At 40.0% G+C, this 144,179-nt stretch overlaps 7 protein-coding genes across 33 annotated transcripts in view; all 7 read right to left on the minus strand.

Annotated features, from left to right (window-relative positions):
* Positions 1-5,082, minus strand: part of LOC103715756 (putative disease resistance protein RGA3) — a 15,751-nt gene extending 10,669 nt beyond the window's left edge. For 3 of the 8 annotated variants that reach the window (XM_039124115.1, XM_039124121.1, XM_039124118.1), the window contains exons 1-2: positions 1,557-5,081; positions 1,372-1,448 (exon numbers count right to left, since the gene is read on the minus strand). In XM_039124115.1, the coding sequence (XP_038980043.1) occupies positions 1,627-4,878 (3,252 nt within the window). In that variant the 5' untranslated portion in view covers positions 4,879-5,081 and the 3' untranslated portion in view covers positions 1,372-1,448; positions 1,557-1,626. Of the gene's footprint in view, positions 23-279; positions 998-1,104; positions 1,205-1,371; positions 1,449-1,556 lie in introns of those variants that run through there. The other 5 variants (XM_039124126.1, XM_039124123.1, XM_039124130.1 and 2 more) reach the window with 5 other exon arrangements.
* An 18,092-nt stretch (positions 5,083-23,174) lies between these two features.
* Positions 23,175-27,237, minus strand: LOC120110146 (probable disease resistance RPP8-like protein 2). 12 transcript variants are annotated; one of them, XR_005510898.1, is made up of 4 exons: positions 26,818-27,237; positions 23,859-25,777; positions 23,674-23,741; positions 23,175-23,492 (listed from the first exon to the last, which is right to left on the minus strand). XR_005510898.1 is itself a non-coding variant. In XM_039124167.1 (2 exons), the coding sequence occupies exons 1-2, from the start codon at positions 27,121-27,123 to the stop codon at positions 23,373-23,375; spliced, it is 438 nt and encodes a 145-aa protein (XP_038980095.1). In that variant the 5' UTR covers positions 27,124-27,212; the 3' UTR covers positions 23,177-23,372. The 12 variants fall into 12 exon arrangements, 5 of the variants coding, with proteins under 5 accessions (XP_038980095.1, XP_038980105.1, XP_038980096.1 ...); XR_005510899.1 differs by having other exon boundaries at positions 23,175-23,504; XR_005510897.1 differs by having other exon boundaries at positions 23,674-23,780.
* A 17,899-nt stretch (positions 27,238-45,136) lies between these two features.
* On the minus strand, positions 45,137-49,057 carry LOC103721030 (putative disease resistance protein RGA3). Its single transcript, XM_039124182.1, has 2 exons — positions 45,602-49,057; positions 45,137-45,493 (listed from the first exon to the last, which is right to left on the minus strand). Exon 1 carries the CDS (start codon positions 48,855-48,857, stop codon positions 45,675-45,677), a length of 3,183 nt encoding a protein of 1,060 aa, XP_038980110.1. The 5' UTR covers positions 48,858-49,057; the 3' UTR covers positions 45,137-45,493; positions 45,602-45,674.
* Positions 49,058-61,006: 11,949 nt separating this feature from the next.
* LOC103721029 (probable glycerol-3-phosphate acyltransferase 3) lies at positions 61,007-64,657 on the minus strand. The gene is made up of 2 exons (XM_008811055.4): positions 63,943-64,657; positions 61,007-62,244 (listed from the first exon to the last, which is right to left on the minus strand). The coding sequence occupies exons 1-2, from the start codon at positions 64,615-64,617 to the stop codon at positions 61,342-61,344; spliced, it is 1,578 nt and encodes a 525-aa protein (XP_008809277.1). The 5' UTR covers positions 64,618-64,657; the 3' UTR covers positions 61,007-61,341.
* Positions 64,658-68,960: 4,303 nt separating this feature from the next.
* Positions 68,961-80,858, minus strand: LOC103721023. Of its 6 annotated transcripts, XM_039124194.1 has the most exons (5): positions 80,635-80,858; positions 80,456-80,518; positions 77,561-78,462; positions 74,930-75,038; positions 68,961-69,334 (listed from the first exon to the last, which is right to left on the minus strand). In XM_039124194.1, the coding sequence occupies exons 3-5, from the start codon at positions 78,093-78,095 to the stop codon at positions 69,322-69,324; spliced, it is 657 nt and encodes a 218-aa protein (XP_038980122.1). In that variant the 5' UTR covers positions 78,096-78,462; positions 80,456-80,518; positions 80,635-80,858; the 3' UTR covers positions 68,961-69,321. The 6 variants fall into 6 exon arrangements, with proteins under 6 accessions (XP_038980122.1, XP_026665792.2, XP_038980117.1 ...); XM_026809991.2 differs by lacking the exon at positions 68,961-69,334 and having other exon boundaries at positions 74,670-75,038; XM_026809992.2 differs by lacking the exon at positions 68,961-69,334 and having other exon boundaries at positions 74,923-75,051.
* A 391-nt stretch (positions 80,859-81,249) lies between these two features.
* On the minus strand, positions 81,250-96,623 carry LOC103721022 (galactokinase). Its single transcript, XM_008811046.4, has 13 exons — positions 96,350-96,623; positions 96,061-96,245; positions 95,460-95,506; positions 92,340-92,434; positions 92,075-92,157; positions 90,900-90,968; positions 89,063-89,248; positions 87,239-87,373; positions 85,370-85,504; positions 83,892-83,962; positions 82,511-82,588; positions 82,210-82,351; positions 81,250-81,487 (listed from the first exon to the last, which is right to left on the minus strand). The coding sequence occupies exons 1-13, from the start codon at positions 96,507-96,509 to the stop codon at positions 81,377-81,379; spliced, it is 1,497 nt and encodes a 498-aa protein (XP_008809268.2). The 5' UTR covers positions 96,510-96,623; the 3' UTR covers positions 81,250-81,376.
* An 18,300-nt stretch (positions 96,624-114,923) lies between these two features.
* Positions 114,924-120,205, minus strand: LOC103721021 (protein FAR1-RELATED SEQUENCE 5-like). 4 transcript variants are annotated; one of them, XM_039124218.1, is made up of 2 exons: positions 120,053-120,205; positions 114,924-117,316 (listed from the first exon to the last, which is right to left on the minus strand). In XM_039124218.1, exon 2 carries the CDS (start codon positions 116,129-116,131, stop codon positions 114,998-115,000), a length of 1,134 nt encoding a protein of 377 aa, XP_038980146.1. In that variant the 5' UTR covers positions 116,132-117,316; positions 120,053-120,205; the 3' UTR covers positions 114,924-114,997. The 4 variants fall into 4 exon arrangements, with proteins under 4 accessions (XP_038980146.1, XP_038980132.1, XP_038980140.1 ...); XM_039124204.1 differs by having other exon boundaries at positions 114,924-117,341; positions 120,053-120,203; XM_039124212.1 differs by having other exon boundaries at positions 114,924-117,410; positions 120,053-120,203.
* Positions 120,206-144,179: the final 23,974 nt, after the last annotated feature.

A 144,179-nucleotide genomic window follows, 5' to 3' on the forward strand; every position in this document is an offset into this window, starting at 1 on the left:
TTGCGGTCATCGATCCTTTTCTCTGCACGAGAACAAGAAAGAGGTCTAGTCTTGATTCTCCTAATTAGGACCATCGAGAAATCTCAACTCATAACTGTCCATTAATGCAATGTTAGTATGTTGGGATTGGGAGGTAACAATAAACAAGACAATTAAAGCACAACGGAATCAAAAACTCTCCCACCTTATGTAAACCTGTTAGAAAATAAATAACTAGAGCCAAGGCATTCACAAATACCTAGCCGATCAAATTATTAGAAACACAAAAGCAACACCAAATTTTTACGTGGAAAACCTCCCCAATGTGGAGAGTAAAAACCACGGGACCGTAGTCCACCCAAAAACTTCCACTATCAACCAATAATGGGTATTACAATCTGTTCTCTCTAGCCAAACTAGAGGAATATATCAGCACATAATCTCAAAAACAATATTCTTGGCAAACATCAACAATAAGAGAGAAAGATTGAGAAGATCTCATATGAACAGCAGCCATATTTCTGCAAAATATGACTATACTAGAAGATTGAAAATGGCGATCACACCGTACAGACTGAAGAACCATGTGTTATGAGCCTGCATTCCAAATTTCAGCTCGATCGGACCATGGATCGCTTTCTGATCGTCGTTTGATCAAGATTGCGCGCTAAATATTAATTCCGCATCTTCTCCGCTGCCTCCCTCTATTTTTAACTCATGCAGGACAACTCATGTACCTTGCCTTCTCAACATAAAACATTGCCCTAATGCGCCTCACGTTTTGGGCCAAAAGTAGCCCATATTTATTGGGCTAAAAATAATTAACTTAGCCCACATTTGTTGGGCTAAGTCTCCTCCAACATAGGAGGGATAACCCAACATAGCAGCCAATGATTTTCGAGATTAGCACCATGGATGGGTAATTGCTTGTTCCAAGACTCTGCTAGAATGAAAGCTACGTACTGATGCAGTTGGAGAGAAGCCTCTAGAAACAAGGATTTCAGCTTATCCGCTGGACCTGGTAGATCATATAAAAGCAGAAGGGTGGGTGTAAAAACAAGCAACTTGATAGATTTTTTGCTTATCATACGGTATTCAAAGTGACACTAAGATGAGCAGTCATACAATTGCTAATTAATGTAAGGAATTGCTATGCATGTCATCCGGTCCCAGACTTTTCTTCTTTTCTTACTGCAGTCCTTGGGTCGAAGTCCTGCACAAAAAGCTGCAGATCATGCAATATACACATAAGGATTCCATGTATTCAATAAAAGAGGCAGCCAAGAAAAGAAAAGAAGAGAAAAACTGGCATCAGATATCGTCTCTTGAAAGGACATACGAAGAGGATTAGGTATCAAAAAAAAAAACGAGCGATCAGGTCAGGATATATACCTGAAAGGACGAGAATGATGCAGAATATCAAACAGTTGGCGAGTAGTATAACATCCATCCCTGGCTTGCTGAAGCAGCTGCAAAACATGAAGAATAAATTGACGGGCTTATTTGCCAATTATCTTCCATTCATAGCTACAGAAATAGGAAAGATAGGAGACACAGAGGTGGAAACCATTTCTGACCTTTTTCTTATACAGTTGGTTGTCGTTGGCCCATACTTGCAGATTGCTTCAAAATGAGATGGGTGTTGTGTCATCGAATCAAAGGCCAATCGGGTAGCCCTCGGCGACAGATTTTGTTGGAGAGAGTCAACTTGTGGAGGGAAGGGAAGCATGGTTGCTCTTCACCTTTACCTACTAACCACTCTGGGAGAGACTCTGCTTCTCGATCAGGGAGCTGTATGTGTTCGACGGCATCCACACCCTCCACAACCTTCAACTCCTCACAATCATAAACGTCTAGATGTTTGAGTCCAGAAAAGTTGGACGCTCTCTCCAAACTGGAGTTTTCAATCAAGATCAATTCTACAAGAGAGTGGAGGTTTTGTATTTCTTTTAGGCTGTGGGCACCAAAAATACGTAACTCCTTCAGTGCGGTGGCATGACAGAGGAGGCTCTCCGGAAGAGACCTCAACTTCGGACATCCATCAATTTCCAATGACCTGAGAGAAGGTAGCAATGATGTTGTCCGGTTGTCCTCCTCCTCCGACCGCCACCACCATTGTTCCCAATTAGGCATGTCTCTAAATACAAGTCGCTCTAGTTTGGCGAAGTAGGAGGAGAAGCAAAAGTAGTTTATTCTTCCATGCCGCCCTCCTGCACCGGCACTGCCTTCTGCCAGCAAGTAGAATTCAGGTCCGATGCTCGTGACTGCAGAAGCACCTGAAATCCGGAGGAAATCTAGTTGTGGTAGCATTCCAAAGAGTGGAAGTTGCTGGCATAGAGCACAATTCTTTAGCTCTAGCCTTCGCAGATTGCGGAGAAATGACGAGGGTGTAATCATCCAGCTAGGAAGCTCACGGCCGAAGTAGCCATCAATTAGAAGCATTTCAAGGCATGGTGGTGGGCGGAGCTCCTCGAAGACCTCCCCTATTCTCTTGATATCTTCCTCATCGTAAGCATTTGTATGAGACTGCTGCACATCAAAAGAGCTGCTCGGTAGTGTGCAATGCAAAAATAGAACTGTGAGATGGGACTTGTCTTCGAGTGCAGCAGCTATTGCTTCGGCCTTGTTCGATACGCTATCCAACTTGTGTATGCTCATTCGCCGGATTTGGGTAAGGGATTTCAACTCTTCCAAGGTGCAGAATCTCCCGTGTTGATGTCCCTTGTGCTCCTGCTCCCTGTCATCTCCTCCTACTCTAGATCTACGGCCCTCCCTACCATTCACCACAAATCCCCCAAGTGAGTGTAGTTTTTGCAGTCTCCCTATTCCCAAAGGCAGACCAACAAGTGGTGCACCTTTGACGTGTAGAAGCCTTAGATTGGTTAACCCCACGACACCATTAGGGAGGTTGTGCAAATATTTACAATCCTGGAGAATCAGGAATTGGAGATTTCTAAGATTTCCTATGCTCTCCGGTATCTCTCTTATTTTAGTATAAGAGAGTTCAAGACTTCTAAGGTGCACAAGATCTCCCAAGGAAGTTGGTAGATTGTTAATGTCCATTCCACTTAACCCGAGGACCCTTAAACTCCTCAGCTTTCTGAAGAGATCTTCTGGAAGATCACGAATAAGTGGGGTACGGAAGAATGACAGGTTCCTCAAGGATGTCTGTTCCATTATAAAATCTGGTATGGTTTCTAATTTTCCATCTATAATTGATAAACGACGTAATTTTATCGATGATGATGATGAGGAGGAGGAGGATGGGATCTTGTTTTCAAATGCTCGTGCATCTCCGACGAAGCACTCATCCCCTGCTATCTGCTGAGCTAGAGATCGCAGGAGATCATGTGTCCTGCAAGTCCCGCAAACTGATTGATTATACCGCATAGGATCTGGATATAGGAGATCATGCATCCTGCAAACACTTTGTTTATAAAATATAGGATCTGGCTGTAGGAGGTTCCTTTGCACCAACTCCTTCCAATATCCTTCCGCCACATCTTCCAAGGGCGTATTGTCTTCGGATGTTACAAAGCCCTCTGCAATACAATCGTTGACGAAAAGATATTGAGGAATTTGGTAGTCCTCGGGAAATAATGAAAGGCTAGTGAAGCACTGCTTGAGAGGAGGTGGTAAATGCAAATAGCTCAAGTACAAAGCACCCATCACCCCATCCGGAAGCTTAGTAAAAGACCATGCAGAGCTAGAAAGGACCAGTTCCCATTCTGATTGCCTTTTCGCCTTGGTTCGAAGCACCCCTCCAATCGTCCTAAGAGCAAGGGGAAGGCCATCACATTTCTCTACAATTTTCATCCCTATATCACTTAAGTTGTGCATATCTCCTTCCTTGTCTTCCTCAAAGACCACCTTACAAATTAATGACCAACCATCCTCTCGAGACAACTTCTCCACCATGTGACTGTATATTGCACCCATCTGTTTTGCAATGTTTATGTTTCTAGTTGTTATCAAAATTCTACTATCTGTCGAACCACTCTGCAAGGGATTTCTCAATAGCTGATCCCATACCTGCGCATCCCAAACATCATCTAAGACTACAAAGAATTTTTTTTTCCTAAGTAATTCGCTAAGCATAGGTTCAAGCACTTCCTTCTCTTCAGCATCTGTAGGATTACCTCCAGCTTGCTTTATGATAGATCTCAGCAAACTGGACTCTGAGAACTCTTGGGACACGCACAACCAAATCCGTGGCATTTGGTTGAAGTTGTCACGAAGCTTCTCGTCATTGTAAATTTTCTGAGCAAGCATAGTTTTGCCTATCCCACCCATGCCGACAATAGCAAAGATTGAGATTTTTTTCTTATTTGCTTTTGTCAACAGGTCCACCAACCTCGTTGTATCATCCTCAATTTTGTCTCCCACAAGATCATGTTCAACAAGTACAGGAGATGTCTTGGGGCTAATTCTACTCTTATAGCTATCATCACAAGGAGCAGGTGTAAGATGGAGGTCAGTTTTGTCCTTGGCAAGTTCATCAAGCCTAAGGTTGAGATCTCTAATTCTTTTGCTAATCTTACAACGGAATCCAACTTTGTACAAGCAAGCAATAGGAGGATAGCAACAACGTACCAGCTCAACACAACGAAATAAGGATGAGTTTGAGCTGAGAAGCTTCCCGCCCTCGATCCAGCATTCATCGATGATGTCGTCTGCATCGTACATAAGATCTCGCAGCTCGATCAGCCAACGGTTGATGCGTTGATTATCGAATCGTTTGTTCTCTGCATCACCCAGAACATCATGTATCCTCTCCAACCTCCTATGGAGCTTCTTGATTTCGTTGGGCAAACCCAATATCTTAACGGCCTCTCCGTTTGCATAGGTTAACAGCATCCAGCACAATTTTGAGACGAAGGCATCCGGGATCATGGCCATCTTTTGTTCTCCAAGTTACAGGACTATGTGAAAACAGAGAGAGGGGAATGCTAGGTTACTCCTTGAACTCTCCACAAAGACAACCATTTAATAAGTGTTACCGTGCTAGTGCCCCTCTACTTAACCGCGCATGGTGGCTCTATTTTCTTCGTTGGACCCAATCCTTCTCCTTTGATGTAAGAGCGTCATAAATAATAAGATAGACATGACTGCTATTTCCAATGGACCTTCTGGCTTCCCTGGGTTTTGTTTCGTATACGCTACCCGCAATAAAAGTGACATTTATTTGGCCCTTTTTTTTGTAGACTGTGATATATGGAAAAATTTCCATGGACCGAGACTTCAATTTCTGATCCACACGTCATATTATGCTATAATTTTCGATGCGTGAGACATATTTTGATTTTTAAAATTCCAGCAATATCCCGATATCAATTTTTTGCTACAGTTCCGCTCCAACAGATCACCCATACGAATCCCGTGGTCGTCCGCCGCCACGTCGGCTTCCCCTATTCCGCCTCTCTGCATTCTCTCCTCCGTAGAAATGGCCACCAACCTCTCCGAGGTCCCCCACTCCTCGTGCTGATATTATGCTTTTTACAGTCTTCATCTTAAGCCTTCATAATCTTTATGGTACTGTTTTAGGGCTCATGTAACCGTGTCACGTGCCAGACTTGGAAGCTGGATTTAGGATGTGACAATACCTCTATATTAATTTTTTTTTGCTACAGTCCTGCTTCAACAGTTCACCTATACAACTCTCGTACTCTACCATCGTCCGCCGCCACGTCCGCCTCCCCTCTCCCCCCTCTCTCCATTCTTTTCTTCGTATAGGCATGGCCACCAACCTCTCCAAGGTCCACCAGTCCTCGTGCCGATATTATGCTATAATTTTGAATCGCTGAGCCATATTTTGATTTTTAAAATCTCTAAGACATACCCTATATTGGTTCTTGTCCTTGATTTAAAACCATTATTGGGGGCTATTAGTTCCCATCCTCCGCAGCCGTAGTGCAGTCCCATCCTTGATTTAAACCTGAACCAATATGACATTTACATAAGATGTAAATCGAATGACATATGGTATGGGATAGATGATTACATTAGATGTAAATTCCAAGAGACCTAAAACCTTCCTAAATCAATCGAGAGTGAACGATACATTGAGCTAGCCATATTTGATTAATTGATCTAATTGGTGTCTAGGAAAGCTTAAAGGTGGTTACTTAATTAGGACCTTACTCTCTGAGTAAGGGGAGCCTCCTACCTGCTTACATGGCCAATTGATCGATTACCTTCTATGAAAAGCTCAAAGTTGGAATCATTAAGATCTGATTACCGAATATCAAGTCGATTGGTCTTCCACTGTAGTAGAGTTGCTAAGAACTTTCCGGCGTTGATTAGTCTCGGCTGGATACAGTGGGCTAGTTGCATCGGGAGATTGGACCTTTCTATTAACATGAGGATCCAATAACTGTTAGATGAGGACCCAATCACAGCTTTATTTTCATGGGATATACGGTGGGTCTGACTTAACCAAGGAATGGATCCAATAACTGTTAGGTGAGGTCCTTATAACTTGGAGACCAGGTTAGCTCAATTTGCTTACGAAGCATTGTACAAGAGTTGTACACTCATCGTCTATGTATCTCCAATAACTGTTAGGTGAGGTGACATATAGATTGGTGGGACCGCAGCACCCCACTCAAAATCCTAAGTCGCAGGTTTCCGTATCTTTACCAGGGGAGTATGAGAGATCCGAGAAATAGTAGGAGGATTTGATCCAATTTTATTTTAAAAGTTTCTAAAACAAATTAATGTCAAATACAAATTTCTAATTAGAATCTTTACTCTCTGCAGATGTTAATGGCTTCCAACCCGATAGTTCGAATTCTAGATAACAATAGGTTGACCGGACCAAACTACAAAGATTGGCTCCGTAACTTGAAGATCGTCTTGAGTTGCAAAAAGATAGCTTATGTTCTTGATCATGAACTCCCGGTGTTACCAGCCCGTGCAACCAATGAGCAGCGTGAGACGCATGCAAAATGGTTGGATGACGACAATAAGGTTAGGTGCTACATTTTGGCATCCATGTCCAACGAATTGCAATGCCAGCATGAGAGCATGAAGACTGCTAAGGACATAACTTGATCACCTACAAGAGTTGTATGGTGAGCAGAGTCGCGCAGCGAAGTTTGAAGTATCCAAGCGGCTCTTTAAAGCCAAGATGCGCGATGGGCAGTCCGTCCATGAACATGGTTTGACCATGATCAAGGATCTTGAGGAGCTTGAGAAGCTTGGCATGACCATGCACAAGGATTTGCAAACGGATTTGATCCTACAATTGTTACAATTTTCATATGGGCAGTTTATTGTAAACTACCATATAAATAAAATTAAATGCACCAAGCTTGAATTATTGAATATGTTGGTGACAACTGAGGGAGCCTTGAAAGGTTCAAGGGGCATAGTTCTCGCTGCTGAGCTAGCTTCTACTTTCAAGAGAAAGTCTACTGGGAAGAAGAAGAAGCCTGCGAAGAAGCAGAAGACCGAGAAAAGTCGAAGAAGGAAGTACCTAAGAAGAAGGCCGAACCGAAAGGAAAATTTTTCCATTGCAATGAAGACGGCCATTGGAAGAGGAACTATCCTATCTACATGGGAAACATAAAGAACAAGAAGGGTGACACGCCTTCTGAAGGTATGTCTAATATGCTCATTATTGAAACTAATCTAACGGTTTCTTCTATTTCCAGTTGGGTTATAGACTCTGGTTCTAGTGTTCACTTGTGAACTATCATGCAGGGTTTAAAGGAAAGTAGAAGGCTTACGGAAGGTGCGGTAACCCTACGGATTGGCAATGGAGCAAGAGTTGCTGCTGTAGGCACATTTTATTTGCATTTATCATCAGAATTTAGTTTGAAACTTAGAGATTGTTATTTTGTACCTAGTGCTAGCAGAAATCTGATTTCTGTATCTTGTCTAGCATAGGAACATTATGAATTCAATTTCAATAAAGACTACGTTTCCATTTCTTTGCGAAATAAACTGTTTGGACGTGGTTTTATGATTGACGGACTCTATCACTTACATATGGATGTATCTGTGAACGTATCTGAGCATACAATGAGCACCATAGGATCTAAAAGATCTAGAGATGAGATAAATCAAAAGTATTTGTGGCACCTCAGACTTGGTCATATAGGAGAAGATAGAATTAACAAATTGGAGAAACTAGGGCTTTTGAGTTCCTTGACTTCTGAGTCATATCCGATTTGTGAATCCTGCCTTTAAGAAAAAATGGCCAAATTACCCTTTGTAGGATACGGGGAGAGGTCCACTGAAATACTTGCCCTAGTACACACTGATGTGTGTGGCCCATTCGATGTGCAGGCTGGGGGTCAATTTTTCTACTTTATTACTTTTACCGATAATTTCTCACGATATGGTTATGTCTATCTTATGAGACATAAATCTGAAGCATTTGAAAGGTTCAAAGAATTCAGATTTAAAGTAGAAAAATAGACAGAAAAACTCATTAAGGTTCTTCGATCAGATCGAGGAGGAGAATACCTTAGTGGAGAGTTTCGCGATTATCTTAAACAAAATGGTATAGTTTCACAATGGACATCTCTTGGAACATCTCAACTCAACGGAGTGTCAGAAAGGAGGAATCGGATCCTATTGGATATGGTCAGGTCCATGATGAGCTTCACTGACTTATCCTTATTCTTGTGGGGAGATGCCCTACTTACAGCTATCTACATATTGAATAGAGTTCCCTCTAAGTCTGTTCCTACCACACCGTATGAGATATGGTATGGTAAGAAACCAAGTCTTGTGTTGACCCCCTAATGGATTTTGATGAATACAAAACACTAGAGTATAATTCCATTTATCTTAACAATTTAATTGAGGAATTCATGTGATTAATTGAGAATATTGTTAAGAAATGTCTAGGCAAGTTCCCATAATTTTTATGAATTTATTGAAGAATATTTTGAGTTAAAGAAAACAGATCAGGGACAGCCGAGACGTCTCCGGATAGTTTCAGAGACGTCTCTGGGACAAACAGGAAGAACCGGCACACTTGGAGACGTCCCCGACACCTGCCGAGTCGTCCCCGCGTTAGCGGAGTCGACTCTCTCAGTAGCGGAGTCGACTCTCTCAGTGGCGGCAGAAAGGCAGTTTTCAAGAGATATGCGCGAGACGTCCCCACAGTAAGCCGAGTCGTCCCCGCAAGTAAAAAGGAAACTTCCCGAGTCGTCCCCAAGATAGCGGAGACGGCTCTCTCAGGGTTTTCCAGATAATGGTTTTTTGGGTGATAAGGAAGCGGAGTCGACCCTGAGACAGCGGAGTCGTCCCCATGCATAAAGTGCAGACAACCCGAGACGTCCCCTGAAGGAGCGGAGTCGACTCTCTCAGGAAATACCAGAGGACATGTTCTTCGGAGATAAAGAAGCGGAGTCGTCCCCAGATCAGCGGAGTCGTCCCCATTCAAAAAGTGCAAACAAGCCGAGACGTCCCCTGAAAGTGCCGAGTCGACCCCAGACAACGGAAAAAGTAAAATCTTGTAGCCGAGACGTCTCCCGTTGAAGCGGAGACGTCCCCGGAGTGACTGGGACGCGACTGACAGCTTTTCAGGTTTGGTTTGAATTTCAAATCCTTCTTTCTTTGTCTCTAACGGCTATATTTGCTTTTTTGGGCTATAAAAGGGACCTCTTAAGTGCTTCTCAACAACTCTTCACCAACCCAAAGCTAGATCATTCAAGAGAGAAGTAAGAAAGAAAAGTTCAAGGGAGTGAGTGCATTCAAGTGAAGAAATCAAATGTTTTCAAGCTTCCCAAGTGATTTCAAGCTCAATCACTCTCGTGCGCTTGGGATTAAAAGCTCACACTCAATCCTACGCGCTCCACATCGGAAGAATCAATATCTCCCACGCTTCCAACGGCAAAAGGATTCTTCCGGGTTCTATTGTTCATAATTGTCATATTTGCTTTTTAGAGCTTTACTTTTCCTTTGTAAACTCTTTTATTGTGGTGCTTGTTCCAGTCAAGGGACTTGGAACAAGAGAAAGGCGTCCCAAGCCTAAGTGAAATTGGGGGTTTTAGGGTTTGTTGTGAGCCCGGTGTAAAACAACGAGTTGGGTAGTAAACTCGCAAAACTACCGTACTGTAATCGTGGATTATAGTGAAAATTCCCAAAGGTGATTTGGGGAGTGGATGTAGGAGCAGTGGAAGCTCCGAACCACTATAAAACATTGTGTTTGCGATTGACCTTTCTTATTCCTCCTTCTTTACTTTAGTGCATATATTCGTGTGTTTTATTTTTAATTAGTCAAAAGCTTTTAAAACACCCAATTCACCCCCCTCTTGGGTGACCATCTCTGGGCAACAAGTGGTATCAGAGCGGGTGCTCTGTGTATTTCTTGAAAGACCTAACCGTCTTAGCCAAAGATCTAGATGGCAACACCCTTTAACAATGTTCCTGCCGAGGGGCAAGCAACCAATAGACCTCCACTCTTCAATGGGACAAATTATACCTATTGGAAGACTAGAATGAGAATCTTCATTCAAGCACAAGACTATGCCTTGTGGAGGGTTATAGTCAAGGGACCACAAGAACCATCACACATGGTTAATGGCATTCGAGTTCCCAAACCTGAGGAGGATTGGGATGAGGATGATGATAGGATGGCTCAACTTAATTCTAGAGCCATGAACTCATTATTTTGTTCTCTAGATGTAAATGAGTTCAATAGAGTCTCCACATGTACTTCCGCTAAGGAAATATGGGATAGGCTTGAAGTTACCCACGAGGGTACAAATCAAGTCAAAGAGTCTAAAGTGAACATTCTAGTTCACAAGTATGAGTTGTTTAAGATGGAACCCAATGAAACCATCACATGCATGTTTACTCCCTTTACCGATATAATTAATGGTCTAAAGAGTTTGGGTAAATCTTATACTAACCCAGAACTTGTGAGTAAAATTCTCAGGTCTTTGCCGAAAGCATGGGAAGCAAAGGTCACGGCGATCATAGAAGCCAAAGACCTCAACACTTTGGGATTAGAACAACTACTGGGCTCATTGATGACGCATGAGCTCACAATGAAGCAACATGAAGAAGAGTTGCCGAAGAAAAGGACAATCGCACTCAAGGCTACCTCAAGTGTGTGTGAAGAAGAGAGTAGTGAGAGTGAAGAAGAAAGCCAAGATGAGGATTTGGGTTTGATAGTAAAGAAGTTTAAGAAATTCATGAGAAGAAAGAAACCTTTCCCAAGAAAGAAATTTGGAGGGAGAAATGATTGGGAAAAAGAAAAGGAAAAAGAAAGAGATCCAATCATATGCTATGATTGCAAGAGACCGGGACACGTTCGTTCCAAATGCCCTCAACAAAAGAAGTATTTTGGAAAGGAGAAGAAGAAGGCATTGAAGGCAACATGGGATGATAGTGACACATCATCCTCCGAGGAAGAGAAGGAAGAGACCGCCAATTTGTGCTTCATGGCGTTCGAAGACGACGAGGTATGTCAAAACCCAACTATAAATTTTACTTTAGAAGAATTATATGAAGCTTTTCAAGAACTTATGGGTGATTGTAGTATGTTAGGAGCAAAGAATAAAGAGTTAAAAGCCTCCAATCAAAAACTAAAGGAAGATTTTGAAAACCTATTAATTGAAAAGGAGAGCGTTAAAAATATTAACACTACTAACCTAGAAATCAAAAATTCAAAACTTAGCATTGAAAATGAAAAGGCAAAAACACTAATTAAGGAATTAAATCTAAAAGTAAAATCCCTACTTGATAATAATACCTCACTTGCACAAAATGTTGAATCCCTTAAAAAAGATAAGGAAGAACTAGTTAAAAAAAATTTGAATCTTAAGAATGAGGTACATAAGTACAAACCAATTGTTGAAAAATTCACACAAAGCTCTGAAAAATTAAATCTTATTCTTTCAAATCAAAGAACTGTTTTCAATAAAGCCGGATTAGGATATAAAACTAACACACAACAAAAATACCTAAAGAATTTCTTTGTAAAAGCAAAAAATGTAAAAACTGAAAAACCAACATGCTTTCTTTGTGGAAAGAATGGACATAAAGCCTACTCTTGTATTCAAAGAAAAATCCAAACTAACAAGAATACATTTGTAAAGGCTAAAAGCATAACTAAAGTATGGGTGCCTAAGGGAACCAACTACACTAACCACGAAGGACCCAAGAAAACTTGGGTACCTAAGAGCTTCACATGATCATTTTGCAGGTATGCCTTGCAGCCGGGAATAAAAAGAGAATGTGGTATCTTGATAGTGGTTGCTCAAGGCATATGACCGGTGACAAGAGTCTCTTCGTCACCTTGGAATCAAAAGAAGGAGGAGTAGTCACATTTGGAGATAATGCTATAGGCCGAATTATTGGTATGGGTAAAATCTCCATATCACCCTCCTCATTTATTGATAATGTATTGTTAGTTAATGGACTAAAACATAATTTATTAAGTATAAGTCAATTTTGTGACAAGGGCTTTAAAGTGTCATTTGAATCATCACTATGCATAATTAGTAGTCCAAATGATAATGAGATCATACTCACAGGACATAGGCATGGAAATGTTTACATGGTAGATCTTGATGATCTCACCATGAAGGATGGCCAATGTCTTGTAGCCATGAATCCCAAAGTCAATGAGACTAGTTGGTTATGGCATCGTAGGTTAGGGCATGCTAGCATGGACTTAATCTCCAAATTAATTACAAAAGATCTAGTCAAAGGACTACCAAAAATAGACTTTGAGAAGAATAAAATTTGCGCTGCATGTCAATTAGGGAAACAAACAAGAAGTTCCTTCAAGTCTAAGAACATAGTCTCAACATCAAAACCCTTAGAACTAATTCACATGGATTTGTTTGGACCCACTAGAACTGCTAGTCTAGGGGGTAAGAAATTTGGTCTTGTAATTGTTGATGATTTTTCACTTTTTACATGGGTTTCATTTCTTGCACACAAAGATGAGTCCTTTTCCGCTTTTATCAAGTTTCATAATAGGGTTTCAAATGAACTCAATCTTAAACTAAAAGCAATTAGGAGTGATCATGGTACCGAGTTTGAAAATCAGTATTTTGAAAAATTTTGTGAAGAAAATGGTATCAACACAACTTCTCGGCACCTAGGACACCCCAACAAAATGGGGTGGTAGAAAGGAAGAATCGCATACTAGCAGATATGGCTCGTACCATGTTGTGCGAATCGGATCTACCAAAGTATTTTTGGGCTGAAGCAATAAATACTTCATGTTATATCTTAAATCGTGCTTTAGTTAGATCCATCTTAAAGAAAACACCTTATGAGTTGATAAAAAGTAAGAAACCTAATATAAGTTATTTTCATGTTTTCGGTTGTCGATGCTTTATTTTGAACAATGGAAAGGACAATCTAAGTAAATTTAGTGCTAAATCAGATGAGGGGATCTTCTTAGGTTATTCCTCATCTAGTAGAGCATACAGGGTCTTCAACAAGAGAACTCTCGTTGTTGAAGAATCCATTCATGTTGTTTTTGATGAAACTAATGGAGATTCTTCTAGAAAAGAAGAAGATGGTGATGTAGGTATACTTGAAGACCAAATGAAGGAACTCTCCACTCAAGACAAACAACATGAGGATGATATCAAAGAAGATACAAATCAGCGAGATGAAGAAGATCAACCTCCTTCAAGAAATCAAGATCTTCCCAAAGAATGGAGGTATGCACATGGTCATCCAAAGGATCTAATCCTTGGTGATCCTTCACAAGGTATAAGAACTAGATCCTCTTTAAGAAACACTAGTAATTATCTTGCTTTCGTTTCACAAATAGAGCCTAAATCACTAGAAGAAGCTGAAAAAGATGATAATTGGATGAATGCTATGCAAGAGGAATTAAACCAATTCGAAAGAAATGAAGTTTGGACTCTAATGAAAAGACCCCCTAATGTTTCAATTATAGGCACCAAGTGGGTATATAGAAATAAACTAGATGAAGATGGAATAGTAATAAGAAACAAAGCTAGGCTAGTGGCCAAAGGATATAATCAGGAGGAAGGAATAGATTTTGATGAAACTTTTGCTCCTGTTGCTAGGTTAGAGGCTATTAGACTACTTTTGGTATATGCATGCTTCATGGATTTTAAACTCTATCAAATGGATGTAAAAAGTGCATTTTTAAATGGTTATATAATGGAGGAAGTTTATGTAGGACAACCTCCAGGTTTTGAAAATCACTTACATCCAGATTATGTGTATAAATTGCATAAAGCATTGTATGGCCTTAAGCAAGCCCCTAGGGCATGGTATGAAAGATTAAGTAATTTCCTAATTGAAAACAAATTTAAGAGAGGAAATGTAGACAAAATCCTCTTTATTAAAAGAAAAGGAAATGACCTATTGCTTGTACAAATTTATGTGGATGATATAATTTTTGGTGCTACTAATGACAGTCTTTGTCAAGAGTTTGCCAAGCTTATGCAGGGAGAATTTGAAATGAGCATGATGGGTGAGCTCAACTTCTTCCTTGGGCTACAAATAAAACAATCAGAGGAGGGCATCTTCATCAGTCAGTCCAAATACATCAAGGAAATGTTGGAAAAATTCAAGATGAAGGATGCAAAGGAAATCAGCACACCCATGAGCTCAAGTTGCAAGCTTGACAAAGATGAAAAAGGTAAAAGTATAGACTGCAAATTGTACAGAGGTATGATAGGCTCTCTACTTTACCTTACTGCTAGTAGACCAGATATATTATTCAGTGTTTGTATGTGTGCTAGATACCAAGCATGTCCTAAGGAATCACACTTGCAAGCTGTTAAGAGAATTTTTAGATATCTAGTAGGGACATCTAATGTAGGCTTATGGTATTCTAAACAATCTGACATAAATTTAATTGCTTATTCCGATGCTGATTTTGCTGGGTGCAAACTCGACAGAAAAAGCACAAGTGGCACATGTCAATTCTTGGGTGCCAATTTGGTTTTTTGGTTTAGCAAGAAACAAAATTCAGTTGCCTTGTCCAAAGCTGAGGCTGAGTACATTGCAGCTGGAAGCTGTTGTGCCCAAGTTCTTTGGATTAAGCAACAACTTGAAGATTTTGGTATAAAAATGGATAATATACCAATTAAATGTGATAATACAAGTGCAATTAATTTAACAAAAAATCCTGTCCAACACTCTAAGTCAAAGCATATAGAGATTAGGCATCACTTTATTAGGGATCATGTGCTGAAAAATGATGTGATGATTGAATATGTATGTACTGAAAATCAATTGGCTGATATCTTTACAAAGCCCCTTTGTAAAGAAAGATTCAACTTCTTAAGGAATGCTTTGAGCTTGTATGATCCTAGCAAATGAATTGAACTTGTATTGCATTGTTTTGCTGTACAAACTAGTAATCAACCTCAAGGTAAACATAAGTGAAAACATGAATTCATGTAAGCTAAATGACGAACTGTTTGACTTTCCGGAGGATGGTTACCCTCCCTTGGACTCTTCATGGAGATATTTTCAGAGCCTATTTCATAGGTATTCGAAATTTGGTCAAACATTCCTCATTTCAATATTAATAATTCAAAAATTATTATCAAATTATTATAGGATGTATCATTAAGGGGGAGGATCACAAACAAATTCACTCTAAGTTTATCAAAAGAGATCATGTTGATTAGGGTGATTAAACAAAAATTGGGAGAAGATAGAATTTAGTCTGAAATTTTTCAGTGCCGAAGACGTCTCTGGCAAATCGCAGAGACGTCCCCCCAGGGGAGACGTCTCGCCTTAGTCGCGGAGACGTCTCGGGGACCGAAGGAGGGCTTTTTAAATAGGTCGAAATCGCTCGAGCCGACTCGAGCTTTCTCCTTCATTCCCGACCAAAACGAAAAACTCTAGCCTCCATTTGCTCTCCACCTCAAATCCTAGCCTCCGTTTGCTCTCCATCACAAACCCTAGCATCCATGGCACCAAAGAAGGCTAGGACGACCCGTGGAAGGCGACCTAGGGCAGCGGCCGACGGTGAGGAACGGCGGGAAGAACCCTCCGCGCCGTCTCCTCCGGTTGCTCCGCCAACCACGACTATTTCCTGTGCAAATCGCACAGTCATGACCGGAAGGTACATAGATTTCTCATTTTTAAATCATGAGGGGTTCTCTATTGGAGAGAGACTCCGAGCCCAAGGGTGGGAGCACTTTTGTACCCTCAATACCTCGACCTACCCCGGCCTAGTTAGAGAACTTTTTAGCAATATGGCCTTAGGGGATATAGGGTACACTGCATATGTCCGAGGGACATTAGTAGAAGTCAATGAAGATGTCCTATCCACTGTCTTACAAATTTCTAAGGACGGTGAGGCTCCAACCTCACATCCCCAAAGGGAATCAGCCCTAAATCTACTTTTAGGAAGAGAGGACTGCGGCCCTCTTGATGTTGTCAATTCTCAGGACCTAAATGCAGAGATGAGACTTCTTTTAAGTATTGTCAACCGGGTCCTATTTCCCAAAACCGGTCGCTTCGATTTTGTTTCGGAGCGAGATTTAGTTATAATGCACCATATCCTACTAGGGATCCCTCTAAACCTCCCTAGACTCATGCTAAATTACATTGCCCTATGTCATAGGTATTCTAGGTTTAGTATACCCTATGGCATGATCTTTACCTTAATCTTTAAACACTTCAAGGTTTCCATTCCAACAAATGAACCTGCAAAGCCCTTGAGAAACACCGACTATTACAATGAGGGCACAATGAGAAGAATGGAATTTCATAAGATAGATGGATCGTGGGTCAAGGTACCAAAGAGAAAAACCCAAATCCTAGAGCCTGAGATCCCACATCATGAGTCTGACCATCACTCTCCTCCACCTAGCCACATGGATATCCCTGATATTCCCTCCAGCTCAGCTGGACCTTCCACATCCATGCCACCACCTCCTCCAGTTAGTAGGCCCTCCTTTCTGTCAGAGGATCAGATGCGCACCTTAGCATCTGCCATTTGCCAGCAGATGAGGGAGGAGATGAGATCCATGATCTCCACAGAGTTGGCCCCCATCAGAGCTTCACATGAAGGGATTCTACAAGAGATGAAGGATATTAGAAGTCAAATTGAAGCTACAACACAAGAAATAATGGGTGTGGGTGCCACCCAAACCATCAGATCAATAGAGCTCAAGGACAGCTTGAGGAGCATTTCCAAGAGTCTCAAAGAGCTGACAAAACCAGATGGCAACGTGGGCACCTTGGTTGCCCAACTCAGAGGGAGAATTGAAATGGCAACCATAGAGTTTGAAGCACTTGTGGCAGGTTTCCACAAGTCACAGGGAGATCAATTTAAGACCCTCATGGATTCCATCAATGCATTCATAGATGCAGCTTGTAAGGTTTATGAACAAAATACAGCTGGTAGGGCCCATGAGCAACGTCGCCGATGAGGGACATTTTGCAGGCTCTTCTTTTTGTAAATCCTAGGCTGTTTTGAAACACTTTTTGTATTAGAAATCAATACTTGTAATGATTTCTTCTTTTGACTATGTACTGACTTCGAAGATTTACAATGACATATGAATGACATACAATTTCTTTTGCAACCCTGTGTACATTTCCAACTCTGTATATGTAAATATGAATGTGCCTCTTGATGTGTCATAAGAATCTCATAACATACATTATGTATTCAAATTTGGCACAACTTATCAAAGCATATGAAACAGGGGGAGCACAACCTGAATATCAAAGGGGGAGTAAAATGAATGCTGAACTCTTTAATAAAGATAACTTGAATATCCTTGAGTGGTTAATTATATTATACTATGAATTGAGTTTTAAGCACCTAATGATAATTTGTCCCCTTCATTGTTGATGACAAAAAGGGGGAGTAGATATATAGAAAGAACCAATATGGATATTGAGATATAATTGAAAGGGGGAGTAGATATATAGAAAGAACCAATATGGATATTGAATATGGAATGCAAAATTTATAATCATACTCTAAAGTTGATTTAGAAAAGATAAAATTGAAGAATATTGACTTGATTCAAATTCAGCATCAATATTTCATTTTAACTTGATTCAAATTCAGTTGATATGCTAAAATTGCTTAAGAGCTATAAAGTTCAATCCCATGCAATTATGCACACTGTATCTAGCTCTAATCAAAACATTATACTTGTACATCTGATCAAATACTGTGTATATGTTTAAACTTCAAATTTTTGCATATACTCAGTGTTTTGTCATCATCAAAAAGGGGGAGATTGTTGACCCCCTAATGGATTTTGATGAATACAAAACACTAGAGTATAATTCCATTTATCTTAACAATTTAATTGAGGAATTCATGTGATTAATTGAGAATATTGTTAAGAAATGTCTAGGCAAGTTCCCATAATTTTTATGAATTTATTGAAGAATATTTTGAGTTAAAGAAAATAGATCAGGGACAGCCGAGATGTCTCCGGATAGTTTCAGAGACGTCTCTGGGACAAACAGGAAGAACCGGCACACTTGGAGACGTCCCCGACACCTGCCGAGTCGTCCCCGCGTTAGCGGAGTCGACTCTCTCAGTAGCGGAGTCGACTCTCTCAGTGGCGGCAGAAAGGCAGTTTTCAAGAGATATGCGCGAGACGTCCCCACAGTAAGCCGAGTCGTCCCCGCAAGTAAAAAGGAGACTTCCCGAGTCGTCCCCAAGATAGCGGAGACGGCTCTCTCAGGGTTTTCCAGAGAATGGTTTTTTGGGTGATAAGGAAGCGGAGTCGACCCGGAGACAGCGGAGTCGTCCCCATGCATAAAGTGCAGACAACCCGAGACGTCCCCTGAAGGAGCGGAGTCGACTCTCTCAGGAAATACCAGAGGACATGTTCTTCGGAGATAAAGAAGCGGAGTCGTCCCCAGATCAGCGGAGTCGTCCCCATTCAAAAAGTGCAAACAAGCCGAGACGTCCCCTGAAAGTGCCGAGTCGACCCCAGACAACGGAAAAAGTAAAATCTTGTAGCCGAGACGTCTCCCGTTGAAGCGGAGACGTCCCCGGAGTGACTGGGACGCGACAGACAGCTTTTCAGGTTTGGTTTGAATTTCAAATCCTTCTTTCTTTGTCTCTAACGGCTATATTTGCTTTTTTGGGCTATAAAAGGGACCTCTTAAGTGCTTCTCAACAACTCTTCACCAACCCAAAGCTAGATCATTCAAGAGAGAAGTAAGAAAGAAAAGTTCAAGGGAGTGAGTGCATTCAAGTGAAGAAATCAAGTGTTTTCAAGCTTCCCAAGTGATTTCAAGCTCAATCACTCTCGTGCGCTTGGGATTAAAAGCTCACACTCAATCCTACGCGCTCCACATCAGAAGAATCAATATCTCCCACGCTTCCAACGGCAAAAGGATTCTTCCGGGTTCTATTGTTCATAATTGTCATATTTGCTTTTTAGAGCTTTACTTTTCCTTTGTAAACTCTTTTATTGTGGTGCTTGTTCCAGTCAAGGGACTTGGAACAAGGGAAAGGCGTCCCAAGCCTAAGTGAAATTGGGGGTTTTAGGGTTTGTTGTGAGCCCGGTGTAAAATAACGAGTTGGGTAGTAAACTCGCAAAACTACCGTACTGTAATCGTGGATTATAGTGGAAATTTCCAAAGGTGATTTGGGGAGTGGATGTAGGAGCAGTGGAAGCTCCGAACCACTATAAAACATTGTGTTTGCGATTGACCTTTCTTATTCCTCCTTCTTTACTTTAGTGCATATATTCGTGTGTTTTATTTTTAATTAGTCAAAAGCTTTTAAAACACCCAATTCACCCCCCTCTTGGGTGACCATCTCTGGGCAACATCTTGGTTATCTCAAGATTTGGGGATGTCCGACCCAAGTCAAGCGATAACAGGCAGATAAGTTAGAGGCTAGGACAATTGGTGCTCGTTTTATCAGATATCCTAAAGAGTCGTTAGGATATAATTTTTACATCCGAGAGGATCACAAAGTATTTGTGAGCTGACATGCCATCTTCTTGGAAAAACAGTTTATCCTTGATAGAGGCAGTGGAAGAAAAATTGAGCTCGAAGAGAAAGTCTCTGAATGATAGTCATGAGAGGTCTTTGCAAAGAGCTAGCACTCCGGTATGACCCTATCTCGAATGATTAGATCCTCATGTGGATACCTGTAGAGGCCAGACACATGTGCGGCTTAACCAGGAACCTAAAAAGATCATCAAGCTGCGGTGTTCTACACCTGCAGAATTTTTGAAGATGAGATCTTCAAATTTATAACTTCTGATTTTTGTTTCAGTTTTATGAATCTTAATCAACCCTCCTCAGATCCTATTATTCCCTTCCTAATACGTTCAAAGATCTTCTGGATTTGGATCCAGAAAAATTTTTGAATTCTACAATCTACGGCGCGTTCATACGATGAACGACGTCCCGTTCGAATTCCGCTGCGAACGTTGCATCGAACAGGGCGTATCTTAGCACTTTCTTTGGATTTTTGGTTTCCTCCGCTTTCCCTGTTTTGAGATCTATCCTCTCTCTTTGTCGGAAGTGTCGCTGCTATCGCTTGACCGCCGGATCGAGCAGCCACGGCCGTGATCTCCCTCCCGCCGCCTCTGCCACCGCCGGTAAGCTCCCTCCGCTCTTCGATTTCAAGCTTAATCATGCTACATTCCTTCCTCTATTTAGCCCCCAAACCGAGACCACTCCGGTCTCTTTCTTGATGCCGGCCACTGCAGCAGCCGCCGGCCGCCCCTGCGATCGGCTGGCCATCGACTAGGGGATGGCCTCCGGCCACCCCGCTGACACCATTCCTCTCCCATTTTCCCTTCTTCCCCTGTCCGTGGGGGTTTAGGGAAGGAGGAGGCCCATCATGGGCCAAACTGGGCCTTGGGCCCTGTTCACCGTGGGCCCAACTTGGGCCCAGTTCAGCCTAGTTGGCCCTATTTCGGCAGTACCCTTTGTGGGCCCAGCTTGGGCCCAGTTTAGACCCGAAATCCGAAATCCAGTTCAAACCTGAAACCAAGTTCAGATCCGAAATCCGAAATCCGAAATTCGAAACCCGAACCCATTTGGTCAATAAATGGAATTTTGCAGTTAAGCCCCTGACGGTCTATTATTCTACAAAAGAGTCTTCCGTAATTTATGTTTGATCCCTATAAAAAAGTTAGATTGCATAAATGTCCATTTAGAGGCCAACTTTGGGGGCCCTATTGGGCCGGGTCTATGCGGGCCCATTGGGCCTTGCTCGATGTGGGCCTTATCGGGCCATGCCCATTATGGGCCAACTCTGGGTTCTGTTGGGCTGTGTCCAATAATATTATTTTTGGTTTTGCTTAGCTCTAAAATTAACAAAAAAAATTAAATAAATTTAAACAGGTGAACCTGATCTGCCTACCTGAAGCAGGAGTTAAGCGAGAAGAGGTAAGTAACTTAATACTTCAAGTGTGATCTCCAAATTATTTGATAAACTGATTAAGTTTTGACATATGTTTTGTATTCAGTAAAATGGGTCAGGCATGTTAAATTTTATTTGAAAATTCTGTTATATGATCTGAAATCCGTGAAATATGACTAGACAGTTTATGAAATCTATTTTTGTATATATGTATTCTCAGCATGGCTATGACCTATTCTATTCTGTTCTGACCCCGCCAATGGGGATTATACGTTGGATCTGTCGACTTGTAATCTGTGAGGAACCGATTTCGACACCGCACCACCGGTGATTAGAAAGTGGTTTTTGGACACCGTTGCCATCGGTGACTAACAATATTGGTTTTTGGCACTTTGTGCAACCCATGCCACTGGGTTACATGGCCGTAGCTTATAATGTTGGGATTATGATATCAGAGTTTTTGTAAAAATGATAATAAGTTTTGAAAAGAGAAAAATGATGTTATTTGTGATTTATTCCCAGTCATTGTTTTGTATTTGATCTGATATGCTTTGATCCCACTCTGAGGTATTTTGTTGCTTACTGGGCTAGTGTAGCTCATTATTTTATTTTCTCTGTTTTTCAGATCTAGAGACTTGATCGTACAGGATTGGAGAGTGCACTAGAATTTTCGATTATTCCTTCAGTTTTTAGCATCTTAGCTAAATTAGCTTGGACATTTGAATTATGTTGGCATATGCTATTTTGAAATTTTATAAGACTGCTTCGAATATTTTAATTATTTATGTCAATTTTAAGTATTTATATTCACTTCGATATGATCAGCTGTCTTGCACGCGTGTGCGGCCCGCTGTGCAGGCGTGCGGCGTCTGTCGCGTTCCGAGCTCGGGGCGTGACAGATTTGGTGGTATCAGAGCTCAGGTTAAGATCACTAGGGATTGTAACAGAAACATTTATAGCTTAAGTTTTAGGATCCTTAGGATTCGTCGGAAAGTTTGAGAGAATGGGTAGGAATTAGGCAATGAAACACAACTTTTTGTTTGCTTTTGATATTGGTAAATTTATGTTATTTTATCTGAATTTTATTTGACACACTTATTAAAAGCAGAATGCTAGCTAACTGTGCTCGTAGCTAAAGTGTGAATAAACTATTTTGAGAGAGTTTTCTTGATGGAGAAATTGTATTTCAGGTTATGATTAAATAAGATTTTGATAAAATTAAGTAAAGAAATATTAACCATGGAATATTATCATGCATTATAAATTATAGTTTCGAAGTTTAACTTGACATGGGGTACTGTGATGTTACTTCTAGTTTGAAGTTAATTGATTCGGTGGCATGTTAAGGTTCACATATAAAGTGTTGATTTAAGGTCTTTTGTTGTCCGATTCCTGTTTACCTAAAAATACGCTAAACAGATCGTTGTTAGAACCGACAAACAAAGTTCAATTTAATTATACTCTTACCTTTTCTACTCGAATAATAGTGGTTGTAAGAGGTCGATCCACAGGGAGGCGATTGGAGTTGCATAAAAATTAAAACGTTCACTCGGATTCAGAATTGATTTTTGAATAACAAAAGAAAAACATTACTTCGGGAATGTTGATAGATTCTCTAGTCTACCGGAGAATAATTTTTTAATTGAAATTAACTAGAAGACATGTACTTAGATTCAAAGAGCATTTATATATTTAACTAATCAAAGAAGAGCTTTGGCATAAATTAAAATGGATGAAACTAAGAGGATTGAAGCAAACATGAATTTCATAAAAGAAGATTTAATGTATTGCATAAAAGAAATTAAAATTTCAGCATAAATAAAATCTTAAAAGTAAGACTCTCCACCAAAATAAAATTCTCTAAAGTTAAAACTTAAAACATTATTCTCAATTAAAACTCAAACTCAAAACACATTGCTCCCAATTAAAATAAAACTAAACATGAAAAGAAAAAAAGAGAAAAAAAAACAAAACAAAGCACTGTGCTCTGTTTGAAAACAGAGCATGAACACTCCTCCTCTCCCGACCCGCTCGTCTTCTCCTTCCTCTGTTCTTTGGAACCGACCACCCAGCCGAGAGCTCCACTCCTCCTCCTTCTTTCTTATTAAGATTTTCTTAATGAAAATTTCTCATTAATGGAAGCCGAGAGCCCGAAGGAATTGCTCTGCATATCATCCGGTCTCAGACTTTTCTTCTTTCTTACTGCAGTCCCTGGGTTCAAGTCCTGCACAAAAAGCTGTAGATCATACAATATGCGCACAAGAATTTCTTGTATTCAATAAAAGAAGGCAGCGAAGAAAAAAAAAAGAAGAAAAAAAAACTGGTATCGGATATCGTCTCTTGAAAGGAAATGCGAAGAGGATTAGGCATCAGAAGAAAACGAGCGATCAGGTTGGGATATGTACCTGCAAGGACGAGAATGATGTAGAATATCAAATAGTTGCCGAGTAGTATAACTTCCATCCCTCGCTTGCTGAAGCAGCCGCAAAATATGAGGAATAAATTGATGGGCCTGTTTGCCAATTATCTTCCATTCATTGCTACAGAAAGAGGAAAGAAAGGAGACACAGGGGTGGAAACCATTTCTGACCTTTTTCTTGTACGGTTGACTGTCGTTGGCCTATACTTGCTGATTGCTTCAACATGAGATGGGTGTTGTTTCATCGGATTGAAGGCCAATCGGGCAGCCCTCGGCGGCAGATTTTGTTGGAGAGAGTCAACTTGTGGAGGGAAGGGAAGCATGGTTGGTCTTCGCCAGCACCTACTAACCACTCTGGGAGAGAGACTGCTTCTCGATCATCGAGCTGTATGTGCTCCACGGCATTCACACCCTCCACAACCTTCAATTCCTCACAATCATAAACGTCTAAGTGTTTGAGTCTAGGAAAGTTGGACGCTCTCTCCAAACTCGAGTTGCTATACAAGATCAATTCTGTAAGAGAGGGGAGGTTTTGTATTTCTCTCAGGCTGTGGGCCCTTCTAATTCGTAACTCCTTCAGTGCGGTGGCATGACAGAGGAGGCTCTCTGGAAGAGACCTCAACTTCGGACAATTATCAATATATAATTCCTTAAGAGAAAGTAGCAACGGTGTTGTCTGGTTGTCCTCCTCCTCCAACCGCCACCACCATTCTTCCCAATTAGTCATGTCTTCAAATCCAAGTTTCTCTAGTTTGGGAAAGTAGGAGGAGAAGCAAGAATCTGTTTGTCTTCCATTCCGCCCTCTTGCACCAGCACTACCATCCGCCAGCACCAAGAATTCAGGCCCGATGCTCGTGACTTCAGAAGCACCTTTAATCCATAGGCAATCTAGTTGGGGCAGCATTCCCAAGGATGGAAGTTGTTGGCATAGAGCAAAATCCCGCAGATCCAGCCTTCGTATGTTGCGGAGTGATGACGAGGAGGGTGTCATCATCCAGCTGGGAAACTCACGGCCGAAGTAGCCATTGATTTCAAGCTGTTGAAGGCATGGCGGTGGGTAGAGTTCCTCAAAGACCTCCCCTATTCTCTTGATATCTTCCTTGTCGTAATCATTTGCACGAGGCTGCTGCACATCAGATGATCTGCTCGGTACCGTGCAACACAATTCTAGGTCGATAAGATGGGGCTTGGCTTGAAGTGCAGCGACTTTTGCTTCAGCCTTGTCTGATACCCTCTCCAAGTTTACTATTGTCAAAATTCGGAGTTGAGAGAGGGATTTCAACTCCTCCAAGGTGCAGAATCTCCTGTGCTGATGTCCCTTGTGCTCTTGCTCCTGCTCCGTATCATCTTCTCCCACTCTAGATTTGCAGCCCTCACTACCACTCACCACAAATCCCAATAATTTACTTAGTTGTTTCAGTCTCCCTATTCCCATAGGGAGACCATCAAGTGGTGCACCCCTGACGTCTAGAATCCTTAGATTGATTAACCCCACGACACCATTAGGGAGGTTGTGCAAATATTTACAATTCGGGAGGAGCAGGAATTGGAGATTTCTAAGATTTCCTATGCTCTCTGGTATCTCTCTTATTCGAGTCGCATCGAGATCAAGACGTCTAAGGTGCACAAGATCTCCCAAGGAAGTTAGGAGATTGCAAATGGCAGTTTCACTTAAGTTCAGGACCCTTAAACTCCTCAGCTTTTTGAAGAGATCTTCTGGAAGATCCCGAATAAGTGGGGAATAAGAGAATGACAGGGTTTTCAAGGATGTCTGTTTCATTATAAAGTCTGGTATGGTTACTAATTTTTCATCTACAATCGATAAACGGCGTAATTTTATCGATGCTGGTGAGGAAGAGGAGGACATGATCTTGTTTTCAAATGCTCGTGCATCTCCGATGAAGCACTAATCCCCTGCTATATGCTGAGCTAGAGATCGCAGGAGGTCATGCATCCTGCAACCTGATTGATCATACCAATGAGGATCCGGCTGTAGGAGGTTCCTTTGTACCAACTCCTTCCAATATCCTTCTGCCACATCTTCCAAGGGCGTATTGTCTTCGGATGTTACAAAGCCCTCTGCAGTACAACTATTAAGAAAAAAAGCTTGAGGAATTAGGTAGTCCTCAGGAAATAATGAAAAGCAAGTGAAGCACTGCTTGAGAGGAGGTGGTAAATGCAGATAGCTCAAGTACAAAGCACCCATCGCCCCATCCGGAAGCTTAGTAAAAGACCATGCTGAGCTAGAAAGGATCTTTTCCCATTCTGATTGCCTTTTCGCTTTGGTTCGAAGAACCCCTCCAATTGCCCTAAGACCAAGGGGAAGGCCATCACATTTTTCTACGATTCTCATCCCGACATCCTTTAACACATCCCTTTCTCCTTCCTCGCCTTCTTCAAACACCATCTTGCAAATTAATGACCAACCATCCTCTCGAGACAACTTATCCACTATATGAGTTTGTATAGCACCCATCTGTTGAGCAATATTTATATTTCTAGTTGTTATCAAAATTCTACTATCTGCCAGACCACTCTGCAAAGGATTTCTCAATAGCTTATCCCATACTTGTGCATCCCAAACATCATCCAAGACTGCAAAGAATTTTTTGTTCCTAAGTGATTCGCTAAGCATGGGTTCAAGCACTTCCTTCTCTTTAGCATGTCCAGGATCACCACCAGCTTGTTGTACGATGGATCTCAGTAAATCGGACTCTGAGAACTCTTGGGACACGCACAACCAAATCCGTGGCATTTGGTTGAAGTTGTCCCGAAGCTTTTCATCATTATAAATTTTTTGAGCAAGAGTAGTTTTGCCTATCCCACCCGTGCCGACAATAGCAAAGACTGGAATTTTTTTCTTATATTCTTTTGTCAACAAGTCCACCAAACTCTTTGTATCATCCTCAATTTTCTCTCCCACAAGATCAGGCTCAACAAGTACAGGAGATGTTTTGGGGCTAATTCTACTCTTATAGTGGTCATCACGAGGAGCAGGTGTAAGATGGAGGTCGATTTTGTCCTTGGCAATTTCATCAAGCCTAAGGATGAGATCCCTAATTCTTTTGCCAATCTTATGACGGAATCCAACTTTGTGCAAGCAAGCAATGGGAGGGAAGCAACAACGTACCGACTCAGCATAACGAGATGAGGATGAGTTTGAGCTGAGAAGCTTCTCACCCTCGATCCGACATTCATCAATGATGTCATCTGCATCGTACATGAGATCTCGCAACTCGTTGAGCCAGCGGTTGATGCTTTGGTTGTCGAAGCGTCTATTCTCTGCATCAACAAGAACATCCTGCATCCTCTCCAGCTTCCTATGGAGCTTCTTGATTTCATCAGGCACACCCAAAATCTTGGCAGCCTCTTCCTTCGCATAGGTTAATAGCATCTCACACAATCTGGAGACGAAGGCATCCGCGATCATGGCCATCTTTTGATTCTCGAAGTGCAAGATGATGGGAGGATGGAGAGCCGGAACTGGTAGGGTACTCTTGCACTCTCGACAACGAGAACTATTTAAAGACTGCTAATACCCTTCCACTCGTCCGAAACACGACACGCAATATGGAAGAGCTATTTTCATTACTTTACTCCAAAATAAAGATACCATTCCTTGCCACCCCCAAAAAAAAAGCAAAGATGCCGTTCCTTGTTTTTTTTTTAAAAAAAAAGCAAAGATGCCTTTCCTTTCTTGAAAAAAAGAAGAAGCAAAGATGCCTTTCCTTCCTTGAAAAAAAGAAGAAGCAAAGATGCCATTCCTTGCTTTAAAAAAAAAAAAGAAGAAGCAAAGATGCCATTCCTTGCCGAAGAAATGCAAAGATGCCATTCTTTACTCCAAATTGCTTGACTGGGTTATCAAAAAAAATTTTTCTTAAAACTGCATGATTGGGCAATCAAAAATATTGATTCTTTCCAGGGAGGTTGGGATGATGCCTATAGTGTGCCTTGTAAGGTAAGTTAGGATAAAGTATGCCTTGCAAAGGAAGAAGGAGATCTCCGTATTAAAAATCTGCGAGAATTTAACCGGGCCCTCCTCTCTAAATGTGGTTGGAGATTACTCAAGAATGACCAAAGCCCATGGAGGCAACCCATTTCTGCTGCCTAATTCAAAAGAGGTGAAGCTTTCTCTTAGTGGGTCTCCCAAGAAGTGCTACTCTTTTCTTTGGAAGGATATTTCAAGCCGCCTTCTTCCTCTCTGTGATTCATGTGCAGCAGTAGAAACAAGAATACTAGAACAAAAAATAAAAATAAAAAAAAATAAATTGACGCCCTGTTTTGGTTCTCTTGTTCTTGCTATTTCTATTTTTATAAACAGAAACACAAAATACGTTGTAGAAAATATGCCATGTTCCTATTTTTTTTCTAGCAACTTTCATTATTTTTATAAATAGAAACATGGAACCCGTTGCCGTCGTCATCTCTGACATCCTTCAAACATGTTCCATCCTCCAGATCCTTAGCAAGCGCACCAACCACGAGGCTATCGACGATGCTTGAGCTCCTTGTCGGCTCCTCCTAGCTCTGCCTTGGGGCTTCTTTCACTGGAAAAAGAGAGCGAGCCAAACATATTTTCTGTTATCAAATTTTTTTAAAAAAAATGATAGATTTTTTGTTTTCAATATTTTTTTAAAAAAAAAGTGACAACGATGACAAATGTTCAGCCATAAAAATCCACCCACTTGCTCATTGAGACAATTGTCATCCCTATACTTATCAAACAGATAGGAGAGGGAGCAACCTCTTCCCTCTCTAAATATTCACCAATATTTCAAAAAAAAAATCCAAGGAAATAGTATCACTATCATGTTATTAGGAAACCGCGTTGTTTCAGATTTTAGGAGTGAGATTTTGAAATTTAAAATCACACGACTCTTAAGGACTTTCAAAAAGATACAAGTGGAAAAGTTGGCATTGGTTAGAAAGGAAAAATTTATCATTTTTTTTAACTAATCATGATTCTTCTTATCTAAAATCAATTGAAATTCCTCTCCATGTCATTCCTAATTTTTGGAGTTGGATTTTAAAATTTAAAATCACATGCTAATTAAGGACTTTTCAAATAGATATAAGGTAAAAAAATTGGCATTAGTTAAAAAGAAATGATTTACCATTTCTTAACTAATCAGGATTCTTCTTAACTGAAATCGATGAAAAATCCTCTCCTCCATTTCTCTCAAGCAATCTAAAGCTAGCGAGATGAAGAGATAGGCTTCCATGCTATCTCAAGGAACATTGGTAAGAAGAAGAGGGTAGAGATTCTCAATGAAATCGATATAAATAGGATCAAATCAAATCGAGATCTACTTTATTTCTCTTTATCTATAGAAAAGTTTGTTTATTAACAGTTTCTTTTATGTATTTTCTTGCCCATCAGACGATCTGATTCGTAAAATTGAAATCATTGCAAGCGTGTACGGTAAGAGTAATGGTTTTCGTGTGGCATGATTCTAGGTTTATTCTATCTACTTTTTAGCCTTTCTTTTTTTTCCCTAATGTTTTACAACTTTAGGTTTTGGAGAACAGAGATTTACTCGACAAATTTGAATTTTGAACTTTAGGATTTTGCTTGATTTTGTTTAAAGACTTTTCTGTTTTGGTTTTTATGTTGGGGATGAATGTTTGCTCATATTTGTTTCGAAGATTAAATTTTCCTCTCTTATCTTGCTTAAAATAATGATCTTGTGTGTTTGGAGTTCGGAGTTCTGCTAATATTTATTTTCAAGATTTGATTTTTTTTGGTTTTCTTGCACAAAGAAGAAAAATAATCATAATGGTTTGGGGGCGTGGGTGATGGTTGGTTGGCCAATTGAAGATGAACAAGGGTTACAAGACACCAAGTATAGGCACCTCACCTACTACTTGAGATAGGTAATAAAGTGATTCATTACCCAACTTTACCGTAAATAATTCCAGTACTCCACTCCGAGCAGTATGATCAAATGCCAGTTACATGAAACAACTTGGAACAGCAAAATCATGACTCAACATTCTGAAAACGAAAGGGAAAAAACGACACCATGAAACCTAAAAACTCATACAACCTTATTTTCCACATAAAACATTTTTCAGTAACACCACCAAAACAATCCGCTTCATCTACATGTTTTGTATCTGCACCTTCCTCCTCATCTTTGTTTCTTGCTGTCTGAAATCTTGAACCTGCAAACCTCAAATACGAAAATAAGTTAATATGGAGCTGCCTTGTGGGCAAAACCACAAAGAAATGAAATTGAATGCAAACCATCCTGTACATAGATAGTACTCCAAGATACAAGTCCAAGAAAATGTTGTCCTACAAATACATAAACATACAGTAGCAAAGCAACAAAATGAAGTCTAGAAATACAAAAACATAAGCAAACAACACAGGAAAAAACATCATTCAAGAATTGGAGTTGCTTGTTTGTGTGCACTGCAGACTTTAAGTATTCAACATGGTTGTTGGCTAGAAGTGCCACAACTTTTGCTTCAAACCTCTTTGATACCTTCTCCAACTTGTATGAGGTAAAATGCTTGAGCTGGGAGAGAGATTTCCACTCTTTTAGACTGCACAATCCACCTTGCCAAAGTCCCTTGTGCTCCTGCTCTGTCACCTCCTCCTTCTTTAGACATGTTACTTCGGCTATCATTCACTAGAAACCTAAGAAACTTATTTAGTTTGCTGCGACAGGCATGGAGAATAATGAAAAAAGGAGGAAAAAAGAGAAAAGAACAAGAGCATAGAGTCATATGGTTTAGCCTATTGACCTACTCGATAAAACAAGAGCATAGAGTATTTATGTCGTTCGGTCGATTGACCTATGTCCATAGAACAAAAGCATAGAGTATTTATGTGGTTTGGTCTATTGACCTACGTCCATAGACAGAGATGATGCAAAAGTTTCTCCGTAGAAAACTGGAGATTATAAAGTACAAGATTTTCTCACAAATCCTAGCTTCCAATACATCCAATCTCTAGAACATTTGATTGCTCTTTTCTTTTAGAGTTACAAGAGATATATATAATAGAGTAAGTCAATTTGGACTCAAACTGGTGTCCTATAATAATTCGGTTAGTTCAATCCGTGGGGGCTCTGCTCCTGTACCTCGACTAACTAATCGTACAGCCGAAACAAAACAAATATGGTTGTTAGGGAGTGCCTTTTTCCCTCCGTTGTACTTGCCTCGTTCGTTATGCTATGCTCTACATGCTTCGGTTGCTCCGTTTTGGAAAAAGTTTCCTTTCTTTCTTTCTTTCTAGAGTTTCTACTTGGATTGAAGTTTATGAAGTCAAATATATCAAAAAATTTCTCACCATCTCTTCCACATCTACCCCTTAGGGCACTAGTCTCTACAAACAACTGAAAATGGCTTAGTCAATATATTATCTAGATTCTTTATGGTGGCTATTTTCGAAACTGCAATAATACCATTGTTGATGATCTCCTGAATGTGACTGTCGATGATCTCTGCTGAGTAAATGGAGGAGAACAAAGTAAATGATGAGAGTTTATCCTTTATGGAGTTGATTGAAAGTGAGAAGCAAATGGAAGAAATCATGCAAGTAAATCTCTCCAATTGCATGAGAGGTGAAAACGACTTCATTGGAGAACATAATTAATATGATCTTTATATCTTCGATGAGTTCCACGAAAGGAACAAAGATAGCTCAGTCATAGGAGTGACAGAAGCAGAAGCAACCTTTGCTAATACCCTACTCAAGTTATTAGATGGACAACTCAAACGATTAAAGTAAAGGCTTACCCATTACGCAAGAAAGAGAAAAGTAAACATAAATTTACAAAGGAAGTTCTTTCATTGATAAAAGCCCGAAGGCTGAAGTACAAAATTAAAAATCAGTCTTACAACAAGTTTGGAGGCCGACCTCGCTTACAACAAAAAAAAGAGAGAACAAAAGGAAAGGACAAAAAAGATAACAAAATCTCAGGAGGCTGCGGCTTCATCGATGCCGGGTCGTCCACGACGATCACTTGGGGGGCTACGGCGGGACTCGGCTCGGAACCTTCCACGGCGGGCTCAGAAGAAGCTCCACCAGCAGTCTCGGGAACTCCCCCGGTGACCTCCCCAGCAGGAGCTACTTGAGCCAGTTGATCGGCCTCGGCGGTCTCGGTCTCGGCAACTTGCCCCCCGACCTCGGTCCCGGCAACTTCTCCCTCGACCTCGGTCTCGGCAGCCTCCTCCTTGTCCTCAAGCGCCGAGGGCAGGTCGAACTCGCTCTCCACGCAGAACCCTGTTGCCCAAGGTGACAACCCAAGAGAGGGGGTGAATTGGATTTTCTAAAAATTATGTTCCCTAATTTTTACTTTGAATAGAATGCAGCGGAATGATAAGATGTTATTTACTTAAACTCTTGGCAATTACAAGTAAAGCAGTGGAAAATTAAGCTAGAACAATTATACTATGGCTTTAGGGTGCAATTGATCTAAAATTAACTTATAGTTGTATGATCAATTTTAATCTATGTGTATGGTAAGAATGGAGTGGAAGCTAAGCAAATTCTAAACAATCACTTATAACTCTATAGAAAATAAAGCTAGAGATATTACACAATCAAGCATGAATGTAAGGCATGAAATACAAGAGATAAGGCATCACAAACACAAAGATGTATAGTGGTTCGGTGCACCCCAGTACCTACATCCACTCCCCAAGACCTCTTGAGAATTTCACTATAATCCCTCAGATTACAGTCGGTTGTTTTACAAGCTCACAACCCAACTTGTTGTTTTGCGAGATCATAATGAACTCGGTCGGTTTTCACAGGTTCACCGACTAGAACCAACCGATTGTTTTCACGAGCTCACAATCCAACCCAGTTGGTTTTTCCAAAGGCTCACCAACCACAACCTTACAATGATTGTTTTCCGGGTTCACAATCAACCCAGTTGGTTTTCCCAAAGGCTCACCAACCACAACCTTACAACGTTGGTTTTTCTTTTGGCTCACCAACAAACCTTAACCCCTTGATTCAATCCGTTGATTGAATCAAGTTACAAGATATTAGAACAAGAATTTAAAACAAATACAAGCTTCTTAAACAAGCAAATATAGCAATGTAAAAAAGTAGAGTAAAGAGAAGAAGCCCTCAAACAAATTTGTAGATGAAGGAACTCGGCTTCTTCTTTACTTGACCCTCTTCTGATTTGGCACGAGGTAGAAGATCACTAAGGCAGCACACAGTTGAAGAGGAAGCTTTGGGATTCACTTGAATGCTCTTCTTCTCTCTATTTTGCTTTGAATGGCCCTTTTGTGCTTTTGGAAGATTTTTCTTTGAGATCTCTTTCCTAAGTGTTCTCTCCCACTTCCATACCTTCTCCCCTTGCTCTCCCCTTGATTTTATAGCTTTAGAGGGAGTGGAAACAAAAATCTAGCCGTTAGAGACAAAAATAGAGCCGTTGGAGTTGAGAAAAAACTAGCCGTTATGCCTCCCAGCGTGCTGGAGTCGACTCGGCTAAAGTAGGAGTCGACTTGAGCACTGTAGCACTGAAAATCAACTCTCTGTTTTTTGTCTGTTTGTAGTCCTGGAGTCGACTTGCAGTCTCAGAGTCGACCTCGGAGTCGACTCGAGTACTGTAGCACTGAAAATCAACTCTCTGTTTTTTGTCTGTTTGCAGTCCTGGAGTCGACCTGCAGTCTCGGAGTCGACTCGAGCACTGTAGTACTGAAAATCAACTCTCTATTTTTTTGTTTGTTCTCAGTCGGAGTCGACTCGTAAAGTTCCGGAGTCGACTCGAGCACTGTTCCTTGAAACTCCAGAGTGCCAGAGTCGACTCTGAACTTCTAGGAGTCGACTCGAGGACTATTCTTTTGAATCTTTCTTTAAATTTGCTCCTCCAACTTAAATCCTTTGAACTTGAAACTTGGGCCAATAAATTGTAGCTTTCTTCCAACTTTTTTTGAGAGCTTTTGAGGCCTTTTTGTATTTTTCCAACTTGCTATGTTCCTTGCAAAACAAATTATCTTTCTTCTTGCAACACAAACATTAGTATTTATACTTCAAGGTTTTGTGATCATCAAAATCAATCTTTAAATCAATCTTTGGGTCATCAAACCCTGATTTTGGATGGATCCCCGAAAGATCGAGTTGGGGGCAGTATCGCACCATCTGCCTCCGAAAATTTTCGAAGCTCCGGAGGAACCCGTCCACGGTCTCCTCCTCTAGCATGTCGTGGAACTCTTCCGACTCTTTGAAGAGCTCCACGACATTCTCGGCTCGCTCAAGCGCCCTCTTTTCTCGGGCCTCGAGCTGCTCGATCTTCAGGCGGAGAACTCCGCCCTCATACTTATGGCCGGCGGCTTCAGAGCGAGCCTCAGCAAGACGCGCCTCGGAGGCGCGCAGCTCCGATCTCGCCAGAGTATGCACGGCCCTCTCCTCCTCGAGCTTGTCGACGATCGCTCACCGCCCGACCTCGGTGGCCTCCCTCCGTGTGATGGCTTCCGCCAACGCGGCCTCCGACTCCGCAAGCCTCTTCTCGGCTGACTCCAGTTGTCTTTGGAATCGCCGAGACTCGTTCTGGCATTCCGAGGCAATGAATACCAGAGTATCGATTTCGTGGACATGCTGCAGGAGAAATAACGATAAGTAAAAATGAAGAGAATACCGATAGCTAAAAAATAAAATGAGAAGGCAACTTACCCGAACAGTATTGCGGTATGTCTGATCGACAATCTCCTCGAGCCCGAGGGTTCTGAACTCGGCCCGGTCGGCCGGGAGCATCGCGCGGCGGAATACTGCACGCGCGACATCGACGTCCCGGAAGGCCGAGCTACCCTCGCGGATCGGGGACTCGGAGTTGGCCGACTCCCTTCCAGAATGTCCTCCGACCCCCGGAGAACTCGGCCCGCCCGAGCTCGTAGCAACGAGGCGGGATGCGCTCGGGACCTCGGGGCCCCTGCTCGGCTCGGGCCCCGAGCACCGCAGATGAATGATAGGCCGCCCCGCTCGTTGAGAGATGGGGGCGGGACATGCCGCCGAGTCCGACGCCCCCCCAAAACCCGAGCTCGTATGCTCGGCGGCTGTGGCCCTCTCCCGGGCAGACCCCGATGTTCCGGCCCCGGAGCCCCTCACCTCGGTAGGGCCGGAAGTAGCATCCGGCCTGGCCTTCTTTCGGGGCTCGGGAAGAGCCGCACTAGCCTCGGCTGCCCTCCTCTTTAGACGAGAGAAAAGAGATGTGTTGCTGGTCGGCATGTGAGTAATATCTGAAACAAAGAAAAGAAAAACTCCAAGCAAGGAAAGGAAGAAACAAGATAAGACGGAAAGCAAAGCAATACGACTGCTCTTACCCTCGGGGCGCGCCGAACTCAGGCCGACATTCACCAAGGCCTCCTCTCTTAGGAGGTCGGTCAGGCTGATGTCCTTCCCGAGGCCTCGCAGAGCATCAAAAACCCTCTGCTCGTCCGCCGTGAGCTCGGAGAGCCTGTTGAGGGCCTTCAGCCGGGGATGTCCCCACCTCGGGTCGAATCCCCACGACACCTCGGACGCAAGAAAGAAAAATCTCCCCTTCTACTCATGGATAGAGGAAGGGGCACCTCGGAAAAGTGACATACCGCCCCAAAAGGCGAAGTATAGCCACTCCCCGTCCGCCGGCTTTGTCTTCAATAAGAAACATCGGCGGAAGACGCTCACCAAAGTCGGGATCCCATGCGCAAGGCAAAGGAACAAAAACCCGACAATAGTCCTCCACGAGTTCGGAGCGAACTGTGCTGAGACGAGTTGGTACTCCACCAGCAAGTCGATCGCGAACTCATGGAGGGAGAACCGCAGGCCGGCCCAGAGTGTCTCGACATGCACTCCGATCCGACCTGGGGGAGGACGCGTCACCCTGTCCTCCGGCCCCGCAGTTTCGAGATGAAACCCGGGCCGGAAAAAGAACCGGGTGCGGACCAACTCCAGTTCCTCCCCCGACAAACTGGACCCGACCTCACTCGAACCAAAACCCATTTTGGAAGGAAGAAAAACAACAAAAGAAGAAGAAGAAGAAGAAGAAGAAGAAGAAGAGAGAAAACCCCCTTGCTAATGTGGGGAGGTGACCTACGAGGGGGATCGCCGAGAATCGCTCTGGGGCACCACCGGGGAGGCTCTGTTACGACTGAGAAAGAAGAACAGGAGAATAGAAATGGCGGAAAAGAGGGAAGCAGCCAAGCAAGACCTTTTTAGGGCCAGATTGAAGGGTTTATATAGACCCTTCCAACGGCCCAGATCGGCAGGGCTGGATTCCGCCTTCCGTCCAGATTGCACTACATGTCGGCCTCGAAAACCGAAGCAGCGCATTTATTCTGGGCTGGTGCCTCGAGTACAGAATCGAGGCGGCATCCCGTCGCATCTCGGAGCCCCATCATGAGCCCACTACACGAGGCGACCTCGAAGGATGAAAGGGCGTCGCCCCCTCTCCTCTCATTAAAAGCACCCCGAAGCGCGCGGAGCGTCGGTACAATTTAAATCTCCCTGGCCCCCACCACTGCAATAATAGCAACTACTTCCCACGTCCGAGCTCGCGAGCAGCCCGAACTCGGAAGTCGGGGGGTAGTGTTGGGAAAATACAAATCCCCCCCAAAGCACGTGAGCATATCGCCAGCACGTGATCGGAAGCACCCTACCACGGACGCCCGACCAGGCTCCCGACCTCGGACGCCCGACCGAGCGCCCGACCTCGGCGCTCGACCTCGAAACACCCAACCGGGTACCCGACCTGGGAGCTCTCGACCTCGGAAGCCCGACCTCACCATCCACCCGCCGCGGTCACATCTTTCTGCAGCTCGCCCAGAGACCATCCCCTGCCACCGCCGCCGACAATTAATGCGCATGGTCTCTGCAGGCCTCCGGCTTACTCAATAATTAATGCGCACGGTCTCTGCAGACCTCCGGTTTGCTCAACAACTAATGTGCATGGCTCCTGCTATCTACGGATTTCAAGCCCTCCACGGCAAATCTGCTCGGCTACGTCCGAATCAGCCGTGACAGCTCCTTGGCTCCGACCTGATCTCCTACGGCAAGGCAATAATTCACACGATCGTGCATTAATTCATATGACATGCTCAATCATATGGCAGCTCCGCCCCATCACATCACAGGTAATCCAGTACCCCTCTATAAAAGGAAAACCCTCCCACCTTAGAAGGGGCTGGAGGCGGAAGCTCTGGACACATATTCTCTCTCCTTTGATACACTTGCCCCCTCTGACTTAGGCATCGGAGGGCCGGCGCCGGAACCCCGGCCACCGGCTTTTCTGCAGGCCCTCCACGGAGGACGCTGCTCGCCGACGGATCGCCGCCCGCCAGTTCTCGCCGGAGCTCCTCCTTCTCAGTGGACCGGTCGCCCCCGGGTCCAGTTTCCAGCAACACTTCTAATGCGACTGAAAGAACCTTTTAGGCCACATCACCATGCAATCATGTTTATAACAAGAGGCTTTGAGTTGAGCTGGGTTCGTTGTACCTTGTGCTTCCTTTTGGGCCATACCTACATGCGATCATGATCATGAAAGGAGGCTTTTGGCTAAGCCAGGTTCATCGTCCTTTGAGGACAATATTGTCACGTACCTGCTTGAGGGGGCAAAATTCGTTCTCAGGATAGTGCTTCTATATGCTTCAATTCCTTGTATGTCTTTCTTATTTCCCTTCTAAATTATTTGCAAATATTAGCAACTAATTTTTCCAACAATTTAAGAAAGAATCTGGATTTGCTAGTTTTTGCATGTCTTATTTACTATAGTATTTACATATAATTTCTATAAGATCTGGAATAGCATCTCACTAGTAGTTTTCTATATTTTCACTGCTTCAAAATCTCTGCAGAAGTCTTGCACGAATTTTATGTTATTTTTTGGACATCTTTTTTGCCTTGCAAAATCTTGAAAAATACTAAAAATTGAAAAGGAAAAGGTTGGAAAATTTGGATTTTTAATGACTTTATCTAAATTGAATTAATGTAGAACTAGGTCAAGTTTTTAGTCAAATAGCCCTCAAATGAGGATAAACATAAGGCTAGCAAAACCAGTCTCTCTTGATTCAACCCAACATGCCCGACCTAAAACTTGAAATTTGACCCAGACCCAACTACCAAGAGCAAGTAGGTGGGATCAATGTTCAGAATTTGGGCTGAAAAAACCAACTCAGATCTCCACTATGGTTGTCATCCAGTCTCTCATATCAACATTTAAGATTTATTCATCAGTTCATGCATGTTCCCATTCGATTGATCATGTGTACGTGCACATAGACTTGACAACGATTTCTTTCTTTTTGCAATGCCAATCCTCCCAATTAATCTAGTTAATGATCTCATAGATCTGGTCCTCATGCACCTAGTTCTCATAACTGAATCCAACAAGATATTGTTCATTAACACCTCCCATCTTCTTGCACTTGCCCACATGCTTAATTTGAGCTTCAAATCTATCTTTATCTAATATCTATCATGCCAAATATGCTCGTCATTTATCTCATAGGATTTGAGCATATCGTGTCCACGCATTCATCCAAAGAATCTAAACTTTCATCTCTATACCTATTAAATAGAAAGGAGAGAAAATGTTGGAGCCCTCTCCAAAATTTAGGAAAAATTGAAAAAAAATCATAGAAAAAATCAGATAAAATGGATTAAAAAAATCCACATAATAGGAGTCCAAAAAAAAAAAAATGGATTAAAAAAAATCGATATAGGAAAAGTCCTCGTATTTTTTTCTTTTGGAAATAGGAGTCCTTCCTATTGGTAATAAAAAATTCCATATAAAGGAGTCCCAAAAAATTTTTCCCTTTTTTTACAAGTATATAAGTTGGACTTTTCCCTTTTTTATATAATTTAATGTAAAAATTAAGTCCCACTAATAATTCAATTTACTTTGAAAATATGTAGAAATTTTTTTTTGTTTTTACATGACTTCCAGAAATAATTAAGAAAGAGTTGATTTTTTCTGCAATTTTTCTTCTAATTTTTCTGAGTTTAGAGAGGGGTGAGCTTTCTCTCTCCTTTTTATTATATATATAAATAAATATCTTTTTATGGGATTCTAATAATTCATATGTTAGTCTGTCGTGATTTTACTCTTTCATATGTGATGTTGGATTTGTAGGATATAGTTTTTTTTTTTTTTTTTTTTTTTTTTTGATGAAAAAAAAGGGGAAGAGGGGGGAAGGGCAAGCCCACCCCGCGTAGCAGCCTCACACTGGGCCCCCACCCCGCCAGGAGCATGTTCGATGCGGGCAGAATGACCGTTTGGTATAGGCCCAGCTCACCAGACCCCAGCCATATTTTACTCATACCCTCCCCACCCGTGGCCCCGGCTCAGTTACCCCACTGGGCCCTGGCACGAGTACCCCGTGTGAGTACGTCACACCTGGCACCACCCAGGCTACCAGCCGACCAGTAGCACTTCCAGACCCCGTGTCCAGGCGCGGGGCATCCACTAGTGCATTCCGTCTTCATCCACTTTACTTAGATATTTGAATCCCATAAAAAAGGCCAGATGGCGAGTCATCTTGTCCATCCACAATCAATGCTATTTCTTCGACATGCAGAATTTACAGAGTTATGATGCTTGCTCGGTCATGGCAAATGCAAGAAGGCAAGTTTTATGATGTGGGGGATCTACCAAGGACACCCAAGGGATCCACAATTCTTCAAGTGTTGTAAATCTTCAACAAATATTGATGAGACACAAATAAGCACACCTCCTAGATGTACATGATATGAAGAAGAGGAGAAGAGAGCACTTGAAGGCCTTCGAGAGGTTAAGATTTTTTTTTTTTTTTTTTTGATTCTTGTTTTCTTGCTAGTCTTTTACATCTATTGTCCATAAAAAAAGATTTTAGAAACATAGATCCCATCATTACCTAAAATTTAGGTAATAAAAAGATTTTGATAAATTGGTCATGCATTATGAACTAATCCTTTCGCCTTGATCCATACGAGAGAAAGGAATCAAGAAGTCAAATATGGTGCAATCTCGGTCCAAGCCCATGCACGAATGGGAAACAAGTTGGTCAAGATAGCTACAAAACTTTATGGCTACTCAGAGTACTCCATAAGGTACCGTTAGGATGCAACTAAACAAGAGTAGGAAGAAAGAGATAAAATAAGATGCTCGGCTTTTTCTTAGAGCCTTTTACATTCAGATAAAATCAGAGCCCCTTCCCCCACTGTTTGAACAACTTTAGCTTTCCAACAGAGCAACAAAGAACACAAGCTGAAACAAAGACAGCAACAGAGAAACATTTTGACCATACAATGAGAATAGAGGAAATAATTAGATTGAATTAAGAAGACAGTAGGTAGAAGACAGCACCTGAAAAAAGTGACGGCTGTAAGACTTCAAAGTTTCAGCCATTTCTCCAGCAGGTTATCTGAAACTTTCCGACTTTGGAGCAACAAGTTGACAGAGTGTTGCACAGGCAGGCCACTTAATGTGGGACTCTCCTTGAAAAGAAGGGTGCTCTGTTGACATTATAAGACTTTTAATCATCCGCTAGTAGCTCAGGGACCATCTGAATTAACCTTGTTACGGCATCTGTCTCTGATAACACAGGGCTGACCATAAAGCAGTCGAACCTTGCTTGTTAAGAAAAGTTCTAGCGTTCCTCTCTTTCCAGCATACCCATATCATAGCAGCAAAGAGAATGAGGATTATCACCAACTTTTAATTTTGAGAATAAATTAAAAGAACCGAGTACGTGTTTCTTGGACCAATTTTAACCAGTAAACTCAGATGCAAAATCACTTCCTGAGAAGTAAGATGTCTGCTCGCTGAAACACTCAAGCTGCTGGTCTTATAAATCAAACAGTCCATAATGCTTTGTTGTAAGCAATTACATTCTTCTTTTTTTTTTGGTGAAAAAATTACATTCTTCTTTGCACATAAGGTTTTGATTAAGAACTAATTACCTTTCAGCTTGGAGCATCTCTATTTTCCATCAGCCGGTGAAGAGTGGCATTATGGGGTGAGCCGCACTTAAAGCAAGGTTCCACCTAAAATTGACAAATATAACGTGAAACTACAAAGCTGCAAATAAATACGACAACAGTCGCCTAAACCACGGTAATAACATTTAGCGGTGCTACTAGTTGCCATGGTTTACCAATTGCCAATAGTTTTCTATGTTTTTTGCCACCATTTGGCCGCTACTATAGATCCTTTTTATTGTAGTAAACCCATATGATATATTGCATTTATTATTCAAACAAAGTCAGGGAAGAAAGGATAATCTCTAGGATGATGGTCATCCAACCACATGCTTGGCTAAAAAATTGTTTTTATCTAATAATGCATGCCTTTGACATTGCACAACTCTGATGCTAAGATCTTCAGCATGATAAAGGGTAGATTTCTGCCCGAAGTAGCAATGGATACCAAGAAATTATACGGAAGGCGACACACAAAGCTCATCGAAGACCTGATTTTCTTAATCTCATCCTCTTTGTAATATCTTCAAGGCTGCACGTTGCAGTCACTTGGTAGTGTGAAATGCAGACTTTAGTATTCAACGTGTATGTTGGCGAGAAGTGCCACAGCTTTTGCTCCAAACATATGTGTAGGAGAGAAGAATATAGGGAAAAAAAATATTATGGAGAACTTTTCTACCTACCTCATGAGGTAGTCATCATGTATGTTTATAGTTGAGAATGTACAAGAGATTACAACTAGGACGATCCAAACAAAAAAAAAATAACAAATGATCAATCATAAATTTATGCTATTCGAAATTTAAAATTCAGAATTTAAAAATTCGAAATTCAAAATTTAAAATTTCTAGAATCATGGATCCTTAATACATGGCTTGATATATGGTTGAGATGAAGATACTGCCAATATTGTGAAATCTCTTTCTATGATGGGACTTAATGAAGCCCAATAATTCAAAGTCTATTTGGATTTTGGGCTTTATAGGTTTTCGACTGATGACCATGCATGCAGGCTCTCGTGCAATTTGGTTGGCTATGCGATGCACGATATGGACATGTGCATGGCTAACTTTTTTGGCTATACTCCCATACAATTCAAATTTTAAAATTCAAATTGAGATGCCACACTTCCAGTTAATTCAAATTTTAAAAATTAGAATTCAGGTGTTAGTCATCCTAATTTTACTCTTTTCATATGGAACATCGGAGTTGTAGGATATAGTTCACTAATGCATTCCATCTTCACCCACTCTGCGTACACATTTGAATCATATAAAAAGGGCCAGATGGCAGGTCATCTTGTCCGTCCACAATCAGTACTATTCCTCCAACATGCAGAATTTGCAGAGTTATGATGCTTGCTTGGCCATGGCAAATGCAAGAAGGCTATGACACCCAAGGGTCCCATGATTCTTTGAGTGTTGTATTCTTCAACAAATATTGATGAGATACAAATATGAAGGTTTTTTTCTTTCAAGAGTACAAGGGACACCTCATGGATTTACATGATAAGAAGGGAGGGGAAGTAGCTATGATATTGAAGAAGAGGAGAAGAGAGCACTCCAAGCCCTTCCTGAGGTTAAGATTTTTTTTTTTTTTGGATTCTTGTTTCCTCGCTAGTCTTTTATATCTATTATCTATAAGAAAAGCTTGCAAAATTATCTTGATTAGGCATCCAATAGATATCGATGATTACATATCTTTGATCGGTTACTAAAACAAGGAGTTTCAAAGACCAGGATCGATGTCCTGAGCTCACTTTTCATTCATCATGCCGATCTTGGGCGACAAAATGTAGAATTGGGTATGAGCTAGATTAAGCATGGATTATAGTAACTTGGAGTAAGTACGAGACTACATTTAACCTGGCCTAACCCGCGGAATTTGGCATCGCCAGGCACAGAATCCATCATAAAAATAGGATCATCATCAAATGAATAACAGCCCAATTATCGGGTCTAACGGTTTTCATATGGTCACATTGATAGATGCATCAAAAGAACTTTTTCAATAGATCATAGACATACATGTTTACTGTATCACATTTTTGTTACATAGACAAACATGATCTCATGTTTTCGAGTACTAATTTGCTTTAGAAAAATCTTTGGAATGCTTGAAGGAATTGAGATGTTGCCCAGTAGATACAGCTCAAGAGGAGGGTGAATTGGGTCTTTTAAAAACTTTTCAACTACTTCTAAACTTCTCAATTAATTAAGCTAAGTTGTATGGATGCACAGTAGAATTTAAACTTAGCAACAGTTTGATTCTAATCTGATCAAGATTAAAACTATTAAGCAACGGACTCAATAAATAATTAGTCTAGATTTTTCCAAGCAAGCATTTCAATACAATGAATCTTAATGCAGTTTTATTAAATGAAACTTGATTCAACAATTTGAATATATTTGCAACTAAAGGATGCGCGGATAAGAGTTAAGCAAGCAATTCAATTAGATATTTATCTAAGTAAGTAAGTGAGAAAATTAAACAATGAAAGAAAGCATCACAAACACAACAAACATATAGTGGTTCGGTGCACCCAGCACCTACATCCACTCCCCAAGACCTCTTGGGAATTTCACTATAATCCCTCAGATTACAGCCGATTGTTTTACAAGCTCACAACCTAACTTGTTTTTTTCACGAGATCACAACGAACTCGGTCGGTTTTCACAGGCTCACCGACTAGAACCAATCCGACTGTTTTCACGGGCTTACAATCCAACCTAGTTGGTTTTTTCTGGATTACCAACTACAACCTACAACGTTGGTTTTCACTGGCTCACCAACAACCCTTAACCCCTTGATTCAATCCCTTGATTGAATCAAGTTACAAGATGTCAGAATGGGAGTTTAAAATAAATACAAGCTTCTCAAAACAAGCAAATATAACAAATATAAACAAATAAGAGTAAAGAGAAGAAGCCCTCAAAAAAGTTTTGTAGATGAAGGAACTCGGCTTCTTCTTTACTTGACCCTCTTCTGATTTCGCATGACGTAGAGGATCACTGAGGCAGCACACAGTTGGAGAGGAAGCTTTGGGATTCACTCGGATGCTCTTCTTCTCTATCTTTTGCTTTAAATGGCCCTTTTGTGCTTTTGGAAGGTTTCTCTTGAAATTCCTTTGAAATCTCTTTCCTATGTGTTCTCTCCCACTTTCTTAACTTCTTCCTTAGCTCTCCCCTTGATTTTATGACTTTGGATGGCGTGGGAACAAAAATCTAGCCGTTAGAGACAAAAATAGAGCCGTTGGAGTTGAGAAAAAACTAGCCGTTATGTTTCCCAGCGTGCTCGAGTCGACTCGGCTGAAGTAAGAGTCGACTTGTGAATAGAAGTCTGCCCGGCACTATAGCTGGGAGTCGACTCGACTGTAGCTGGAGTCGACTCGAGAACTGTAGCGCTGAAAATCAACTCTCTGTCTTTTTCTGCGGGAGTCGGCTCGTGAACAGTAGGAGTCGACTCGAGCACTGTTCCTTGAAACTCTAGAGTGTCAGAGTCGACTCGAGGACTGTTCTTGTGAATTTTTCTTCGAGTTTGCTCTTCCAATTTGAATCCTTTAAACTTGAACCTTGGGCCAATGAAGTGTGGCTTTCTTCCAACTTTTCTTAAGAGTTTTTGAGGCCTTCTTGTATTTTTCCAACTTGCTATGTTCCTTGCAAAACAAATTATCTTTCTTCTTGCAACACAAACATTAGTAATTATACTTCAAGATTTTGTGATCATCAAAATCAATCTTTGGGTTAGCATGAGAGAATTTTGCTGTTACAATAATGAAATTTGAGAACACCATTGTCTAAGCAGGTGAAAGAATGAAGTTGGGAACACCGTAGATGGGTAGTTGCTTGTTCCAAGACCCTGCCGGAATGAAAGCTACTAATGCAGTTGGAGAGAAGCCTCCAGAAACAAGGACTTCAGCTTATCTGCTGGGCCTGCTAGATCATACAGAAGCAGAAGGGTGGGTGTAAAAACAAACAACTTGATAGATCTTTGCTTATCATACGGTATTATTCAAAGTGAAGCTAAGATGAGCAGTCATACAGTACCCAATTAATGTAAGGAATTGCTATGCATATCATCCGGTCCCAAACTTCTCTTCTTGCTTACTACAATCCCTGGGTCGAAGTCCTGCACAAAAAGCTGTCGATCATGCAATACACACACAAGGATTCCACGTATTCAATAACAAGAAGGCAGCCAAGAAAAGAAAATAAGAAAAAAATTGGTATCAGATGTCGTCTCTTGACAGGACATGCGAAGAGCATTAGGTATCAGAAAAAAATGAGTAATCAGGTCAGGATATGTACCTGAAAAGACGAGAATGATGCAGAATGGTATTCTGGATTAGCACTATTGATGGGTAGTTGCTTGTTTCAAGACTCTGCTAGAATGAAAGCTACTAATGCAGTTGGAAAGAAGCCTCCAGAAACGAGGACTTCAGCTTATCTGCTGGGCCTGCTTGATCATACAGAAGCAGAAGGGTGGGTGTAAAAACAAATAACTTGATAGATCTTTGCTTATCATACGGTATTATTCAAAGTGAAACTAAGATGAACAGTGGTACAGTAGCAAATTAATGTAAGGAATTGCTATGCATACCATCCGGTCCCAGGCTTTTCTTCTTTCTTACTGCAGCCCCTAGGACAAAGTCCTGCACAAAAAGCTGTCGATCATGCAATATCCACACAAGGATTCTATGTATTCAATAAAAGAAGGCAGCCAAGCAAAGAAAAGAAGAAAAAAACTGGTATCAGATATCATCTCTTAAAAGGACATGCGAAGAGGATTAGGTATCACAAAAAAAGGAGCTATCAGGTCAGGATATGTACCTAAAAGGACGAGAATGATGCAGAATATCAAACAGTTGCTGAGTAGTATAACATCCATCCCTGGCTTGTTGAGGCAGCTGCAAAATATGAAGAATAAATTGATGGGGCTATTTGCCAATTATCTTCCATTCATAGCTACAGAAAGAGAAAAGAAAAGAGACACAGAGGTGGAAATCATTTCTGACCTTTTTCTTGTACAGTCGATTGTCGTTGACCCGTACTTGCTGATTGCTTCAATATGAGATGGGTGTCGTGCCATCAGATCAGAGGCCAATCAGGCAGCCCTCGGCGACAGATTTTGTTTTTGAGAGTCAACTTTTGGAGCGAAGGGAAGCGTTGTTGTTCTTCACCAGCACCTACTAACCACTCCGGGAGAGACTCTTCTGCTTCTCGATCATCGAGCTGTATGTGCTCCACGGCGTTCACACCCTCCACAACCTTCAACTCCTCACAATCATAAACGTTTAGGTGTTTGAGTCCAGGAAAGTTGGACACTCTCTCCAAACTCGAGTTGTGGGTCAAGCACAATTCTGAAAGAGAGGAGAGGTTTTGTATTTCTCTTAGGCTGTGGGCACCTTCAATGTGTAACATCTTCAAGGCGCTGGCATGATAGAGGAGGCTCTCCGGAAGAGACCTCAACTTCGGACATTCAATAATTTTCAATATCTTAAGAGAAGGTAGCAACGATATTGTCTGGTTGTCCTCCTCGTCCAACCGCCACCACCATTCTTCCCAATTAGTCATGTTTATAAATCTAAGTTTCTCTAGTTTGGGGAAGTAGGAGGAGAAGCAAGAGTCGGTTTTTCTTCCATTCTGCCCCCTTGCACCAGCACTACCACCCGCCAGCAACAAGAATTCAGGCCCGATTCTCGTGACTGCAGAAGCACCTTCAATTCGGAGGTAATCTAGTTGTGGTAGCATTCCCAAGAGTGGAAGTTGCTGGCATAGAGCAAAATCCTGCAGATCCAGCCTTCGCAGGTTGCAGAGCGATGACGAGGAAGGTGTCATCATCCAGCTGGGAAACTCACGGCCAAAGTAGCCATGGATTTTAAGCCGTTCCATGCATGGCGGTGGGCAGAGCTCCTCGAATACCTCCCTTATTCTCTTGATATCTTCCTCATCGTAATCACTTGCACGAGGCTGTTGCACATCAGAAGAGCTGCTATATCGCTTGCAAAACAAATCTAGGTAGATAAGATGGGGCTTGGCTTGAAGTGCAGCGGCTTTTGCTTCAGCCCCGTCAGATACCCTCTCCAAGTTTTCTATTGTCAAATACTGGAGCTGGGAGAGGGATTTCAACTCCTCCAAGGTGCAGAATCTCCCGTGTTGATGTCCCTTGTGCTCCTGCTCCATGTCATCTTCTCCCACTCCAGATCTGCAGCCCTCGCTACCATTCCCCACAAATCCCCCAAACGTGCGTAGTTGTTTCAGTCTCCGTATTCCCACAGGCAGACCATCAAGTGGTGCACCCCGGACATCTAGACCCCTCAGATTGATTAACCACACGACACCAGCAGGGAGGCTGTGCAAAAATTTACAATTCGTGAGGATCAGAAACTGGAGATTTCTAAGATTCCCTATGCTCTCTGGTATCTCTCTTATTGGAGTCGCACGGAGATCAAGACGTCTAAGGTGCACAAGATCTCCCAAGAAAGTTGGGAGATTGGTAATGGCAGCTTCACATAAGTTTAGGACCCTTAAATTCCTCAGCTTTTTGAAGAGATCTTTGGGAAGATCATGAATAAGTGGGGTGCGGAAGAATGACAGAGTCCTCAAGGATGTCTGTTCCATTATAAAGTCCGGTATGGCTTCTAATTTTTCATCTACAATTGATAAACGACGTAATTTTATCGATGATGAGGAGGAGGACATGATCTTGTGTTCAAATGCTCGTGCATCTCCGACGAAGCACTCATCCCCTGCTATATGCTGAGCTAGAGATCGCAGGAGATCATGCACCCTGCAACCTAATAGATCATTATAGGTAGGCTCTCGCTGTACGAGGTTTCTTTGCATCAACTCCTTCCAATATCCTTTTCCCACATCTTCCAAGGGCGTATTGTCTTCGGATGTTACAAAGCCCTCTGCAATACAATTATTGATGAAAACACCATGATCAATTAGGTAGTCCTCAGGAAATAATGAAAGGCAAGTGAAGCACTGCTTGAGAGGAGGTGGTAAATGTAGATAGCTCAAGTACAAAGCCCCCATCACCCCATCCGAAAGCTTAGTAAAAGACCATGCTGAGCTAGAAAGTACCTTTTCCCATTCCGATTGCCTTTTTGCCATGGTTCGAAGAACCCCTCCAATCGTCCTAAGAGCAAGGGGAAGGCCATCACATTTTTCTACAATTCTCATCCCAACATCCCTTAACACATCCTTTTCTCCTTCCTCGCCTTCCTCAAACACCATCTTGCAAATTAATGACCAACCATCCTCTCGAGACAACTTATCCACCATATGAGTGTGTACTGCTCCCATTTGTTTACCAATATTTATATTTCTTGTTGTTATCAAAATTCTACTATCCGCCAAACCACTCTGCAAGGAATTTCTCAAAAGCTTATCCCATACCTGAGCATCCCAAACATCATCCAAGACTACAAAAACTTTTTTGTTCCTAAGTAATTCGCTAAGCATGGGTTCAAGCATTTCCTTCTCCTCAGCATCTCCAGGATTACCTCCGGCTTGTTTTATGATAGATCTCAACAAACCGGACTCTGAGAACTCTTGAGACACGCACAACCAAATTGGTGGCATTTGGTTGAAGTTGTTCCGAAGCTTCTCATCATTGTAAATTTTTTGAGCAAGAGTAGTTTTGCCTATCCCACCCATGCCGACAATAGCAAAAACTGGGATTTTTTTCTTATATTCTTTTGTCAACAGGTCCACCAGCCTCCTTGTATCATCCTCAATTTTCTCTCCCATAAGATCAAGTTCAACAAGTACCGAAGATGTCTTATGGCTAATTCTACTCTTATAGGGGTCATCACGAGGAGCAGGTGAAAGATGGAGGTCGGCTTTGTCCTTGGCAAGTTCATCAAGCCTAAGGTTGAGATCCCTAATTCTATTGCCAATCTCATGACGGAATCCAACTTTGTGCAAGCAAGTAATGGAAGGGTAGCAACAACGTACCAACTTAGCATAGCGAGATGAAGATAAGTTTGAGTTGAGAAGCTTCTCCCCCTCGATCCGACATTCATCGATGACGTCATCTACATCGTACATGAGATCTCGTAGCTCGTTCAGCCAAAGGTTGATGGCCTCATCGTTGAAGCGTCTATTTTCTGCATCAGCGAGAACGGCCTGCATCCTCCTCAGCCTCCTATGGAGCTTCTCGATTTCGTCAGGCACACCCAAGATCTTGGCAGCCTCTTCCTTTGCATAGGTTAGTAGTGTCTCACACAATGTGGAGACGAAGGCATCCGCGATCATGGCCATCTTTTGTTTCTCCGAGTGCAAGATAATGAGAGGATGGAGAGCCGGAATGGGCAGGGTACTCCTTGCACTCTCCACAAAAACAGCTATTTAATGACCGCTAATAGCCTTCTACTCATCCGAAACACGGCATGCAATATGGAAGAGCTATTTTCGTTATTTTATTTCAAATATGCCATGAAATAACATGTGAAGTGTTAAGGGGCTGCGCTTACTTTATGTGGGAACTGTCATTTATCTTTTTTTTATTTTTTATTTTATTTTTGGTTTGGTGAAATAGCACTTATATTGGGATTAGCATGGTCCATCGCTTATTTAATTTCAAATGTATTTCTTTTTTCTTTTTGATTTTAGTGCAGGAGGTGAGGCTGGTTTTTAAGCTCAATGGACTATTGAAGGCCTTAATGCGGCATCGTCATGCATGCCGGTCAAAAATACATTTTTAAATTAAACTAGGGAGGTTTGAATTTTTTAAAAATATTATTTTGATCAAGAAAATATGGAAACAGAGGCCTCCAAACTATTGCAATCACAGAAATTCTAAACTCTTCGACATACTGCTAGGGGTGAAACTGAATCTCTGTTTAGATTTATTGCCGTATCCAAAACTATCTCGATATGGATAAAAATTTAAGTCTCCAACCAATATCAATATCCTATAGACAAAAAAAATATAAACAAACAACTATGTAATTCGTATCCAAATATCTGGTTCTACTTGTAATTCTATTTAATTTTCTATAGCATTTTTTTATTTTTAAAAAATAAATAAAGTACTATTATCTTGATTTATCATCCGCTTAGTAATAATCATAAAGTTTAATTACCTAATTTATATCCGTATCCTTACCTATAATTTTAGTATGTGATTTTTATCCCTATATATTTAAAATAAATATTAATATAAATTTTTTATTTTAATTAATATTAATATTTATATTATATTTATTAAATAAAATAAATATAGATACGGATGCATTAGTGTCCGGTCCGATTCACGCCTCCGTGTTTTCTGGCTCTGCTGGTTGCCTGGTTCGCGTACACAAGAATACGGTACCCGAAAAATATATTAAGAAAATATAGAAATCCAACAAATTCCTCGTGGATACAGCTGTTATGGCGGTGGACACAAGAATGTTGTCCCAAAAAAATATATTAAAAAATGTGGAAATCCCACAACGTGCTCAGGGATACAGCTGTTATGACTTGACTAAAAAGGAAAAAAATAAATAAAATTACCAACGTGCTTGGAGCTGATGTCTCACTGATCCCTATTTTCTCTTTTAAACTAATGGAGTAAACCCAGTTTTGATGTTGGATTCCTGAGCGGTTGGTTCCATCTCCCTTCCAAAGTTCTCATACAAGTTTTGACTTTCTAGTTTATTGAAATAAAATTAATACATTCAAGCAGCATAAAAGTGTGTTCGATTGTGGGAACGGCATGTTAGTCAACTTACCATTAGAACGAGAATAATGAAACAATCTCTTGGGCTCATATAAAAAAAAAAAAAATTTAAACAGAAGGAACGAACTGATATGTTCTATCACGCCAGCCATAGCACGAAAAAAATTAAAAAAAAAAAGCAAAAGAAGAGACATGAAAATGAAGCTGATGATAGATGCATATAGGATGGGTGGTTTTGATGTGTGTGCGCGCTTTTTTTTTCGGTGAGTCGGCTGCTCAAACTAATTTCACATGAGCACAGCCAGCTACATCATTATCAAGAGGACTATAGAAAGCAAGAGGAATCAAAGACGACTGGGTCCAAAAAAACTCTCCAGAATGCTGAGCAGCGAAAGAGGCGACCGAGTCAGCAGCTTGGTTCGCCTCCTGAAGGACGTGCCTGACCTAGATGGTCTGGCACTTCCGTAGCATCCGTCGCATGTTACACAAAAGTGGGTGCTCTACCTCCTGTCTCTCCGCCTGAAGGCGATCAATCAAAATAATGGAATCCCCCTCCAGAATAATCCTGTCAGCCTCTAATATATGTCTCGTATGGGATAGCTCCTCCCATGCAGCTCTGAGCTCCGCCCCAAATGTTGAGGCATAAAAGAAACGACATCCCCCCGCGGCAATCAATCTGGCTCTATGGTCTCTGATCACAAATGTCACACCAACTCAATCTCCACTAGCGAGCAAGCTCCCATCGAAATTTACCTTAAGATGGCCAGGAGGTGGGGGCTCCCACGAGACAAGAACAAACCTAGGCGCTATGAAAGCGAAGGGGGGTCCCAGATGTCCCTAGCCATCATTTGTGAATCCATCTTAAACGACTCAATAACCTCCACTGCTTGATGAAGAGCTCGTTCAACAACAGACCTCAGTGAGGCCCTCCTGTCCTCAAAGACTTTGGTATTCCTATCCAACAAGATATGATAAGACAAGTAGATAGCAGCAATACCCCACCCAACAGTGCTCAGTGACTGTACAACGGACCTCACCTGCCAAAGAAAGTCCCCTACCACAAAACTAGATCCCAGAAGGGGGAACGATGCCCTCCTCCAAACCTGGGCTGCCCGTGGGCACTCAAACAAAATATGACTGACAGTCTCCACATAATCGGGGCAGTCCATACATGACGGAGAAATTCTGACCCCTCTCCTGGCCAACATGCTCCTAGTCGGTAGGCAGTCTCATACCATCTTCTAGATGAACAATGCCACTCGTAGGTGTGCTCGCATCCTCCAGATCCAGCTCCCATCACAACGCCTAGCCATCTCACCCCTCACCACAACCTGGATATCAACCGATCTCACCCTAGCTGACCCCAAACACCTCTCGAATCAAGACCTCGTCCCACCTGCCCTCCAGGAACCATCATGTTGCGGACTCTGACTTCCGCCAATCTTGCAGAGTCAACCATCGTTGGCATCCTACACAGCAGTAGCTCCGCCGACCACCTATCCTCCAAAATGTCAATAGACTGTCCATCACCAACCATCTACCTGATCGCCGGTGGCATCACCTGGGCGGAGGAATAGATCTCTCACCAAATGTAGGAACAATGATGCCTGGCCCGAAGCTCCACTCTGATTAAGTAGGCACCATACTTAGCTCTCATTAGGGCGCTCTACGGATTGTCCGGCCTCAGAATAAATCCGGCGGCACTGAAGTGTGTTTTGAATATGGGCTTGAGGGTGCTGATTTTTCAAACTGATGTAGGATGGACGTTGTTGTTTTGTATGGGACAGTCACATGGGTCCTCCCGAAACCGAGCCATCGGTTGCTAGATCTAATGGGAGGCCTTTTTGGACTTTTTCTTAGGACTCGTGTGATCGCGCCCCCCCCCCCAACGTGCATGTTTTTTTTCTACAGCAACGTGCGTACTTCGGCTCCCAACTTGTAGTGTACTGTACCCGAAAAATATATTAAAAAAATGAGGACGAGGTCGACGAGGTCGGATCTCTGGTCGGTGGACGGGGGAACCCCCAACGTGCATCTTCGGCTCCCAACTTGCCACGTAGTCTGCTCTACCTTGCACACGCAGATTCAGGGACCAGTGAAAGACTCCTTCTCCTCGACAGTCTCAACATGGGGAACAAATTATTAAAAATTTAACTTCTATAATCTCACAATTTTATCTGCGTTATCGTGCGTGGGGTGCCCTCACATTTAGCTATTCTGGCTTTTTTTTTTTTTTTTTTTTTTTTTTTTTTTTTTTTTTTTTTTTTTGGCTGGGACGAATGGATCATACCTGACGAATATAGATACACCTAATAAAGTCAAAAAATAGGTATCATGGAGTGCCAAAATGATTTCACATGAGCACAGCCAGCTACACCACTGTCAAAAAGACTATAGAAAGCAAGAGAAATTAAAAACGACTGAGTCCAAAGAAACTCTCTATAATGCTGAGCAGCGAAAGAGGCGACCCAGTTAGCAGCTTGGTTCGCCTCCTAAAGGACGTGCTTGACCTACATGATCCGGCACTCCCGTAGCATCCGTCGCATGTTATACAAAAGCGGTTACTCTACCCCCTCCTGTCTCTTCGCCTGAAGGCGATCAATCAAGATGATGGAATCCCCCTCCAGAATAATCCCTCAGCCTCCAATACATGTCTTGCATGGGATAGCTCCTCCCATGCAGCTTTGAGCTCCACCCCAAATACCGAGGCCTCAAAGAAACGACGTCCCCTCGCAGCAATCACAAATGCCACACCAATCCAATCTCCACTGGCGAGCAAGCCCACATCGAAATTTACCTAAAAATGGCCACAGGATGGGGGCTCCCATTAGACAAGAACAAACCTGGGTGCTATGAAAGCGGAGGGGGGGGTCCCAAATGTCCCTAACCATCATCCGTGAATCCATCTCAAATGACTCAATAACCTCCACTGTTTGATAAAGAGCCCGTTCAACAACAGATTTTAGTGAGGCCCTTCTGTCCTCAAAGACTTTCGTATTTCTACCTAACAAAATATGATAAGACAAGTAGATAGCAGCAATACCCCGCCCAACAGTGCTTAGTGACTATACGACGGATCTCACCTGTCAAAGAAAGTTCCCTACCGCAAAACCAGTTTTCGGAAGGAGGAACGATGCCCTCCTCCAAACCTGTGTTGCCCATGGGCACTCAAACAAAACATAACTGACAATCTCCACAGAATCGAGGCAGTCCACACATGACGGAGAAATTCTGACCTCTCTTCTAGCCAACATGCTCTTAGTCGGTAGGCAGTCTTAGACCACCTTCCAGATGAACAGTGCCACTCGTGGGTGTGCCCACATCCTCCAGATCTAGCTCCCATCACAACGCCTGGCCATCTCACCCCTCACCACAACCTGGATATCAGCCGATCTCACCCTAGCTGACCCAGTCACCGCCCAAACCTATCTATCCTGTCCACCCTGAGGTATCGGAATGACAAGTACCCTCTCCGCAAGCTGTACCCCAAACACCTCTCGGATCAAGATCTTGTCCCACCTGCCCTTTCCAGGAACCATCATGTTGCGGATTGATTCCTGCCAATCTCGCAGAGTCAACCCTACACAGCGGACTCTGACTCCTCGTCGGCATCCTACACAGCGGTAGCTCCGCCAGTCACCTATCCTCCAGAATGTCAATGGATTGTCCATCGCCAACCATCCACCTAATCGCCGGTAGCAATACCTGAGCGGAGGAACAGATCTCTCGCCAAATGTGAAATAATGACGCCCGGCCCGAAACTCCACTTCGATCAAGTAGACACCATACTTAGCCCTCATTAGGGTGCTTTACAGACTGTCCGGCTTCATGGTAAACTTGGCTGCACTGATGTGTGTTTTGCATGGGCTTGAGAGTGCTGATTTTTTAAACCGAGGTAGGATGGACGTTGTTATTTTGTATGGGACAGTCACATGGGTCCTCGCGAAACCGATCCATCGGTTGCTGGATCAAATGGGAGGCCTTTTTGGAGGTCCATCTTTATTTTCTACAGCAACGTGCATACTTCGGCTCCCAACTTGTCACGTAGTCTGCTTTACGCAGCACGCGTAGATGCAGGGCCCAGTCAAAGATTCCTTCTCCTCGACAGTCTCATCAAGATGGGAAGAAATTATTAAAAAATTAACTTCTATAATGTCACAACTTTGCCTGTGTCATCTTGTAGGGTCCCGTCACATTTAGCTCTTCTAACTTTTTGGTTCACCGAAAAAAAAAAAAAGGGAAGAAAGTGGGCTAAATATATATATATATATATATATATATATATATATATATATATATATATATATATTAATTTTTTGCGGCTGCAAAGGATACGACTAGGGGCATGGACACTGGATAGGAAAGGTTTGATTTCAGCAAGAATGCCCCACTTGATGATGTAGATAAGATTCAAAGTTTTGTTTAGCTTCTGCTCACTATCATCTTAATTATGATTATTTTTCTTCACATATTCTACTATATACTTTCACTAATACATGCTTTCGTTTATACATTTATAACAATAAATATTATAAGCTATATTTCGATGAAATAAGATATAGCGATTGTTATAAATGAAGAAAAATAAAGCAAAATAATTTCATAATTAGTAAAAGAACTTTCATAACCTTTTTTGTTATCTAATTGTCGAATCAATCTTTTTCTTAAGCAATATTCTTATAAAAAATATTGAGGAGTAGGCACTAGACAAAACAGAATACTAAAATATGTTGAAATAGAAAAAAGATAAAATTAGATTTTTTTTGCATGTAAACTCTCCTAAATATGTAAAATTGCGTGAAGACCCTCGTAAAGTGTTATTTGCATATATACCATTATTAAATATTTCTTTTTGCATATCTACCCATTAAAAATATTTCAATCATTTTTTATTTTAAACTACAAATTTCTTAACGACGTTAGATAGTATGGGCATATATACACCAAAGAAAGAAAGGTATATATGCAAAACAAGTATTGTATTATGGTATACATGCAAATATCAATTTTGAAAAGGTATTCATGCAAATTTTAATATTTAGGAGGATATATACGCAAATTTAAATTCATGTAAATTTTCGAAGGTTATACACGCTATTTCAGTTTTTAGGAGTGAGATTTTGAAATTTAAAATCACCCAACTATTAAAAAATTTTCAAATGGATACAAGCAGAAAAGTTGGCATTGGTTAAAAAGAAACGAGTTATCATTTTTTAAGGGTTACCTTTTTTTCCTTCGCTCTACTCGCTTCGATCGTTGCGCTACGCTCTACATGCTTCAGTTGCTCCGTTCGGAGTTTTTTTTTTTTTTTTTGCCTTTTTAGAGCTTGTACTTGGGTTGAAGTTTATGAAATCAAATATATCAATTTTTTCTCATCATCTCTTTCACATTTACCCCTAACGACACTAGTCTCTACAAATAGTTGGAAATGACTTAGTCAATACATATTATCTGAATTCTCTGCAGTGGCTATTTTTGGAACTGAAATAATACCATTATCGATGATCCCCTGAATAACATCATACCAAACATCAATGTGTTTGGTCTTCTCACGATATGTTGGATTTTTAGCCAACATCAATGTGTTTGGTCTTCTCATGATGCATTGGATTTTTGGCCAAATGAATGGCACTCCGGCTATCACAGTGCACAACTAGTAACTGCCACCGCACGCCAAGACTAACAACTAGATCATGCAACCATATAGCTTCTTTCACTCCCTCTGTTACAGCTATATACATTGCTTCAATTGTAGATAAACAAACTGCAGTCTAAAGTGCAGCTTTCCAACCGACAACACAATGAAAAAGAGTACAGACATATCCTGTTAGTGAATGTTACTCTTCTAGATCATCTGTAAACGCACATCTGTAGCGCCTCTCATTTTCTATTTCACGAAATATAGTATATATGATGAATATGTTGATAATACTGATGATATTGTCTAGCCAATATTTTTGATCTCTCATTTTCAGAACTATTTTTTCTTCTAACAATATTCTAAAGGACTCATGACCTTGAGAGTACTTTGCTCAACTGCATTGATATGAACGGTATGTTTATAGCTCACAGACACTGTTTCTTGATCAAACTCCTGCCTTGGCCGCTGCCACATTTGAGGGAGGATGTAAGCTTGGAGTTTTACGATTAAAATCATATTTCAGATCAGCTTCATATAACCAGTGTCATGACACTAGAACATCCACCACAATCCGGCTACAGTGAAGTACAGAGTTCAATGTGATATCGATGAAATTAAGATGATATTTCATTTTGCACAAGTATATGCAATAATGCAATTACCGCAGCATCAGTAATTGGACAACGCTTCTGTTGCAAGGGAAATATCTGATACACCCATTGAAGACTAATGTCGTGAAGTACTAATATAGTTGTGCTGATATCTCATGTGCAGTACACTACTACAATACCATTATAATTTGAATGGCGAATTCTTGCATGCACAAGACTAGACATAAATTGATGCTCAAAATGCACCAAGCAATCAGACTTAGAGGTTTATACCCTATTTTTTTCATGACTTCAAGCATTCCTCATGTGTGGTGGCAATGATTTGCAGTAATTTTACTATGTTGACATTAGGTGTGCTCAACTCTACCATAGCTAGCTGTTGTACCTTAGTTAATTTCATGCCTTACAGCTACACTCCACATTGCATTCGTCTCTCCCTTACGTGAACCAGGAGAAGAAAATGCAGTGCCAGGGAAGGATGGCCTTTATTCAATCGCAGTTTCTAAGTGTATTCAAATGTGAGAGCAGTTCGTATGCCGAAAGAGGTTAGCCATCCTATAGGGCACTTGGGGCCTGCCCTCCAAAGAGGGATCTAAACATATTTTGGTGTATGTCATTGTCCTCTTCCAGCATCCCATACTTCATGCTGGTGGCCTTTGAAGGGGTGGGCTCTTGAGAGCCCTAGTGCTCTTTCTTTTTTATACTTTAATATCTTGGGTAAGTCATAAGTTGGGGCTAAGGATCACGATTATGGTTTGCTTCTGTAGGCCAAGGAAGAATGTCTCTAGGTACGGAGAATTGTGTTACCGAAGTCCTTGTGAGAGGGCATTAATTCGATTGGAAGTGTTTTAGATTCGGAAGGAGGGAGCTTGGTGGAAATGTTTTTGAAGGAGTATTTGGACATGGAAGTGGTATTTGCAAGTGAATTGACGGTGTTTCGTTGGTCCTATGCTGACTAGATGGAGGAGAACAAGGTAAATGATGAGAGTTCATCGTTTATGGAGTTGATTGAAGGAGAGAAGCAAATGGGAGAAATCATGCAAGTAAAACTCTCTAATTGCATGCGAGGTGAAAATGACTTCATTGGAGCTCATAATTAATATGATCTTTGGATCTTCGATGAGTTCCGTGAGAGTAATAACTAAGATAGCTGAGTCATAGGAGCGGCGGAAGTAGAAGCAACCTTTGGTAATACCTACTCAAGGTATTAGGTGGACAACAATACAGTAACTCTCTCTCTCTCTCTTTATCTCTCTCCCCTCCCCACAAAATGTACATCAAAGCATTTGCCGCACTGATGCAAAACCAAACATAGCTGTCTAATATTATGGATCAACACAATTTATGATGATTTACGGTATCTAAAGAACCTAGAAATAATCATGCATTTAAAAGGTCCAGTACCTACATAATATGGACTGCAGTGGTAAATTTTTTGAAATATGTTCTAGATTATAATTGATAAATTCAAGTAAGAACATGGTGATTGAAACTCAACTCATCTAAATGTCTTGAACCAGATACTTTATCATGTTAATCTTGTGCATAAGCAGGGGATCTTAAAGAGTGCTTGATTTTTGATTTGTAAGTAAATCATATTTATTGGTCTAAATTAATTTATTATATTCCATTTATTATGCATTTGTAATATTTAGATATATATCACTTTGATTCTCTTTCCCTTGCATATATAATCTGACTAACCAATTTTGAATCTGTCTTATTGAATTAGGTCTACCTGGTCAGTGGAGATGATGAGAGGAATTGGCATCCCCAACTAAGAGAAAAGTATCCAAACCTATTGATCTTTGTTTGGACACCACAGTCATACTGGATCTCCAAACCGACTTTGGGCTCCAAGGGTTGAAGGACCCAATTGAGCCTCCCCTCCTTACTCTTCCCACAAAGATGGCCCATCTCTTTGCAGCCATCGACTGAAGCATAACCGCAGCAGCCTATGGGGAGGATTTGGGCTTTGGGGTTTTAAATGCACCATGCTCGAAGTCTAGGAGAACAAGTATTTGATGCTTGCATGATGGATTGGTTAAAGCAAAGAGCAGAAAGGAAAACACTCGCATCACAAGATAAAAGAATGAGATGATAATTTAGATATATAGGGAGGAATTAGTTAAAGAAAATGTACTTTTGGATATATGAGATTGAGAGATCACGACATATTAGGGGCTGATATGTTGAACCATATTCATGTTAAAATATGCTAATTGGGATTCGATTGAATCATCTATTGCAAATTTCTACTTTTGGTCCAAACCTTTGGCCAATTGTGATAAATGGTTATACTTGCTTACAAGAATTGATGGATCCTTACTAGCTACCCCTTTTTCCCCGTTAAAGAATCTTTCTTCCAATTCTTTTTTCATCTTTTTCATTTTGTGCAATATATTTCCAATTCACTTATTCAGGTCCTAGACATTAAAGCAAGAATTTTGGTACTTGACTAGCTAATCTTGCCATAGGCAAGCTTTATCATGTTTCTTGATTGAACAGTGCATTGCATGTTACAAAGATTGTCCAAGGTCAAACAAATCATATGCTATATTTTACCAACTTTTGATAGAAACTCTAAAACAGTCAGCCTTATGATCAATATTTTTGTTTTGAAAGGCACATTTTGATATTAGGTTTCGAGAGAGAATTTTTGTCCTCCAAGATAATAGCAACTTTTTTCCATCTTTTCTCGGTACACAAGATATATAGAATTATATATCCATATGCAAACACTGAGTGCAAAATCATTACATAAGACTATTTTACTGAACTCTTCACTCTAATTCATTAAAATATGAAAATATGGGCCATTAATTGGTAGTCGTACGCTATTCAATCTCTCTCATTAAGAAACAAGATTCCCCCTCTTGCTTTTCCTGCTGTAGGATTCCTTGGAGCATCAATTAAAGGATAATCCACTCTCTTGATCTGTAGCCATACCAGTGAGGTGCTTTTCCTAGTTCCGCTGAGATTGTAAGAGTGGTTCAACTTGGAGGCTCTACAGCAACAATGGCTTTCTAGCTGGAGAGTGGGGAATTAATATCTCAGCCATACAGGTGTTCATCCCAAGACCACCATTAGGTATATACGAACAATTAATGCTCCATAATTTCATGGCAGTGACTTGCATCTTGGAGCTTCTCTCTTAATTTCATGGCCATGACTTGCATCTTGGAGCTCCTAAATGGCTGCATTTAATCCTGCTTCTTATTGTCCTTATGCTTGTTACTGGTGGGTTTTTCTGGTTGGTGCATTGTTCATCCTCGTCCCAAAGATAAGAAAAAAAAAAGGAGAAAATTCATGAGTTAACACATGCTTGTGTTGCGATATTTTCCCTATCATTCATGCAATAATTTTCCCCACATGTAGTTGGCAAATAGAATACAAAATTGATTATTGTTTTGTATTTACTAATTTTACATGGAATGCAATTGTCTCTTCCTTATGCTACAATTTTGCCTACGATTACCCTATTCATAATTGTTGGGGTTCAAATTTGGCCCGAGGGTGACCACGCCGGAGGAGTCGGGAGAGCTGCCGATCGAGACGGAAAAAGAACGCCACTTCCTGTGCGCCGGTATACCTGTACAAAACCTCACCAGTGTTTTCGGTGAGGGCCCTCCGATGCTTAAGTTAATATGGAGTATTTGTTGGCTAAAAAGGTCCTTAGGCATTACCTGATGGGGCTATTTATAGTCCTCGCAGAGGTACTCAGATAGTGGAAGTATGGTCTGTCCTCATCATGAGAGGAGATGGCGTTGACCAGGTGGCACGCGGCCACGGTTGCTTGAGGCATACGGTTTGAATTGTCCATGCGCGCAGTATAGCGTTGGCGTATGCCGTAGGGTATGGCCCTTGTCAGCAGGCATGGCTGGGGCAGCAAGGCGTAATCCTTTGTCGACGTATCTTGGCGTGGCCATCAAGCGAAACATGGTGCGGTGAGGTTGCCACAGGGCATGGCCACGACGTATACTAGGCGAGGTTAGCTCAGCCATTGGCGGGAATCGAGGTCAGCTCAGCCTTCGATGGGGGCCGAGGTCAGCCTTGCCCGCTTGGCAGGGCGCTGAGGTCGGGCCGGCTTGGGGCTATGATATATCTTCGGTGAGATCAGCTTGGTGGGTTTTGAGATCGGCCTAGCCTTCTTGACTTTGAAGTCTACTTAGTAGAGTGCCCTAAGCTGAAGTCGGGGCAACATTGCTTGCGGTCGACGGGGCCTCTTCGGCTCTTGGTCGGCATTGAGGTCTGCTTGGCCAGAATGAGGTAGTTCCCTGTCCTAAGTAGAAGGGTCCATTTTGTCCCCTATCAATAACCGTTTATATTTGTGCAGCAATGTGCGGTGTGCTGTACATGCTCAGATCAGGCTTGTTGGCTTGTGTTTTATTGGGCTCAGAAAGTATCTGCCCTTAGATAACTATAATTAATGATATATATATATATATACACACACACATACATACATAAATGCATACACGGGTTGGGACTGGTCTGTACGAATAAGAAATATATCATGTGTTTCAACTACCTTCACTTAATAGGATGAACACTTCTGTACAAATTATGTAACATAGCACTAGGCGACATTTATAATCTTAGTCCTTCTTTCTGTCTTGTGTCTATAGTATTGAACGATTACTTCAATCTCTAACCAAACAAACGAAAAAAAGAAAGAAAGAAAACTCATAGCTTCACAAGCCTAGAAGCAGGATGAAGTGAGAGAAACAGAAGATGTCGTAAAACGAGCACTTGCAGTATCTTTTTCTAGCCATGCTCCCCTATCTTTTGTGAAAGGAAGGAGCCATTGCATCCATCCATGATCTCATATCAGCTCCCCTTTGCTTCTCTATCAATTAGCCCTTCGTTACCTGCAAGCATCAAGTACTTGTCCCTCCTTGTCAGAGCTGTGCACTCAAATCCCAACGCCTTCCCCATCTTCTCCTGAACGTAGTTGGCCACCTCACGGCTGCTGCACTCCCTGCCATTGATAGAACTAGTGGATACCTTCTCTTTGAACACCAGTTCATACCATGGGTATGGATTCATCAGAAAATAGAGTGGATCCAAGCCCTTGAAGCCGCTCGCCGTCGTGCCGTGGAACATGTCGACGTGCGCCTTCAGTGCAACTGGCACCACCTCTTGGCTGATTAGCTCGGCGAACAGCGGGCTGAAGCGGAGGAGATACGGCTCGCGGCACGTCGTCCCTTCGGGGCACACCACAAGGTCTCCTTCTCTGAGTACCGACTCCATCCTCGCCCTGTCGGCCTCTCGGTTCCTCGTAAGCCTGATGGTTTTGATCGGAGAGAGGAACTCCGAGACGCGGCTGATGCTGTAGGTGGTGGCGGTGACGTGGCGTTTGAGCATGGCCGAGATGTAAAGGGGGTCGAGGAGGGTGCGGTGGTTGCAGACATAGATCTGGCCATGAGATTTTCGAGAATGCTCGAGCTCTCGAGGCGGGGAGGAGGAGGAGGTGGTGGTGGTGATCCGGCAGTACATGCCAACGAAGGCAAGGATAGGAGTGGAGATGGCGAAGGGGAGGAAGATGAAGGTGACGGCTCGGAAGATGGCGAGAAGGATGCCAAGGGGAAGCCATAGGAACATGCAGAGTGTGGAGATTGGGGTTGGCCTGAAGGCTATCCTGCCATCATGAAAGATTAGTGGCTTAGGGTATGCTGATCTTGGCAGGGGATGCCATCTTCTCTTCTCAGCTTCGCTAACCAAGTACACTTCCTGCAAGGAAAGGCAAATATCTAGCTATGGCGAGTCTCCATACAAAAAAAAATACATATGACAAGTCACCAACATAACTAGATCGGTACAAGTCATGGTTCATTAGTAGAAGTATGGAAATTTTAGAAGTATGAAAATTTATGATATGCCGTACCAATCCGAACCAAATGGTATAGAATATATCATACTGCATGTGTCGATTCGATACTGGTATTCAGTATAGATGGTGTACCAACACTCGGTATAGCAAAAAAATTCGATACCGTACTATGCCGATACTATGCTAGTATGATATCAATACGGGATCTGATACCAAAACGGTGAACCTGGAGTAACTATTTTATAAGCTATTTATTGTTATTTATCATAATAAAGGGCTTAGAATCCAGTAGGTGAAGCCTTACGTGCAAGACAATAATGAGGTGTATAGCATGTTTTGGGAAAAATAGTAAGGTGCTGCTACGTTCGTAGAACGATAGAACCGTAGAAATTACCAAGCTGTGTGCTCCAATATATGGTGGTAATTTTAAGAAAGGGCAACAACCGTCACTATATATCCGTTGTTATGAATAAAACAAGGGACTTGGAGAACTTGGTCCTCCTTCCTCTGTCAAATTCCAACTTAATCCTTTTTTTCCCAACTATATTTAGGATCCAATTTTTCTATAAAATGAGACAAAATGGTCCCTGCAGTCTATTTAGTGATTAAATCTTTTTGTCTTAAAAGCTAAGCAATGATTAATAACCTAGTCTGTACTACTATCACAATCTTAAATAAGCAGAGGGGGACATGTGGATCGCTAAAGGAGTATGTGTTGTTATCGCAGAGAAGGAAAAAAATATCATATTTGCCATTAATATGAAAATATTAAGGGAGTGCAATTAATTGGACAAGAGGGATTACTTTGTCCTAGTTATAAAAAAAATTATAATTGTCTTTTTATAGAAAAAAAGACTGTTTAGATATTTTGCTAAGAAAGGACTAATATGTCAAAATTTCATTGGTTGACGCCTGAATGTGATTGTGGCCAGCATACCCTTGTGGTCTTGGTTTTTTTTTATCGCTTTATAAAAAGTCAAAGGCATGGAACACTATTAGGATGGCTTGGGCAATACTTTTAAAATTGCTAAAAAATCTGTCATACTTTCTATCATGCATCTAAGTATGTGTTTTTCAATATTTATGCTTATTCATGATTTATTGCTTTGAAAACAAATTCATTTTTTAGAAAAAAAATAAAACTTTCCCTCTTGTTATTCTTATTCTTAACAAGACTACGCATGTATGTATGGATGCATGACTTATATGCATGTGCACATTAAATTATACAATAATTTTGTTATCTTTCATGTACCTATGCGTGTGGTGTAGATCTCAGCGAACATAGCTATAGCTTACTAGTTGCGCCTCTTCATCTCTTCAGAGATGTTTTTTCATATATTTGATATGAATAATTTTTGATTTCCCTAAAATAATTAGTGATGCTTCTGTTATATATATATATATATATATATATATATGTGTGTGTGTGTGTGTGTGTGTGTGTGTGTGTGTGTACATACATACATACATACATATGTATATATATATATATATATATATATAAATGTTTTTGTGTGTATGTGTGTGTGTGTGTCTATATATATATATGTGTGTGTGTGTGTGTGTATGTATACAGAGAAGGGAGAGAGATTAACCTTGCAATGGGAGAACAATCGGTGATGATGAGAGCTGAGATAGCTTCCAAAACCGATAGCGCCTGCTTTCATCTCTCCCTCTCCTCCAAATAACTCCTTTGAATTCATGCCCTCCCATGCCTGACTCTCCTTTTCCATCAACCCAGTGTAATAGCCACCAAGCTCCTTCAACTCCCTCCCCAAGACCACCTCCACCTCCAAATACTCCTTCAAGAACCCTTCCACCATCACCCTCGGCATACTACTAACACACATCCTCTTCCCTCCCCTCCTCAAGACCTCAAACCCTTCCAACCCCACATCCTCCAAGAAGAACTTGGGTAACACAGCCCTCCCTACCCTAAAACCATCCTTCTTTAGCCCACAAAAGGCCACCATGACCATGAGCCTAAGCCCCACCTCATGGCTAACAAGACAGATCAAAGGGTATAGAAGCAAGAGTAGAAGACCCCTTAGGAACTCCCCTCCTTCCAAGGCCACAAGCATGAAGTATGGGAAGGTGGAGGAAGACCTCAAGAGCCCTCCTTCCACATCACAGACTAGAACTTGGCTTGACAGCTTCTCTTGGGAAGGGCGCTTGCACAATTTTACTTGGGTTGCATGGGCACTTCTAAGTCTCCTTAGGACGTACCGGTAGAAGAGGAACGAGGCCTTGGAGAAAGCCTTCAAATTCATTTTTTTTTCCCCTCAACTTCTATGAGAAGAGCAAATATGTAGTGTATATAATAGGATTTGATTGAAGAAAACACTTGGTTTATGAGAAAATTACACTAGTGGCGATGCACGCTCTAGAGTCTAGAAAGGTGGCTGCAAGACCTCCGCCTATTTCAAATTTGAGCTGGCCATTTCTGACTGAATCCTTGATTAAGGAAGATGGCCCACATCAACCTACTTATTAATGGCCAAGGATCTATTGGAGGACACCGAGCAAGCAACCGGTGAAGCCGGGCGGCGCAAGCCATCCATCTGGTGGACCTATTTTGCTAGCTCAAGAGCTTATCGGTGTGGCAACACCAACCACCACATCTAAGTCTATTGGACCCATGCCAACTACTCATAGCCGAGTAGGCCTCCTAAGTCGAGATTTATGTGTTCAATTATATATCTGTGAGCTAGTTTCTAAGGATTTGATCACATCGAAGTCTAGGTGACATGGTCAGCCAAAGGATCAACCGGACACAGTTGTCTAACTAAACAAATCTCATCATTTTCACCAAGCTTCTACTAGTTCTTGCTTATGTTTTTGAGTCATGTTTTCAGAAACAATTATTACTTGTTTCCCATATCCTTTAAAATTTAAATACCAATTTAGAAGACCAAAAAAGTTTCATTATATTAGCCATCTGATCTAATACTTCTTTCTACGTCAACTTTTGAAACTAAAATCAGAAAACAAAGCAAAACCAAATTGGTGCTTCAATATTTATTGTCTGTTAATTGCTCAGGTCCCATTGACATACACTGCCCCACATACGATGTGATACATAAGACTATATATTATTAAGGCAAGGATTAGAAATATACATATATAAATTGCATGACATTTTGTTATGAGATTTCTTGATGTTTTAGTATCTCTTGTATTATTATTTGATGTTTATTTTTCCAAGACTAAAGGCCATGGGGGAATGAAGCCATTAATGGACCAACGAACCTGTTCATCTGGGCACCTCCTGCTTACCTATTTTCTTGGTGGCTTCACACTGTTTGTGGTCCACTTGTCTGACTTTAATTCCTTAAGACAGGAGCCACGCAAAAAATAAAGTCTCTGGTCCACGCTGCATTGGGGAACAAGTGCTTATGTTTTTGACTTGAGGACACTAATAATCAAAATTTGCCGATACCAGACCATGCATATGCTGATGCTATAATAGTACATCACCAGTATCAAATATCAGTATCAAATCAATATGGTACAGTACGCCCCATGATATTCTGTTTTAATTGATACGGTATACCATGCTAATAATTGATCACAAATCATGTATCAAGAAGCCATTTATATGGCTATAGTTAGAAACATGCTAAAAACTAAAAAGCTCATTATTTCATTGGGTCCATCCAATGGTTTAGACGAGGAAGGAAAGGGATGGTTCTCCTACCTCTTAAAGGCTTGCTTGGGAGATAGGATTTCATTTAATGAAATCTCTCCTTTTTTTTTCTTTTTTTCTTTTTTTTTTGAGAGAGAGAGAGAGAGAGGAAATTGATGGAATCAAAGATGCCGATGGAGAAATTATTTTAATGGGAATTTGATTCTCCAATATGCAAGAAAACTAAAAATAACATAGAGAGTTTGGATAAGTTCTTAGAGATGTTAGCCGAAGAATTTAAGTTTATTGATCGGCATAATCGCATGATTCTAAAACAAGCATAGAGAAGTAAGGGAATATTTAGAAGCAAACCCTAGTGGGCTATTGGGCATGCTAGAACTTTGGTCAAGACCTGCAGTTCTAGATATAATAACCATATGCAATGCCGGGTACGGCAGTCTTGTACTAGCCAAATTGGCTTGTCGTCTTATACTCCATCAATTAGGCCTAGTTAGCCAAGAAGGAAATTAGATAAGTGAAACCTAGAGTGAGATACCATCACTGAATGAATGTTCCCATGGATGACTATCTTTTACTTAAAAAAAGGAAGCAGAAAGACTAAGATACCAAGTTGCCAACCAATTGAAGAAGGAAGGACTTAAAAAGAAGTGCAACATGAAAACATAAGGATCCATGTTGTAAGACATTAAGACCTATATCCACAACAAGAGGCAATGATGGAAGCTTCACTATAAGAAATGAGTATAGAATATGTTGTCAGGTTTCCTCAATGAGAAGGTCTCTCACAAACTCAACCAACAGCTATAAATCTACGTGGCTCAGGCTTAAGTCAACAATATCCATAGTTTTGTCTAAGGTTGGCTCCTTTGCCTATTCTGACCAATGTATTGTTTGGCATGCGGATCAGACCATGTGCTTTCTAGAATCTCCATAACATTAGACTATGCCTAGAAAAGCCTAAAGGTTAACATATACACACATCCAAACATGCATATGAAAACCCTTTTCGACCGAACCGGGGAGCCAAAGGCTCGAGAAGAGGCCTTGTTCTTTACCAACATCTCAATACAAGACGTCATCTTAGCGCATCCTTGGATCACCATCAGTAATTAAGGTATCATAGCTTAAATTAGATATTGAAAGATACCTACCTTTCAAAAAAATAATATTAATCCCTAGCATTAGTTCTTTTCATGTAATATAGAGCTTTTAAAAGAAATCTCTGAAATTTGCACACGGCTACATTCTTTAATCTATCTAACCTCTGCACTACTAAAACTCAAAACTCCTCAGTGCGAGACATTGATCTTCATATTATCAATTCTACCATGTTCTCCTCTCTTGAACTCAAGTGGACTACACATGCCAAGTGCGATTGTTGTTTCATGCTTGTGATGCATGGAATCTTGCATGTGAAACCAATATTCTCGGATATGGAAGCCATAGCTTGTCTTGACAGACTATGTATCCAGCTACATCGTATCCTTCCCTCTTTCTGCATTGAAAAAATGTGGTCCTTCATGACATTAGTATTCTTGGACTGTTTGATGCTTGAAATTTCAGAATTACATAGCTAACGACACGCTGCTGGCCAACCAAATGCAATGGATGTGATGTGGATGGCCATTGGGTTTTAAGCCGTTCATCCTATCTAGAGATGCATAGAGACATACAGGTGCATGTCACACATTAGACATCTCAAATCTCAAGGGAGGGATGCATGACTAATGTCGAGGCCACGAAATAATACCAAAGAAAATTAATGTCGCTCAGAAAATAATACAATTAGGTGGCAGAAAGATTTGTGGCCAAGAATGTTGCACAACCAATCAAATAAACATCAATTTGTTTGAGACGCTTTTGGCCACAATTTTGGAAGTTATATTTCAGCTGCACTTTTCTTTCATAAATAGGGAAGTCATGGTGCTTCGTGTGGTAGCACCGTTCAGGTATTCATTGAGAGGATGACGAGCGTTGACTCTCACAACACTTTGGAAAAGAAAACTTGCATTATTTCAGGCTTTCAGCTGCACTTTTCTTTCATAAATAGGGAACTGATGGTGATACTCGTGGTAGCATCTTAGGTATTAATTGGCAGGGTGACGAGCTTTTATATACATACATACATACATACACATACATAATATGTATATGTGTGTATATATATATATGTATGTATATATATATATATGTATGTATATATATATATATGTATGTATATATATATATATGTATGTATATATATACATATGTATGTATATATATACATATGTATGTATATATATATATATGTATGTATATATATATGTATGTATATATATATATATGTATATATATATATATATATATATATATATATATATATATATATATGTATACTCACATACACATAGATACACACACACACACATACACACACACACACATACATACATACATACATATATACACACACACATATATACACACACATATATATGTATGTATGTATGTATGTATGTATATGTATGTCTATATATGTGTGTATATGTATGTATGTGTGTGTGTGTGTGTGTGTGTGTGTGTGTGTGTGTGTGTCCAATTTTATGCTTGCAACCATGGCACCCTCCTGGAGCCCCTTTACAGCTCCGGCACAGTCAAAAGAAAAGAATAATAATAATAATAATAAAAAAGAAGTGGCTACCAAGATGATGGTGAGAAAATAGTAGGGCACACATCCAAGATTGGCCAACTAGGGGGTTATCGAACAACTACTTCTCTACCTACCTATTTAAGCTTGATAGATATTAGAGTCAGCCTTCACATCAAACATGTGATAAAACTTTGACCTTTTTCTCATTAGTTAAGCTGGATTTTGACATGATGGTCCTTTATACTTTGAACACCAAAGCTCTCTTTCTTCATGAATAATACAGCTAACCTCCAAAGATTAATGCATCGCATAGATAGATAAATCCAAAATCTAAATTTAAGTGATAAAGTTTGAAAACCATAAATATCGATTGTTCTGAGCCTTTCCATCGTCCATCTGTTCAAATTAAAATTTTTCACTTCAACAACAAAACCAAAAAGTTGCCACCCCACGTACTTGATAACATCTCTCGCTCTCTCACGCAATATTAATCACCACCATTCCATTGAAGAGATAATGACAAATGGGAAATGATGATAATGATACAAATGATATTTTCTCCTTTCACACCTCAGTTCTTATGCACCACCTCATGACTTGGCATTGTGAGATGTCTACTGTGTAAGTGGGCCTTTAAGCTGAAAAGTACAAATATCCACCCTCTTAATATCTCTTCTTTATCAATCTCAACTCATATTAACCATGATACCTACAGTGTGAACAAGAAACCATAAATAGTTAGGATAGTTCATATTCGACTTTTATAACTACAAAGGACGCTCCTTAATTAAAGCCAAAGATATTGTTAGGAAAGACACTTGTAGATATAGATTTCTTATCTCCAACGGATACAAAGCTATAAGACTAGAGGTCCAATAATTTAATGAATAGCAAAGATTTACTCCTTGCAAACACTATGTTCAACATCAATCTCTACTTGTTATCTAACTAATCGTAGTGAAACAAAAATACGAAAACAACAAGAATATTCATCGAGATAAATGGAGTCAGATCTGATAGATCATTAGGAATGATATTCATCCAGCATAAGGAGTTTAGTTCAATGGAGATGTTGTTGAATTTCATTTTTTTCTTGGGAAATATTATGACTTCAGTTCTGGTCTATTCGTCATCCAAGCCTAAGCTTGTCGAGACAGTTACTCGATGATTCCCAGTGTTCTTATGATTTCATGAACTCTTTGTGAGCTTGCAACAGCTCAATACAATTCATGTGATAAATTGCATGCCCCAACATTTAAGCTTTTCTCCCTCCTCTCTATTAGAAAATACACTATTTAGGATTATATATAATAATTCTAATCTACAATTCTTATATTTCATAAGCAGTTTGAGATAGTGGAGGAAATTAATCAACTATGGAAAATGATAAATTTGGACCACTCCCGATGCCTATTTATTCATTTAAAAAGCTAATACATGGTTTGAATACGATAAAACCAAAGAGTTTTGTTATTACAATTATTATGAAATCAATGATCCTAAATAAGAATATAATAATTTAGAGTTTGGATGAAGATCATGTTATTGTACTCAAAAGAAGTTTTATTAATTGCATACCAAAAGATATGTGCTTCATTAAAAAGATTTTTATTTGTTTTGCATTACATCTAATTTAATTAGATTATAATGAAATTCCTTGTCTGAACATTTTTAGTAACTTTATTTATTATATTACTGTTAAGAAACAATGATAAAAAAAATGCAAAGAATTAAAGTTCTAGATATTTTAAAGGACTCATGCCATGGGTGGTTTAGCAAGTGAAAAGTCTATCATAACTGATTTCCTCTTAACTTTAAGCTGAGCTTGAGCATAGTTTCATCATTTCATGCACCAAGATCTCTCTTACATTCAATTGGTGTAAATTAAGGAAATTAAATGTTATTAGGATGATAATTCCTTTTCAATGGAGAAATAAAATAATAACTAAAAGTGAAAAATGATACATAAGCAAGTGAGGAGACAATTTATACAATTCGTTCATTTCATTCTCTAGAAATATAAATTGTCTTGAGTTAAAGTTCTTACTTTTCCATATGAAATGTCTCATAAATTTGATATAGAAATTACTTTAAATCAATGATTTATTGGTCTTCAATAAAAATTTTACTTTTTATGCATATAGGATATTCAATTGTGGAGGTGAGTTTGATGCCATACTATTGGATATTGACTAGTCATTTTTGGCCGCTGTGCTATTTCCCCTCACCTCTGATGATTGTGACGTGTGAGCCGCCTCCACCCATTACGTTGCTTTACGTTGCCGACTGCAATTGTGTTAATGCATATTGATCTTGGTGTTTGCATTTTGTTTAAGTTTTGGTCGTTAGTCAAAACTGTTTAATTAATTTAAGGAACAACACTGTTTTACAGAAATTTTCAATTATTATTTTATTTTACATCTATGATTTTTATGATGATGTTGTCTGAAGAGTGAAAAAGAAAGTATATACATATACCAATTCTATAAATTCTATTTCCATTCTCATAAATCTTTCAAATTATAATTTGCCATATTGGAATATCGAACAATACTGTATCGATAGCGAATCAACACTCGATACAAGAAACATATCAATAACAAGAATTGATTTATACTAATACTGTACCAATATAGTACCTATATGAAACCGGTATTGTAGACCTTGCTTTAAATATTAGAGCAATATTAACAACATGATTACATGGTGCCTGGTCTCTTGTGAATATCTTACTAGATGTGTAGCTCAAGAATAATATGATTTATTTGATTGTATTGTTTCAGCTCAAGGCCTGCTATCAATATTAATTACTGTTAGTAACAAGTGGAGATTGATGTTGAAGATAGCTATTTGAATTGATTTATAAGGATGGAAAATTAAAAAGAAAAGTCTTATGCTAGCCTATAAGCCTCTCCAGCCCTGACTTCCATTCACTTTTTTTAGAGGACTGCACCATTTTTTTCTGAAGTCATCTAACCATTCATATCATGTAAGAATTTTGAAATAGATAAGACTATTAGCCTTTTGTTTTTCATCTACTGCTCATGCGCATTGCACATTCAAGTTATTAATGAATACTAAAAATATACTAATATATAATGGTTTACAAAGCAGGGAATGACCTTCTCTCCTTGTTGCAGGCATGAGCAAGGAATAATAAATCCAGTCGAATTTGTTTACGATAAGCCTAACTATTTCAAGAGAAAAACTGTCATAAATTACCCACAACATATCTTTTTATTTTTATGCCTATCATAATTATTCCATTTACACCTATCTTTTTATTTTTGTTTTCTTGGTAAAAAGTATCTTTAAGCTAGAATTATATCAAAAACAATAGACAAACAAAAAATAGGAACTATTTGTAAAGTAGCTATTAATAGGCATGACTATTGGTGTTTTGATTATTCCTATTCGTTGTGTTCATTTCAAGAATTCAAAAAGAAAAACCAGAATAGCTAGGTTAAAAGGAGCAAAGTGGGGAGAGGAAAGATTAATTAAAATGTTGTGCCCCAATCTATGCCCATGTAGAGCATGATCCATTGGTGGTCACTTTTACCCCTTCCTAACCCAAGCATGGGTTTCTATATAAGTACAAAGAACAACAAAAATGGGAACAAAAATGATAAGTATATCTGTACAAAAATGTCAAACTGTAGCTATAATAACTATTGAATATTTACATGCTATAATAACTATCTGTACAAAATTAGAGGAGAATATTCAAAAATAGCACTATTGATTATGGCTTAAGTTGACCCTTGATTGCTAAGATCATGGCTTGATTCTATTCTTGACTCCTAGAAAAAAAATCTTAGAAGAATATTCTAAGATAACAATGACATAGCATTTCCAAAATGACTATTGGTGTTTTATTTTTTATTTCTATATCTGGTTAATGCTTTGGGTGATTCCTGTTCCACTCTAGCGGCGCTTGAGCTCGGCAATAGAAGACTAACCTCAGGCGTATGACTAGGGATGGTAATTATTGGGTCGGATTAAAAATTCATCAATCCGAATCTGACATATTTATTAAATAAGTCAAAAAATCATGTCTAAACCCGACTAGCTTATTAAACAAGTAACCTAACTCGGCCCACAACCTATTTATTAAACGGGTCAAATTCAAGTTAAACAAGTTAAACAGAATTCTAACAAATTAAATAGATTTTAATAGGTTAAGCAGATTGGATTAGAAAATATAGAAACAGTAGGTTTTAAACGGGTTAAATAAGTCATAAACGAGTTAAATAGATTGGGTTATGAGCCAACCCAATTATTAAACAAATCAGAATACATTAAATGGGTCAAAGGTCTCAATTCGAACCCAACCCATTTCATAAATAGATCGATATAGGTGATCCGTTTATGATCGTCAAATCATTCACAAGTGAGATTGATGGATTGGATCATAAATTATCATACCTACTTAGGATAGGCTCAAGTGGGTTGCCTGACCTACCCACCTGAACCCGACCTGAGTCTTTTTTAGCTCTAATTCCATTCATCAACTGCCACCCGTTTGATCTCTTACCAAAATTCTTGCAATCAAGCCCATTACATTTAATAGCATTAACTGTGGCTGGTGCTTATTTGTACCTCATCTAGATTTGGACCAATTGCTGCCTCTTGAAGCCATCGACAGGATCTTAAGAGCTTAGGAAGGATTGTTTGGGCCTCTACAAAGAATGTGCCATGTCATGGAAAAATGGCATGCCCACATGCACATGTATGTGAATGGGTTCAAGAGTGCATTTATCTCTCATTTTTTAAAGAAAAAATAAAATAAGAAAATCTTTACTCTCTCCCCGTTATCTCCAAAGTTCATGGGGAGACCAGGTTGATAACTTTCCTTCTTATCCATTGCCCAATAGAATCTCCCTTGTAATTCCATACACTTTTTCTTTCTTTCCTTTTTTTTATAGAAGAGGATGGGCAAGGCATATCAAAAATTGTTGAGATCATGAATTATTGTGAAGGGAAGAGTGGAACCAGGAAACAATCCCCACAGAGATATAAGCTGGCTTTTTGATTCAAAACTAAGCTGGTAATGCATTGGCTGTTTTTTTTTTTTTCCTCTTTCTGGTAGATGAATGTATCTCAGATCAAATGTTAAAGACTTAAAAACTAATTTCGCTTCGCTTTATGTCAGATGGACTAGAAATTGACTAAACAAACTTGCACCACTAATCAAGACATTGATCAGCTTTGCTTTATGTCAGGTGGAACACCCTTCTTCTAAACAAGAATACCCCTTCCTCACAAGCATCAGCCATACTTCTCTTCATTTCAAGGATCTTACATTTTTTCCTTTCTTCCTCTTCTCAGTTTGCTAAACACAATCAGAAGCCCTTGCATCTCAAGACAACCCTCTGTGTTCTGGAGCCCCCCTTATTCCTTTCTTGATACCCACACTTTTATAGCTTACCAAGATAGGGTGCATTAACCACATCAATGTAAGCCAAACATAAATCTCTTGCAAGTGTTGCCCACCAAATTCAACCAAATTCTCCGTCTACCCGTCTTACGGTGGTGTTTCACATTTTTCGCTATGTATATTTCCAATGTCTTCAAGAAGAAGATTTTAATCCTTACCAGTATTTTTCCGACTTGGTCCTCTAGTCATACAGTTTAGTTTATTTGTCTTCCTATAAGCTCAGCATCTTACTCATGGACAATTACTGTGCATTTACTGGTGTTTATCTTTTTAAGTACTTCTATAGAGAACAATCTTTTTCCTATGCTATCAACATCAAGATGAGTTTGCTACATTTTTCTTCAGATGAAACATTTTTGTCGGAAACATGTCTTTACAGTCCATTCTTCCTTCTATTGCTTTTAGGTCAGTGTTCTTGTATTGCTTTTGATCCGTTCTCTCAATAAATTGATGGGTTGATTCCCTATCTTTCCATTCGAAAAAAATGCATTCTTTCTTCAGTTCTTCCACCATAAGCTTTGGTAGGAAATCTTGTTCTAAAAGTTGCCAATCTTTCAGCCAAAGACAAAAGCTTTGCATTGCATCAAAGATGACATAGAAATCAAGAAACAAGACAAAGGAGACTAGAAGTTCAAATAATGTCAAAAACCATTTTGGGGCAAGTTAGGTCCTTTGAGTTCTAGATAGGAAGCTCATGATTATGTACTTCAAATTTTCTTCTAGAGAATTACTTCTAGCTCTATTGGCAAGTCTCTTAATCTATCAATAACAATAAAAAGCTCCGAGGTCACAACCTTCCAAACATAGCTTGCTACAAAAGAAAAGAAAAAAAAAGGGCAGCGAGTACATTTTACCGGAACATGGTACCTTGTTTTATTTCTTTTCAAGATGGAGATATCAATCCTTTTCACTCTCCCAAATCCTGCTACAATTACACATCTGCCTGCTTCTCCATAGACATACACAGCCAATATACCTGCTCTATAATGCTGCAATTAGAACAAAAAAGAGGAGATAGATAAACAAATGCTCAATCTCCATTATTTAACAGAAGAATGTTGATGCTGAACAAAATAAATAGTTAATGCATGCACTCATGGCTGTACTGGGTGGAAAGGAGAAAAGGAAATAAGACATGATAGAACTAATAAGATGCAAGTGCAAGATTTTCTTGTTTTAACAGGATGCATTAGCTTTTATTCACCAGTAAAAAGGTTAGTTTTTTCTTCTAAATCTATTCTCTCCATTTTTGCTGTAGTGGCATGTGTGTTTAAGGTCTCATAAGACATAATATCCTAATCATCCCATAACAGATTCATTTTTCTAAATGAGAAGGATGAGCCGATTAGGTATGGTGACAGTGAAGATTCAATTAATCAAAGAAAAATATGTAGCACACTTAGGAGAAGCTGATTTGGTGAACCAAGAAAGCCACTTAAGAAGCTCTGCTGAAACTAAACTAAAAATGATCCTATCCAAACAAATAATGATGACCAAGAAGGATCAGGAAAGGCTAAAGCTGGACTTGCTCTGAAAAACCCCGTTCAAATATCGAGCTAAAATTTAGAAGAAAAAATAGCAAGGAATTTTAAATTCTGATCCAGATCCCTTGTACACCCACCATCATATTGCCGAAACTGACTGATGACATTTTATTTACAAAAAAATAGCATGATTTCAGTGTTCTGGTAGATTTCTTTCCAAAAAGATATCTCAATGAATAGCTTGCAATCTACAGTATTGCAGATTAAGTATCAATAACAATTTATGCAAACTTCATGCATTTTTACAGCACATATAGCTTAAAGACTATTGGGGTTTTCTTGCTCATGAAGTTTCCATAATAACCTACAAACCTTCCTTGATGAGTAAGGTGGGCTTTCTAGATTCTTATGCAGCTTTTTCTAGCAGGATATTTCCATAATTGGCATATGATCAACAAGAAATGCAGACAATTTTCTTTGTTTTTTGAGGAAAAAGAGGGGACAGAACAATAAAATATGACTTAGCAATCAATGGGTACGTTCCTGAACTCTAGCATGGATGCAGTAATTTTAAAACCATAAATTATATATAGGATATGATAAAATATTATCTAGGATATGGTCTTTATTGTAGAACAAAGTCACCCTAGACATAAACCTAGACCTGTGTATACCAAACTAAACTCCAAATAACATAGAAAGGACCAACATAAACCAAAGGGAATTTGCTACTGCATCAATGTTATATCTTGATTATTAATGTCAGAGACATGAGTCCAACTGAAAATTAAGATATGCTGATTTTTATGCCAGATGTGATTGCTCGTGGCAAACATCCTTAAAACTAAGCGAGAAAGAATCCTTTATCTATAAGGTAAAATCTTTTTGGTTTTAAGCGAAAGCACCACACGTCAGAAGAAAGGAAAAAGTTTCAGCATTTATCTACAACAATGGAAGTAGAACTACAGTGTCTTATGTCTTTTTAAAAACATAATGCCCAGTTAATCCTTGTTTCATCCCTTTCCTATTCAATACTCTTCTTCTCAAACCCTTTTTCCTTAATTTATTAAAAATCGTGCATAAAGGGTCCCAGCATGGAGCAAACAAGAAGAAATATCCCAAAGACACACGCACACAAAACAAAACAAGAAAAGAAAAAAAAAAGAAAAATTCATGTACTACAGACATTACAAAGAAGTAAGCATGTTAGAATCTTCAAGATATCAGAAATCCCAGTTGGGATCCACCACAATTTCATGAAAGGATAAGGTAAACAAAAAAGTGAAAGCCTCCAGAAAAATTCATAAATGGTTGAGTTTTTAGTTGCAACCAAGCTAAATTCATCTACAGGTTAATCAGTCTGAGAGAATTAGTACTTCAGCCAACAAAAAATACAAAGAAGGACCTTCAGCAATGCCTGATTGCCCAAAAAAATGGATCCCTGTTAAGGTCCATGTGAATTTATAGATACAAGCATAATAAATTAAGAAATGGGAGAGATCGATACTATACAAGAGGGGCTGTCTTTAGAGATAGCAGTCGAGAATATTAATTTAAACCATAACTAGACTCTCTTTCCTTCCAATTAGACAAAAGTCCCTCAAGATCCTACTTCAATGTCCTCGTGGACAGAACACAACTGTAAATATTGAAAACATATACCATTACATAATAGTCTCCCAACTCTTAAGGAAGTTCTTATTTTGTGACAAAAAAGGATGCAACTACATATGCAAAAGAACGATAAGAGAAGTCTCACATAAATAAAAAAAAAAATCTTAGGCTACAAACTTGCCAACATCCAAGATACAGTAAATATTCAAATCTATAGTTTTATTTTGGAAAAGAATATTAAAATAAAAATATATTATTGTAATAAAATGCATATTTCACAAAATCTAACATGACTAAATAGTTTTCATCTAGCCACTCCAATATGCTTACGTAACAGCTATACGAAGGATGGAATTGCAAACAAAAACTAACAATCATAGGTATCAAAATACAGATATACCTTTCCATATAATGATGAGGAAGAAGAGAATGGTGATAACCATGGCACACAAGTTGGTGTTCGAAGATGCTGCCTTGGTGTTCCTTTTCTTCTTTAGCATCTTCATTCGTTCAATTCTTGCCTGCCTCAACATGGCAAGCTCAGATATCTCGTTGACTAACTTCTGGTCAAAAGCATTCAGTGACAGAGACTTGGGAGGCCGGGGTGGTTTTGGAGGCCTTTTGGAAGCCTTCCTTCTTGGCCTATCAGTTTCTACTATCTTCTTAAAAGGACCCACATTGTCCTCTCTGTCAAACCTCTCTTTTGCTAAAATTTCTCCGTTCTCATAACAACCATCAATAGAACAGGAGAAAACATTACCCAAGTTAACAGCTTCTTCACCCATCATCAATCCACCAAGGCCACTCCAGACTCTAGTCAACAACTTCTTTGCATTCCCACTACTGAAACTGTTGTCAGATCCTTCTTGTGCACTGCTTGTCCTACTTGTGCCAGTCTCAAGATCAATGACATCTTTTAAATTTTCTGAATCCATAATCACCACAACCCCGCACCTCTTATGTCAGCAAATTAGAATCCTCTTTCCATCTTCCAGCAAACTACAGGTCTTCATCCAGCAATCTTTTACAAAGTCTTCATTTTTTTTCAACAACCTGCAGAAGTCTGCCTACAACATATCAAAGTCTTCAGAGTCTCACATTTCTTTACTGTGCTGAACAAAGATCACCAACTTTACTTAGCATAAACATCCAATGTCAGAACCTTCTGAATCATAAAAAAGGGTCTTATCCTCTTTCCCTCTTACATTAAATCCCTCTTACAGCAAAAAAGATCTTCATATCCTTCAGAACATCCTGAAGAAGACCACCAAGAAGCCATCTGTCTTCAGAAATCTCACATTCCTGCATTTTAATTAGAAAGTAAACTTTTCTAAACAAAGAAAACCAAGTTTCCAGCATAACATACATAATGACACAATGTTTCAAATCATAAAAGTTAGAGCAGTCTTCCCTATTAGAGCAAAAATAAAATCATTTGAAGAAAACCCAGTGGCCAAAATCTCCATATTCTAGAAATTCCATCAATGCCACCGTGAACCCATCAATGGAATGTTAAATCTCACCCAAATAAAAGGATTAACGACTCCAAATCATCATTAAAAAATATAGAACCGTCCACATCATCACAAAAGAGCTCAGACTCATAACGTAGTTCTTAATCTACCACCAAACCAAACGTCGTTCCCTTAGCAGTTTGCACTCAAAAAGATCCCATCTTTAGCCCCCACCTCCCAAAATAACCCGAAATTTAGACACGTTTGGCATCTGAGAGCTCTCCAAATGAAAATGGAGCTCGCAAACCCCACAGGAAACCCACGTTCCTCCCTAATTTCCAAAGGAACCAACCTTTTTGCATCAAATTCAAACCCTAAAACACTGAAACTCAAAGCTTTTCGATATATGGGAGGATTAACGACGCTTACCGTGTCACTAACGACGCTTACCGTGTCCCTGACAACGAGAGTAAAGATCAGATTCGACGCAGATAACGGCATTCGAAGACAAGGTCCCGCGCGCACGAGAGACGGAGATTTAGCTTTTGTGAGAGATCCGAAAAGAATTCTGATTGGAAACCTACCAAACTTGGGCGCGAGATTTCATTCGAAACCTACCAAACTTGGGCACGAGATCTTCTCTCCAAACTCTCGAAGATCGTTTATAAAGAGAAGATTTCGTACCCTGATTTGGTAGGTTTCTAATAAAATTGTGCCCAAATTTAGTACGTTTCCAATAATTCCGTAAAGAATTGAGATAAAAGATCAAGATAAAAGAGAGAAGTTTTCCATTAAAAGAGAGAAGTTTTCCATTTCATTCTGCGGAAGGAAAAATTCCCGGCGGAAGAAGTTGTTGTTGGTGGTGGGTCTTAAAAGGGGGTAGCATCATGTGCGATGAGTTTGATGAAGAACGAGGAGGGAGAGAGAGAAGGGCGCGGGCATAACTCATTAAATAAATAGATCAATCAAGTTAAACGAAATAAGTTGAGTGGGTTTAACCGGTTAAATAGCTAGGAACAGGTCCAATAAATTTTAAACAGATTCAATATATCTTAAATAAAATAAATAGATTTGGTCATAACTCATTTTAATTATTAAATAGATTAAAATAAGTTTAAAATATTAAAAAAATTTGATCTCAAGCTCATTTATGTCTAATACAAATCTATTTAAAACGCATCGATGAGATCATAAATTACCACTAAAGACTCAGTTTTTATGGTCATTTTAAAATATTAAAAATATTAATAATTATTTTAAATATTTTAGAAAATATATAATATAAATAATTAAATATTGTCAATAATGTACAAAATGTCTACTATTCAATTAAATTCGCATATTACCAATAATTATTAATTAAATCTATAGATATATAATATAAATATATATATGAAACGAACAATGAAATGAAAAAGTGAATTAAAATGACCCTCTCTTACTCACAACATCTTATTAGAGTTTTATGTTCTCTGAGCATTGGAATTTCTTCTTATCCGCATGACGAAATGTGTTGCAACCGGAACTGATCTTATTTAAAAAGTTCACTAGCCGTGTTGGAAGAAAAAAAATGATTGGACCACATTTCTACATAAAAAAAAGGTGTATATATAACACCTCGCAAAACTGGTACAGCCAGAAACTACCCATGCCAAAAGGGAATGCACAGATTTCTTCCTAACAAAAATAAAAACATAGAATAAAAAAAATAAATGCAGGAGGGTAGACAAGAATAGACGAGATTTCAATTTAACCTAGCGAACATTGGCCTACTTGCACTATAAGCCACACAACAACATCATTAGTAATCACTGGTAATCACTGTGCATGGAAAATATTACCTGTTGGTGAAAATAGAAGGTTGATAGGTTATATAATCAGCGTGACAATTAGCCTGTGCAAGCCTGCCACCAATTTCACACACACACAGAGAACAATCACACATCTACTGTAACTTTTTATATGAATAAAAGAAAGCAATGCCCCAGCAAAGTCAAGTGACATGCGAAAGCAAACCAACCTGGATATTATCTAAGCGGTCATACCTCTCCGCTTACGGGCCTCGGGGGGTTTCAAGTGCTGTCACCTGCAAGATTATGCCTCGAGTATATGTTCGATAGAGAACCCCATGGTAGTTATATGAAGAGACTCCCTTCTATTCAAAAAAAAATCAAAAAAAAAAAAAAAAACTGAGCTGCTCCTGTTACATAGAACGAGTATACTGCTGACAGACTCGTGGTGTATCTCTCCTAAAAGAATGATTGATCATACGATGCCTTTCAACCATCAGATCATGCCCTGCATTTCTCTCCAAACACTCCAAACTCCATTCATCTGCCTGCACCGACTGGAAGCAACCTGTGATCCAACAGTGGAGTCGAGAGAAGGAAGGTGAATCATTCTTTCATGCGAAAGTTACAATCCTTGCCCCACTGCTGACATGCCAATGTGCAACTACTAACCTGCCGGTCATAAAGAACAACTAGCTTACAATGCTAACATGCAATGCTAGAGATTAGCATGTATTCCGGAAGGAGCATTAAAAGCATGTTCGAGAATTTCCAGTTGTGTAATAGCATGCAAAACGTCGTGCGTAATAGCCTTGTGAAAACCTGGATCACTAATGAGAAATTCAGCAACATTACTATGTACAGAAGGTTATCAGTTGCACTTGTATTTATTCTGGTAAATGAGAGCTTAGATATCAATCACCGTTAGTTTCTTATTGGGAGAAAGGAAAACATGAAAATCAGAAAGAGAATCTAAAACTTCAATACTGCTGCACCACTCGATGGCTTTGATGCAAATACATAAAGGCCAAGGTCATTCTTGTTAATGACACCCCTGTCGATCCTCAAGTGGTAGAATTTTTCCTGCAACAAACAAATCTTCCATTTAGGCGAGAGTAATAATAGATATTAATCTATACAGGATCTATTTGCAATTACAAAATGAACTTGTACAAAACAAGATGGAGACTATTACATTCCGCTTTGTGGTTTGTACCATAAAAAGAGTTTGTAAATCATATATTTTTCATAACATGCAAGATATCTTCCCAGGAAAACTCTTTCAACGGTAAGTTACAGACCTCTACCAATGTTAAAATATTACTCGAAGAACAAGAGTATTAACAAAAGAATGTTAATGAAAAATAATTTGCCGCGGGTTAAGGATGGGGTCATTTAGTCTGACCCATTTACAAAAAATTGGTGCTAGTTTACAGGCAATGGCAATTGAATATTTCTAGATTATTTCCTGAATCAGGGAAGAGATCTTTGGCAGTATGAAGTACGGGATTAATCACCGTAATTAAGAATTTCTTTGATACAATTTAATATACCATACAATGCATTATAAAGACACATGGAGAAGTGAACCAATAACAATAATAACAATAATAACACTAGCTCCAACTGATGACCAATACAGAGTTTCAGAACAAACCATATGAGAAAATATCTACATAGCAATTACAATAGTTCAGTAATTAGTATACTGTGTCTTCTTATAGAATTTGTGTTTCACATAACTGTTATCAGTAGTCTATTGCTGTTAAAAATTAGTGTCATTTAATCAGTGTCAGGTAACTGACCTTTAAATTAAGAATGAACTGAGGGACAAGGCTTTCTTTAACTAAAGCAACTGCACAGCCACCCCATCCAGCACCTGTAAGTCTTGCACCAAGTGCTCCATTGTCCCGACAAATCTTTACAAGTTCCTCCAATTCTGGGCAGCTGTTGAAAAAAACTGATTAGGATGCTGGTAAAATATAATAAATTATGTAATTTAATCAAGGTTGAGTAACAGACAGTTGCAAGGCATATTACAAGGTGACATCCACAACATATTGCTGTCCCAGCATTAGAGGGGAGATGTATGTAGATTGACCATACCTGCACTCATAAAGTACACTGCAACTATAGTGGCTCTCATTCATCAGGTCACCAAGTTTTTTAAGCATGTCCTCGTCACTACAAATTGGATAAATTTCAGATTGTATTATTGAATTTCATAAGAAAAAAAATTATTCTCAATAAATTTCAAATAACTTGCGATTTTGATTAATGTAGCATACAGGAAACGACATCAGAAAAAAGAAATGATTTTGGTACTTAACTGTCCTGTCCGATCACACCAAATAATGCAGGACATAACTTGGGAAGTAACTTCTATACTACACATATCTCCTATGGTCATGTTCTTGTTTGCAACAGTATCACATGAAGCAGCATATATATCCTTTGCTGATGAAGTACAAAGCATCATTCGATAATCATAACATATTATAATAATGGGTTTGAAAATAAATCCAACTGAAAATATGTAGACGATATAAAATTTTTAGTGGAAGTACTGAAAAATATATGAATGTAATTTCAGTAGTTGCTTTGTAATGAGCCGTGGGCCAATAGTAACCATTATAACCAACCTAAATTTATTATAAATAAGAATGAAGAGATGGATTGATGCATAGTTTATGGAACCAAATAAGGATAAACAAATCGGAGAGTGCTTCTTTGGTGTTCTGTTGCCATCATTCCAAAAAACATCATGAGCAACCATTGAATGATTCTGCAAATATGGTGGACAGCTTGTTGCTTACAGTCAAATTATTCAGCAGTTTATGATTTTGTGGTATGCAATCCAAGTGAATTAATTAATAAGAAGTCATCACCCTGGAAGAGGCATAAGTCGGATCATTCATGTCTCAAAAACACTATCCTGAATTGAAATGGTAGAACCTACACAGATCAAACTGAACTCTTCATGCATATCATGCAAAATCTTGCTAACAACATGTCAGCTTTCATTGGAATTCAGCATTGCTCCCAAGAACAATCCAATTTTGTAGTAATCGGCAAAAACCATAAAATATCCAGGAATTTTGAAACAACAAGAAAACTAGTAGAGAAAAAGAGATTGAAGTAGAAGGCAGCTAAAACATTTTAGTCCTACTAACATAAATAAGATAGAAGCAAACTATGTGGCTATATCATCAGAAAATAACCAAATGAGGGCCATGACAAAGTATAGCTGACAATTTAGTTTCGCTTATATCACTGGCATCATCATGTAAATTCTGAGACGAATATATACCCCAATTAAATTATAATATAATTCAAGTATAATTAAAAGTCATAGACAGAATGGAGTAGTTTATAGTGTTCAGGAATTCACATAATAACAGAAAGAAGACTTTGATTTAAGAGAACAAGCCCAGAACATTTGCCAAAGGATGCGTGAAGATGTCAGATTGAAAGTAGAAGAGCTCACCTGAGTTTTGATAAGACGGTGTCCCTAAATACATGAACACGCTTTGCCTCGGAGTAAACATGGGAGGCACGCTGAAACAATATACATGGAAATGAATCAGATACTCAAGACTGAAAGAAATTCTGCCTAACCAGATTAATACCCAAAAGAAATCAATTTGAGAACCACAAGTCTGCCTTTTCAACATGGCTGTGAAAGTGAGACATTCAAACTCAAGTCCACAAAATTCAACTTCAATGAACAAAAAGTTGCTTCAAATTATCTTCTTATCTCCATATGATATGCAACATACGGCAAATAATTACCAACTTATAAATCTCCAACATACCCATGAACTCTAGCTATAAACAGTAGTTCAAACATAACAGAGAACAAAAATTATGCCAGAATTCATAAATGTAAAATCCTACTTTCTTTATTCTATACAACATGTTAATATTGTTTTGTCAAGTCGTGCAACTCCCCATTTCAAGAATCATCATCATAAAGCAACAGAATGCACAGAGAAAATAACCAAGAAAAAGGAAGGGGCAACAGATGATAACCCACAAAGGAAAACTCTTGGCTTTAATTACAGTTTCATATAAAGTAAGCAACAGATGTAGCAAAAAGCACCCAAAAGCTTGAATACGTCCAAAATGACCTAACTTACCAATTATGTAACGGCATCTGGGGTTGAATGCAAGGTTTAATATAAAGGCAGCAAGGGCAAAAACCAAGCAAAGTCCCAAATATAGATAACTTTTAGGATGAAGAATGGAATACCAAAGGAAGCCTAACATGTCTGAGTAGTCAAGTACAAGAATCAGTAACTTATAAAATTTCATGAGGTAATTTTGGTTTCAGTTCGATCCACTTGTGCTTGTTGAAGTTTGATAGCACCATCATGTCAAATGCTCAAGAACCCACTAGTTGCATTCATAAGTGTTATGATGGAAAAGGAATCAGTTATCTGCACTTCGGAGTTCCGACATGACATAGGCAGTCAAAACCATGGATAAATGTACTGCCCATACTGGACCCATACCACTCTGAATGTACCATATCCGTTGGGGACCAGCACATGACACCCCTTGGAACGGTCTTGTAGGTGAATCAACATGTACTACCTTGAACCTACCTGCATCCTCCCATACCTTACACTTTTTCCTTTTCCCCTTTGAACATTTGAACTAACAGGTACCAGCCCATGCTGATCCCATACATATCAGACAGTGATAAGTATGATCTGTACATTGATATTTGAATCCTTGGTCACAACCCTAGTACACTCAATAAATTTTGGGCTACCTGATTACTGTTATTTTCTGTTGTCTTCTACTATGCACTTGTGTTGAGAAAAGAGAAATCTGCATGCACTATCTCATTTCAATGAACTAAGGATTCATCTCAAAATTTGAGTTAATTGAGCAAGACCTAACAAGCTAGGAACATGCACATTATAAAACATACATGACACAAATAAAATTCAAAATTACCTGAAACAACTTAAAATGCTTAGCAGCTCTTAAAACATCTAACGAAGTTGGAGAGTCTGCAAAAATGGTGGTAAGACTTTCTCCAGTGACCTTCTCGACATCTTCAGCAGTGTAAGGCTCCTCTTTCAGTAGTTCCTGTGTAATGTGATGAGAATATAAATTAAACTCTAGAAAACAAAATAAGAACATAAAAGCTAATCATAGGGCAGAAGGGAATCTCGGAAACCTTTAAATTGTTGAGGAGATAATTCTCCAAGCTAAACTAGGGGGATACTGCAAAATTCACAGAATTTCAGAAAGACAAAAGAACTGCGGAAACAGAATGTCATCTAGATAGTTTTCTTATTCTGTATAGCTTACATGGAAAATATTTTGCATTAGAGGAGCAGCACCAATTAAAATTTTTTATATCTTGGATATGGAGAAAAAAGAGGGCCTAATTAAACAGGATAAATGTAGCTCAAATGAGATGTGGGTGTCATAAAACTAGGAAGCATTTAGTGAAGAATGAGTGCATTAGAAAACAATAATAATATAGTGAAGATTACGTATATTAGGGACGTAGAAAGTGCATAAAGCAAGGGCAAAATAACGGTTTATAGTTCTATATAGTAAGGCATGCATGGTTAAGTGGGATCATGCTGGTCCATGCAAACCAGCATATACCCTGTCAGGCCAGAATCAACCAACATAGGGTCAGCACTACATACATCATCTTTTTAATAACTCTCTAATTATAGGGATTTCAATTCTTTTTACATTTTGGTTCTGGCATGGCAAAGAATGCTATGCTAGCATCCCTATTTTTTGATGTAATGCTAGCAGTGCTATAATACCTGACAACATGCCCACTGAAGACTCGAGAAGATTCCAGTATAAAGAAGTGCTCAAATATGCGTTGGAGTTAGGGAAGGCTATAGGTTAGACAAATGAATGTTGTGAGCAAGCAATTGGAAGACTTGCTATGGCCCCAGAGGTAGATATTGTTATGAATAATTGGTGAATGAAGACTCACAAATTTAATATCAAATAATTGGAAGCAAGATTTGACCTTTATGGTTAATTGGTCATTGTTTTGCACATTGGGCTCCACTTCATGTGCATACACACTTCTAATTACAAATTACATCATAGAGTAACTACATTCCTCCTTTAGCCAATGTCAACTCTTTACAAGGACCTATACTGGATTCTTAATTTTTTGCATGTCTTTTTTTTCAAAGTAACTAAACATTTTGGCATGAGAAGCTTTTTTCTTTTTTTTTTCTAATAATAAACATTTATCATTAATTGGAGTTGTGCACATTGGGTTCCACTTACACACTTCTAGTCACAAATTATATCATACAGAGTCACTATGTTCCTTTATTAGCCATGTCAATTTTTTACTAGGCCTCATACTAGATTGTTAATTTTTTGCATGTTTTTTTTTTTTTAATAACTAAACATTTTGGCATGAGAATCTCACTGAATTCATGAAGCCATGACTAATATTTTATTTTAAGCCATCAAATTTAGGCATTTTTTTAACTTGGGAACCAACCCTGAAGTGTTGGTGACCTGGCCATCTTTCAATTCCTTCAGCATGAGAATGTTACTTGTATAGGGAAACTCAAGTAGTTCCCATTGACTTAACTGTAAGACATGATCCTTTATTAAAACTTAAATTCATTTTAGTAAACGAACAAGGCCTTTGCTACATTATTGGCACACACGTATAACTCCTATAAGCTACAAGACTAGTCTCTTCTTTAGCAGCAATTATTACTTATTGGAAAAATAGTTCTCATGAACCCAAAATTCATGGACTATGTATGACTAAGATTATAGAAAAAGTGCAAGAATAATAGACCAACAATGGCACAATACCTTAACAGCCACTCCAGGATCAGAATATCCATGGCTATCAGCAAATTTGACACACATCCCTTCAACATCAGATAGAGTCTTCACATTGGAGATTGCTTCAGCTGGTTTCATTCCTAGCTTTATGGCGAGAACAATCTGCAAGTTAAGGAAATCACTATTATTGAAGGGGTAAACAAACAAAATAGAGTAAGAATAAGAATATTTTGAGCCAAAAATGAGACACACAAAAGAAAAAAACACATGAGGGGCAGTGAAAAATTCCATGTAAATGGTACCATGGTGCATACTCTATAAAGCTTTAGTTGCGGCCACGAATATAGTTCGAGGTCAAGGTAATTCGTACGTACATTAAAATGCCAAAACAGAAACAGGTCGTATGTTAAGAACAATAATTACTTTTCAACTATTTAAAATTAAATAAATAAAATTTGGAGATGAATGGCCTTTCTCCATGCAAGCATTTTTCGCATAAGTTATATGGCAGTTTCAAACAAAGCAATTCTGGTAACCATAGTTACCGAATTATATGTGACCACAACTTCTTTTCTATTCCTTTCTTCTTCTTTTTTTGTGGTACTGGTAGCCAGGGGGATACATCCTCCTTCAAAATTCAAATGTTATATTACAAGGAAAAAAAGGCAGCAATTTTATGTTTAAGTTACCATTGCAGGACAAATGCCAGAGTATTTCCTTTTTTTCCAAGCAAATGCAGCTCCCACCCTCTGTTTCTTCTAAGTGAACAGACCAGCCCATGCCATTCACCACCCAATTGATATTGTTAACTAATTTTTTTTCAAATAATGATAATCTCCCTGAAATTTTGGATTGATATTTATTTCCGTTCTCCTTAACCCTTCAAATAATGATAATCTCCCTGAAATTTTTGGATTGATATTTATTTCCGTTCTCCTTAACCCGCCATAATCTTGCTCATATTCCATCTGCATTCTATGTGCAGTCCTCCACTTGGCCAAAGGGACAACAAGATTTGAATTGGCCAAAACTTGGTGAACGAATATTCAGTTCAATTGTTGTAGGGTTACAAACAAGTAGCAGAGGCAAATGATAGATAAAAAGAAGGATCAAGCTATGGAGAAAATAACAATATCTTTTAAAAAATGTGTGACGATTGTAACAGGCTAGTAGATAGCAAAATCATTTCATCCAAATTAAAAGAAAAGAAAGGAGGAAAAAAATGCATTGGGTTTGCTGAAAACAGAAAACATCTATGTTTCTCAAAATAGTGAACTGTCTAAAAATTTTAAAAATATTAAAGTCATCAGAGCATGTGAGATCCCACATATGAAAGGTGACACACCTATGTCAGTGTAAAAACATCCTACAAACCCCAACTAGGGTGATGAAAATAGTTTCCCATCACCAAAGTAGGGCAGCCCATCTGCTTTTCTAGGCCATAGCAAGGTTGGAGTAGCATTATAGATGGACAAAGACAAAATGGCAAAGAATGAAAGAAACGTTCTGTGAAAAGCCAACTATAAATAGGCAGGACAAGGTTTGTGTGTTATGGTTTTGTTTGTATTCTATATGATGTAAACATTTCTTAACGTATAAATAATGACTAAGTCCATACCTGGCTTTAACAAATACGATATCAAGGTTTCATTAGTATAAAAATTACAGCTACATCAATTATATGGAAATCTTGTCTGAAGAAAGCAGAATCATTTTCTACATGTTCAGTTCCCTATTCCAACAAAATTAAAAACAATAAATCACGTGACATATCATAACATAATTTTGGGAATGCCATTCAATTTAACTTTAAGATTTCTGTCTCCACAAGAAAAGGGGATGGGAACTTACGGCAGCCAAGCGGCATTCTACAACACGGTTATTATAATTTGTTGCAGCTGTCACTGCCTTCTGAGATTCTGCCAGCGAATGCGCAATTACAAAAGTACCACCAGCAGGTAATTGCACATCACTTGCACGGATAGGATTGAAATCTATTAACTCAGCAAATCCAGTTTTGGCCATGACAGAGATCGCCTGTCAAACAAGATGATACAAAGACTAATAAAGGGACTTCATTATTGGCAAAAAAAACATATATTCCAAAATTAAAGACATGCAAAAGCCATGCGGTAAAGAAATAACAAATAGACTGGAACAAGAACCATGCTCCCTTTTCAATATTCTGCATGCGAGTAACGCAAGAACTGTTTCTTGAAACTAGTGATAAAAGAACAAGAAAGCACAACATTACAAGAGTCTCATTTTATCTAAGACGGATTAAGTATTATCAAACTGGATTAAGAAAAAACTATATTGACACAGGATGGTTATGGCAAAGTTACTATACAGCTAAAATATAGGATGTAGTTAAAAACCAAAAACTGTGATCCTCCCTCATTATGAGTACATGACTATTTTAATTTAGCATTTATATCATGGCTTTGTAGCAGTAAAAGATGGTCCTGAAAGAAAATGAGCATAACATCCAATAGAATATATAAGCAGTATAAGGGTTCTGCAGGCCCGATACCATGGTTTATATGTCTCCCTGCAAGCAACAGCTATTCAAGTTTTACAGTGTTGCTTAACCACAAGCCATGCAAAAATCAAAAAAGTGACCACAAGTTCTGACTGTTTCAAATTTCGCATTTATATGGAAGTTATATAAACTGGATTCATGATAAAAATTAAGCTTAAAATCCAACTTAATTATGCTCATGACATATAGAGATATTAGCAAACATGTAGTGAATGTTACAAACCAACAATAAGTCTACTAATCTAGTGGATATATGATCTCTGAAACCTAGGCATGGCAATCCGGGCAGGTCCAGTCAGATACGGGTTGGGATGAATGCAAGTTGGATCAAAATTTGTCAACTCGAACCTGAGCAGTTAATTAAACATATCAAAAATGCAAATCTGAACCTAACCTATTTATTAAATAAGTAGCCCAATCCGACCCGCATAACCTGTTTACTAAACATGTCATATCGGATTAACTGGGTTAAAAGGTTAAGTGGGTTTTTAATGGATTAAATGGATTTAAATGGGTTAAACAAGTCAAGTTAAAACATATCTTAAACAGGATAAACAGGTTAGGTTATGATCCAACCTAATTATTAAATAGGTCAAAATGGGTTAAATGGGTCAAAGGTCTAAACTTGAACACAAGCCGTTTAATAAATAGGTCTAGGCAGGTTGACTCATTTATGGCCCAAATTCATTTATGTCAAACTCAAACCTACTTAGTGTGGGTCATTTGCGATCAGGTTGACAGGTCAGGTCAAAAATTTCCACCCTTACCAAAGCCAAGTATATTCTTATAACACTCGATAAGTACAATTGAAGTTTCGAGCATGCATCCTAAAGATGGTATAGACAAGCAATGTAAATCATTTGCAAGTAGTAATATACAGCCATACGAGCGAAAATGTGTTCCACAACCTAGAGTTGAGAAAAATGGTTTTGCTTTGTTATACCTTAAACTACAATTTGCTCACAATTTGAAATGGTTAAAAGATAGATCCATTAAACAAATTAATCACTATCAAATTCAATCAACGGAATTCACAAATTTAACGGTCTAAGTCATGTATACACACATTATTTTCTTCAAAAAGGAAATTGACATAACTTTAGAAAAAATTATGGGCAAAGGTCGATGTGAACATAGCTATTTCACCTGGTCCATGCCTCCAGATTGCGTTCCAATATGGCGTTCACATTCACATGTAAGTTGAGCAATTTCTTTCTGCAAAAGAGTAAATGAGATTAATGCTAGCAAAATATATACTTTAGATTTTCTTTTAAGTAAAAAAATTGACCAGGCTCATCACCAAAGCCCCATATTTATCATTCACCAATATTATACCAACTTACAGAACATTCCACAACCTTTTTACTGTCATGTTAGATTTCAATGTACAGGTGTAAAAAGTGAAGATAATGATCAAATTTAAGGACATTCAGCATAGATGCCAAGCTCGAGGCAAATGCATGAAAATTTAAGGTTCTCATGAAACTATTATCATTCAGCTTTTATTTATCAACCATCAAGTTACAAATACTAGCCTATGTACTTAATCCAATTCGCACAAGATAACTTATACACATTATGTGTTGTGTTGGTGACAGCATGTCAATACGGTTGTTGTTTAAGCAGTTCATATTCCTGCAGTTGCTTCTAAGTTAATATTTTGCTAAAGATACATTGAACGTATTGGACTAAAGATTAGAACCCAGTTTCCTAAGTTCTAGTGTAGAATGTTTAGATCGTAGATGCACAAATATAACATAAGAAAAATAAAAAGAATAACTATTTAAACTGACATACAAACCATTTGGCAGAAAGCCAGCCATGAGCTGACTTGATCAAATGTATTACTGAGTTATCTGTTGATGTGTCATTAGCTGTTAGTGACAGTATCAATGGTGGATTTGCAATTAAATAGTTTAGCAACCCGAAATTTGACTACAATTGTGAACAAAATATTTTAATGATAGGAGTTGTAAACTTCACAATTGTGCTGCCTGCAAGAATTACATTTCAGATGAAACTCAATAGACCACAGCTGTAAAGGAGAAGCTAAGTTACCAGACGTACAAAATAGCAGTCGTCCCCAGACGTACACACCTAACCCATCAGGATAAGAGACAAATTTGCCCAAATTTTGATTTCCGAGGAAAAGAATTGAAAAATGTATAAAGCCATAGATTTAATTTTGGAAAAAGAGATATTCAAGAAGTAGTTAGAAGAAACAACCAATATAATAAATTAGATAAGATTTCTGAACAGCATAAACTGCAATTAATCAATCATCATATTTTTTGCAGAATATGATGCCTGAAGGGCACTACCTTGGGGAAATTCTTGCTGAAAACAGCCATTATAGCAATTGTGGCAGAGCAAACAAATGCTGCAGAGCTTGATAACCCAGACCCTAAATGACAACAAAAAACATAACTGTTGAACATATCGTGCTGCAGATGGAGGCACACCACTATTGCCCCTTCCCTGGTGCTGTGGCCGGGAGGGTGTTAACAACAACTATTGAACATATCAATAACCATTTACCATTAATAATGAGTTAGAAAATCAGAAATGAGAACTGAAGAGCAGCACCTGTGGGAACAATCCCGTCAACAACAACATCAAGGCCAAAAGGTACACCAACATCTATTCCTTTTGATTTAGCAAACTCGTAAAACCCTTTGTACCTGCAGATAGAGGTTTTGTCAAGTAACTGGACCCAAGTCTTATAGGTACCATTATCTATAAACAACTTAAAATACACAACAAATGACATGAAAAGTTAAGTACAATACACCCACTGCTTTATAAGTGCAGTCATGTGGAAGTCATAATGGTGACAAAACAAAACTAAATATAACATGTACCATTGATTTAAATGTGAAACACATTTTCTTTATAAGAATGGCTTTACAAATTATACTTCATAATGATTCTTTTCTAGGACAAATCTATAAAATGGAAAGCTGTTTTAGATCCTTAATCACTACATCCATCATTTCATTTTTCCTTTTAATTTCATATTTATTCACCTTTTTCAATTAATTGGAGACTTCATTCTCCTTAGGTTGTAATTGGCTTATGCTCTAAAGTTTCCAAGCCTCCTCCATTTGTTCCCTCCCATTCTCATTCATTCAGAATACACTAGGCTTAGCCAAATTTTAGTGTTGGATGAATGTACTTCTAGAAATTTATGCTTGAATGGAAATAGATTGATCTACTTGCTTTTATTAACATCATATCCTTAAGCAAATGCCAATCATTTCCATCTTACTTCAATCAAATTATGGATAGATGTTAACCTGATGGTGACATACATCTAAGGCTACAAATGGGCCAAGGCTAGCTAGAGGCCCACCAAGCCAGGCTAGCTTGTGGTCACGCTTTGGGCACACACTGACAAGATCCAGTTTAGGGTTGGGCCCAACTCCAAGCCTGAAGATGGCTCGAAATCGAGTGTAAAGCCCAATGCCAAGTGCCTGATTCCCCTCCCCCACCCATTCCACTTCCCACTCGATTTCCTCTCTCTCTCTCTCTCTCTCTCTCTCTCTCTCTCTCTCTATCCATCCGATCACTTTCTCTTCCCTCAACCCCCCTTCTCAACGACTCTCCTCTCTCTCACCCTCTCCTCAACCCCTTCCCCACCAAATCTCCTCTCTTCCTTTCCAATTTTCTCTCCCTCTCTCTCCCCAACCAATCCTCTCTCCCCACGCAATCTCCTACCAACCCCCAACCCCCCTCCCACTTAATTGCCTCTCTCTCTTCCCTTCTCCCCGCACCAGGCTTGACTGGGTCAAGCCTCGTTGGGCTTCAATCCTTTCTCCCCACCCAATCTCCAACCAGCCCCCAACCCCCTTCCCACTTGATTGTCTCTCTCTCTCTTCCCTTCTCCCCCCACCAAGCTTGACTAGGTCAAGCCTCGTTGGGCTTCAAGCTTGGCTCAGGTTTGGGCTCCAGGAGAACCTTAAAACATCTTTTCAAGCTCAGGCATGGATCAGTGCTCGCAAAGTTTTTCTCAGGCCAAGCCCAAGCAAAAGTGAATCCCAACTTGGCCCAACACGATTCTAGCCCTACATATACCATCAAGTAGGTAGTGCAAATTCAAGTAGGCATTCAAATTTTTCTTAATATTTAAACCATTAAAATCCTTCGAATTCTAATAATTGTCTTTGGTAATATATGTTTTAACCATCTTCCACACACATGGTTGATCATGCTTACATCATGATTTGCTATGTTTGACATTCTAGGACAATGTCTAGAGAATCAAGGGTAACAATGCTAACTCTTGATTCTAAACAAGTACGAGATTCAGATGACGTCACTTTCTTTTAGCATTTCCGCCCACTTCTCTACCACTACTTCTTTTTCATCATTGATGGTAACTTCCCAAACATCCAACCCGCTCCTCTAACTAATTCGCCTCCCTTTCCCTAGCATCTATTTTTTCTTGGCCTCCCATTTCTTGCATGTAGACAGATGAATTGATTGTTGATGCACTAGTGAAGGCTCCCTATAGAGCTTTTGATCATGTCTTCTATGCATCAAAGATATCATTTAGTATTGCCTTCAATGCTATTAGCTCCCCCTGCTGATTAATATGTATGTGTTTTTTCCTTTTACCTTCACGGTCATTCTCTTACTTTCCAACTTTGAAAGGCTATCTTGCTGTTCATTGCTCACCAACATATCCAGAATCACTATACATTTCTCTCTAATTGGCAAGATTCATAAATTACAAGAGATGGTAATGACAACTCACTCTGGTGATGTAATTTAACATGGGCTAAACTTGTGAGCAATGGAGTCTCCCAATGTTGGTTAAATGTTGGTTAAGAAGAAAACTTTATTCTGGCAGCAAATTGTTGTTGTTGTTGTTGTTGTTAGTGTGTTTCATCAAAAGATAAACTTCTAGCTAAGAGATGCTTGATAGACATTCTAGACTTTTACAGATTACATAACTGCCCATTCCATCACCCCACTAGAATGGACATAAGAATAGGTATTCTTATTTCATAAAAACATTTCAAAGGGTAATTGTCTTTTTTCCACTCTTTGAAGATGTCTTTGTATCTAAAATATATAGGACAATGTTCATATATGTATACCATATTGTACATAGACTCCAAGTTTGACACCCTAACTCCACCCCCACTCAACCATCAACAATTGACCAAAGGCAATCCAATGAATTTTATTTGCTTTCACTATAAGGATGGAAAAATAGCCTTCCTTTTGCTACAAGTTAACTTCTGTAAGTATGGACTACATTTTGGTGGGAGAGAAATGTTAAAGTGTAATATAGAAGGTGAGAGTGAGTGTATTATTTTATTTTTGCAACTTTTAACTATAATTTTTCAGTGTTACATGCATTTCATGTTTCCCAACAATAGTTAGAGTTATTGAATTAGCTTCTCTAACATGTTTTCTGAAATCTGCAACTTTGAGATTTAATGGAAAGTTCATTGATTCAGCACCTAAGAAGGCGACAACCTCACACCCACTGATTTAACCTATTCACATACATTGATGAATTATGTAGGGGGTCTTGTTTGAATACAACCAATCAATAGTCAGAGTATATATTATATAATGCTAAAGTTAAAGGTAGACTGCTTACAATTAATCAAGAAAAACAAAAGGCATTCCATCGGCTAAATTAAGGAGACGAATTATTTCATGAAAAAAGAACAATGGAGAATAGTGCCTCACCCGCAAATAAAATAATGTCCCCACTTGTGGTTCTTCAAATCAATTGCCTGCAATAATGAGAAAACACATTGTCTGTCCACATCATAATTAATAGAGAAGAAAAGCTTACAGTTGAAAATTAATGAAAATAAAGAAACATAAAAATACATAAATCAACAGCATAAAAATCCAACAAAAGATGAAGGTACAGAAACCATTCCACATTTTCCTCTTCCTGGCACAGTCCTCAGCATTCAAGTGTGCCTTCTCTAAAAATATCACCCATGCAAGTTTTGTTTTAATATAGGGAACCCATCAAACAACTACCATTTCAAAAACTTCGGATAACCTTCTTGAAAACGGGAGAGGTGCAACCGCCGAGCTACAGCCCAGCTTATCACGCTGCATATTTAAATTCTCACCTATCAAAATTCTTTCGGTTCAATCATTTAGAAGTTTTATATCCTCTATTCATATTATTCTACAAAAATCTGGAGAAAAAGCAAAATCAAATGTTCTTGAATCGTCCAAACAGATCGAAAAGCTGAAAATCCGATATCTCGATGTCAAATTCTTCAACATAAAACCAAGTAAAAAGGAAACAAAGGGAAAAGATTCCCACTTGATTAGGATCCGCAGGGTAAGTACACATGGAATACTTTCCATTGACATTCCCAATCCGGAGCACCTTCTGCGGCTCCCCGGCATCGTGCTTCCTGATCGCCACGATCGTGTCATGCCTTATCGCCATCGGCAGCACCGAGTACCCCTCGTAATCAATGTGCTCCCCTATCAGATTCACCCTCCCTGCAAACCAAAACACGGAAATTCATCAAAACCGACCAACCCCACCACCGATTTCCAATCAGAAACAGCTCCAAAGAAAGCGAATCGGGGATCAAGAACCTTACCCGGCGATCGAGCGTAGAGCTCCGGCTCCTGGCCAAAGAGCTCGACAAACTTGGCCTTGAGCGTCTGGAACCGGATCTGCGCCTCCTCCAGCGGCGATCCCTCGCCGTAGACCGGCTCCAGGGAGGAGTAGATCGGGACCGGAAGCTCCTCGTGCGCCATGGATCCAAGAGAACTCCTCCTAGGGTTAGGGTTAGGGTTAGAGTTTCTCCTCACTCTCGCGGGAACTTCTCTCAGAGGCCGGGATCTCAACGGAACGAGATATTTGAATGCAAAGGAAGAAAATAGAGAGCGATAAGTACAGATCTTCGCATAACAATTTATATGCGAACTAAAAAATCTTTCAAAGTATGTGTGAATATTTCAGAAAACGTGGACGGCAGATGTAGGATGTCGCATGGATATTTGTATGCGAAGATATGGTTGGGAGTGCGGGTAGGGGATGAGGCCATGAGGGAGGGTGGAGAGGGAGTCAGAGGAGAAAACGTGGCCGTTGGATGAAGTGATGGAGGGTCCGGAGATATCACGGGAAAAGGGTCGGCGAACCCGTTGGGGCCGTTTACCTACGTGGGATTATTTGGACTAATTTGCCCCCAACTGGCATGATTCTCTGGCTTTTATTAAATAAAATTTGTGAATATGACATTCTTTGTGCTCAAAGAAAGTGATTGGGGTTTGATTTCTTTGTAATTGATTTCTTTGGAATTGATGGAATGATGGGTTTAAGGGTTAAATGGCATGTGAAGTGCACCATGAAATGGAAATCAATTAGTGGAAAAACCTGTGCATTATGCTTCTTGGGATCACATAATTTTTAATAATTAATATTGATAGTCAGCCTTGAGCTCAAGCATTCCAATCAAATAAGTAATATTATTTCCGAGCTGCACACCTAGTACCGGATGGTCGATATTCACAAGAGATATGGCACCATATTGTCACATTGTTAGGCCCTGTTTGGAGGAGCTGTTGGCAGTAGAGCTGTTGGAAATAGAGCTGTTGGAAGTAGAGCTGTCTGAAGTAGAGCTGTTATAAAAAGCTGTTTGCTGTTTGGTAACTACATTTCTAAAGTGCTGTGGCGCTTTAACATGTGTTTGGTAAACAAACTGAAAAAGTACTTTTGTGTGACAAAATGACCATAAAGGACATTACTAGTATTATAAAACAGAGCATAATAAAATATAATATGTATTAATACATAAAAATATGATATAGTATAATATTAATATAATATAATATAATATTATTATAATATAGTACTATAATATGTGTACTATAGAATAATAATTTAATATAATATAAAATTATTTAACATGACATAACAATATATTATGGTATAATGTAATATAATATTATATTTATAGTATAATCAATAATAAATATATAAAATATTATAATTATTAGTGTAAATTCATTTTTCAACCTTCTGATGACCATTTGCAGTTAACCAGCGGCAATCTCGACGGAAGGGAGCCAAGGCGGACGCATGTTGCCGTGGGCGGACGCCGCCGCCCAAAAGGGCACCCCACGATTTCCAATATCATCAAAAGTATGAGCATAAATTAATTTTCCATAATATAACATAATATTAAATTATTTAACATAATATATTAACATATTATGATATAATGTAATATAATATTATATTTATAGTATAATACATAATAAAGGCATAAAATATTATAATTATTAGCATAAATTAATTTCTCATAATATAATATAATATTAAATTATCTAACATAACGTATTAATGTATTATGATACAATATTATATTATATTTATAGTATAATACAATAATAAAAATATAAAAAAATTTAATTATTAGCGTAAATTAATTATTACTCTTCTGATGACCATTTATCTTCCTAACAAATTTTCTTGCTAGATGATAAAATTGGTTAAACAATTACTAATATTTTTATTTATTTATTTATTTATTTATTTATTTATTTTCTCTATTTTTTTTCATTTCCTTTTCTTCTTCTTTTTTTCTTTTCTTTTATTTTTCTTTTCTTCTTTTTCTTTTCTTTTCTTTTCATTCTCTTCTTTCTTTTTCCTCCTTCCTGAAGCTTCTCCCCTCCCTTCTTCCTCCCTTGCCTCACTTCTCCCGCATGGTCATGGAAGGGGCGATCAAGCTCCCGGCGGCGCGACGACGGGAGGATGGGCGACGAAGCCGAAGAGAGAAGCTTTGAGGAAGAGGGAGAGCGGTCGGGGGAGAGGGAGAGGTGGTTGGGCGAGGGAGAAGAGGCGGAGGGAGTCAGGGGCGGCGATGGGGGAGAGGGAGCAGCAGAGGAGGATGGAGAAGAGGAAGACGATGTCGGAGGCGGCGGCGGGGGAGAGAGAGCGGCAGAGGAGGAGGGCGTTGGCGACAGCAGTAGAGGAGAGGGAACGACAGAGGAGGAGGGAGAAAAGGCGGAGGGCGTCGAGGGCGGCGGCGAGGGAGAGGGGGCGGCGGCGAGGGAGACGGAACGGCGGCGGAGGAGGGAGAAGAGGGGGAGGGCGTCATGGGCGGCGGCGGGGGAGATGGAGAGGAGGGGGATGGGCAGAAGAGGAAGAGGAAGAGGAGGGTGATGGGCGGAAGAGGAAGAGACGGTGGATGGGCCACTTTGGGAGGAAAAAAGGATTTTTAAATGGGGGTACTTTTGGTAAAATAACAGCTTTCCGACAAAGCTGAAAACAGCTTTTGGGAGGAAGCTACAAATTAGAGCTTCCTCCCAAAAGCTGTTTTCAGCTTTCCGCAAAAGCTGAAACAGCTTTTCCGAAATTTTACCAAACATCTTTTTTTGTTTAAAAGTACTTTTGGAGGGCCAGAAAGTGCTTTTTGGCCCTCCAAAAGCTTCCCCAAACAGGGCCTTAATATTATTATAGTATTTAAAGCATGGTCCATAACACTTGTTTCAATACTCATAGTATTGATATAAGTTCCCGTACCAAGTGTCGATTTGTTATCAATATGGCATAGTATTGACTGGTATCAGGAACCAAAAAATATAATCCAATTTGGTGAATTATAACTTGGAAGACTATTATGCAAAAATGTAGTGTATTATTAATAGTTGATGAAACTAATGAATGTGGAAAGTATTAATCAGATGTAGATTGGTGAACCATCTCATTAATGAATGAAGGTTTGATTTGCATGGTCGAAAGTCCACATAGTGCTCTTTAGAAAGATAACTTTGAGCACGAACAATCAGCCAACCTCAATCCCACAACAGTTCTCGGTCACATGCTAAAGTCTTATACTAGAGTCCTCTTTTGGTACAAAGCTAGGTTGCTAGAGACACAGGTTGTATCTTTTGCATGAAAAAAGGATTTTTAGTTATTTTGAACACGAGAAAAAGGGAATCATTCTTTCATTCCTATTTTCTAGAGCTCTAACTTTACCATGATATATAAGTTGTCAGTTGCTCAAAAAGGCATAAAGAGATTGGTGAAAGCCAGCGCTTTAAGCCATACTGGCCTTATCACTGGTCCAATTATCAACTAATTGATGTAAGAACTAAAAGAGTCATTAGTGAAAATGCTTGAATTAAATTTTTTTTATCATCTTTGTACATTTTTTTTCCATTAGAGTCACACCTTTTGATTGATATTAATGTTTTACTCACATCCTTCTCATCCTGGACCCCTGGTAGACATCTTTTTGCATTCATTGCAACATGGGCAATTGCATAATTTTCTTAACAAGAAGTTATGTTGCTTGAAAAGGAAAATTCATGTCCTTCTTAAAGTTTGTAAGAGCATCAGCATCCTTCATATGATCAATTCCATGTGTGACGGTCAGAAACATCAGTTTCTTTCAGCTGAGAAATCAACAATAAGATAGTAAAGGAAACTTAATTTTCAGCTAGAATAGTGAAGGAAGTAAAATTTACACAATTGGTATATTTTTATTTTTTTTTCACTGTTCAAACAATATCATCATTAAAATCCTGGATGAACAATAAAATAATAACTGAAAATTTCTATAATACAGTGTTGTTTTTTTAATAAATTAAACCAAAAGAGGAAAATTTTTTAAAATATAGAATCAACAAACTACCAAAACTTGAACAAACGGAAATATAAATGAGCAATCTACATGAGCTCAACGTCTTTTTCCTTCAAAAATAAATCCACATTAGCACAATGGTAGGCGGCCAGGCAGACCAACATAATGGTACATGCTCATACATCATCATTGCTTGTAAGGGAAAATAGCACAACGGGTAAAGATGACTATTCTTTATCCAACAGCATGCATCAAACTCACTTCCACCCTATCCTTGAGATACAAAGTAATTTGTATATCAAATTTATATGATGTTTCATATGGAAAAGTAAGAACTTTAACTCAAGATAATATATATTGCAAGAGAATGAAATCAAAGATTTATAAAAATTGTCTCCTCACTCATTTTCGTATCATTTTTCATTTTCAGTAATTATTTTATTTCTCCATTGAAAAGGATCTATCACACTAATAACCTTTAGTATTTTCAGTTTACACTAATTAAATATAAGAGAGCTCTTGATGCTTCAACATGATGAAACTACGTTCAGTCTTGATCTAAACTTAATAGACAATCAATTATAATAGACTCTTCACTTGCTAAAACATTCATGACATGAATCCCTTAAAATATCATAGAATTTAATTCCTTACATTTTTATCATTACTTCATTAATTGTTAACATGATCAAACTCCTGAGGGTAACATAATAAATAAAGTTACTGAAAATGTTCAAACAAGGAATTTGATTATAGTTTACTTAAATTAAATGTAACACAAAAACAAATCAAATTTTAAATCTTCTTAATGAAGCATATATTTTTTGGTATGCAATAAATAAAACTTTTTTTGAGGACAATAACATGATCTTCAACTAAAATCTAAATTATTATATTATTGTTTAGGATCATTGATTTCATTATAATTATAATAACAAAACTCAATGGTTTTGGAGCATTCCAACTATGTATTAACTTTTTAAATGCATAAATAAGTATTGGGAGTGGTGTAAATTTACAGTTTTCCATGGTCAATCAATTTCCTCCACTATCCTAAACTACTTATGAAATATAAGAATTGTAGAGTAGAATAATAATATATAATCTGAAGTAGTGGATTTTCTAATAGAGAGGAGGGAGAAAAGCTAAAATATCGTGGCATGCAGTATATCACATGAACTGTGTTGACCTGTTGCAAGCTCACAAAGAGTCCATGAAATCATAAGAATACTGGGAATCATCTATTAGCTGTCTTGACAAGCTTAGGCTTGGCTGAGAAATAGATTATAACCAAAGTCATAATATTCCCCAAGAAAAAAAGGGAAAAGGTCCATTATTGTTCAACAGCATCCCCATTGAACCGAACTCCTTATGCTGGATCAATATCTCCCAAGATTCCTAATGATTGTTCAGATCCAACTCCATTTATTTAGATGAATATTCTTGTTATTTTCATATTTTTGTTTTCCTACAATTAGTTAAATAACAAGTGGAGATTGATGTTGAAAATAGTGTTTGCCTGAAATTTGTGCTATGCCTTGCTTTATTTTTCACTATTTTTGTAAGGAATAAATTTTTGTTACCAAAAGTTTTAAAGGCTAGTCTAGTATTCTTGTTAATTTTGTGTTTTCGTTTCTCTCTAAATCAGTGAAATAACAAGTGGAGATTAATATTGAAGATAGTATTTGCACAAAACTTCTTCCATGCTTTGCTTTATTTTTCACTCTTTTTGCAAGCAATTTGCTACCAAAATCTCTAAAGGTATTAAAAAAATAAAATGGTTCATCATACATGTTGTCCGGTCTAAATCAAATTTCTTCTTGGGTTTTCAAAAACAAAAATAGAACATCAAAAGCAATACCAAACAATGCGTTAATTAGCTTGCTTCAGTTTTGGTTGTCTTAAATTTATTCTTTAGTTATCTCGAGAGATTTTTGTCAGCTGACACTTTGATGGCCTAACAACCAGAATGCATTCAATCAAATAGAAGAATTGCATGCAATACAGGTGTATGTGCACGCGCGCGCGCGCGTGTGTGTGAGAGAGAGAGAGAGAGAGCCTTTTATGGAACAAAGCATGCTGAATTTAAGAACTGCTATGTTTGTTTTATGTCCAAATGATCATAATTGCATACTAAGTGTCACAAGTTTGTTTTATGTCCAAATGATCACAGTTGCATCACAGATGAAATATTTGTACGTGCTAGAATTCCTTTGGAAGATGTTAACCATGAATAGAGACCAATCTGAAGTCAAAAAATTTTCTCCTGACATCTCTGTTCTTCCACCATCATGACGCACTTAATTTTCATACTTGCCTCCCTCGAAGATAAGCATTAAGCATTTTTACGTGAGTCAACCCCTTAGTTCCAATGAACTGCATGAGTGGATTAAGACTTAAACCACACAACATAAAGCTTACAAACAAATATGACATGATCAATTAGCATGACTGATTTATATGCAACGTCTTATTATAAAAGATATATAGTGAAGATAGGAGTATGGAAAGGTGGCAAATGTCTAAAACATGCATCAAGGTTTCAAAAAACATCAAAACAGAATGGTACGAGCAATATACCATTTGGTAGAGAGTAGCATCGATACATAATGCCTCAAACCATAACTTTCTAGTAAAATACCGATACTAGATCTAGTACATGAATTTTAAACCTTGATATGCACAAACCATTTATAAAAGTGCAACACCAATCGTGTCCCTGTTTTCTATCATATAATCAGGTCATCTATTTGATGCATCATATTTTCATGTGCCATTATATTTTTTTCACTAGTTTATGCAAAATAAAAAGATAAGATTCAACACAAGCAACCATCACAAAATAATCAAAAGCATGCACATATTGAAGATTAAAATAAATAGTCTGCAGAATATCAAAACAAGCAACCCGATTGTGAAGCAGGAATATCATCGGCACCCATTTTCATTGATGCACTGCCTTTGTCCCTTTGTTTAGAACATGAAGAAAGAAAGAAAATTCATGAAAGTGCTTTCTGTTGCCCAAGGTGACAAGCCAAGAGGGGGGGGGGGGTGAATTGGTTTCTTCTAAATTTTGGTGCTTTAAACGTTTTCTTAATTAAGTGCGGTGGATGCTTTCTTAAGCTATTTGAGTGAGTTAAACTAACGCAAGAGTAGAAGATGATGCAAGAGTAAATGAAAACACAAGCACAACACAAACACAACAATATATAGTGGTTCGGTGCTCTCCTTAGCACCTACGTCCACTCCCCAAGCGTCCCCTTGGGAATTCACTATAATCTCGCGGATTACAGTTGGATTGTTTTCCGGGCTCACAATCCAAAAACCTTTGTTGGTTTTACGGGCTCACCAACGAACCTATACACTTTGGTTTTCCGGGTTCACCAAAAACCTTTGTTGGTTTTACGGGCTCACCAACGAACCTATACACTTTGGTTTTCCGGGTTCACCAAAAACCTTTGTTGGTTTTGCGGGCTCACCAACGAACCTTTACAAAGTGTTTAATAAACAAAAGGAAAGATTCAAACTCCTAAATGAGCATATGAAACAATATAAGCTACAAGGAAGAGTTAGAAAGTATTTATCGCTTTGAAGTCGCTTTGCTCTTCTTTGTCAAGGATGCTTCACTCTTTAAGGGGGATGGAGCTCTTGATGCCTCTTTGAATCTGCTCAATCCCTTTCTTTGATTCTTGAATGAAGCTCTTGATGAAGAAGATTAGGGCACTTTTGTATTCTTGGGTACTCTTTGATATTCCACTCAAAAGTTGTTCTCTCTGATGAATAGTGCCCCTTTAAATAGCTTCCCACCTTCTTAGGACAAGTCCCAATGGTTAGATTTGAAAAACTAGCCGTTACTCACCTTGGGAAGGACAAAAAGTACAGTTGCAGAACTAGCCGTTACTGTTCAGCCCGTGTTTGGGTCGGCTCAACCTGTCCTTGGGTCGACCCAACTTTGCCTTGGGTCGACTCAAACATTCCTTGGGTCGACCCTCTCAGAAACCACAGAAACCTCAATTTCAGCCTTCCTTCCCATGGGTCGACCCAACCATTCTTTGGGTCGACTCAAAGTCCACTTGGGTCGACTCAACTTCTTCTTGGGTCGACCCTCTCAGTAATTCCAGAGAACCATTCTTCAGTTGTGTTTTTGAGGTTCTTCAAGGTTGGGTCGACTCATGCTTACCTTGGGTCGACCCAACTCACTGTTCATTTGTGCCATTTGTGCAGGAGTGTGTCAAATGATTTCTTGATGTGCCGGGGTCGACCCAATCAACCTATGGGTCGACTCAATCCACACTTTGCTGCATTCTCAAGGTTAGATTCATTCAAATGAACAAGGTCATGTATCTATTTTCAATTAACCAAATATACTGAGAGTAATGAACTTATAAATGAAGTATCAATTTAACTTATAGCATACTCTAGATAATTGCTTGTTAATCATCAAAATAACACTATCATCCTCAATCTCCCCCTTTTTGATGATTACAAAATAAAGAGTATAAGTCTATTGATACTTGTCTTTAAAATCAGTTTATAAAAGGGATTAAATTGCTGAATTTCAGCTTTTCATATATACTTGTGAAATCTCCCCCTATATCATTCAAATGTTGCCAATTTGACTTTTTGAATTGCTCCCCCTTTCATTTATAATTCATTAGCAATGAAACTTCAAAAATTTGAGATAAACTCTGAGTTTCAGGTTATGTATCGGGGTGCGAGAGGTGCGTGCCAAATTCTGAATTTATATGTGCCAAATTCTGAACTTTGATGGAAATTTTTGATTTAGTCAATTTCATTGTTACAAATTGCTCCCCCTTAGATGTATAAGCTTTCTTATATGATTTTCAATTTGTTTGCCCATTTATTTCTCTTTTCTTTACATAACTTTTATCTTTATTTCTTCCCTTTTTGTTATATATCTTTACTTCTCCCAAAATTAATACTCTTTCTTTACTTCTTAAATAAAATACTCTTTCTTTACTTAAATTGAATACTCTTTCTTTTCTTAATACTCTTTCTTTTCTTAAATACTCTTTCTTTTCTTAAATACTCTTTCTTTTCTTCTCCCCCTTTTTGTTATCATCAAAAATATATATATGGGAAAAGATGCAATAAATAATAAACTTCAAACTTCATTGATCAAAATAGGAACATTTTCATACATTCATGTCAAAAACAAAGACAGATACAATGTTCCTTAATCAAGATTTAAAGATACATAAGATAAAAACAAGATACATAGGAGAAAAGCAAGATACATGTGAGAACTAGATATCTAGCCTAGGCTCTAAACATAGACGCTAAGATCAGCCTAGGGGGAATCTAATGGCTGGGATCTAGTCCTCATCCTCCTAGCATACGTGGCGAGGGGAGGTCGAGCCTGGTGAGACTGTGTCTGGCGTGGAGCACGACGAGCGGGATGACTCTGTGCCGATATCTCTGACTCAGCAGCCTGTGGCACAGATGGTCCATGTGTCTCTCTCTCTCTCTCCGGAGTGCTCCTATCTGCTGCCTCAGATCACTGATCTCAGCAGACATGACATCCAACCGGGCGTCCAATCGGCTCGTGAGCCCGTCAGTAATAGTCCTCGCCTGAGCTGTCATGAGCTCTGTCATCCTGCTCCAGAAGTCATCCGTATCTGTCGGAGGAGCGGATGACGATGGTCCAGCCTCTGAGGGTGCAGTAGGATGATCCATAGGCTCCTCATCCTCATCCTCTGGTGCCTCTCCCTCTGGTGCCTCACCCTGAATGCCTGCACCGGTGTGAATCCACTGCCCGTTCACTTTCGCATATCCCATGCGTATGAGTGTCCGTGCAGTGTACGTGTCCGTGTGATGCAGACTCTTGGATGCCTCCTCCTCAAGAGGTAAACCATGCTGACGGAAGATCAATGTAAGTATCATACCATAAGGTAGTGATACCCTGTTGCTGCACATCACCTTCCTCATCTGCCTTAATATCATAGCCGGAAGATTTAGAGGAGTCCCCCGAATCATACACTCCATAACTGCTAGATCTCGCTCTGAGATGAGATCAAATCTCCCGGTCTTCGGAAATAAAATCCTATTTATCATATTGAGCAATAACCTCATCTCAGCGGAAAGAGAACTAGCTATTACCTTCTGAGAAAAATCGAAGTTCTCGTTTTCCATGATCAATTGCAGAGCTCTCATTTTGTCTTCTGGCCTCTCCGGAGTGGCTCCTATGCAGGGTAGGTGTAGTAACTCACTCAAGCTCTCCTCGGATACACGGATCCGAACCCCTCGAACTTCCGACACAAGCCCTCCCATACCAGTCTTGAGGAAGGCATAGAACTCTTGTACCAACCCGGGGTAGATGACCACATCTAGGGAGCAAAGATACTCCCAACCTTGTCTTTGGATCCATTCCCAAATCCGAAACCCTTCTTGATTGAAAAACTCCGAATGGATCCTTCTCCCGGTAGTAACCGGCCTCCCCGCAAATCTTGCAAGGATCACTGAGGGGGAAGGAGGAGGAGGGACCTCCGCACGTGCCTCACGTCTTGGAGACACGGGAGAAGGCTCGGTAGGGTGCCTTTCCTCTTGTTGGACCCGGGTCACTCTTCCGGATCTCTTGGCTACGGCTCGTTTGGGTCCCATTTCTCCAAGATCCTTAGGAAATCTACTGTTTGGAGGAGTTTAGTGGAGATTGGAGAGTGGGGGCTAGTCTTTTCGGAAGAAGACAAAGGGCAAACAGTGCCCTAGATGTGCTCTCGGGCCCCCTTTTAACAGTGGGGTCCCGACGTTGGGTCGACTCAAGATTTTTCTTGGGTCGACTCAACGTTGGGTCGACCCATGTTCTGGGTTGGGTCGACCCAAGTGCAGAAATTTTCTTTTCTCTTCCTTTTTACTTCTAAAAAGTTTTCCTTGCTTCCAATCCTTATAAACTCTTTATGGAACAATGATACATGAGTAAGAAATCTATAGATAACAAATTTGACTCATGTTTCATGGGATTTTTGAAATTAGAGGAATGTATCATGAGACTACTATCTCCCTTTTTTTTATATTTCTTTAATAAAAAGGATCACATATGCCTAATTCCCTCCTGAGCATACAGAATCTATCTTCACTCAATGGTTTGGTAAATATGTCGGCCAATTGTTTTTCCGTGCATATATGCTCAATACATACATTTCCATTTTGCACATGATCCCTAATAAAATGGTACCTTGTTTCTATGTGTTTGGCTTTAGAGTGCTGAACTGGATTTTTAGTGAGATTGATAGCACTAGTATTATCACACTTAATAGGAATATTATCTAGTTTGACTCCATAGTCCTCTAGTTGTTGCTTGAGCCATAATACTTGAGCACAACAACTACCAGCAGCTATGTATTCAGCTTCAGCTGTGGACAGTGCCACTGAGTTCTGCTTCTTACTAAACCATGATACTAAGTTATTTCCTAAGAATTGACATGTGCCACTTGTGCTCTTCCTATCTAACTTGCATCCAGCAAAGTCAGCATCTGAATATGCAAGCAAATCTAGACAGGAGTCTCTCGAGTACCATAATCCAATGGTGGTAGTTCCTCTTAAGTATCTAAGGATTCTCTTAACAGCACTTAAATGTGACTCCTTAGGATCCGATTGGTATCTAGCACATATCCCTACACTAAATACAATGTCGGGTCTACTAGCAGTAAGATAGAGCAAGGATCCAATTAGTCCTCTATAGAGCTTAATATCAACACTTTTCCCTTTTTCATCTTTGTCTAGCTTACTAGTAGGATTCATTGGAGTGCCAATTCCCTTATGATTTTCATTCCCAAACTTCTTCAGTATTTCCTTTGTATACTTAGTTTGATGAATGAAAATGCCTTCTTTGGTTTGTTTGATTTGTAAACCTAGAAAGAAGCTTAGTTCTCCCATCAAACTCATCTCAAATTCTCCATGCATTAAATCAGCGAATTCTTTGCATAGAGTATCATTAGTGGCACCAAAGATTATGTCATCTACATATATTTGCACCACTAATAGATTTTTGTCCTTTCTTTTGATGAATAAAGTTTTATCTACATTTCCTCTACAAAAATTATTTTCAAGCAGAAATTTACTTAGTCGATCATACCAAGCCCTAGGTGCTTGCTTTAATCCATATAATGCCTTATGTAGTTTAAACACATGATTTGGCAATTCATGATTTTCAAATCCTGGAGGTTGTTCTACATATACTTCCTCCTCAATAATACCATTTAAGAATGCACTCTTCACATCCATTTGATATAATTTAAAATCCATGAAACATGCAAATGCCAGAAGCAATCTAATAGCCTCTAATCTAGCTACAGGAGCAAATGTCTCATCAAAATCTATTCCTTCTTCTTGATTGTATCCCTTAGCTACAAGTCTAGCCTTATTCCTTATAACTAATCCATTTTCATCTAATTTATTTCTAAATACCCATTTTGTTCCAATTACTGAATTATGCTTTGGTCTTTCAGTTAATGTCCATACATTACTTCTTTTAAATTGATTTAATTCCTCTTGCATGGCATTTATCCAGTTAGTATCTTTTTCAGCCTCTTCATAAGTTTTAGGTTCTAATTGTGAAACGAAAGCAAGATAATCATTTAAATTTCTAAGAGATGATCGAGTTCTTACCCCTTGAGATGGATCACCAATGATTAAGTCTTTAGGATGTCCATGTGCATACCTCCATTCTTTTGGCACGTCTTGGGGTTGTGGTGGCACGCAATCATCTCCCTTATCTTGATTTGGCACGTCATCAATTTTCAACTTTTCAAAGTCGATAATTCCTGTATCATCATCAATAGTATTTTCTTTCCTAGCAGACTCACTATCAGACTCATCAAATATAATATTGACTGACTTTTCTACTATTAAGGTTCTTTTGTTGAATACTCTGTATGCCTTGCTAGATGTGGAGTATCCTAAGAAGATACCTTCATCTGACTTGGCATCAAATTTACTTAAGTCCTCCTTGCCATTATTTAAGATAAAACATCTACATCCAAACACTTTAAAATATTTTGCAGTTGGTTTCTTATTCTTCCAAAGTTCATAAGGAGTTTTCTTAGTTATAGGTCGTATTAAAACTCGATTTAGAATATGGCAAGAGGTGTTTATAGCTTCAGCCCAAAAGTACTTTGGAAGATTTGACTCGCACAACATTGTGCGTGCCATTTCTGCCAATGTCCTATTTTTCCTTTCAACAACCCCATTTTGTTGAGGCGTTCTAGGTGCTGAAAATTGATGTGATATTTCATTTTTAGTGCAAAATTCCTCGAAGTGTTGATTTTCAAATTCAGTACCATGATCACTTCGAATGGCTACTAAGGTGAGTTTCTTTTCATTTATGATTTTATTATATAGTTTCAAAAATTCTGAAAATGCTTCATTCTTATGTGCCAAAAATGAAACCCATGTATACCTTGAAAAATCATCAACAATAACTAGTCCATATTTCTTTCCTCCTAGACTTGTAGTTCTAGTAGGTCCAAATAAATCCATGTGTATGAGTTCAAATGGTCTAGTTGTTGATACTACGTTTTTCGATTTGAAAGATGACTTAGTTTGTTTTCCCAATGAACATGGTCCACATATTTTGTCCTTTTCAAAAATCAATTTTGGCACATCCTTTATTAATTCCTTCTTAACTAGTTTTGATATTAATTCCATACTAGCATGTCCTAATCTTCAATGCCAAAGCCAACTAGTTTCAATTTTCTTTTCTTCATTAGTAATTAAGCATAAACCATTTTTCTTGCCTAACTCATGAAGATCTACTAAGTAAATATTTCTTTGCCTTTGTCCTACAAGTACAATGCTATTATCTTTAGGATTTGTGATTATGCATACAGATGCTTCAAATGTAACTTTAAATCCTTTATCACAAAATTGACTTATGCTAAGAAGGTTATGTTTCAAACCCTTAACTAATAAAACATTTTCTATAAAAATAGATGGAGCAATGAAAATTTTACCCTTTCCAATGATATACCCTTTACCATTGTCTCCATAGGTCACTACTCCACCTTTCTTTGGTTCCAAGGTGATAAATTGATCTTCGTCACCGGTCATGTGTCTTGAACAGCCACTATCTAGATACCATCGTTTTTCCATTTTATCAGCTGCAACACACACCTGCAATCAAGATCAAGAAGAACCTTTAGGTACCCAAGCTAAGTTGGGTCCTTTAGGGTTAGTACTCCATGTTCCTTTTGGAACCCAAACTTTCTTGAATTTTATCTTTTGATTATTACTTGATCTGTTTTGACTAGACTTTCTAAAATTACATTCATATGCTCTATGTCCTATCTTATTACAACAATAACAAGTAATATTTTTCCTTTTAGCTTTTACAAAAATATTCTTTAAGAGTTTTTGTTTCCTATTTGTTCTATACCCTAAACCGGCCTTATCATATACAGCTTTTTGGCTATCAAGAATCAAGTTTAATTTGGTAGAACTAAGAGTAAATCTATCTACCAAAGATTTATATTTTTCAGCATCTTCTTTTAGCTTGACATTTTCAGCAATTAGATTTTTGGTTTCATTTTCAAGTTTCCTACTTAATGTTTCATAGTTATGAGACAGTTTTATCTTATCTTTAATGAGAGATTGATTTTCTTCTTTTAGAGCTTTATTTTTATTAATTACTTTCTTATGTTCTTCCATGAATTCTAAGAATGCATCATGCAATTCATCAACAGTAAAATCACAGTCAAGTTCAGAATCTACCTCATCGTCATTGGCCATATGACATATTTGGGCCGTGTCTTGATGATCTTCGTCCTCCGAACTTGATTCCTCACTTTCACTCCAATCGGCCATAAAATTCTTCTTTTTCAACTTTCTTGCCATCCACTTCAAATCTGGGCAATCTATCTTATAATGCCCGGGTTTGTTACACTCATAGCAAATGGGAGTCTCCTTTTCTTTTTCCTTATCCTTAACCTTTTCTTTGCTTGAGTTACCTTTAAGAAAGGGTTTCTTTTTATGGAACTTATTCTTACCTCTCATGAATCTAATTTTCTCCCAAGCACTGCCATCCCTTCTTCATCAATATCTTCATCATCATCTGAATCTTCCGATTCAGTTTGTTGTCTAGGGGTGGTAGTCTTTAGGACAATGGGTTTTCTTCTCTTGACCTCATCTTCTGAATTTTGCCTCATTGTCAACTCATGGGTCATGAGAGATCCTAGGAGCTCCTCTAACTGCAGTGTGTTGAGGTCCTTTGCCTCTTGAATAGCGGTTACCTTGGCCTCCCAATTCCTTGGTAGAGACCTGAGAATTTTACGCACCAAATCAGAGTTAGAATAAGACTTTCCTAAACTTTTAAGCCCATTTATAATATCAGTAAAACGAGTAAACATATCAGTTATGGACTCAGTAGATTCCATTTTAAACAGTTCATACTTGTGTACTAATATGTTTATCTTGGACTCCTTAACTTGATTGGTCCCTTCATGTGTGACCTCAAGTCTATCCCAAATTTCTTTGGCGGTGGTGCAAGTGGATATTCTATTAAATTCATTTACATCTAAAGAGCAGTAAAGTGTATTTACAGCTTTTGCATTTAACTGTGCTAATCTTCTATCACTTTCATTCCAATCCATTTCTAGTTTGGGTATGATAGTGCCATCTATGTTAAGTATGGGTGTGTGAGGTCCTCTAGTGATGATTTGCCACAGTTCATAGTCCGAAGCTTGAATGAATATCCTCATTCTAGCTTTCCAATATGTGTAGTTTGTGCCATCAAATAAAGGTGGTCTATTTGTGAATTGCCCCTCACTCATTGCACATCCCACTTGGGTTGTCATGATCTTTAACTCTTGATTGTTAGATCAATGAGCACTATTAGAGCACCTCGCTCTGATACCACTTGTTGCCCAAGGTGACAAGCCAAGAGGGGGGGGTGAATTGGTTTCTTCTAAATTTTGGTGCTTTAAACGTTTTCTTAATTAAGTGCGGTGGATGCTTTCTTAAGCTATTTGAGTGAGTTAAACTAACGCAAGAGTAGAAGATGATGCAAGAGTAAATGAAAACACAAGCACAACACAAACACAACAATATATAGTGGTTCGGTGCTCTCCTTAGCACCTACGTCCACTCCCCAAGCGTCCCCTTGGGAATTCACTATAATCTCGCGGATTACAGTTGGATTGTTTTCCGGGCTCACAATCCAAAAACCTTTGTTGGTTTTACGGGCTCACCAACGAACCTATACACTTTGGTTTTCCGGGTTCACCAAAAACCTTTATTGGTTTTACGGGCTCACCAACGAACCTATACACTTTGGTTTTCCGGGTTCACCAAAAACCTTTGTTGGTTTTGCGGGCTCACCAACGAACCTTTACAAAGTGTTTAATAAACAAAAGGAAAGATTCAAACTCCTAAATGAGCATATGAAACAATATAAGCTACAAGGAAGAGTTAGAAAGTATTTATCGCTTTGAAGTCGCTTTGCTCTTCTTTGTCAAGGATGCTTCACTCTTTAAGGGGGATGGAGCTCTTGATGCCTCTTTGAATCTGCTCAATCCCTTTCTTTGATTCTTGAATGAAGCTCTTGATGAAGAAGATTAGGGCACTTTTGTATTCTTGGGTACTCTTTGATATTCCACTCAAAAGTTGTTCTCTCTGATGAATAGTGCCCCTTGAAATAGCTTCCCACCTTCTTAGGACAAGTCCCAATGGTTAGATTTGAAAAACTAGCCGTTACTCACCTTGGGAAGGACAAAAAGTACAGTTGCAGAACTAGCCGTTACTGTTCAGCCCGTGTTTGGGTCGGCTCAACCTGTCCTTGGGTCGACCCAACTTTGCCTTGGGTCGACTCAAACATTCCTTGGGTCGACCCTCTCAGAAACCACAGAAACTTCAATTTCAGCCTTCCTTCCCATGGGTCGACCCAACCATTCTTTGGGTCGACTCAAAGTCCACTTGGGTCGACTCAACTTCTTCTTGGGTCGACCCTCTCAGTAATTCCAGAGAACCATTCTTCAGTTGTGTTTTTGAGGTTCTTCAAGGTTGGGTCGACTCATGCTTACCTTGGGTCGACCCAACTCACTGTTCATTTGTGCCATTTGTGCAGGAGTGTGTCAAATGATTTCTTGATGTGCCGGGGTCGACCCAATCAACCTTTGGGTCGACTCAATCCATACTTTGCTGCATTCTCAAGGTTAGATTCATTCAAATGAACAAGGTCATGTATCTATTTTCAATTAACCAAATATACTGAGAGTAATGAACTTATAAATGAAGTATCAATTTAACTTATAGCATACTCTAGATAATTGCTTGTTAATCATCAAAATAACACTATCATCCTCACTTTCTGTATACTGAATTGTCCTTAATTTGAAAACAAAGATCCATTTGTATTTTCCATTGCCAAGTGTTTTGGCATGCAAGTCAAGACACTCTTAAAAAGAATTTAGTTTTATGAGATATCTTGACACAGTTACCAGGAAAGCATTTAAGCTGATCAAGTTTCTATCAGGAAGATATATTAACCTCCATGAACTGTGAACAGATCTTCAATCTCATGGTAAGTTCATAATCTTTTGAGATAATATAATAGAGCATGTCATAAAACAAATAAAACTCAAGGTAATTCTTGTCATCATAACCCAAAACAGAGCAAAAATACATCGAGGCAATGTACGGAACCCACAGTCAGGATAGAATAGAAGAGAAGTATTGTTATAAAAGCAAGCATCAAAAGTTTGTCTATTGTTGAGAATATGTTTGTGTGCTGAAAATCCAAAGAAAGCATCATAAGTTCTCTCACTTAAATTGGACAAGTTCATGATGCTGATAATTCAAAAATATGCGCCACTGACCACCAGATGCCCTTGGGGCCATTTATTAAGCATGATAAAGGCCCCTATTCAGATGAAGCTAAGAGAAAGCATTATTACTACTAACAATTGCTGATCAGTATCTCTTGAACTTGATTCACATTGCTTGTCATAATAAAATTTTTCTTCCATGCCACAACCCCCGGCCCAAAGAAAAATAATGATGCCTCTGAGCTTGCATGAACTCCGCATACAAAACACAGGAAGCCTGCAGTGCTGGAACCTGTCGAATTGCTTAAGATAATATAAGAACCTTCAACAATCACTCAGGGGAATAATTTCACCGAAAAGCAAGAGAGAAACCCAGGAGGAGATGAAGCTCCACATATTCACATTACTAGCTCTGAGATAATCCTGTTCAACGGCCTTAGAGGGATATACCAGAAGTAGAAAGAGATGGCCTTATTCACCTTGTCCTTGGCATATGAACAGCCGATGCTCAGAAGGAAAACCAAGTTACTTGGCACAGGAATTATATGATCATAAATAGTTTCTACTAAAAATTCCGGACAGCTACACAAGCAAAGTTCCTAAGAATCTATGCACGAACAACTGCAGAGGAGCACTCTTTTAGAACATTTACAGTTACAATGCCATGAGAAACCACTAGGCTGTTGCATTTAAAATTCCACATCAGCTGATCTTAAGGGTTGCCTTTGATATAACAAAAGCCTCGGCAGGCACTTATATTACACATGCATCTTAATTTCTAGATGACTTGCTCCTAAAGAGCTGGCTTACAAGAAAGAAGCATCCTGTACTACGAAAAACAGAGTCAGCTCAATTAAGTTTACAATTAGCATGCAGCCACTTAAATAATCCAGAGATAAAATGAGTGTGCTGCATGTGACACGTAAGATAGAAGGGGAAATTTGCACTTAACAGGAACAACCAGAGATGAACTGTACAGGCTAAGCTCATTTTGCGCCAAAGTCAAAAGAGTGAAAACAAATCTGATTTGTTCTAAAGGGTTCTGTGGCATACTATTAACAACATTCACATCTTCTGTTTGTTTCCTTGTTGAATCATTATGCAACACTTTCTCCATTTCTGCTATAAATCTATCAAATCCATGCTCCAGAATATCAAGTGCATCTTTAGATACTGCACTCTTCACTGCAATAGCAATTGCCTTATGGCAAACATGATTATATCGCAATGTCAAAGGTGCTTGATTACCATAAGCAACCACTGATTGATGTCTGCTAGACACTGCCTCATCTTTTGCATCCTTTGTCCACCTCCTCAGTATGTACTGAGATGGAAGATCAAGGATATTGTTGTTGTTAAGAACTTTCAAGGCATGCATGCATAGGATGCCCATGGACTCAAACTTTTTACAACTGCATGTCACTATAACATCAGATGGATTGAATTCCACAAGCCCATAACACTGCTTTTGGGGCATATAAACTCTGAAAGTGTATACAGTTCCATCCATACCAACAGGTTCGCAAAGACAAGCAAGTTGGCTCTTGTACTCGTATTCAAAATCCTCATACACCATCCTTGTATATGATTCTGCTGCTTCAATTAGCATAGGTATTTCGACGAATAAAACTGGTTTAGTATGCCGTGATTCATAATCTTCAAGAAGTTCCTCATCACGAAGTTGAACCACTGCCTTCAAATACTGTATAATGAACTTGGCGAGAGGCAATTTCCTATAAAAATGAGTCTTAAAGAGACTGTCCATGTTTTCAGCCCACTGCTTTGTTATCATGGTAGCAGAAAATGAATTACCATGATATACCAGAGCCCACTGCTCTCGTACTGCATACAAATCCTCTAACCATGGGTTGCTTTCAAGACCATACTTAGTGATCAAGTTGTCCCATTCTTTATGGAAATCATCTTCTAAGCCACTAGCGTAGATGCAGTTTTTCAAACTCCTTCTGAAAGTGAGGTTCAGAAGTGTAGACACTGGGAAGATGTATTTGAGCATTTTGAAGTATATGCCATAAACAAAACCGATGACAAGTGTTGGGTAAACACATAGTTATCGCCTTTGACATTGCAAGACACTGATCAGTAAAAATTGTCTTAGGCTGCTTTCCAGACATTGTGGCCAAAAAAGTCTTAAATAACCAGACAAAAGATTCTACAGATTCATCTAATAATAATGCAGCACCGAATATAACAATTTGTTTATGATTATTTATGCCAATAAATGGTGCAAAAGGTATATCATACCCACTAGCCCGATAAGTTGTGTCAAATGTGACCGCATCACCAAAATAGGCATAATCAATAACTGACTGTGCATCCGCCCAAAAGCAGTTAGTCAATCGTTCTTTGCCATCAAGTTGTACAGCATAAAAAAACGATGGGTTCTCAGACTGCTTAGCTTTCAGAAATTCTAAAAGGAACTGTGCATCTCCCTTCTCAAGTTCTCTCGTCCTGTCCGTGTTCAAACCGTAGCATTGGTTCCTTAAAACAAATCCAGCATCTTCCGTACAATGCATTGCCTCCGCCTGAAAATTATGTAATTGAGCAGCTTTTACTCCATGACCATCCAATTTAGTAAGTACTGCACGTTGAACAGGCAATTTCTTTCTATGAGACCTTAACATGTGCGAATTATTTGGGCTTGCAAGAGGATGATTGTGTTCATCAATAAATTTATTCACCACCCACACATTATTATTATTGACTTTAAATTCAATACGGGCCAAACAGTTTGTTCTCTCAATTGGACGTGATTTCCTAGCCATATGCACACGAGGGGCTAGACGGCTACCTTCATTGCTGCACACATAATGTCTATACCGTATACTCCCATCTCTTCTTCGAGAAAGATGGTCTTTTCGAACACTAAAACCTTTTCTCTTAGCATATGAGTTATAGAAACTGTATGCTTGGTCTTCTGAATAGAACACCATACCAACTTTTGGTTCTGCTTGTGAATTGTAAGATGCCCCTGGAGCAAGTGATCCATCTGTGCTACTGGCACTTTCAATTGATCCATTCATGACATTGGTATTCTTTCCCGATCTATCCATTTCGTTGGTATTTGTGATGATAGAAGTTGGTGACACATGAGGCACAGCAGTCTCATTACGAGCACCTTCTTCAGATGTTGACATTTCATCTACACCTTCATCAACTTTCTCCTTATCCTAAAAACAACCTTTGATATCTCAACAAATTATTATCTGCTCAAATCAGCTATAAAGCATTATACAAACATGAATATAGAAAACCAGCTTCAGTAGATAGCAATCCTGAGAATGAAGTAAGTATACGTAGCAGCTCAAGAAAAATATTCTTAGAAAATTAATTATCAGAAAGATGTATAGCTAGTAATCATTGCCTCAAAGCTGCACACTTGCTATGTTGATCACAAGCAACATATGCAATGACAGTAGGTATCCAAGCAAATTAAATGATCTGAACAAGTTAAAATATGATGTTACGAAGTTCATAAGAAACCATATGCTAGGACTGGCCATTCACCTCCGCACTCATACTCATTTAGAAGACAAATCAGATCAGGCCAAGGCATATATGTCATTGACAAGAAAATTCAGGTTTATAACTTTGGAAAATGCTAAGGAGCTTCATACAACATTTGCTAGTATAAATTCACATATACACAACTAAAGAGCAAATCTAATAATCACATTCACCAAACTTGGGCTTGCATATGAGCAACTAAAAGTAGGACTTTAAATAGACACTTATTTGCATCAGAATCTTCAGGCTTACATTTCTGCATCCCAGTTTTCATAAGCAATAAGATAGATGCTCATGTATTATTGCCTTGTATATCACATATAACCAAATTCGACTCACATTTTTTAATGTGTTCATCCTAATTGTATCTCTTCGAGTGTCACCATGCATCCATCTCAACATCTGATCTCTGTTTGGGGGCCCCTTCATGTTCCAGTATTGTAAACCACAAAACACTGCAAGCTTCATTGCCATTTTCTTTGGCAAATTTTCATTATGTTGCCAAGGCATGAAATGAATGCATAACACCGTAAAAAGTAAGCACCTTTCCACTTCATTTAATTCTACAAACATATCTTCATCTGTTCACTAAATTTTGTAATACATTTGCGATGGCAAAGTTGGTCAAGCTATGGCATACTTGACTTTAAATTTTACTGGGCCTTATCTTCATTTCCTTTTCCACTAACATTGGAAACTCTACATACTATTTCAGTTTTCTACTTTTTAAGGAAATTTCCCTATAATTCCAATTAGGCATTTGATGTCATCCTCTTGTCATCAATCAGCACTAATCATGGGCGAACAACATGGTATGCCTTGCCAAATATTAGAAGCAAGTCCATCTACAACAAGTGCAAAGATTCATCTACGATATAATGCAGAATGCTGCCATAGGTTCACCATGACAAGACTCGTGCCTTCATGCAACACTTCTAACAGTTTTCACTATCGTGTCCCCTCCCTCAAATAAAATTAAACATAAAATAGCTCGCTAGCCTACAATTGTCCACCAGTCCCACCATCTTTTGGTTGATATTTTTCCTCCACAATTACTCTTTCAACTAACAGGTTTGTCTCTTAAAAGCAAAAAACATTCAGCTTATATTGTTGATTACCTCTTATTCACTTCCTTACATCAAAACCATCCCCACAATCCCCTTTTAAAATACAAACACAAAACCTTCATTAACACCTCCCAAATGGGTGGAAGCGGCATCTTATCGAACATTGACATCGGCAAAAGTGGCCAAGTTCCCTCACTTATTGATTTCTTCATCTATCACCACAAGCTAAGGATAAACTCACAAGTTCCAAGTTGATCAACTCCTAATTTTTGATTTCTTCCTCTGAAACTCTCCTTATATCCTTATATTCCTCATGCCCACCCTTCTTTTTAAAACTTATAAGAAAGCTAATGCATGCAAAGATGATCTCAACTATTCTCCAGACCAGGAAGACTTAAGAGATTTGATGATTCCAAAAATGCCGCATCCTGTGCATTGGTTTGGGAAAAATATTGTTTTTCTCCACCAAGTTTCAACCAAAAAGTGTCTCATGTGTTATAACATTCCTATCTTTCATTTTACTGACATCAGACCAACACAATGTCCAGACCATAGAGACTAGGTTATGAAATATCCAGACAAGCCAGGACAGATTTGCATTGACATTTACTCCCACATTTATCACTGTCTTGGCAAGATTGTGCTCTCCCAGTACAACTATCCGCAAAGACAACTGGACTTTCTGGAGGCTTTCTGCTTCAAAAAATATATACATATCTCCATCTTAGTCTAACCATTTGTCCTTAAGCAATCACCTCCTCACAAATAATCATTCTAATCTTTCTTCTCTCGCATCATTCAATATTGCTGATTTCCACCATAATTTTGAGTCCAAATCTTCAAAATCTCCATTTGAAACACCAACAGTAGAATTCTCTACCCCTTAACACTCCAATCCCTCCCTTTCACCGAATTCTGCGTATTCTAACCACTTCTTGTATCGCAAACTAATTCAAAACCCACTGTCCTCAAAAATATCAACTTTTATTGGGCTATGATCTCACGGTAGCCTAGGCAAGCCCCAAACAAGTGTTAAGAGCAAAATGATAGACATAATCAGCTACAAACAAGAAGCCCTTTTTTGGGACCAAAGGCATCACCATTCCAGAAACCTATCAATCTTTAACATGGAAAACAAAAAAACAAACAAATTGACACAATAAACCCAAATAAGGCCAAGAAAAAACCGAAACAGTAAAGTTTATGCCCTTTTTCATAACTCGGACAAAAAAACTAATATATGAATTGATGCAGCAAAGATATCTTGTGAATCCAAGAAAGAAAGGCAGCTCAAAACCCCCGATAAATCGAATTCGGATGCGTCGAGGTGGACCGTAACTGACCTTTTTCTCCCCTGCTGGATTAGATCGCGATCATAATGGAGTTCTCTGGTGGGAGATTAGGGTTCCATTCCTTTCAAGACCACCATAACGAACCCAAAATCCCCCCGCCGCTACCTCCTCCTCTCTCTCTCTCTCTCTCTCTCGGCTTACTTGGCCCAAGGACTCCTGAGGAAGACAAATGCGCACGTGCAATGCACGTGCGGATCAAGCCTACATTGAGTAGTGCGCTAATGATGCGGGACACTTGCAATCTGAATGCATGGACGGTTGTGATCCCTCGATTTTAGAATTCAAGGAATAGTGTCACTCCACCCCTAAGTTGTTTTATGTCTTCATTTTTTTTTTAAGTTTCAGAAGCTCTAGGTTTGTGCAATTTTGTTTCCATTTTTTTTTTTTTTTTTGATTCATGTGCATCACATTTAAAGAACACTAATTTGATTAACAAGAGAGGGAGGGGGCAAATAAAAAAGAAAAAAGACTATAAAGATATTTCTTGAGATCTCGGAAGCGAGATTTCAAAATTTTATTTTCACGGCCTTTTCATATTTTTTTTACTTTCTTTTTTCTTTCTTACTTTATTCAGTTGACATTCGATGACAATAATCTCTCAATTATAACAATTTGTCCATATGCTTGTAAGTTGATAAAAGCTTGTCTATTTTTTCTTTCTTACTGGGCCTGCTAGTGAGACTATAATATCAGAATTGCTTATGAAGAGGCACGTAACAATAGTATGAAATTATTTTGTTAATAGCTAAATAATTCTATGCATGCTAAACCCTTCCAACAAAAAATAACTAATAAGAGTTTCTACATTTCCTAAAATAATTAAAAATATACTTCCTTAAAATAAGTTTTGCTTTTTTCTATAAATGATCGCCATTCTATAATTTCAATTTTCCAAGGTAATTTTAAATATTTTTATATATTTATAACATATTAGATCACTTTGGCATATATCTATATATATATAGAGAGAGAGAAATGTTTAATATACTTTAGCATTACCAAAAAATTGAATAATTGAAGGAATAATGAAACATTTCTATTATAAGAAAAAAATAAACAATCGAAGGAATAATGGTAAAAACCACAATTGTAAACCTCCTAATCATTTTGATTATCTACGCATGGATTGGCACTTCAAGTGCAGGAAAAAATAATGATAATTTTTTTGATCTTCTATTACCTTCAATTGTCATGATACTAAACGTTAAGATTGAAATTATTCATATGTCAAGAAAAATAGTAAGCAGCAATTTTCTTTAAGTTTGCAAAAGAAATAAGAAATTGAATTTTTTTTGGACTTTCTTTGTGTGTGATTCTTTTTGTGAGCTAATTTATTCGTGTTAGATTTCCATTATGAAGAGTCTCACTTTAAATGAATCCTTTTATACTTGATTGTTTTGTATACATGGTTGTCCTTTTTTTGGTGCATGAAAAATAATTTACGTCTAGTATTATTTTCCTTTTGAAGAGTCCAACAAAAAAAGACACATGGTTGTTATTGTTTTTTTTTTTGGTAGGGTGCGTGGAGAAGAACGAATCCTTTTTGAAGAGTACAATAAAAGTCTAACTGGTGCAACATTTTCCATTTCTTTAGAGTTTCTAAAAGAAATAAGGAACCCAAGCTTTTTCCAAAATAACTAATAAGAGTTTCTACATTTTCTTAAATAATTCAAAAAATTATACTTCTTAAAATAATTTCTGCTTTCTTAATAAATGGGTGCCATTCTATAATTTCATTTTTTCCCCCTTCTGTTCTCTCCAGTGGAGGATTTGATGTAGAAAATTTGAAGTTTTGTAGCTATGAGAAGAGAGGGATGTAAACCTCAAGTATATGTACATCCTATCCATTATAGGGTTCGATTATATTTATAACTATATGTTAGGCTTAAACTTCCACATGAACCAAGTAGTCTTAAGGGTCTTAATAATGACCATCTTCATGATAGACCTTGTTTAATTAGTTGCACCTTATGACTAAGCTTCACAATCCAGCAGCTTGATTTGGTCTTGATTCATGAGAGTTAGGTCATTCATGTGTCAAGACTCAAGAGCCAAGTCAGATTGGCTATTAAGGAAGGGAAGCACTTTGATTTATTTGTTTGGGTTGGTTTTTTTTTCTTTCTTTTTTTTAACTTTTATAATTTCTACTTTCTTTTTGCAAAACATTCTGTTGCACTAAAGATTTTGAAGGAATTTCAAGAAAACAATCCAACTTTGGGAGCTTTTTATGGAGAACGAAAGCTTGATTTGTTGCTGGAAAGCTGTTCAAAGAGATGGACTTAGTAGAAAAAAAAACAGCAAACAGGATTTTTTTCCTTCTTCTACCTTTTGAGTTGGTGACACTTTGATTTTTAAGTTCAGTTCGGAGCGAAAAAACTCGGTTAGAGAGGTGTAAAAAAGCTCTTTTCATCAGAATCCTCCAGCTGAATCATATGCTTGGATTTGAAACTTGAAGGTATTAATATGTTCATATGGAGGGACTATGAAAATCATCCAATCGAAGACATACCGACCCTTCTACTTGCTCTACTTGCAATGCAGCCATGGAGACTCTGAATCATATTCCAAAATGTAAATATAGTTATTTCATGTTATTCATGCAGCAGATAATAGTTATCCTATCCAAAACAAAGTATTACATGACATTTTGCCTCATTCAAAAAGGACATCTGATTGGCAACTATACTATCAACATTTTGTCATATGTTACTTTGTACCTATGATGTATGAAATTAAGTGATTCAGGAGGAAAGACTATGAGATACATGATGATGATTGCATCTTGGAGTGAAACATTTGGGAGCCTCAGGTGGCACCAACTGCGCATATATTTCTTTGTTCCTATGTTTTGTCATCAATAGAAGTGGCTTGACATTGATGAAGAGTCTATATAATATAGCATTGAAACATACATACTAAACAGTCATACTGAAACAACATTCACAAATCAAATCCAAGCCTTCAGCATCATAGAAGTATGTAAATTTTTTAAATATTTTTTTGCCACTAAAATTTTCTTTTATATAAGCACCCAAACATTCTTAAACACAAGAGACCGATTATCAAAACCAATTAATGGCAATAGTTTTGTAATATCAAATGATGGCAAAACTACTGTTCTATGGACTATATTAGGATAATAGCAAACTGAAATGCATATCAAGAAACCATATAGAGTAAAAGCGTGAAACATGAAACAAATACATAAAAGTTCCCTCATTTTTACACAAACATATAATAAAAGTTCTTTCAACTCCCCGTGCAAAGTAGCAGAGACTCAATAGCAAATTTCAATCTCTCAAAAGAAGAAGAAGAAGAGCCAATTTCATGGCACAACAATACCACCCATCACCAGAAACCATTAAGCCATAGGCAATACAAACAAGAAACTCCTACTCCTGCATAAAAATATTGAGAAACCATTATCCGATCCCATACTGAGATTCAAATAAAAAAATGATATTTTTGGATGTCATTAAGTTAATAACAGTGAATTTAGGAAGCAACTCGTCTTCCAATCATAGAAGTTGGTAATCACCAATATGCTCAAATAGGTTAAGTTGGTAAGTTTAGTAGTTTTCCAGAGTTTGGCATAATAATAGCTTATATTATGCATCTGTATTCAATTTTAGATGAATACATGCAAAAATTACTTCCTCTGTAGCAAGTTTCCTGCTGCACAGCTTGATGACACTATCCAACAAAGTAGAAGCCGTAAGAGAAATCTGATGTCCTCTACATACTTGGTATTAATATCATAGAAGTTACACCTAATTCCATCTTTAAGCCAAGTTTACCTCTATTGATTCCCAACATGCATATAGCATCTGTTACTGGAAATTGAACCCGGGGGTGACCGCGGACCGAGGAGGAGGAGCTCTGGCAGGTGGTGCGGCGGCGGACGGCTTTCTCCAGAGGACCTGCAAGAAGCCGGTGGCCGGGGGTTCCAGCGCCGGCCCTCCGATGCTTAAGTTAAAGGGAGGTTTTCTTGTAGAGCAAGGAGAGAGATTACGTAAAAAGATGTCTCTCCCAAGGAGAAGAAGAAGCCCCCTTTTTATAGGAGAAGATGTAGGGGTTACCTGTGACTGGACGTGACTGTGCGAATTAATGAGTTACCGTAGTGATTGGACGTGATCGTGTGAATTAATGAGTTACCGTAGACGACCCGAGATTTGGGCTGGCTGGTGGTTTGTTGAGATCGTGCGCATTTAAACGTTGACAATCGTTGAGGCGGAGATCGCGGGATTGGACCCCGGATGAGGAGGGGGACTTGATTTTCGGTGGAGTAGGGAGATCTGCTTCTCCCTTTGACTGGGTCTTCTTTGGACTTGAGGTCGATCGGGCTTAACTTAGCCAAGATCAAGGTTGTAATCTCTGGGGTCGGGTGCGCTGAGGTTGGGCGCCTCGAGGTCGGGTGCCTTGAGGTCGGGCGCCGAGAGAGTATGCTTGCTGTTCGACCGATTCCTGTCTAACTAAAAATATGCTAGACAGATCGTTGTTAGAACCGACGAACAAAGTTTAAATTTAAATTCTACTCTTACCTTTCCTACTCGAAGAATAGCGGTTGTAAGAGGTCGATCCACAGGGAGGCGATTGGAGTTGCATAAAAATTAGAACGTTCACTCGGATTCAAAATCGACTTTTGAATGATGGAAGAAAAAACATTATTTTAAGGATGTTGATGGATTCTCTAGTCTACCGGAGAATGTTTTTTTTATTGAAATTAACTAAAAGACAGGTATTTAAATTCAAAAAGCATTTAATTAATCAAAGAAGAGTTTTGGCATAAATTAAAATGGATAAAACTAAGAGGATTGAAGCAAACATAGATTTCATAAAAGAAGATTTAATGTATTGCATAAAAGAAATTAAAATTTCAGCATAAATAAAATCTCAAAAGTAAAACTCTCCATCAAAATAAAATTCTCTAAATTTAAAACTTAAAATATTGCTCTCAATTAAAATTCAGACTAAAAACAACACATTGCTCTTTAATTAAACTTAAAATAAGAACAACATGATACTCAAAACAGAATCACTAACACAAATTAAAAATATAACCTCTAAAAGAAAAACAACTAAAACAATAAAAAAATAAAAAAAAAAAACAAAAGAAATGTAATGCTCTGTTTTCAAATATGAAAACAGAGCATTACTCTTCCGAATCGTCTTGGACCAAACCCGCCAAGCTCCTCTGTTCTTTGGCCTTCAACCGAGCACACCCCCTTCCCTCTTCCTCCTTCTCTTCTTATAGCCGCGGACGGACGCCTGATGCGGAAGGGAGATGGCAGACGCGGTGAGGACGCGGGGAGGAGTCGATCACGGATGAGATTCGGGCGGAAGCTTCGTGGACGGCTGCTGGGAGCTGAAGCGGAAGGTGGGGACGCGCAAGAGGCGGAGCGGGATTGCCGGAGATTGGAAGGAGCTGGATTGTTGCAGCTTCGCTGGGAGGCACGGATGCGTGATTCCTTCTTTGGGCGCTGGATTTGGGGCGTTCATGGTATGGGAGAGCTGGCAGCGACGGGAGAAGAGGAAGAATGCTGGGATTCCGGTTCGGAGGATCTTCTCTGCTTCGGCTGGGCTTGATCGTCGGGATCACACGCGGAGGAGGAAGGATGCTGGGATTCCGGTTCATTGCTGGCACGGTGGCTGGCACGGTGAGACTTCTTTCTTTGGTTGCTGGGAAGGAGCGGAAGGTGGTCATCCGGGATGCTGAAATGGAAGAATTTGGCTGGGATTTTCTTTGCAGTCGGAACGAGTGGATCACGGGATGGTGGGGACCGTTGCTCTCCCTGTTTTCGCACGGGATGCTTGCAGTCGGACGCTGGGATGCTGGTTTCCTCCTTCACGGGTGGCTGGGATGGATTGCGGAAGGAAGAAACGCGGGAGAGGAGGAAATGGGGATGCTGTGGCTTGGATTCCGGAATAGGATCTGGACGCCATGCGGGATCGTCGGATGAACGCGGACGGGCGCTTGGATCACAGAGGGGGGCGCGGACGCGGTGGCTTGGATTTTCCTTTCCCTCGTAAGATGGGAGCTGGGAGACACCAAGTTCTGTCCAATTAGTCATATAAATAAAAAAATAGTATGATATGAAATTTGGCTTGTAGACGGGTCATCTATCCTGGCTGGATGTCAAGTGCAATTCTTTCAAGTCATGGGTTACCCAACACCTTATAGTTATGATATAGCCAATTTAGATTTGCCCAAAATTATTTTCAAAAAAAACACAAAAGAAATGGACCCGATTCGGACCCAAACCCGACTCGGACCCGACCCGATCTTCAACCGGGTCAGATCTGGGAAGGGATCCTTTTTTAATCAAATTTGTACTTAATGTGCATTTTATCTCTAATTTATGAAAATCTGTGCCAAACCCCAATATAATATTAATCCAGTGAATTTATCATTATCGATTAGCAATAATACTAATTTAGGTGACATGTAGGTCGCACTTTTGTGCTCTCATCACACCCCCAACTAGCTTATTGCTAGTCTCTAGCAATTTAGTGTGAAAATGATAAAATGAGAGTGCAAAAGTGTAATTTATTATTTAAAAATAGTAAGATAAATACTCATTTTCGTAGAGCATTACGATTGCACTTAGCACGTGCAACAAGCCTTTAAACCCCTAGGTTACTCTAGTGGACGAGTGTTGTCTCGTGAGGGTTTGCAGTGAAGTTACCCACAAACTTCAATCCCAAAATAAAATTTATTTTATGAAATGAAAGTCTAATTTCAAGTACATAACTGATAAGAATTTCAAAAGCACACAAGGTTTTAATTATTAAGTAGCCCAAATTCTAGGTTAGTATGCAATTTAAGTTGAAGTCATTAAGTTTTCCGTTAGGGAGTTGTAAAACTTATTTATACTTGAGTGCTTAGTGAAGTTTGGACCATGCACAAGCTAAGGTTTTGGATCTCCAAAATATCGCTAATATTAGTAGTTTCCAAGAATTGGTCGGACAAGACCTATTTGCTGATTCAAAATCATCTTTTCTGCAGGATTTCGAGAGCTGTGGATGTTTACTTTAATACCTCATGGGCTTTATATGTAATATTCCAGTTTACTCGAATTTTTACAACGACGGCTTTCACACTATTGTCTTTTTTAAGGTCAATATACATTTTTTTGTTTTTCATTTTTTTTTTCTTCTCTCTTTTTTTTCTTTTTTTTTTCTTTTTCTTTTTTTTTTTGAAAGAGAAATGATAATGTATATATTGTGCACTTTTACTCCTGTGATGATTCCTCCATGTAGCGGGCAATTAGTCGACAATTCTCACACCAGTTGGCATGAGGTGTCGGGCATCAAGACTCCCCTACGGACCTATGCTCGGGTTCCTCATCACAAGCCCGCTGACCTTTGACAATAGCTAGCCCTTTTCGATGTACCTGACTAAATCCACCATTTTTTTTATTTTTTATTTTTTGGATCAGAAAAAGGTGGTTCATCAGGATTCGAGGTTGCTACCATATTCTCAACACAATGTCGAACCTATACCTTAGAAAATGCAGGCCAGATGTGTTGTGAAATTCAAAGCACTAATTAGCTTACAACTCACTAAAAGGAACTTAATAAAAAGAACTCACTTTGCACTACTTCTAACTAGTCATTGGGCTCTTAGATTTTATATACCTTGTGTGTTGTATATTTTTTTTTTCAAAAATTTTAACTAAAAACTTTTTTTTTTCTCTTTATAAAATGCGTAAAAATACCCCCAAACCTAAATCTAACATTGTCCTCAATGTTAAAGAAAATTTAAAGCAGTATAAGAGGACAGAGGAGAGGTTACCTGATATGGGTGGGTAAATTGAAAATTGGGACAAAATCTCCCAAACCTGTATGTTAGTAATTTATTGAACTTTTTTTTTTAAATAGAAGATATTTACATGTTGGGTTGCCTCCCAAGAGCGCTAAGTTTTATGTCTTCAGCCAGACAAAATGTAAATCTCCCTCTTTTTTTTCAACCATTATCTAAGAATGGTTTTGGAAAAGTCCGATGAAGAACAGTCGGCTGATGACGATCTATGCTCATAAGGGGAACAGAACTAAGAGGCGCATGCTTGATCCCTTCCTCGGAATGGGCAAGGTAAGCTTCTAAAGGGTCCTTATTATAAGTTTGTAAGAAAGTCTCCTGAACCAGACTTTCAATCATGTCAACTTCATTGATTTCTTTGTCGTCTGGTGGTTGTTTACTTATGTTGAAGACATTAAGCTCGACTTTCATGTTGCCAAAAGATAACTTCAGCATCCCATTTCGACAGTTGATCACAGCATTTGCTGTGGCTAAGAAAGGTCTACCTAAAATTATAGGTGTGTGACTGTCTGGATGTATTGCAGGTTCAGTCTCAAGGATAACGAAGTCCACAGGATAGTAAAACTCATTTACCTTTACAATTACATCCTCTACAATTCCCTTAGGATACTTCACAGTCCTATCTGCTAATGACAAAGTGATGTTTGTGGGTTTTAATTCCCCCAAACCTAGTTCGGTGTAGACAGAATAGGGTAATAGGTTCACACTTGCTCCTAAGTCTAATAGGGCTCTCCGAATGATGGTTTCTCCTATTTTAATTTCAACAGTGGGGCAACCAGGGTCCTTGTATTTTGGGGCAATCTGCTGTTGAATAAGAGATGAGGCTTGTGCAGCCATCACAGCTTGCCTAGGAATACTGGTTTTTCTTTTCACCGTGGTTAAGTCTTTTAAGAATTTTATATAGGAGGGGATCTGTCTGATGGCATCTAGGAAGGGTAAATTTATTTGAACATTTTTAAAGACTTCCATGATTTCATCGTACTGAGATTTTTTCTTTAAGTCTTGTAGTCTACTAGGAAAGGGAGCCTTAGGTGTGTAAGTCTCTATTGGTTTCTCCTCTATTCCTTGTGTTCCCTGTTCTTGTGCCTTTTTCTGGGTGGGGTTTGGTTAATGCTTTTCTTCTTTTTCTTGCACAGGAAGTTGGACTTTGTTGTCTACTTGCTTGCCAGACCGTAAAGTGGTAATTGCCTGGACTTCATGGGTAGGGTTTCCATTAGAATCAATCTGAAACTGGCCTCTCGGCCCTTGATTCTGTTGTCTACTAGGGTTAGGCACTGGTTGACTAGGTAGTTCCCCTTTCTTCCTATCCCCTAGAGAGTTAGCTATTTGGCTCAGACTAACCTCAAGTTTTGCAATTGCTTGCGCATGGAATTGGTTAGTCTGGGCTTGGGCTGTATTGGTCTGTTGTTGTTGCTTGATAAAATCTTGTTGTTGTTTCATCATATTAGCCATCATGGTTTCTAATTGTGAAGGTTGCTGTGGGATAGGGGCATTATAAGGCGGTACAAATGGAACCAAAGGTTGGTTCATTTGTGGTGGACCTATCCTGGGGAAGTTGTTCTGAAAACCTGGTGGACCACCTTGATGCTGAATAGGTTCATTTTGCTTGTATGAGAAATTTGGGTGGAACCTATTATCAGGGTGATAAACTGGGCTGAACGAGTTGGGAGTGGGCTTCTTAAAGACACTATATGAATTAGAGCATTTGCTTGCTCGGCCTTTATAGTGGGCAGATTAGGGCAGCACTCCACTAGATGCTCAGGACTGTTACACAAAACACACAAACTATATGACTCGTGATCCACTTTCATGACGGGATTTGACTCTTTGTATGAACTCGAACTAGTGAAAACAGTGAAAGCATCAAACTTTTTACTTAAGTTGTTCATTCCAGTCACCAGATTGGATATGACATTTTTGAGTTCTGGGTCTGCTTTCATTTCATAATTACCTGGTTTTCTAGACCCGAACTCATCTCTATTTACTTCCTCACCATAGCTACTCCAATTTTCGGCGTTCTCGGCTAAGTCAACAAGAAATTCATAGGCTTGATCTGGGGTTTGGTCCATGAACCTACCTTTGTGCATGGACTCGATCATGTTTCTATGTGCCGGAGGTAGTCCTTTATAAAAGAAATGTACTAGATCAGCCTTGTCAAGCCCATGGTGCGGGCACTTGACCAAAAGATCATGGAATCTTTCCCAAAGTTGGAAAAATTCCTCCTCTGATTTTTCTCTAAAAGTTCTGATAGCATCTTTAATTTTTTCAGTTTTTACCATGGGATAGAACTTAGCCATGAACTTCTTAGATAGTTGTTCCCATGATGTGATGGAATTTGAAGCAAGGGAATACAGCCATGCAGCAGCACGATCTTCTAAAGTCATGGGAAACAACCTTAATTTAATACCCTCTTCATCTAAGTTTTGGTTTCTAAACGTTTGACAGATTGTCAAAAATTTGTTCAGATGAATGTAGGGTTGTTCACTCTCGAACCCATGAAACTTGGGTAACATGTTTATTGTTGCAGCCCGAATCTCGAATTGGGCTGCATTATTGATTGGTAATACTATGCAAGTAGGGGGACTAGCAGATGCGGGTGCGAATAATTCATTCAGGGTTCTAATATGTTCACCCATTGTAGAGATCGACGGTTGGTTTACAGTTCGCAGGTTATGATGAAAAGTTCTGTCAATCTCAGGATCAAATGGGGTTAACTTATCCCTTAATGACCTTCTACCATGCATACATTTTCCACAACTTAATTAGACTCAATTTTTTTTTAAATGAAATCCTAAAAGATAAGAAGAATGGCTAGACCAAGATGACCACAATCAACACCACACAACAATTTGACCCTATTAGTCTTAGAGCTAAGTGAGGTTTAGTAGGTTCTTAAATCTAGTTGCATAGAGACTTATCAGGTTAAAAAAGTTCCTGAAATTCTCTCTAGATTAGACAGCTCCTAATCTCCCTTTCAGATTAAGCTTGAGCTTACCAGTTAAGTGATCCAGTAACCAGTGACCAGGAAAGTCCCGGGGTGTGCAGTGGTGCCAGAAGGGATACACCGATACCACAATACCCGTAACAGTTCTCACTGTTGTAAAACTTTCCTAGACATCACCAATTACTAAATCCTCACTGGAGTGGCTTTCAGCCGCTTCTTTCTAAGAGCCTAATTGAGCTCGAAAACCCTAAGGCCGACGTCTAATTTAATTTTAATTTAATTTGGCTTAGGATAAGTATGCAAGGTGGTGATTTTTGGGCTAAGGACAGGTAATGACTTCCCGACCTTATCTTTTTAATGGGTTTTGCCCTTAATTACTTTATGCAAATGCTGAATACTAAATGCAGCACATAATCAATATTTTTTTAAAAGTTTATGCAATGTCATTAGGTTGTACTGATTAAATGAGCAAGCAATTTTTTTTTAATTTTTTTTATTTTTTCTTAATTTTTAATTTTAATTTTATGTTGCTTTTTTTTTAATTTTTAATATAGGAATAACTTGAATGTGAACTAAAACTAATCCTTATGCGTCAGTCAATCTCTGAATGCCCGTTGAATAAGCTCTGGAGATTACTCCGTGAGGAGTCCCAATAGAGGTATGATCACCTCGGGGGATTGCACCCTATCAATTACTAGCAAAAATAATATTTTTTTGAATTTAATTAATTTTTTTTACTTTTTTTTTTGAAATTTAAATTTCAAATTTCGAATCACAGAATTCGAATTTTGAATATAAATTTTTGAATTATTGAATTTTTTTTAAAAAAAAAATTTTTTTAAATTTTTTTTTACTTTCTTTTTTTAGAAAACTTTAATTACGAATTTCAAATTTCAGAATTTAATAACTACGAAATTTACTAACTAAAATAATCAAAATAAGGAAAATTAATAAAAATAAAAACTTACTACCGGAGTGCGTTCACTCCGGACATCCAAAATCCAATTTGATCTTCGTGATCGTTCTTGCTTCTCGATTTGCCTCCCCGGCAACGGCGCCAAAATTCTGTTCGACCGATTCCTGTCTAACTAAAAAATATGCTAGACAGATCGTTGTTAGAACCGACGAACAAAGTTTAAATTTAAATTCTACTCTTACCTTTCCTACTCGAAGAATAGCGGTTGTAAGAGGTCGATCCACAGGGAGGCGATTGGAGTTGCAAAAAAATTAGAACGTTCACTCGGATTCAAAATCGACTTTTGAATGATGGAAGAAAAAACATTATTTTAAGGATGTTGATGGATTCTCTAGTCTACCGGAGAATGTTTTTTTATTGAAATTAACTAAAAGACAGGTATTTAAATTCAAAAAGCATTTAATTAATCAAAGAAGAGTTTTGGCATAAATTAAAATGGATAAAACTAAGAGGATTGAAGCAAACATAGATTTCATAAAAGAAGATTTAATGTATTGCATAAAAGAAATTAAAATTTCAGCATAAATAAAATCTCAAAAGTAAAACTCTCCATCAAAATAAAATTCTCTAAATTTAAAACTTAAAATATTGCTCTCAATTAAAATTCAGACTAAAAACAACACATTGCTCTTTAATTAAACTTAAAATAAGAACAACATGATACTCAAAACAGAATCACTAACACAAATTAAAAATATAACCTCTAAAAGAAAAACAACTAAAATAATAAAAAAATAAAAAAAAACAAAAGAAATGTAATGCTCTGTTTTCAAATCTGAAAACAGAGCATTACTCTTCCGAATCGTCTTGGACCAAACCCGCCAAGCTCCTCTGTTCTTTGGCCTTCAACCGAGCACACCCCCTTCCCTCTTCCTCCTTCTCTTCTTATAGCCGCGGACGGACGCCTGATGCGGAAGGGAGATGGCAGACGCGGTGAGGACGCGGGGAGGAGTCGATCACGGATGAGATCCGGGCGGAAGCTTCGTGGACGGCTGCTGGGAGCTGAAGCGGAAGGTGGGGACGCGCAAGAGGCGGAGCGGGATTGCCGGAGATTGGAAGGAGCTGGATTGTTGCAGCTTCGCTGGGAGGCACGGATGCGTGATTCCTTCTTTGGGCGCTGGATTTGGGGCGTTCATGGTATGGGAGAGCTGGCAGCGACGGGAGAAGAGGAAGAATGCTGGGATTCCGGTTCGGAGGATCTTCTCTGCTTCGGCTGGGCTTGATCGTCGGATCACACGCGGAGGAGGAAGGATGCTGGGATTCCGGTTCATTGCTGGCACGGTGGCTGGCACGGTGAGACTTCCTTCTTTGGTTGCTGGGAAGGAGCGGAAGGTGGTCATCCGGGATGCTGAAATGGAAGAATTTGGCTGGGATTTTCTTTGCAGTCGGAACGAGTGGATCACGGGATGGTGGGGACCGTTGCTCTCCCTGTTTTCGCACGGGATGCTTGCAGTCGGATGCTGGGATGCTGGTTTCCTCCTTCACGGGTGGCTGGGATGGATTGCGGAAGGAAGAAACGCAGGAGAGGAGGAAATGGGGATGCTGTGGCTTGGATTCCGGAATAGGATCTGGACGCCGTGCGGGATCGTCGGATGAACGCGGACGGGCGCTTGGATCACGGAGGGGGGCGCGGACGCGGTGGCTTGGATTTTCCTTTCCCTCGTAAGATGGGAGCTGGGAGATACCAAGTTCTGTCCAATTAGTCATATAAATAAAAAAATAGTATGATATGAAATTTGGCTTGTAGACGGGTCATCTATCCTGGCTGGATGTCAAGTGCAATTCTTTCAAGTCATGGGTTACCCAACACCTTATAGTTATGATATAGCCAATTTAGATTTGCCCAAAATTATTTTCAAAAAAAACACAAAAGAAATGGACCCGATTCGGACCCAAACCCGACTCGGACCCGACCCGATCTTCAACCGGGTCAGATCTGGAAAGGGATCCTTTTTTAGTCAAATTTGTACTTAATGTGCATTTTATCTCTAATTTATGAAAATCTGTGCCAAACCCAAATATAATATTAATCTAGTGAATTTATCATTATCGATTAGCAATAATACTAATTTAGGTGACATGTAGGTCGCACTTTTGTGCTCTCATCACTTGCTGCTGTCACGCTCGCCATCAAGTGCCGGCGATTTATCCACGTGCTTTGAGCAATCCATTTTCCCCAAACACTACCCCCGACTTCCGAATCCGAGTCATTTGCGAGCTCGGACAAAGGAAGTAATTATTTTCATCACGCAGGTGGAATCAGACGGCTTTAAATTGCTTCGTCGCTTCAAGCGTTTCAGAGGCATCTTTAATGAGAGCACGTCGTGGCAGCTTTTTGCTTTTTGAGGCAGTTTCGAGCCGCGGGTTCATGATGAGGCTCCAGTATCCGATGAGACGCCGCTTCGATTCTTCTTTTAAAGCGTCGATCCAAGTTGATATGCTGCTTTGGTTTCCGGAGCCGATACGTGGCGCGATCTAGATGGAAGGCGCAGTTTGGCCTTGTCGATCTGAGCCGTCAGGAGGGTCTATATAAACCCTGGCCTGGCCCTAAAAGCTCTCATTTGGCCGCCGTAGCTCTTGTCTTCTTCTTCTTCCACTTTCTTCTTCTTTTTTCCGATCATTGTTTAGCCTTCTCCGGGGGTGTTTCAAGGTGCTATTTGGAGGATTTTCTTGGTTCTTCGCCTTTGTCTGCGGGCCTTTTCGGTGAGGACTACGGTAGGTTGCTCTTCCCACGTTCGTTCGGGGGCTGTCAGTCTTTCTTTTCCGTTTCTCCTTTTTTTTCCTCCTTCTGTCTCTTTTTGGGTGAGCACGGCAATGTCGGGTGGTGCTTCATCTTCCGGTAGGGATCTTTCCCGTAGAAGGGGGGTCGTATCGAAAATAGGCCAGAGCCCAGATGGGATCGGGTCAAACTTGGCCGAGGAGAAATTGGACCTGATCCGAGCTCGGTTTTTCCCTCAGCGCGGGTTCCATCTTGAGCCTGCGAGGTCGGAAGACCGGGTTACGAGACCTCCTCCGGGTCGGATCGGATTGTACATGGAAAGACTATGGGCCGGCTTGAGATTCCCTCTGCATGGGTTCGTGAATGAGCTCTTGGTGGCGTATCAGCTCGTCCCAGCGCAGCTCACTCCAAACTCGTGGAGGACCATCATCGATTTTTATCGCTTTGCCTCGCTCACAAGATACCGATCTCGGTAAACGTCTTCTGTTGGTGTTTCATGTTAAAATCCAACCCCACGGACGGAGAATGGATTTACCTTGCCCTTCGGGTGGTAGACCGTTCTTCCGAGATGCTCCTTCCTCCATTCGTGGGTGGAAGAAAAATTTTTTCTTCCTCTCCTCCGAGCACACGTGGGAGTTTGACCCATCGTGGGGGCTGCCCCAGCTCAAGGCCATCAACAAGCCTCCAAAGCTTTCGGTGAGCGAGCAGAAGATTCTCGATGCTCTTCGCAGCCTCGAGGGGGACATTCTTCTGAATGACCTCCTAAGCGAGGAGATTCTGGTGAACATTGGCTTAAGCTCGGCGCACCCTGAGAGTAAGGACGGTTGCACTGCTCCTCCCTCATTTCGTCGTCCTTTGTTTCACTTGTTTTTCTTATTCTTTTTCCTCTCTCCTTTTTGGGTGTTGGTCTGACACTTGAGTTCTTTCTTCTTGTCAGATATTGCAAGAATGGTGACCAACAACGCGGCCCTCCTTGCCAGGTACTAGAAGAGGGCAGCCGAGGCCGGCGGGGCTCACCCTGTGCCCAGAAAGAAGGCTAAGCCAGCTTCGACTTCTGCTCCTATCGCGGTTGAGGGCCTCGAAGCTGGGACTTCCAAGCTCATTCGGAAGAACAGCTAGAAGAGGAATGGGGAGCGTGGGCCGGAGGAAGTTCCCCTTGTCGAGTGCGCAACTTCTTCCGGGGCCGCGAGAGATCCAGTGGCTCCAGCGTGCCCGACCCCTATTTCTCAGCGACCTCGCTAGGTCGTCCAGTTGCGGCGCTCGGGGCCCGAACTGGGCAGCGGTCTCAGTGTCCCAAGTGCCTCTCATCATTCTCTATCGGGCTCTTCAAGGCCTAGCCTTCCGAGCTCCTCAAGGACCGACATCCCAAGCTCGTCGAGAGCCGGGAGCGTCGCTCCGAAAGGAGGCCCTTCTGCCCGGAGTGGTCGGTCCTGTGAGGATGACTCGGCCCTCCACGATAGCAATGTCGCACGCGAGGTGGTTCGCTGTGCGTTGCTCCCAGCCGACCGAGCTAAGCTCGAAGCTGGTGATATCGGCAGTTTTGTCGATCAGGCCTACCGCTCTGCCATCCGAGTAAGTTGTCTTTCAGCTTTGATCTTCATATTCTCTTAAGTTTTCGATCTCGGCTCACCTCCATTTCCTTTTTTCACAGCATCTTTATAAAATCGACATGCTGGTCACCGCGGCGTCCGAGTGTCAGAACAAGGCTCAAAGGAGCCAAAAGGGGCAAGAGGATGCCAAGAGGAAGCTCGGCGAAGTCGAGGCTACACGAAGGGAGGCTACTGCAAGGATGGAGGCTGCTGAGGCCGAGCTTCGATCCACAGTCGAGCGCCTCGATGAAGAAAAGGCCTCGCATGCTTTGGCTAGGTTGGAGCTCCGTGCCTCTGAGGCACGTCTGGCCGATGCCTATTCCGAGATCGCCCGCCACAAGTATGAGGCAGGGGTCCTTCGGCTGAAGATCGAGCAACTCGAAGCTCGAGAGAGAAGGGCGTCGGAGCAAGCCCAGAACACTGTGCAGATCTTCTGCGGGTCGGCTAAGTTCTGCGAGCTGATAAAGGAAGAAGCGGTTGACAGGCTCATCTGCAGCTTCAAAGACTTTCGAAGGCAGATGCAGAGGATTTGTCCCAAGCTTGACCTCATCGGTCTTCAGCCTCGTCTGGGGGTCGTTGAGGATGAAAGCGAGCCCGAAAATCTAGAGGATGACCGCGCGTTCGACAGTGCGCTCGAGAGCCCTGAGGCCGAGTGGGGGGCATCGAGGCCGAGACTGAGGCGGCTAAGCAGACTGCTCAGGACGCTCCGTCTAGAGAAGCCACCAAAGGTGTTTCTAGGGAAGCTTCTAAGGCTGCTCCCGAGGCTGCTTGCGAAGCTTCAACCAAGGCCACTACAGGTGCTCGCAGAGACAGGCCAGCAGAGGATCCCGGGGCAGCTCCTGCTAGGGATCCCGATGTGGTTGTTGTAGATGACCTCGAGGTCGATGACGAGACCACTGCTGCTCCAGAAATACCTTAGGACTTAGTTTTTTCTTCTTTCTTTTTGTAAACGAGGTCGGCCATTGTACCCATTGTATGGCCAAGTGGATCGGCCTCGAGACCAAATTTTATAATCAGCCTTGGGGTTCCCCATTAATGAAACATGCTTTCTTAAATCTCATTGTGTCTTTGAATTCGCTTTTACTTGTCCATTCAACGAACTCTTATCTTTGACTGCTTGAGTTGGACTCCCGCGCATCATTCATTTTCACAGGTGATTTCGATATTTTTTGCGAATTCTACTAAGTCTCTAGGCTCAGCTTTTAGAAGAATTCCGCTAAGTCTTTGAGCTCAGCTTTTGGAAGAATCCCACTAAGTCTTTGGGCTCAGCTTTCGGAAGAATCTCGCTAAGTCTTTGGGCTCAACTTTAATTGCAGTGTGGATTGAAGTTGGCTTATTGTTTGACCGTCGGAACTTGCGTGTCTCTTGACCTCAAACTTGGCCAGAGGTCGAGGGAGGCTGAGCTCGCGGTCGATGCAGCTGGGCGCCCCCGAGCTTGGTCGGGGCATCATTAGGTAGGACTCGAGGTCGTCGCAGCAGGCCATCTCGAACTTGGTCGAGGCATCCCGAGCTTGGTCGAGGCATCCGACCTTGGCCGAGCATCCCGAACTTGGTTGAGGTATCCGAACTTGGTCGGGCATCATTTGGTAGGACCTGAGGTTGGGGGAGACCGAGTTTGCAGTTGGCGCGGCGGAGCATTCCGAACTTGGTCGGGCATCCAAACTTGGTCGGAGCTTCGCCAGGTTTCCCTTAAGGACTTGAATCATCTTTGGGACATCCTGGAGTTTACAAGTAGATAAACATTAGAAGAAGCGTTGAATAATTAAGAGGAAATCTTGAGAAATGCCCTATTGGCTATGTTCTCAAACACCGGAGACCCCCGGGGGGCTTTACTGATAATACATTTGGAGGTTCTCGGAGTGCCAGCTTTGGAGAATGGGAGTCCCTTCAAGGGACTCCAGCTTATATGCTCCAGGCCGCTGAACTCGAGCAACTTGATATAGTTCCTTCCCAGTTTGGGGCAAGCTTTTCCTGCTCGGTAGGTTGAAAAGCCTTAGCTTTCCTCAGGACGAGATCTCCCACTTCGAAGAGCTTGACTTTTACCCTGGAATTATAGTATTGCGCCGCTTTCTATTGATATCTTGCCATGCGGATTCAAGCGGCCTCCCTTGTTTCCTCGAGGAGATCCAAGTTACTTCTGAGCTGGGATGAGTCGGAGGCTGCATCATAGTTCTCCACCCTTAGCAACGGGAGCCCGATTTCTAAGGGAATTACCGCCTCTATTCTGTAAGCCAGGTTGAAAGGGGTTTTGCCGGTAGGAACTCGGAATGTAGTTCTGTAGGCCCAAAGGACATTGTAGAGATCTTCGATCCATTGTTGGATCGATCGAGTCTGGTTTTGAGTCCCTGAAGGATGTTTGATTTGTCACCTCCGTTCGTCTGTGGATGAGCAACTGAGGTGAAACGATAGTCGATGCCGAGCTCGGAGCAGAACTCCTTGAAGCGATCATTGTCGAACTGACGGCCGTTCTCGAATATGAGGACGCGAGGGAGCCCAAACCTGCAGATTATTGATTTTCAGACGAAATCTCGCATTTTTGGCTCGGAGATTTGGGCCACCGGTTCAGCTTCGACCCACTTGCTGAAGTAGTCAATGGAGACAATGAGGAACTTTTTCTGTCCCGTAGCCTTGAAAAATGGGCCCAAGATGTCGATCCCCCATTGGGCAAATGGCCAGGGGGCACTGATCAAGGTCAGTGGAACTGAGGGTCGGCACTGAATGTTGGCGTTTCGCTGGCATCGATCGCACCTTTGGATGAAGTCTGCGGCGTTCTTTTGAAGTGTAGGCCAATAATATCCTTGGCGTAGAATTTTGTGGGCCCTGCCCGGCCTCCTAGGTAGTTCCCGCAGATCCCTTCATGGACTTCTCGCATAGCATAATCCGCCTCTGAAGGACGGAGACATCTAAGGAGGGGAGAGGTGAAGGACCTGTGAATCTGTGATAGAGCTTGCCTTCGTATAAGAGGTATCAGGAAGCCTGACGCTTGATTCGGCGGGCTTCGAACTCGTCGTCGGGGAGGATTTCGCTCTGCAGGTAGTTAACGAACGCATCCATCCAACTTGGTTTGATTTTGGCACAGAGAACTGGTTCAGACTTCTCAGTGCTGGGTGCTTCGAGATACTCAAGCGTTGTGATCTTCGGAAGCTCGCTCATGCGGAAAGTTGCCAGTTTTGACAGATGGTCCGCCCTCGCGCTCTCTGCTCTGGGATGTGTTGGATATCGAAGGCGCTCAGTGTGAGGTGATATCTCACACCTTTTGGAGGTACTTTTGCATCGATGGCTCCCTCACTTCGAAATCTTCCAAGATCTGGCTCATGACCAGTTGGGAGTCACTGAAGACCGTCAAGCTCTTGACCTTGAGCTACTTCGCCAACCTCAGCCCGGCGACAAGCGCCTCGTGCTCCACTTTATTGTTCGAGGCGGAAAACTTGAAGCGTAGAGCTTGCTCTGCGACCATCCCATCCAGGCTAGTGAGGATGAGGCCTGCACCGCTACTCCCGAGGTTGAGGAGTCGTCCACATGTAGAACCCATAGTTGCCTCGAGGTCTCCTCCCTTGATGTGAGCTCGGGCTCGGGGTCGTCCGATAAGGTGCACTCTACTATAAAGTCGGCGAGCACTTGGGCCTTAACTGTCGGCCTCGGGCGGTACTCGAGGTCGAATTCTCCGAGCTCGACTGCCCACTTTGCGATTCTTTCCCGCGCGATCCGACCGTTGCAGGACTTGATTTATAGGCTGGTCGATCAGTATAGCCACAGTGTGGGTCTGGAAGTAGGGTCAGAGCCTTCGGGCTGAGGTGAGCAACGCATAGGTTGTCCTCTTCAGCTTGGAGTATCGGGTCTCGGCATCCCTCAGAACTCAGTTGGTGTAATATACCGGTCTTTGAGACTTGTCTTCTTCTCGGACTAGGACCGAGCTTACCACCACCGGGGAGACGGCCAAGTATAGAAAAAAAAGCTCGCCTTGCGGAGGCTTTGTGAGTAATGGAGGGGAGGCAAGATGGCGTCCTGAGCTCTTCGAAGGCTTGCTGGCACTCTTCTGTCCACAGGAAATCCTTTGGCCGCTTGAGGATCTTGAAGAACGGGAGGCACCGTTCGGCCGACTTGGAGACAAACCTTCCTAGGGCCGTAATTCGTTCGGTGAGTCGTTGTACCTCCTTGACCGTTTTTGGTGGTACCATTTTCTGCAGTGCTCGGATCTTCTCGGGGTTCGCTTCGATCCCGCGTTGGGTTACCACAAAGCCGAGGAACTTATCCGAGGTAACCCCGAAGGCACACTTGGTGGAGTTGAGCTTCATTTGGTACTTCCTGAGAGTAGAGAATGCTTCGTCGAGGTCAGTGATGTGATGCTCTGCCATCTAGCTTTTCACCAGCATGTCGTCTATGTAGACCTCCATGGTTTGGCCTATCTGATCTTTAAACACCTTGGCGACCAGCCTTTGATACGTCGCCCCAGCATTTTTCAATCCAAACGGCATTACTTTATAGCAATAGAGGCCCTTGTCGGTGATGAAGGCTGTCTTCTCCTCGTTCTCGGGCGCCATTCGGATCTGATTGTATCCGAGAAGGCGTACCTGAAGGTCAGCAGCAGCTGGTGTCTCGAGATGGAATCGACGAGCTGGTTGATCCTGGGAAGGAAAAAACTGTTCTTTGGACAGGCCTTGTTCAGGTCGGTATAGTCCACGCACATGCGCCATTTTCCATTAGCTTTCTTCACGAGAACTACGTTGGCGAGCCAATCTGGGTAGGAGACTTCTCGGATGAAGCCGGCCTCGAGGAGCTTGTCAACCTCCTCGGCCGCAGCTCGCTGTCATTCTGGTGCGATGCTCCCGTTTCTTCTACCTCACCGACTTGTAGGTTGGTTTCACTTAAAGTCGGTGGACCATGACCTCGGAATCTATTCCTGGCATATCCATAGGCGACCAGGTGAAGACGTCCATGTTGGACTAGAGGAACTTAATCAAACAATCCCGCTCGCGAGGGCTCAGGCCAGATCCAATCTATACGGTTAGCTCCAAACAGTCTCTTCTTAAGGAGATTTGGATGAGGAGCTCACCAGGTTCTGCCCGTTCCCTCCTAGGCTCGTCCCATACCTCCAGATTTTCGATGGGCAGCGCGCGGTCCGAAGCTTGGGCTGACGCATCAGTTGATTGTTCTGCTCGGCTCAGTGTTTTGGCTGGTTGCTTTGCTTTGAGGGTCGCCATGTAGCATTGTTTGGTTGTCGCCTGGTCCCCACGAACTTCGCCTACTCCCTCGCTCGGTAGGGAACCGCCATGAGCAGATGGTATGTCGAGACTACAGCTCGGAGGGCATTGAGTCTTGGTCGGCCAAGGATGGCGTTGTAGATCGAAGGCAGGCGGACCACAAGGTAGTCCATCCTCACGGTGCTCTCTCGAGGGGTGAGCCCGACTATGATAGGTAAGTTGATCACGCCTTCAACCGGAACTGAATCTCCGGTGAACCCGACCAGCGGAGTATTCATTCTTCGGAGCTGGCCCTCTGTCATTCCTATTCTTTGGAAAGCATCGTAATATAAAATATTTGCCGAGCTTCCATTATCAACCAAAATACGCTTTACATCAAATTTATTCATGACCATGGAGCCTGACCACAGCGTCATCATGAGGAATTTCAACTCCTTTTAAGTCCTCGTCCGAGAACGAGATAGTTTCAAAGGTGCGTTGACGCTTCGGAGGGACTTTCCTCTCGGTCAGTTCTTCAGCTGAGCTCCCTTCAGTCGGACCTTTCCCTATGGTGTTGATTGTGCGAGCGATGGGCATGTTGTCGTTTTGATCTTCAGGTGGTGTGGCATTCTCCGTTGGCATTCTTTCATCCCGCCGGTTCTGTACGAACCAGTTGAGTACCCCACGGCGGATTGGTGCTTCAATCTCATCTCGGATTCAGAAGCACTTCTTTGTGTCATGGTCGTGGTCTCGATGGAAGCGGCAATACTTCCTGAAGTGCCGCCGAGTTTCTAACTCCCGCATCGGGGGTGGAGGTCGGAAATAGTCTCGGCCTTCTATTTCCATGAGGATCTCTGCCCGGGTTGCATTGAGGAGAGTGTAGTTTCCGTACCTCCCCAAGGGTATCCTTGGCTGAGGCGGAGATCTCGACCGAGGTGGGGACCTCAGTCGGGCTGCGCCCACTGACGGGGTGGACTCCTCAAACGAGGCAGGTTCTTCTTTCGACAGGGAGACGGCTTCTCGGGCGGCCGCGCTCCTCGCGACGCCTTTTCTTCCCTTTTAAAGCTTGCTTAGCTGCACCCCGCCGGGAGGCAATAGCCTCCTCGGCTTTTGCATATTTCTGAGCTCGGACCAGCATCTCGATGAAGTCAGCGGAGAAATTCTTCTCAATGGAGAAGAGGAACCTGTAGGACCGAGCTCTTATCTTCAGCGCGGACATGGCGATCGACTGATCGAGCTCGCGGACCTCTCAGGTTGCCGGCATTGAAAACGGTCGATATAGCCTTTGAGGGACTCTCCTTCCTTTTGCTTGATGTCGAGTAGAGAATCCGACGTTCGCCGCTGGCCGGTCGGCTGGCAATAAAGTTGGCAGCAAACTGCCTACCAAGCTGCTCGAAAGAGGACACAGTGCTCGGCTTCAGACCGGAGAACCAAAGCCGAGCCGTTCCTCGGAGGGTTGCAAGAAAAGCCTTGCAGAGCACGACCTCCAAAGACCCCTGCAACGCCATAAGGGCTCGGTAACTCTCCAAGTGGTCCAGGGGGTCGGTGGTCCCGTTGTAAGGGCTCTATTTGAGGTATTTTGAACCTCGATGGGAACCGGTTCGTCCTTGATCTGGGCGAGAGAAAGGTGACTTGGTGGTGAACTCAAAGTCACCTTCACGCCTTGCCTTCTGGTCTTGGAGCGCCTCGATCTGCCACTCGAGTTTCTCGACCTTCTTGTCGAGTTCTCCGCCTTGGAAGATTGCAACAGTGGTCTGTTCTAGTACTGATTGATCCGGGGCTGACTCGGCCTCCGAAAGTTGTGGCCTTTTATTCTGGTTCTTCCCTAGCGGCTCCCTCCGAGGAGATGCTCAGTTGAACCCTGGTAACAGCGCCCATTCTCCATGGTTGACCCTCGAAGAGTCATGGGAATCTCAACCTTGGAAACACCGGTCCATCTGGAAGGAGTGCCAATTGGACTTGAACCTGCGGAAGCGGCATAGGAGGGGCCTCCACGCGTTGCAGGCCTTGGACTGCTACTGCCAGAGCCTGGACTTGCTGCACCAACGTGTTGAATTGCTCTGGTTTGGACCTGAGGAACTTGATCTGCCGGAGGCCTTGGTAGCGGGTTCTGAACTGAGTGGCCGGTGCGCGATGCCGAGAGGCATTAGAGGCTCCTTTACTCCTTAGCCTCATGATCATGACTCGGATCCTTCCTCTAGCACCAACTGTTTGGTGAAAATTGGATCCGAGGATGACCGCGAACCGAGGAGGAGGAGCCCCGGCAAGTAAGTGCCGGCGGCGGACAGCTTTCTCCGGAGGACCTGCAAGAAGCCGATGGCCGGAGGGTCCCAGCGCCGGCCCTCCGATGCTTAAGTCAGAGGGGGATTTTCTTGTGAAGCAAAGAGAGAGATTACGTAAAAAGATATCTCCTTCCCAAGGAGAAGAAAAAGCCCCCTTTTTATAAGAGAGGATGTAAGGATTACCTATGACTGGACGTGACTGTGTGAATTAATGAGTTACCGTAATGATTGGACGTGATCATGTAAATTAATGAGTTACTATAGACGGCCCGAGATTTTGGGCTGGCTTGGCGGTCTGTTGAGATCGTGCGCATTTAAACGTTGACAGTCGTTGAGACGGAGATCGCGGGATTGGACTCCGGATGAGGAGGGGGACTTGATTTTCGGTGAAGTAGGGAGAAATGCTTCTCTCTTTGACTGGGTCTTCTTTGGACTTGAGGACGATCGGGCTTAACTTAGCCGAGATCAAGGTTTGTAAGCTCTGAGGTCGGACGCCTTGAGGTCGGGTGCCGGGAGAGTATGTTTGCTGCCGTCATGCTTGCCATCAAGTGCCGGCGATTTATCCACGTGCTTTGGGTAATCCATTTTTTCCCCAACAGCATCCGTTCA

The sequence above is a fragment of the Phoenix dactylifera genome, chromosome 1 (genome assembly GCF_009389715.1).
Source record: "Phoenix dactylifera cultivar Barhee BC4 chromosome 1, palm_55x_up_171113_PBpolish2nd_filt_p, whole genome shotgun sequence".
Lineage (NCBI taxonomy): Eukaryota > Viridiplantae > Streptophyta > Magnoliopsida > Arecales > Arecaceae > Phoenix > Phoenix dactylifera.

Bases quoted from the DNA above. Each gene is read 5' to 3' on its own strand.
- LOC120110146 (XM_039124163.1), bottom strand. From the start codon at position 25,554: ATGTCCTCCTCTTCCTCACCAGCATCGATAAAATTACGCCGTTTATCG.
- LOC103721030 (XM_039124182.1), bottom strand. From the start codon at position 48,857: ATGGCCATGATCGCGGATGCCTTCGTCTCCACATTGTGTGAGACACTA.
- LOC103721029 (XM_008811055.4), bottom strand. From the start codon at position 64,617: ATGAATTTGAAGGCTTTCTCCAAGGCCTCGTTCCTCTTCTACCGGTAC. The intron at 62,245-63,942 runs GTTAATCTCTCT...CTTTCCTTGCAG, and splicing joins GATTGTTCTCCCATTGCAAG to GAAGTGTACTTGGTTAGCGA.
- LOC103721023 (XM_026809991.2), bottom strand. From the start codon at position 78,095: ATGGATTCAGAAAATTTAAAAGATGTCATTGATCTTGAGACTGGCACA. The intron at 75,039-77,560 runs GTATATCTGTAT...ATTATAGAGCAG, and splicing joins CCTCATCATTATATGGAAAG to GTATATTGGCTGTGTATGTC.
- LOC103721022 (XM_008811046.4), bottom strand. From the start codon at position 96,509: ATGGCGCACGAGGAGCTTCCGGTCCCGATCTACTCCTCCCTGGAGCCG. The intron at 87,374-89,062 runs GTAAGTTCCCAT...CTTAACTTGCAG, and splicing joins TAGAATGCCGCTTGGCTGCC to ATTGTTCTCGCCATAAAGCT. The intron at 83,963-85,369 runs GTAATTTTGAAT...ATATTGTTTCAG, and splicing joins AGCATTTTAAGTTGTTTCAG to CGTGCCTCCCATGTTTACTC.
- LOC103721021 (XM_039124204.1), bottom strand. From the start codon at position 117,272: ATGTCAACATCTGAAGAAGGTGCTCGTAATGAGACTGCTGTGCCTCAT.